At 41.9% G+C, this 144,179-nt stretch overlaps 4 protein-coding genes and 2 pseudogenes across 8 annotated transcripts; 3 read left to right on the forward strand and 3 right to left on the reverse strand.

Annotated features, from left to right (window-relative positions):
- The first annotated feature begins 4,982 nt into the window (after positions 1–4,982).
- Positions 4,983–26,845, forward strand: AFG2B (AAA ATPase AFG2B). Of its 4 annotated transcripts, none has more exons than XM_028126709.2 (8): positions 4,983–6,151; positions 7,637–7,822; positions 13,395–13,553; positions 16,596–16,805; positions 17,525–17,759; positions 22,427–22,557; positions 23,757–23,882; positions 26,556–26,845. In XM_028126709.2, the coding sequence occupies exons 1-8, from the start codon at positions 5,057–5,059 to the stop codon at positions 26,721–26,723; spliced, it is 2,310 nt and encodes a 769-aa protein (XP_027982510.1). In that variant the 5' UTR covers positions 4,983–5,056; the 3' UTR covers positions 26,724–26,845. The 4 variants fall into 4 exon arrangements, with proteins under 4 accessions (XP_027982510.1, XP_027982507.1, XP_027982508.1 ...); XM_028126706.2 differs by having other exon boundaries at positions 17,525–17,717; XM_028126707.2 differs by having other exon boundaries at positions 16,596–16,703; positions 17,525–17,717.
- A 6,859-nt stretch (positions 26,846–33,704) lies between these two features.
- COXFA4L3 (cytochrome c oxidase associated subunit FA4L3) lies at positions 33,705–37,416 on the forward strand. Its single transcript, XM_028126665.2, has 5 exons — positions 33,705–33,808; positions 33,923–33,984; positions 34,157–34,242; positions 35,198–35,258; positions 37,011–37,416. Exons 2-5 carry the CDS (start codon positions 33,949–33,951, stop codon positions 37,077–37,079), a joined length of 252 nt encoding a protein of 83 aa, XP_027982466.1. The 5' UTR covers positions 33,705–33,808; positions 33,923–33,948; the 3' UTR covers positions 37,080–37,416.
- Positions 37,417–43,396: 5,980 nt separating this feature from the next.
- LOC148163941 (uncharacterized) lies at positions 43,397–98,852 on the forward strand. 2 transcript variants are annotated; one of them, XM_088024776.1, is made up of 3 exons: positions 43,397–45,651; positions 55,702–55,785; positions 95,748–98,852. In XM_088024776.1, the coding sequence occupies exon 3, from the start codon at positions 96,376–96,378 to the stop codon at positions 97,081–97,083; it is 708 nt and encodes a 235-aa protein (XP_087880902.1). In that variant the 5' UTR covers positions 43,397–45,651; positions 55,702–55,785; positions 95,748–96,375; the 3' UTR covers positions 97,084–98,852. The 2 variants fall into 2 exon arrangements, with proteins under 2 accessions (XP_087880902.1, XP_087880903.1); XM_088024777.1 differs by having other exon boundaries at positions 95,751–98,852.
- On the reverse strand, positions 43,410–44,221 carry LOC114226527 (SAP domain-containing ribonucleoprotein pseudogene; annotated as a pseudogene).
- Positions 68,468–96,456, reverse strand: SLC30A4 (solute carrier family 30 member 4). Its single transcript, XM_028126666.2, has 7 exons — positions 95,987–96,456; positions 88,540–88,686; positions 77,796–77,949; positions 75,549–75,747; positions 74,725–74,830; positions 73,801–73,935; positions 68,468–73,041 (listed from the first exon to the last, which is right to left on the reverse strand). Exons 1-7 carry the CDS (start codon positions 96,375–96,377, stop codon positions 72,887–72,889), a joined length of 1,287 nt encoding a protein of 428 aa, XP_027982467.1. The 5' UTR covers positions 96,378–96,456; the 3' UTR covers positions 68,468–72,886.
- Positions 98,853–137,793: 38,941 nt separating the features above from the next.
- Positions 137,794–138,739, reverse strand: LOC114226532 (large ribosomal subunit protein eL20-like; annotated as a pseudogene).
- Between the last annotated feature and the right edge of the window lie 5,440 nt (positions 138,740–144,179).

Raw genomic sequence — 144,179 nt, forward strand, 5'->3', positions numbered from 1 at the left:
GTTTTCCATGAGGAGAAGTCTATGTCATTGATCATTAAAAGACTATTGTCATTTATCATTGGTAGAATAAATGTGGGCAGTAAGATAGTTGAAATAATAGTGTTGCAAATGGTTTGACCTAAATGGACTCAGTGGATTTCACGGGCTGACTGGAAAAGCTAGTTATAGTTCTGCTAAGAGTGTGTGGATAAGGGCCTAAGGCCCAGAAACAGGATTCCTGGTTGCTTTTGTTTGCAAGCTAAGGTGAGAACTGGACCTTTTAGAGAGAGGGTGAAGTAAATATTTCCTAGCTATATGGGTCCTACAAGGTCAGGGAGCCCAAAGCATCATGTAGTTTCCTTCACATCAAATGGAGAAAACTCTAAGATTGATTTAACTTTATTTATGTTGACTTTGGTTATGCTCCTTAGCTATATCTTATAAAAAGTCTCCTACCTCTTCCACATAACCATACTCAAAATATGAAGAGAGACTCTTATGTTTATTCCATTAACCTTTCACTTACTGGCTAGTTCTGCACTGTAGATATACAGAAATCTATCAACGCTTTTACATTATAATCCTTCACATATTTAAGACAGTTTTCATGTCCTCATTAAGTCTTCTTTCTGCCACTGCCCCTTTTTTTTGATCCTCAAAGCTTCTTGGGACCAGAATAAAAGAACATCTGTGAGGTACAGGGAGTATGATAGAATAACTTGATGGACATTTTATTCACACCTTCAGGGGTTAGTAAAAATATTGTATATAAAATAATTATGTATATATATATATATACACATATATACATATATATGTATATAAAATAAAAAAATTTTGTATATAAAATACAAAATTAAAAAATTTTGTATTTTAGAAAATATAAAACTTTTCTTGAAAAGTCTGAGTTTGGAGTCTTTGTTCTCCAAAGAGAACAGAAGGAAATAAGATTGAGAGAAAGAAGAAAATGGTATGTAATGGGTGACTTACCCAGGTCAGAACCTCCCCCTACTATGCTATTTCCTGATTCCTTTTAAGATGTTCCAGCACTGGAGCTGGAAACATACAGCAGAAACCAGATTAAGTGAATGTGGAATCCAGAGGTCAGGCATAGTGTCTGCCCTGAGGTTTGAGTAGAGTAAGGGGAACTGGCATTGGTCTTAAGATCCCAGATCTCACAATACTTTCTATTGACTTAAGCACTCTGTCTGCAATCTCAATTTTGTAATCACATAAATTTGGGTTGCAATGAAGTGGGAAAAATAGAGGTAGAGAGATGTGCATAAGATAAAAACAAGGCATATTTTTTTTTAAAGACTTTATTTATTTATTTGACAGAGAGAGACACAGCGAGAGAGGGAACACAAGCAGGGGGAGTGGGAGAGGGAGAAGCAGGCTTCCTGCCGAGCAGGGAGCCCGATGCGGGGCTCGATGCAGGGCTCGATGTGGGGCTTGATGCGGGGCTCGATGTGGGGCTCGATTCCAGGGCCCTGGGATCATGACCTGAGCTTAAGGCAGATGCTTAATGACTGAGCCACCCAGGTGCCCCAACAAGGCACATTTTCTTGACTTTGAAGGTCTGGAACTCTTTTTGCTGAGCAGAATTAAAAAGGATAGGAAATGTATTCCAGCTGATACAGAGGAAGAGTAATCCTCTAGAACAAATATTGTTAAAATGTCTATACTACCCAAAGCAATCTACAGATTTAATGCAATTCCTATCAAAATACCAACAGCATTTTTTCACAGAACTAGACCAAACAATCCTAAAATTTGTATGGAACCACAAAAGACCCTTAGTAGCCAAAGCAACCTTAAAAAAGAAAAACAAAAGGGTGCATGGGTGGCTCATTCGGTTAAGCATCTGCCTTCAGCTCAGGTCATGATCCCGGAGTCCTGGAATCAAGTCCCACATAGGGTTCCCTGCTCAGTGGGGAGTCTGCTTCTCCCTCTACCCCTCCCCCCTACTAGGGATCTCTCTCTCTCTCATGCTCTCTCTCTCAAATAAATAAATAAAATCTTTAAAAAAAAAGAAAAAATAAAGATGGAGGCATCACAATTCCAGATTTCAAGTTATATTACAAAGCTATAGTAACCAAAACAGTATGGTACAGTCATAAAAATAGACACATAGATCAACAACAGAATAGAAAGCCCAGAAACAAAGGTACAATTATATGGTCAATTAATCTTCGACAAAGGAGGCAAGAATATGCAATGGGAAAAAGTATCTTCAACAAATGGTGTTGGGAAAACTGGACCACTTTCTTAAACCATACACAAAAATAAACTCAAAATGGATTAAGGACCTCAATGTGAGACCTGAAACCATAAAAATCCCTTAAGAGAGCACAGGTAGTAATTTCTCTGACACCTGCCATAACAACATCTTTCTTGTCTCCTGAGGCAAGGGAATTAAAAAGCAAAAATAGACTATTGGGACTACCTCAAAATAAAAACTTCTGCACAGCAAAGGAAATAATCAACAAAACTAAAAGACAACCTACTGAATGGGAGAAGATATTTGCTAGTAACGTTTCCAATAAGGGGTTAGTATCCCAAATATGTAAAGAACTTATACAACTCAACACACACAAAAAAACAACCCAAAAATCCAATTAAAAAATGGGCAGAAGACACGAACAGACATTTCTCCAAAGAAGACCTACAGATGGACACATGAAAAGATGCTCAATATCACTCATCATCAGGGAAATGCAAATCAAAACCACAATGATCTATCACTCAGACCTGTCAGAATGGCTAAAATTAAAACCACAAGAAACAAGTATTAACAAGGATGAGAGGAAAAAGGAATCCTTGTGCACTCCTGGTGGGAATGCAAACTGGTGCAGCCACTGTGGAAAGCAGTATGAAGGCTCTTTAAAAAAATTAAAAAGAAAACTACCCTATGATCCAGTAATCATACTCCTGGATATTTACCCAAAGAATATGAAAACACTAATTTGAAAGGATATATGAAATATTGTAAATAATGCAACATTATTTTCAATGGACAAATTATGGAAGCAGCCCAAGTGTCCATCAACAGATGAATGGATAAAGAAGATATGGTATAGATACACAATGGAATATTATTCAGCCATAAAAAGTTAAAATCCTGCCATTTGCTACAACATGGATGGAGCTAGAGAGTATAATGCTAAGCAAAATAAAAACAGCCACAGAAAGACAAATACCATATGATTTCACTCATATGTGGGATTTAAAAAACAAATGAACAAAAGAGAGAGAGAGAGAGAGACAACCCAAAATACAGACTCTTTTTTTTTAAAAGATTTTATTTATCTATTTGAGAGAGAGAATGAGAGAGAGCACGAGAGAGAAGAGGGTCAGAGGGAGAAGCAGACTCCCCGCTGAGCAGGGAGCCCGATGTGGGACTCGATCCCAGGACTCCAGGATCATGACCTGAGCCGAAGGCAGTCGCTTAACCAACTGAGCCACCCAGGCGCCCCCAAAATACAGACTCTTAACTATAGAGAACAAACAGATGGTTACCAGAGGGGGGGTAGGTGGGGGGATGGGTGACATAGATGAAGGGGATTAAGAGTACATTTATCATGATGAGCACTGAGTAATGTATAGAATTGTTGAATAACTATATTGTACACCTGAAACTAATATAACACTGTATGTTAACTATACTGGAATTAAAATAAACTTACAAACTTTTTTTAAGTTAAAAAAAAAAAGTGTAATCCCCAGTGGGGAAGGGAGAAGAAAGGCAGAAAGAGAATAGCAGGCAGTAGTCTTAATAATGTCGTCAGGCATCGCCTCTGATACAGGCCTGTGTACCAAATAGGCAATAAGCACTTATCAGATGAACAGAAGAGGTTATGATTAAGTTGTTGTCAAAGAACATGCAGAGAAGTGTAGGGAAGGAAAAAGTCTCTCTCTGCCCTTCAAGGTCTCTCAGCTGGAGTAAGAATTAAATTTACACAAGACAGATTAAGAGGAAAACCCCAAAGTTGTATTATTAGGGGCTCAGAGGCCCAATAATGAAATTGAGACCAAAGAAATGACCAAGGCAGGCAGTTTTTACGCTTTTTAGACAAAAAGACAATAAATCTGTGAGGAATTGACAGGATAAAATAAAATAGATGTTTGGGAGCTTTAATTAGTAAGGAATTCAAAGTGGAATTTGGGCCGAGGTAGTAGATTAGTAAAAAAGGCACAAGGTTTGTTTCTACAGCTGTCTCAGCTTTAAAGTTCCTATCTCTGGTGATAAGGATGTCTTCTTCTTACTTCTTAGTACAGAGAGGGTACCTTTCACATGGGAGGTTTCTTTCTTGCTTTCCGGGGACAGTGGAGAGTCTGAGTGCCCTTGAACCAGCTGTTCCCCAGGCAGCTTCAATTCCAAATAATATGCCATTGTGGTACAGTTTGGCCCGCCTGCTAGTGGCCCCTACAGGAGTAAAGAATCTGAGCAGAATATATTGGTGTGCCACTAAATGTCAGATGGCCTGGTTTTGAAAATGCTACACTGTGCTTTTCTCTTGGCAATGCTGGTGATTTGCTATAGGAAAGGCATGCCTGGACCTTCTGAACATGTTAGAACCCAGATCCATGGGAGGCGCCAAGGCTGTATTTCTTAGCTACTCCAAGTCACCTTAGATATTAGCACCACAGCACTCCAAAATATTGTGCCCACAGAGACAGCTTAAATTCGTTCACAAAGCGCTGGTGGTGATGCTCAAGTCTGAGAGCCAGGGAGAGTATGCTATGCGGGGGACTCTCTAGATCACCTATGTATATGCTTAATGACCTCCTGAAGCTCGTTTATGAGGCCTCCCAGACACCCGTAACTAAGGCCTTTACCATACAGCCCTGGAATGGGCCACTGGGTTTCGTCAAATCCGACACCACAACACCAACTGCCTGAGCATCATCTAACTTTCCGATTGGCCCTTTCAGCCTTCACTCCTGGGCTAGCAACTGAGTCATCCCTGGCGCATGCGCGTCACCTGCTTCCGGCCGGGGACCGCGGTGTACCTGATTTTCCCGCCCGGGTGGAATTCCTGCCCTACTTTCCTCGGCTTGGGCTTCTGTGTGTGCAATGGCTCCAGACTCGGGTTCCTTTCCCGAAGAGCCGCTCTTAAAGGTGCTACCCTTAGACGCTAGGGACCGGGGCACGCAGCGCTGTCGCCTGGGCCCGGCCGCCTTCCGCGCCTTGGGCGCACACTTGGGCTCGGCGGTGAAGATCTCTCTGCCCGACGGCGGCTCCTGTGTCTGCGCCGCCTGGCTGCGACGGGACGGAGCAGACGGCTTTGTGCAACTGGATCCGCAGTGTGCGAGCCCCGGGACGGCTGTGGGGGCTTCGGGGTTCCGGGGGAGTCTCAGTTTACGCAGCCTCCGCCTGGTGTCCTGCCCCTCCCTGCGGCTCCTCACCGTGTGGCCGGTGTTGCGGGAGCGGGCGGGCGCACCCGGTGCCCTGAATCCAGCCGCGGTGCTGGAGGCGGCGCAGGAGCTTCTGAGGAACCGACCGGTCTCCCGGGGCCACGTGGTGGCCGCTCCACCGGGGGCTCCCGGGCCCGTGGCCGCGCTGCACATCGTCAGCGGGGCGCCCAGCCCGGACCCGGCCGGGCTGGTCACCCCTCGCACCCGCATCAGTCTCAGCGGGGTGCCTCCGTCCGAAGCGGAGCCGCAGCCCGAGGTGCCCTTGGGGGGCCTTTCGGAGGCGGCCGACTCGCTGCGGGAGCTCCTCCGCCTCCCGCTCCGCTACCCCCGCACCTTGGCGGCCCTGGGGCTAGCAGTGCCTCGCGGGGTGCTCTTGGCGGGTCCCCCCGGCGTGGGCAAGACTCAGCTAGTGCGGGCCGTGGTCCGGGAAGCCGGCGCGGAGCTGCTGGCAGTGAGCGCCCCCGCGCTCCAGGGCGCGCGGCCCGGGGAGACCGAGGAGAACGTGAGGCAGGTCTTCGAGCGCGCGCGGGAGCTGGCCAGCCGCAGACCCACCCTCCTCTTCCTGGACGAGGTGGACGCACTGTGTCCCCGTCGGGGCGGCCCACACCGAGCCGCCGAGAGCCGCGCGGTGGCCCAGGTGTTGACGCTGCTGGACGGCATCAGTGGGGACCGCGAGGTGGTGGTTGTGGCGTCCACCAACCGGCCAGACGCTCTAGACCCAGCGCTGCGCCGACCGGGGAGATTTGACCGAGAGGTAAGTAGGCCCGGGCTGCCAGCCCCTTGTCCCTGGAACCAAGGCCTCTTCTGGCTTTGGCTGGCTGCCCTGAGGGTTTTGCCACTTAGGTTTGGCAGTCGGGCTGGAGTCAGGGGCTTTTTGTAATGCAGAGAACACGTTCTCTGCCCTTGTGCGATCTGTGAGCCAGGACCTGTTTTAGCCCAGAGTCAAATTGTCCCGAGAAGCAAGGTGGCCTTTAGGGATTAATTGTGTTGTGCAGGTCCTGAAGATGAGTACAGTCAGTGACGTTAGTTTTTAAGGGAACTAGGTCAGCTGTAAGCATAGTAATTAAACTCTTGTGGATTTGGAATAAGGATTTAAAGTAGGATAGCCTCAAGAAATAAGTTTATGGAAATAAAAAGAAGGACGGAAAGAACTAAATCAAAGCAGGCATTAACTGTTCTGAATTTATTCATTCCTTGTGGGGACACCAGCATCCTGTCCCACAAGTGAGAAATTACCCACAATTGCTCCCTGAGTTGCCGGGAAGATTGAGTATTCAAAGCTGCCCTCTATTTTATAAACTTTAGTCTCAAATTGATTCTTGATTAAATAGTTTGAATAGTGATTAATTTAAGTGATGTTTGAACTTTGTGTCAGGATTCTAAAGAGATGGATAATAATTGCACACTGTTAGCTTAATCTTTGCAGAACTTGAGCAGATTTCTTTTTTGCACTATCTGGTACTTGTCTCCTGAATAAAATCCTTAAGGGCAAGGATCTAGACTATCTGGTTTACTGTTGCATCCCTGGCTCGCAGAACTTGGTAGGTTCTAAAAAATAACAAAATGTTGTTAAATGAATTACAGAGGGCCCCCAACTTAAAATGATTCGACTTAATGGTTTTTCAACTTTATGATGATCTGAAAGCCATACGCATTCAGTAGAAAACAGGCTAGCGATATGCAGTAAGATGCTCTCTTATGCTGCTGGACAGCCACGAGATAATGAGGGTAAACAATCAACATATTGACCACCATTTTATACCCATACAAACATTCTGTTTTTCACTTTCAATACAGTATTTAATAAGTTTTATGAAATATTCAAAACTATTATAAAATAGGCTTTGTGCTAGATGATTTTGACCAACCGTAGGCTAATGTAAATACTCTGAGCGCATTTAAGTTGGCAAGGCTAAGCTGTGATATTTAGTAGGTTAGGTATATTAAATGCATTATCCACTTACTGTAATTCCAACTTAACGATGAATTTATTGGGACGTAACCCCATCTTAAGTTGAGGAAGATCTATATGTAATTTTCATCGTGCAACTGTCTAGCTATTGTTACTCCTCTGGAAAATTAGGATTTTAATATATTCAGAATCTGTGGTATGCTTAAGGGTACATAGTTCTGCTTCCAAATTTGTTTTCTAAGTTATACACATTTGAGAGGATAAAAATACTACATAATATTTTAAACTGTGGAAACTTTAATTTTTCTTTTTTTGCTTTGCATACAGGTTGTCATTGGGACTCCCACACTTAAACAAAGAAAGGCAATACTCCAAGTGATTACCTCAAAGATGCCCATTTCCAGTCAAGTCGATTTGAGCCTCCTTGCAGAAATGACAGTTGGCTATGTTGGTGCAGACCTGACTGCACTTTGTAGGGAGGCTGCCCTGCATGCGCTCCTTCATAGTGAGAAGGTAGGAAGTATTGATGTGTGACCCTGTATGTTGATCTTTTCATTACTATAACAGACTAATTTAGGGATTAAACAAGTGGTAAGTACATTTTCTTGGAACTTTAAATACCTTTCACAGCTGGTTCTTACATATATTTTTACATCTCATTTCCCCGGGACTAGCATATGACTGAAAGTGGGGATGGAGGGCTGAGTCTTCCAGGTCTACTAGGGCATGTTCCCTCATTCCCATAGTAACTCCCTAGTGCCAAAGCTCAGAGCAGCCAGGAAAAAGACAGTGTGGCCCCAGAAGAGTCAAACATATTTCTTTTTAATTTTTCTTTATTTTGAAGCAATTTCAGACTTAGAGAAAAGTGGCAAAAATAGTACAAAGAATTTCTGTATAACTTTACCCAGATTCTCCAAATGTAGCATTTTACCAGTTTTACTTTATCTTTTCCTCTTCATCTGTGTTTTTATATATATTTACATATAGGTATATTTCTCTTATATATATATACACACACACACACACACACATACATGTATATAATGTGAGACATTTGAGAATATACTGCAGCCATGATGGCCCATTAACCTTAAAATCTTATGTGTATATTTTCTACAAACAAAGACTTTAACCACAGTACAGTTATCAAGATGAGGAAATTAATACTGACATACTTTTACCTAATATCTATAGACCTTATCCAAATTTCACTATCTGTCCCATAATTTCCTTTATAGCAGAAATTTTAAAAGAAAATAGTAATCCAAGACTACACATTGTATCTAGTTATCATGATTTCTTAGTGTTTTGTTTTTTTTTTTTTTTTAAGATTTTATTTATTTATTTTTGAAAGAGAGAGAGAGACAGCATGAGCAGGAGGGGCAGAGGGAGAAGGAGAGAGAGAATCTCAAGCAGATTCCCTGGAGTCTGACACGGGGCTCAATTCCAGGACCCTGAGATCATGACCTGAGCTGAAACCCAAGAGTCAGATGCTTAATCAGCTACACCACCCAGGCTCCCCAGTAATCTTTAATCTAGAAACACTCTTTAATCTTTCTTTTATGGCTACCTTTTTAATTTTAATTTTTAATTTTTTTAAAGATTTTATTTGTTTATTTGAGAGAGTGCGAGAGAGTGCGTGCGAGCTGGGGGAGGAGCAGAAGGAGAGGGACAAGCAGACTCTGTGCCTGGTGTGGGGCCCAGTGTGGGGCTGGATCCCACAACCTTGAGATCATGACCTGAGCTGAAACCAAGAGTTGGTTGTTTAATCGACTGAGCCACCCAGAGATACAGCTAATTTTTTAAGACTACAGGTTGTTTATTCTGTAAACTATTCCTTAGTTTGGGTTTGACTGATGTTTCCTCATGATTTGATTCAGCTTTGCATTTTGGGCAGGAGGATCACAGAAATACTGTGTTCTCGTTGCATCTGTTTTTTCCTTTCTTATTAATAAATCAATATTTTGTGGGGAAGATAACCTTTTCTAACCCAGGAGAAGATTGGGCGCCTGGAATTTTTATTTAAATTTATCTTTGAGGGGCCCCTGGGTGGCTCAGTCGGTTAAGTGCCTGCCTTCAGCTCAGGTCATGATCCCAGCATCTTGGAATCGAGCCCCGTGTCGGGCTCCCCATGCTTCTCCGTCTCCTCCCTGCTCGTGCTCTTTCTTGCTATCTCTGTCGCTATCTCTGTCTCTCTCAAATAAATAAATAAAATCTTTAACTTTGTCCTTGATATTGAAATCTTTAATTCATGACTACCTTTCTTAGAAATATTTAGGATGTTAGCTTAAATATAATAGTTTTCAACACTATGCATTGGAAAATCTCTTCACCCTATATGTAATAAGTAATCCGTAATCCCTAAACCCCTTCAGAAAAAAATTAATTTCAGTACCCTGAGGATTCTGAGATGAAGTTTTCAATCTCTGTTGTAACTATTACAACATTAAAATTGTCCTTTGATCTTGTAATTTTAAAAACCAATTTGAGTTTGTTTAAATTATAAAAGGATGATTTATCATCCAAAGTTTTAAGAACCTTTTTACCTACATAATTTACATCCTTCCTCATTTCCATTTATTTTTACACGTACAATGAAGGTGGGGAAGGAGTTATGTGAACTTGTAAGTTCTCTTCTGGGTTTAGAATCAAAGCTGCTTGAACATTGAATGACACTTCTCATGCGTAGAGGTGTGAGACTCTATGCCTTATGAAGGGAGGAGGAGAGTACCAGGGGCTGGGAAGGGAGATTTATATGTAGGATTCCCTCTGCTTTGAGGTTCCAGGTTTGACCTTAAGCACCCTGGCTTAGGTGGACCAGCCAGCTGCTACTTGAGGAGGGGCCTGCCCAGCCATATTTACAAGTGATGACTGAGTTCATAAACAACTAAGGGAAGTGGAAGGAAGAAGGGACAGGAATCTGGGAAGGTACTGGCTTCATCTTTTTCTTCTTTGCCCCTCAGGCAGATGAGGGGCTGTTGCTACCAGGGCAGACAAGGAATGTGTTCAAGAATTTGATATGAGAGTAAATCTTAAATATAATACAGATATTATAAATGTAAGCAGTTTTTAACAAAACATCTGCTTCACTAGAATGATCAAAGAAATTACAAGAAAGATTCTCTATAATCTTAAAGTGAAGATGACTTTTTTTTTTAAAGATTTATTTATTTATTTTAGAGAGAGTCTTAAGCAGACTCCATGCTGAGCTTGGAGCCCAAGGCGGGGCTGGATCTCACAACCCTGATTTCAAGACCTGAGCCAAAACCAAGAGTCCTGTGCTTAACCAACTGCGCCACCCAGGCGCCCCAAACACAGCCTTTCTAAGCATAACATAAAACCTATTGGTCAAAAAGGAAATGATTTATTAATTTGATCATTTGGGGATGGCAAAACAATACATAAACAAAGACGAGACAGACTGGGAAAAATACTTTTGGGCTATGACAAAAGGACCAATTACCTTGATATAGAAAGAATTCTCACAAATCAGTAAGACCAACAATCCAAGGAAAAATGGGTAATAAGATAAGAACAGGTAGTAGACAGTAAAAGGATTACAAATAGCCAGTAAACGTGAAAATCCTCAACTTTACTTTCTTTAAAATATCTTTCAGGGGCACCTTGGTAGCAGAGTCGGTTTACCGTCCAACTGTTGGTATTGGCGCAGGTCTTAATCTCAGGGTCGTGAGATCAAGCCCCTCCTCGGGTGTGCTCAGTGCAGAGTATGCTTGAGATTCTCTCTCCCTCTCCGACATGCACTCTGTCTCACTCTCTCTCTAAAATAAATCAATAAACCTTAGTTATATGTGCTGCCAAAGTGAACAATAAATTTTTTTAAAAAATTAATCTTTTTTTTAACCCTTTATTTTGAAATAGTTAAAAAGTTTAGGGAAAGTTGCAAAATAGAGAAGTCCTGCTAAACCCTCCATCCAGATTCATCAATTTTTAACATTTTGCCAAATCAGCTTTATCATTTTCTCTCTCTTTCTCTGTCTCTAAATGTATATGTATACACATATTACTTACTTTTTCTGAATCAATTGAGGATGGGTTGCATACATCATAACCCATTCATTATCCATTTCCTAAGAAAAAATATGTCCCCATATGAGACCATAGTGTGGTTATGTATAATCATTATACTCAGGAAATTTAACACAGAAAACATCATCAGATCTACAGCCCGTACTCTGATTTTGGTAGTTGTCTTGGTCTTTTTAGCATTATTTTTCCCTCTAGTACAAGATCTAGTTCGTTGTGTTTAGTTTTTAGTTTCTTTTAATCTACAATTCTCCTTTAGCTTTTTTTTTTTAAGAGGGAGAGAAAGTATGTGGGGTGGAGTGCAGAGGGGGAAGAGAATCCTAAGCAGGCTCCTGTCCAGCGTAGAGCCTGACACGGCTTGATCTCACAGCCCTGAGATTGTGACCTGAGCCGAAACCAAGAGTTGAAAGCTTAACTGACTGTGCCACCCAGGCGCCCCAGCTTTTTTTTTTAAGATTTTATTTATTCATGAGAGAGAGAGAGAGAGAGAGGCAGAGACAGAGGGAAAAGTAGGCTCCCCATGGAGCAGGGAGCCCAAAGTGGGACTCGATCCCAGGACCCTGGGATCATGACCTGAGCCAAAGGCAGCCGCTTAACCAACTGAGCCACCCAGGCACCCCAGCTTTTTTTTTTTTTTTAATGAGATATTTTACATTGACAGTTTTTAAGGATGCAGGTCAGTGATTTTATAAAATGTCTCTCAATTTGGGTTTGTCTAATATTTTTTCATAGATTCAGGTTACATATGCCAGTTTGGAATACTCCATAAGTGATGGTGTGTCCTTCCTAAGGTATCACATGTGAAAGGACAAGATGTCTCCCTGCCCCTCATTGGTGATGTCCCTACTTAGTGATTGATATGATCAACCAGTCAGGGTTTTGTCCAGTTTCTCCACTGTATAGCTGCTATTTTTCCCTTTGCAACTAATAAGAAATCTATGAGGAGGCCCTTTGAGGTCACGTTCCTTGTCACACTTCCCCTTCCCTTGTTTTGCATCCATGAATTATTCTTGCCCCGATCAGTCTTTACTATATGTGATTGTAAAAACGCTGATTTTCTAATTCCATATTCCCTCTACCTCACTCTTCAGATTGAAGAAATTAACACAATAGTGAGTACCATTTCCTCTGTCACACTGGCAGAAATTTAAAAGTTTGGTAATGCTCTCAGTGCTGGAGAGGTATGGGAAGAAGAGCTTTATATTAGCGGTGCAGCTTTGAGGGCAGTGTGGTAATACCTGTCACAATTGTAAATGTGCATTCTACTTGGAGGAAATACTATATAAAATACTTGAACATGTGCACAAACATTTTCAGCTGTAGCTTTGTTTTTAATAACAAAAGACTGGAAACAATCTAATATTCAACAGAAGGATGCTGTTAAATTACGGTACCCTTATACAATGGTGTCTTTTGCAGTTGTCAAAAAGAGTGAGGTTGAACTGTATTAATTGATAAGAGAAGATTTCTAATATAAGTGAAAAATGCAGGATAGGGCACCTGGGTGCCTCAGATGGTTAGGCGTCTGCCTTCAACTCAGGTCATGATCCCAGGGTCCTGGGATCAGGTCCCACATCGGGCTCCCTGCTCCTTGGGAGCCTGCTTCTCCCTCTGCCTCTCTCTCTCTCTCTCTCTGTCTCTCATGAATAAATAAATAAAATCTTAAAAAAAAAAAAAAAGAGTTGCAGGCTCTGCCACCAGAGCCAGAAAAAAAAAATGCAGGTTAATTGGTACAGTAGGGTCCCACTTATGTATCTGTTTGAAAGGATGTATATATCCGGACTGTCGTAAAACATACTGCTGGAGTACATAGGAAACGGTTGCCATCCTCTAGAGATGCACAGTGGAGAAAGCTGGGGGAGGAGACATTTAATTCTTTTGTCTTGTGTATGAAAGATTTTTTATAATGATAAAATAGATTTATAAATTCAAAGGAAGGTTTTTTGTGTTTTGTTTTTTTTTTAAATTGTGCTCCTATACCACAAAAAAGGCCCACGTAATTTTTGGTCTTGATTTTGTTTTTGGGGGCATATTTCTTCAGAACAAGGACAACCCAGCTGTTGATGAAGCAGACTTCCTTGAAGCTTTTAAAAAGATTCAACCCTCATCATTTCGAAGTATCGTTGGACTGATGGACATCAAGCCTGTTGGCTGGGAGCAGATTGGTGGCCTCGAAGATGTCAAACTGAAGTTAAAACAGGTGATCGAGAGAGATTGCTTACGCCAGTAGAATGGTAGGGTTTAAGTGTGCCACTTTTGTGATGAAGACAAATCGCAGTTGCCGAGACTATCTTGGCTGCCATCAGTCATGCCATCCTAACGTCACAATGCAAGGGGCCCTTTTTAGTCCTGGTTTAACTGGCCTTCTATAGGCATCAAATACCATTTTTCATACTTTCCTACCTCACCTTCCTTCTGTTTGTTTTTGCTTTACAGGCTTTATCATCTGAATGGGATCAGCAGACTTCTCTGTAGAGGGCCGGAGAGTAAATATTTTAGGCTTTGTGGGCCATCCAGTCTCTATTGCAACCACTCAGCTCTGTCTTCATGGCATGGGGGCAGCGGCAGCCATAGATAATTCGTAATCATTACTTGTGTTCTGGTAACTTTATTTATGGACACTGAAATCATGTAATTTTCACGTCACGATATATTCTTTTGATTTTTTTTCCCGAGCATTTAAAAATATAAAAATGGTTCTTAGTTTGTGGGTGGTAAAATATAGATTTTTAGTTTGTAGGCCTGAGTTTGCCCTGGGACTGGTAAAAGCACAAAATTATAATACAAGTATGGCCTGGGGGCCTACTGGTTCTCACTGTGGATGCTGAGGGACACAGCTTTCCAGAGGCTCTCACTTGCATTTCAGTTTCAGAAGTTAATTTTGTTAATTTACCTTCAGGTGATCCTGCCATAAAGAACTAGGTTTCTATAACTGCACATACAAAAGACTGACTTATAAATATCACTATAATTTATTCATCTTAACTAGAAGCTATTTCTGCATTGAATCGTAGAATCCTTGTGTCCGTGGATCAGTGCATTTACAATATTCCCTAATTTTTTACATGCATTGTCTCATTTACTCTTCATGAAGTACATGAGAGATTAGCTACACCTTCCTGTTGCAAACACTCTTTCTTTAGCTTTGAGATGGTAAGCTTTCCTGCCTTTCTGAACACTCCTTTCCCATACTTTAAATGTTAGTGTCCCAAGCTCCTGGGAGGCCTCTTGTTGCATTCTGTGAGTCCATGATCTCGATATCCAGGGCTTCAACTGTCCCCTGAAAACTGTTAACTCGAAAATCTTTATATCCAGTGCAGGTAGTTCTTTTGATCATCAGAATTGGTTAGGTGCTTGCCTACCAGGTAACTTACAGGGATCTCAAACTCAGCATGTCTAAAACTCAGCTAAGGAGTCCCACCACCATACCTGGATTCTCTACCTTTGTGAATACAGCCAGCCACCGATGTCGTAAGTCAGAAACCCGTCTTCTAGGGGTGATTGGGTGGCTCAGTTGGTTGAGCGTCTGACTCTTCGTTTCAGCTCAGGTCATGATCTCAGGGTCATGGGATCGAGCCCCATGTTGGACTCTGTGCTCAGTGCAGAGTCTGCTTCAGATTTTTTCTCCCTCTCCCTCTGCTCTTTCTCCTCCCCGCTCATGCTCTCGCTCTCTCAAATAAATAAAAGCTTAAAAAAAAGAAAAACCCATCTTCTAAATGCCTGGGTCCTGTTATATGTATATGTAACTTCCCCTCTGGATTTAGAACATAGCCCCTACATAAAAGAGTTACATTTTATGTTTCAGGTCCATCCCTTTGACACCATTGCCACTGCTTGTGACACATCAGGCTTTATTATTTTTGTAGTCTGGGTCATTCCAAGAGACTTCTAACTGGTCTCCCTCCTCTGGTTTTATTTCTTTCCAGTCCATTCCCCATACTGCTTCCTCAATGTTGACTGAAACTTTCAAGGTGCAGCACAGTCTGACTCCTTCCACTTCCAACTCTATTGTTCCTTGCTTCCCCTATTCTCCACCTCTGTTCCTGCTTACTGATGAGATGAATTAGAGTTTCATGTGTCTCTGTGTGTACTGTTCTTCTCTGTGGAATGCCCTTTACTGGCCTCATTGTTAGTTTACCGGTCTGTCTCCGCAACTAAAATCTGGGTTCCCTTGGTACAGGGATCTCATCTTTTGTTGTAGAAAAGCAATACATCAGTAGTTAAGAGTTTGTACTTCTTGATCTACACTGCCTGGGGTCAGTCTCAGTTCTGCTTGCCTCACTAGAAATAAGACCTGGGCAAGTTACTTAACTTTTGTAAGCCTGAGCTTCTGCATCTGTAAAATTATGATGATAATAAAATCACCTACCTCGGGCGCCTGGGTGGCTCAGTTGGTTAAGCGACTGCCTTCGGCTCAGGTCATGATCCAGGAGTCCCTGGATCGAGTCCCGCATCAGGCTCCCTGCTCCGCGGAGAGTCTGCTTCTCCCTCTGACCCTCCCCCCTCTCATGTGCTCTCTCTCTCTCTCTCATTCTCTCTGTCTCAAATAAATAAATAATAAATAAATAAATAAATAAATAAAATAAAATCACCTACCTCAGAGGTAAAGGGGACTTGTTTACTATTTAGTTAACATTTGTGGAGTGCCAACTTTGTGAAGGTGTCATTCTATGTATGGCTATTTAGAGGTCAACTTTATTTACATTCTAGCAGGAGCAGAATGACAAAATCAACATGGAAAAATTGTTTCAGATAGTGAATGAGTAAGTGCTCCCAAAGTAAAAGATGGGCAGTAGCGTAGAGTGGCTGGGGGTGGGTGTACTGCTTTAGAGTGGTTAGGGAAGACCTCTCCAAGGAAATGACATTTGAGCTGAGACTGAATGATGACGGATGGCCACATAGAGAACTTGAAGGAGTGTTCAGATAGAGAATAGCAAATAAAGGCCCTAAGATGGGAACAGAAAGGGTGTTTGGGAAATAGGCTATGTAAAGCCTTATAATGACTGGCAGGAAGGATTTGGATTTTATTCTAATTCTGTTGGGAGGTCATTGAAGAATTTTAAGCAGGAAATGATATGACCTGACTTAGGTTATAAGATCACTGGTTGGTGCATGGAGAATGGACTGCATTTCCAGCTTATAACAGATACCTAAGAATTATTGAGTGGACAAATGAATTTACTGAATTATTTGATGTTTTATCATTACACTAAAATAACTGTCTCTTTTTGTGTACCTACAGAGTATCGAGTGGCCTCTAAAATTCCCTCAGGAATTTGTCCGGATGGGCCTGACACAACCAAAGGGAGTTCTCCTGTACGGTCCCCCTGGATGTGCTAAAACCACCCTGGTGAGGGCGCTGGCCACAAGCTGTCATTGTTCTTTTGTTTCCGTGAGCGGTGCTGATCTCTTTTCTCCTTTTGTTGGAGACTCAGAAAAAGTCTTGTCTCAGGTTTGTTCATTTTCCCCCATGTAGTTAAGTGTCCTTTTGAATTTTCATGGCATGCTTTAAGGATAAACCTTAGTTATTAAAAATATTACTGGCCTTTTTATTAATTAGAAAAGTTATATAGATTATAGAAAATTTAGAAAATGTAGGAAAGTGTTAGATAAATTCTTTGTAAACTCTCTACCTACTGTTAACATTTTGGTGAATTTGCTTTATTTTTTTTGTTTTTCTTTTAGAATTGAGGGTAAATTATGTCTTTTTTTTTTCTTTTTTTAAAGATTTTATTTATTTATTTGAGAGAGAGAATGAGAGATAGAGAGCATGAGAGGGAAGAGGGTCAGAGGGAGAAGCAGACTCCCCACTGAGCAGGGAGCCCGATGTGGGACTCGATCCCGGGACTCCAGGATCATGACCTGAGCCCAAGGCAGTCGCTTAACCAACTGAGGCACCCAGGCGCCCTAAATTATGTCTTTATCATGATTTTTTGATCATTATCACTTTTAAAACTCCATAGTTTAAGTATTTTTTGAAAATATGATTTTTAATCTGTATGTAATACTGAGTTGTTTCTTGTTCTATGTATTCATTCCTCAATTCTTAGACACTTAGCATCTTTCTCTTTTTATATTTTAAAAGTTATAAGTAGTAATACAGAAAGCATATATTCACTGGAATATTAAATAATGTGTGGCTTTTCAATAATTTCATTTTCCTAAACAAAGGTATTTCGACAAGCAAGAGCAAATACTCCAGCAATTGTGTTTTTGGATGAGATTGATTCAATCTTGGGCTCTCGATCCATCAGCAAAACAGAATGTAATGTTCAAGAACGTGTTCTTTCTGTTCTTCTAAATGAATTAGATGGTGTGGGACTGAAGACTATAGAGAGAAGAGGAAGTAAATCTGATCAACAGGGTAAATACAAGGAGCTGAAAAAAAATGAAGAGGTATTTATTAGTCAGAATATACCAAAAACCCAGGCCAGCATTAAATACATTGCATATACACTAGCTTTTCCTATGCTGGATGCATCTCATAGAACGAATTATATAATTTCAGTTTGACTCTGTTAGGATTTCTGCAGGCCTGCTAAAAATTGTGATTTGGCTAGGAAGGAGGTAAATTTTATAATAAGTTATCTTAAATATATATGAATGTGAATTTTATTTTTCCTAAGATTTAGAAACATAACTTTACATATTGCTAATAGAAAAGGGAGTTTATTCTTATTTTTATATCCTGAAGAACCAGTGTTCATCCCTTTCTAAAAATTTTTATATGAAACAAAACAAAACATTGTAATTACTAATGATCTTAGTAATTTAAAAACTTCCAATTTTCTTGAGTAATGGGTTTCCTTAGTTATAATGAAATGAAAATGACCTTTGGAAGTCCCTTCCTCCCTTTCTGAGTCTCTTTCTAAATAGAGTTTGATATCCTTAAGTTATCCAATGGATAATTTTTCTTTTATTCTTTCATTGTTTTCAACCTTGTTTCCCATTTGAAAAATCATTCCATGGAAGGAGAGTCTTACAGCTCTTAAGAACATATGACACTAGAATTTGAGGGGACCCGTGAGGTATTCTAATGAAATTTTCTCATAATGCAGGAATTCCTTCTATAATATCTGACCAGTATTTAGTCAGCCTCTGCTAAAATACATGGAGATATAGGGAACTCACTACTTTGAGAGATCACATTACTGGGGAACCACTCTGATTATTCAGTTCAATTTAAAAGAAATTTTTTTTTAATTCCAGTGTAGTTAACATACAGTATTATATTAGTTTCAGGTGTATAATACAGTGATTCCACAATTCCATATATTACTCAGTGCTCATCGAGATAAGTGTACTCTTTAATCCCCATCACCTATTTCCCCCATCGCCCACCACCTCCCCTCCCCTCTGTTTGTTCTCTATAGTTAAGAGTCTGTTTTTTGTTTTGTCTCTCTTTTTTTTCCTTTGTCTGTTTGTTTTGTTTCTTAAATTCCACATATGAGTGAGATCATATGGTATTTGTCTTTCTCTGACTGGCTTATTTCACTTAGCATTATTCTATACTCTCTAGAGCCATCCATGTTGTTGCAAATGGCAGGACTTCATTCTTTTTTATGTTTGAATAATATTCCTGTGTGTGTGTACACCACATCTTCATTGATGGACACTTGGGCTGCTTCCATAATTTGGCTATTATAAATAATGCTGTAGTAAACATGGGTTTGCATATATCCCTTCGAATTAGTTTTCATAGTCTGGGTAAATACACAGTAGTATGAGTACTGGATCATAGGGTAGTTCTGTTTTTAATTTTTTGAGGACCCTCCATACTGTTTTCCACAGTAGCTGCACCAGTTTGCATTTCCACCAGCAGTGCACAAGGGTTCCTTTTTTTCTATAACGCTTGTTGTTTCTTGTGTTCTTGATTTTACCTATTCTGACAGGTGTGAGGTGAGATCTCATTGTGGTTTTGATTTGCATTTCCCTGATAATGAGTGATATTGAGCTTCTTTTCATGTATCTGTTAGCCATCTGTATATCTTTTTTTTTTTTAAGATTTTATTTATTTGAGAGAGAGAGAATGAGAGACAGAGAGCACAAGAGGGAAGAGGGTCAGAGGGAGAAGCAGACTCCCCACTGAGCAGGGAGCCTGATATGGGACTCGATCCTGGGACTCCAGGATCATGACCTGAGCCGAAGGCAGTCACTTAACCAACTGAGCCACCCAGGTGCCCCGCCATCTGTTTGTCTTTAGAGAGATGGTCTGTTCATGTCTTTTGTCCATTTTTAAATTGGATTATTTGTGTGTATGTTATGTAAGTTCTTTATATATTTTGGGTAATAATCCTTTATTGAATATGTCATTTGTAAAAATCTTCTCCCATACAGTAGGTTGTCTTTTAGTTTTGTTGATTATTTCCTTTGCTGTGCAGAAGCTTTTTATTTTGATGTAGTCCCAATAGTTTATTTTCACTTTTAATTCCCTTGCATCAGGAGACAAGAAAGATGTTGCTATGGCTGGTGTCAGAGAAATTACTACCTGTGCTCTCTTCAAGGATTTTTATGGTTTCAGGTCTCACATTGAGGTCCTTAATCCATTTTGAGTTTATTTTTGTGTATGGTTTAAGAAAATGGTCCAGTTTCAGGGTGCCTGGGTGGCTCAGTCAGTTAGGCGTCCAACTCTTGATTTTGGCTCAGGTCATGGTGTCCGGGTCTTGAGATTGAGCCCTGCGTTGGGCTCTGAGCTCTGCTTAAGATTCTTTCCTTCTCCCTTTCCCTCTGCCTCTCTCCCTGCTCATATGCTCTCTCTCTCTTCCTCCCTTTCTCTCAAATAAATAAATACATCTTTTTTTAAAAGAGCAAGAAAGTGGTCCAGTTTCATTCTTTTCCATGTTGCTGTCTGGTTTTCCCAACACCATTTGTTGAAGAGCCTTTTTCTCACTGCATATTCTTACCTCCTTTGTCAAAGATTTGTTGGCCGTATAATCGTGGGCTGATTTCTGGCCTTATTTCTGGGCTTTCTGTTTTGTTCTATTGATTTATGTGTCTGTTTTTGTGCCAGTACCACACTGTTTTGATCACTACAGCTTTGTGTAATATAACTTGAAATCTGGAATTGTGATGCCTCCAGCTTTGTTTTTCTTTTTCAAGGTTGCTTTGGCTATTTGGGGTCTTTTCTGGTTCCATACAAATTTTAGGATTGTTTGTTCTAATTCTGTGAAAAAGGCTATTGGTATTTTTATATGGATTGTGTTAAATCTATAGATTGCTGTGGGTAGTATGGGCATGTTAACAATATTTGTTCTTCAAATCCATGAGCATGGACTCTCTCTCTATTTGTATCATCTTCAGTTTCTTTCATCACTGTTTTATAGTTTTCACAATACAGGTCTTTCACCTCCTTGGTTAAGTTTATTCCTAGGTATTTTATTATTTTTGGTATAATTGTAAGTGGGATTATTTTCTTAATTTCTCTTTCTGCTGCTTCATTATTAATGTATAGAAATGCAACAGATTTCTGTACATTGATTTTGTATCCTGTGACCTGAATTCATTTCTCAGTTCTGGTAGTTTTTTGGTAGAGTCTTTAGGGTTTTCTATATAGAGTATCATCTCATCTGCAAATAGTGGAAGTTTGACTTCTTTCTTGCTGTTTTGGATGTCTTTATTTCTTTTTGTTGTCTGATTGCTGTGGCTAGGAGTTCCAGTACTATGTTGAATAAAAGCGGTGGGGTGGACATCCTTGTCTTGTTCCTGACCTTAGGGAAAAAGCTCTCAGTTTTTTTACCATCGACTATGATGTTACCTGTGGGGTTTTTTTTTATATAGCCTCTATTATGCTGAGGTATGTTCCCTCTAAACCTACTTTGTTGAGGGCGCCTGGGTGGCTCAGTTGGTTAAGCGGCTGCCTTCGGCTCAGGTCATGATTCTGGAGTCCCTGGATTGGGTCCCGCATCGGGCTCCCTGCTCGGCAGGGAGTCTGCTTCTCCCTCTGACCCTCCCCCCCTCATGTGCTGTCTCTCTCTCTCTCTCTCTCTCATTCTCTCTCTCTCAAATAAATAAATAAAATCTTAAAAATAAATAAATAAAAATAAACCTACTTTGTTGAGAGTTTTTATCATGAATGGATGTTGTACTTTGTTAAATGCTTTTCCTGCATCTGTTGAAATGATCATATGGTTCTTGTTCTTTCTCTTATTGATGTATCATGTTGATTGATCTGTGAATATTGAACCACGCTTGCATCCCAGGAATAAATCCCATTTGATCATGGTGAATGATTTTTATAATGTATTGTTGAATTTGGTTTGCTAGTATTTTGTTGAGGATTTTTGCATCTAATGTTCATCAGAGATACTGGCCTTTAGTTCTCTTTTTTCGTAGTATTTTTATCTGGTTTTGGGGTCAGGGTAATGCTGGCCTCATAGAATGATTTTGAAAGTTTTCCTTCCTCTTCTGTTTTTTGGGATAGGTTGAGAATAGGTTTTAACTCTTCTTTAAATGTTTGGTAGAATTCACCTAGAAGCCATCTGGTCCTGGACTTTTGTTCGTTGGTAGTTCAACAAACAATTTTGAATGCTTAGCATGTGTAAGGTTTTGCTCTGGCTGCTTTTCTGTATTTCTTATCTTTATCTAGGATTTATATATCTGCAGCTTATGTCATCATATTCCTACCTCTAGAAAGCAAAATAAAAAGCAAAGTAAATCTCTTGCAGGACGTGAGAGCCAGAGTGATTCATAGCCATACGTCTTCACCTGTTAGTCACATGCTTTGTCTTTTCAAATCATCCACTTAGGTTATAATCATTCTTTGGGGCTCAGGTGCATTCAGTAGGTGTTCTCTGCTGTGGTATAAGGTTTTCCATTGGTTCTCATATCTCCCAGAGAGATGTCCCTCAGGACTGGCCAGTCCCTTCACCACACACAAAGTAGTTCTTTGATTAATAATTTGTTTTAGCATATGTTGATATCAAGAAGGTAGTCTGGATAGGAGATATAAACATTCCAGCCCCAAGGAAAGGATATGCTTATTTAAAAATAAATGGACCGTCTGATTTATAATTTCTTAAAAATTTAACAATTAACAGCTTACTGACATTAGTTTGTGTTGGTGTTTTCCCTCAGAGTTTCAAGAAGTTTTTAATAGAAATGTCATGATTGTTGCTGCAACAAATAGACCTGATGTATTAGATGATGCCTTGTTACGACCTGGAAGATTAGATAAGATTATCTATATACCACCTCCAGATGAAAAGGTAATCATTGTACGTGTTTAGTCTATGTGGGGATTCTTAACACATCAATGTCTGAGCTCTAAGGAGCCTAGCAGAATTGAATCCCAAACTAGATATATATGTATGTGGTACGTGTCTCATACCGAGTTCTGCAGTCTTCCCTTGCCTAGTGGGCCTTCATAAAAATCATAATTTTGATCTGCTTTTGCTGGATACTCTAGGCCTATTTTCAGAGAAACATAAGCCTATAAGTAAAGTAGTTCTACCTTATTTCATTGTTGTGGCAGACTCAAAATACCGAGTTTGTTAAGTATAATCACCATTGTTTTACAACTAGAATGGAGGAATCCTAAAGGGTTTAAAACATTTTGGAGATAATTTGCATCAGTATCCTTATTTTACAGTGGGAAAGTCTGAGATTAGAGAGATTACACAGTGTATCCATAGTCGAAGAATCAGTAAATCTTTGCCCTTAACATCCATAGCCACTGACAGGGAATGGTTAAAGACAAAGAATGAATTTTTTCCTTCCTTCCTTAAAAAAAAATTAAATGTCTATTTATTTTTAAATTGTGTCTAGATAATTCATGTTTTTGCTTTTTTTATAAAGATTTTATTTATTTGAGAGAGAATGCCTTAAAAAAATTAAATGTCTATTTATTTTTAAATTGTGTCTAGATAATTCATGTTTTTGCTTTTTTTATAAACATTTATTTATTTGAGAGAGAGAGAGAGAGAGAGAGAGCGCATGATGGGGGGAGGGTCAGAGGGAGAAGCAGACTCCCTGCTGAACAGGGAGCCCGCTGCGGGACTCGATCCCGGGACTCCAGGATCATGACCTGAGCCGAAGGCAGTTGCTTAACCAACTGAGCCACCCAGGCGCCCATGTTTCTTAAACCATGTCTGATAACACTGTTTGTACCCAGAACAGGGACTCATCATGTCTCTTAAAGAAATTTAGCTACAGTTGGCTATTTTAAAAATTATTATAAAAGTATTAAAAGTTTATCATGTCATTGTTTTTACCATCATCATATGAGCCATTGATGAGTTATTCTTTCTTACCTCTTCAGAAGTGATTCTTATTGTTTATTAAATAAATATATATACTTCCTCTGTAGTATGACAGGAAACACTAACTTAAGATATTTTAATAAAGTTTTGTGTGAGACGTAAATGTTATAAGATTATAAACATATTGTTTTTAATTTTTTTTCCAGGGCAGGCTTTCTATTTTGAAAGTCTGTACAAAAAACATGCCAGTGGGGCCTGATGTTTCCTTAGAAAACTTAGCAGCAGAAACCTGTTTTTTCTCTGGTGCTGATCTTGGAAACCTTTGCAAAGAAGTAAGTTAATTAGATCTTCATTCACTTGGCAGCATTTACTAAAAGATTCCTATGTGGCAAGCACTATGTAAGGTGAAACAGACAGCTAGGACCCCTCCCCTCCCCTCCCGTCCCCTCCCCTCCCCTCCCGTCCCCTCCCCTCCCCTACCGTCCCCTCCCCTCCCCTACCGTCCCCTCCCCTCCCCTCCCCTCCCCTCCCCTCCCCCCCCTCCCCTCCCCTCCCCTCCCCTCCCTCCCCTCCCCTCCCCTCCCCTCCCCTCCCCTCCCCTCCCCGAGCTTACAGGTTTGTGGCAGGTTGCAGAGAGGCAAATTGTAATACTGCATTGGCAATTGACAATATGTGATTAATCAGGAAGTTTAGGGTGTTATGGGAGCACCTGGGAAGGACATCGACCCAGACTTGGGGACATCAGAGAAGGCTTTGTGAGAGAGGGCATGTGTAAAGTAAAATTGGAAGGATGATGAGAGAGTTGACAAGGCTAAGGGAGGGACGCGGGGGGTGGTGTTGAGGCGGAGGGAACAAAATGTGTGGACAACTGGAGTGAGAGATAACATGACATTGAAGAGCTGGACAGTGGCCAGATCACACAGGTCCTTGTAAGCCACTTTAAGGGATTTAGACTTTATTTTGAGAACAAAAGAAGCCATCATAGATGTTTCTCTTTCTATAAACTTTTATTAAATATACTATTCAGAAAAATGTACAGATCATTAGGATATAGTTCATTGAATTAAAATAAAATGAACACACTTGTATAACTAGAGAGAGAACATTATCAGTGCCCTGGAAGCTTCTCTTGGGGCTTTCCCAGTCTCCCTCCCAAAAGGGAACCACACTCCTGACTTCCAGCACTGGAGATTAGTTTTGTCTGCTTTTGAACTTTATATAAATAGGACCATATATGCTTTTATGTTTGCTTTTTTTTTTAAGATTTTTATTTATTTATTTGACAGAGAGAGCGAGCGAGAGCAGGAACACAAGCAGTGGGAGTGGGAGAGGGAGAAGCAGGCTCCCCACTGAGCAGGGAGCCTGATGTGGGGCTCGATCCCAGGACCCCGGGATCATGACCTGAGCTGAAGGCAGACGCTTAACGACTGAGCCACCCAGGCGCCCTATGCTTGCTTTTTAATTCAAGATTATGTTTGTGAAATTCATCTATGGTTTTGCATATAGTGGTAGTTTTTGCATTTCCATCGCTTTGTAATATTCTGGTTTATGAATATACTGCATTTATTCATCCATTTTTTTGAACATTTGGGCTACTACTTTTTTGTTATAAATTATGCTGCTATGGGCCGCCATCATGAACAACACAGTAACTATCCGGACCAGGAAGTTCATGACTAACCGACTACTTCAGTGGAAACAGATGGTCATTGATGTTCTTCACCCTGGAAAGGCAACAGTACCTAAGACAGAAATTCGGGAAAAACTAGGCAAAATGTACAAGACCACACCAGATGTCATATTTGTGTTTGGATTCAGAACCCATTTTGGTGGTGGCAAGACAACCGGCTTTGGCATGATTTATGATTCCTTGGATTATGCAAAGAAAAATGAACCCAAACACAGACTTGCAAGACATGGCCTGTATGAGAAGAAAAAGACATCGAGGAAACAGCAAAAGGAACGCAAGAACAGAGTGAAGAAAGTCAGGGGGACTGCAAAAGCCAATGTTGGTGCTGGCAAAAAGTGAGCTGGAGATTGGACAGCAGAAGGAGTAAAGATGCTGCAGTGGCTTTATCTGTGGTGGTTGTGCAGATTTTTCATGAGAGGATCAATAAACTAAGAATGTTAAAAAAAAAAAAATTATTCTGCTATGGCGCCTGGGTGGCTCAGTTGGTAAGCAACTGCCTTCGGCTCAGGTCATGATACTGGAGTCCTGGGATGGAGTCCTGCATCAGGCTCCCTGCTCATCGGGGAATCTGCTTCTCCCTCTGACCCTCCCCCACTCTCCTGTGCTCTCTCATTCTTTTTCTCTCAAATAAATAAAATCTTTAAAAAAAAATTATGCTGCTATGAACAATCTTGCATGTGTCTGTTAGTACATACGTGTAGATATGTCTGTTTTATATATGTATATACCTACAAAGAAAATTGCTGTGTCATAGAGTATATGTTTGATCTTTTCCTTTATGATCAGTGCTGTGTCCTGTTTAAAAACTCCCTACTGTGAGACCAGGAAGATAGTCTCTCATCTTTAAATATGTAAATGGGCTCACAGTTTATATATTTTGCTGCAACTTGCTTTTTCTTTTTTTCTATTTAAGGCTAGAATTTAACGTAGAAGAAATAATGGTCTGTTAAGACAACTTTTAATCATCTTATTTAACTTTTTAATATTTTTAATGTCATGAATATTGGAATTCTAAGAAATGGGACTGAGGTTTTTACCCTCAGATTTTGAACTATTACCATAAATTGTGGGAGCGCCTAGGTGGCTCAGTCAGTTAAGCCTCTGCCTTCAGCTCAGGTCATGATCTCAGGGTCCTGGGATGGAGCCCCATGTTGGGGATCCCTGCTTCTCCCTCTGCCTCAGCCCCTCCTCCCTGTTTGTGCTCTCTCTCTCAAATAAATAAAATCTTTAAAAAAAATTTCTTTAAAGTGTTACCATAATTTGTAAAAAAAAAAATGAAGCGTATTAATTATTTCCTATTGTTTGTTTCTTATAGGCTGCCTTGCTGGCTCTGCAAGAAAATGGACTAGAAGCAACCACCGTGAAACAAGAGCACTTTCTAAAATCACTGAAGACTGTAAAGCCATCCTTAAGTCACAAGGACTTGATTTTATATGAGAACTTATTTCAGGAACAAGGATTTTCTAACTTAGAGGATATTTAAAAACTATGTTACATCCCTGACCAAGGATTAATTTAAGTGTAAATTTGCCCTGTAGTTTGCAGCTTCGCACTTTTAGAGTTTGTGTGTTATTTCATGTAAATAAAAAACTTCGTACCTGATAAGCTAAAGTTCATCTTATTTCTAAAAAGTATATTAAAATACTTTAATATATTAAATATTAAAAAACCATAATTTGGGAAGAAAGTATATGTAGACTTTTTTTTAAAGACTTTATTTGTCAGAGAGAGCACAAGCAAGGGGAGCGGCAGGCGGAGGGAGAAGCAGGCTCCCCGCTGAGCAGGGAGCCTGATGCGGGGCTCGATCCTAGGACCCTGGGATCATGACCTGAACCGAAGGCAGATGCTTAACTGTCTGAGCCACCCAGGTGCCCCTGATTTTTTTTTTTTTAAGATTTTATTTTTAAGTAATCTCTACACCCGATGTGGAGCTCAAATTTATAACCCCGAGATCAAGAGTGCATATTCTACCAACTGAGCCAGCCAGGCACCCCTGTATGTTGATTTTTATAGTGGGAATGGTGGTTGCTTTTGTTTGTTTTGGGTTGATTGCTTTTTTTAACTGTATTTTGAAATAATTTCATACTTACAGAAAAGTCGCCAAGAATAATACAAAGAACTCTTATGTGCTCTTAAACCAGATTCACCAATTTTTAACCTTTTGCCATATTTGCTTTCTCTCTCCTTTTTTATATATACATACACACACATATACATATACACACATGGTATTTTTCAGAACTATTTTTTTTTTAAAGATTTATTTATTTATTTATTTGAGAGAGAGAGAATGAGAGGTAGCACGAGAGGGAAAGAGGGTCAGAGGGAGAAGCAGGCTTCCCGCCGAGCAAGAAGCCTGATGTGGGGCTCGATCCCAGGACCCCGGGATCATGACCCGAGCCGAAGGCAGTCGCTTAACCAACTGAGCCACCCAGGCGCCCCAGAACTATTTAAGAATAGATTTTATGCATCATGCCCCTTTACCCCTCAATACTTCAGGGTTTATTTCTTTTCTTTTTCCCTTGAGATGTTATTTTTAAGTAATCTCTACATCCATTGTGGGGCTTGAACTCACAACCCTGAGAAAAAGAGTTGCATGCTCCACTAACTGAGCCAGCCAGGCACCCCTTCCGTATATATTTCTTATAAGGGTGGTTATTTTCTTATATAACCATGGTACATTAAACTCAGGAAATTTAACATTGGTAGAATATTTTAATCTATCCAATGAATTTCATCTATTGTCCCAACAGCAATTTTTGTCCAGTTATGGGATCCAGTCTAGGATCATACATTGCATTTAGTTCTCATGTGTCTTTAGATTTGAAATGGTTCCTCAGTCTTGACCTTGACATTTTTTAAAGAGGACAGACCAAATGTCTACAATAGCCAAACTGGAAAGAGCTCAGATGTCCATTGACAGACGAATGGATAAAGAAGATGTGGTACATATACAATGGAATATTACTCAGTCATCAGAAAGGATGAATACTTACCATTTATATTGATGTGGTTGGAACTAGAGGGTATTATGCTAAATGAAATAAGCTAATCAGAGAAAGACAATTATATGATCTCACTGATATGTGGAATTTAAGAAACAAGGTAGAGGACCATAAGGGAAGAGAAGAAAAAATGAAACAAGATGAAATCAGAGAAGGAGACAAACCGTAAGAGACTCTTAATCTTAGGAAACAAACTAAGGGTTTCTGGAGGGGAGGGGGTGGGGGGATGAGGTGGGGCTGGGTGATGGACTCTGGGGAGGGTATATACTGTAATGAGCACTGGGTATTATGTAAGACTGATGAATCACAGGTCTGTACCCCTGAAACAAATAATACATTATAGGTTAATTAATAGAATTTAAATTAAAAAAAATAAAGAGTACAGACCCAACTATTTTATAGAACGACTGGCTTCTGATTTGTGTTTGTCTGATTCTGCATCATGATGGATTCAGGTTATGCATGACCAGTGGAGCGCTACATAAGTGCCATGTTCTCAGAGATCACTGCTGGGGACACATGAGGCTACCCATATCGATGATGCTAATTTTGATCACTTCTTCACAGGATTGTCCAATTCCTCTACATATAGCTATTATTTTTCCTTTTGTAATTATATGCAACTTTTAAGGAGATAGATTATATGTATGTTTTTATTTCCTTTTAAAACAAAAGTAATTAAAATGTTAGAAAATACAGATAAACACAAAGAAAATACTTAGGTATATCATCTTTTAGTCCCTTATGCACGTATAGATCATTTTCTAAAAACCAGAAATGCATGGCACTATGGAGCTCTTGACTTGTTTTTCTCACCTAACCAAGTCTGGTAAGCACCTTACTGAGCCTTTCTTCGCTCAAGAGGCACCATACTAGGTGCTGGGCTGTAAATGGAGGAGACAAAGTACCCTACAGGCCACCTGGGAGCACAGACCTCAGACAAATCATGGTGAATTACATAAAACAAAGATATGTGCTTCAAAAGAAACGCGGGGTACTATGAGAGCATAGTGAACAACATATATGGAATTATAAATATTACACGGTTGTTGGAAAGTTTCCTATTTCTGACTGGAGCCAGAGCTGTTGATTATTTTGCTTGTTTATTTTTTATTTTTTATTATGTTATGTTAATCACCATACATTGCATCATTACCACCCTGAACGTGCCCGATCTTGTCTGATCTCTGAAGCTACGCAGGGTCGGGCCTGGTTAGTACTTGGATGGGAGGGCTGTTGATTAAGCAAAACCTCACTATTTGGGTGATAATTAAAGAAAAGACCTGTTTTACTTATAGGGATAAAATATAATTCAATTAAAATTTTTCTAACAAACTGACCCTTTTTGAATAGTAGGGAAAACACCTAGAAACCTGATTAGAATTCTGACAATTTTTATTCATGTTCTCTATCAATTATTGATCTTATAGGACAAGGCGGCCATTAGGGCTTCACCACCCCTAGCCCTGCAGCACGCTGGCCTGAACCCTTTAACTCAGACTCTGGCTGTGGACCTGTTGTTTTTCCCCAGAAAAATTTTCTAGTGCTCAGACTGGAAATTTAGTACCCGCACTTTGTTTAGAGGCTGAAAATGTCTTTTTAAATTGTAATGATAACTTTTTTTTATCATGTTCAGTTAGCCACTGTATAGTACATCATCAGTTTTTGATGTAGTGTTCAATGATGTAATGATAACTTCTCAACAAAACTTTGGAAGCCCCCTGAGAACAAAAACCATGTGTCTCCTCTCATTGAAAAACAATAAATAATGTAGTCAGATCAAGGATATCTTTGGCTCAGTTTTAGCCTGGTGATGGGTATTAAAGAGGGCACATTCTGCGTGGAGCACTGGGTGTTATGCACAAACAATGAATCATGGAACACTACATCAAAAACTAATGATGTAATGTGTGGTGATTAACATAACAATAAAAATTATTTTTAAAAAAGGATATCTTTGGCTCAGTTTTAATGGGATATAGAGACGCTCTGGGCAACTTGTGAAACCGGTGTTCTTAATCAGTGACAAAAGAACACTTCAGCTGCTAAGCACCTTAGAAGTGCGAACAGCTTTCCCTATTCACTGTGCTCAAACTCCTTTCTGGGCCACATTGGCAGCCATAAGCAATATAGTGCACCCCAGACATTCCAAAATTTAACAAATCCAGTTTTTGCCAAACCTGATAACTAGGTAGTCACTGAAGGCTGGGCAGAAAGAATTTCAACAAAAAAATAGTATTTTATTGTATTTTATTTTATTTTATTATTTAGTGGTGGGCAGCAAAGCAAAGTTTGAGTAATAATAGTACAAAGCTCCCAAAGAGGGAGGGGATCTGAGAGGGTTGCCCCCAAAATAGTATTTTAAAGAATATTTTTCTTATAAAAATTGAGCTGGATTTTTAAAATCTAAGGTGAAATTCTTAGAGTGGGGGGCCAAACAGCCATAGTTCGATGCCCCTGCAAGCCTGGCTGGCAGCAGCTAGAGAAGGTTCTAGGGTTACCGGCAATTGGAGTGGGATGGGGAGGCTCCCCCAGTGGATTATAGGCTTTGGAGCAGACGAGGAGAGTGATGCTGGTGAGTATTCTGAGTGGGTTCTTTAAAAAGGTTGCCAGAGTTTGAAGAGTGGGAGCTGTGCCTACAAATAATCCTGGGAAAAAACAAACTACATATTGACCTTGCATCTCCCACAAGGTCAGTAAACGTGGGCATTAACTTAAAGAAAGGAAAGTGTGGCTGTCTGGGTCTAATTCTCATTTCTGTGAGGAGAAATAAGCAGATCTTAAAGGTTATATGGGCACATTATATCTGTATATATAATTTGTGAATTTTTAAAACATTTTATTCTGAACATTTTCAAGCGTAAAATAGAGTACTGTAACAAATTCCCACATACTTATCACCTAGGCTGAATAATCATTAATATTTTGCTTCATTTACTTCTTTTGTTTTTTAGCAGAAGGTTGTTTTTTCTGTTTTTGTTTTTTGTTCTTTTTGTTTGTTGTTTTTTAGCAGAAGTATTTTAAAGTAAATCTCAGTCATCATATTTCTTCCTTAAGGGGCACCTGGTTGGCTCAGCTGGAAAAGCATGCAACTGTTGATCTCGGGGTTGTGAATTCAGGTCCCATGTTGGGCCTAGAGCTAACTTTAAAAAAAATTTCCCCCTTAAATATTCCCATATACAATCTCTAAAAGGGGGGGGGAATTTTTCCATAAATATAATACCATTATCACACCTAACAAAATGAACAACACTTCTTTAATATTCTCTCATGTCTGGTCTGCATTTGGTTTCCCTAATTGTCCCCCAATAAATACCCTTACCTTTTGTAAGTTTTCTCAGACTCCCTTAGTCAGAATTAATCACCTGTCTTTGGTGCCAGATCATGCCTGGGGTTATTCACAGGCACTAAATTGTATGAATCTTGAAGTAAGGGACTCCTATCTTATTAATCTTTTAAATTTACTGTGCCCTGTCTCCAGGTTAAGGCCTAGACTACTACAAAACTGTACTGCATTTTGAAAAGAAAGGACATTGGCAAAACAGGGCTCTGAGTTTAAAGTCATCAGTGGGCAAGGGCTACACATTCATTTTAATCTGGGGACATGACAGAGTCCTGAAAATGTCTTTCTTCCTTCCTCTTTCCCCTTCTCTCTCCCTTCCTTTTTTCCTCCCTTCCTTCCTGGAAACATTTATCTTTGATTGTTAAAAAAAATGAGGCCTTTAAAAGAAACTTCTGACAAAAGTAGTTTTAGAAATCCTGCAGAAGGAGCATTAAAAGGCTCCTTTGATTCTATACAATATAAACCACAGAGAATTAATGTTGAGTTTTCTTTGATGTACTGATTAATGAACCTAACCAACCAGAAAATGTCTCCAGTTACAGCTCTGAGGTTACACAGTAAAGAATGCTTATCAGAATAAGTGGGTGTGAAGCTACATTTATGATCTGCCTTACATAAAACAAAACAAATCTTTGCAAATAATAATTACTATTTATCGAATGCCTACTACAAGCAAGGCAGAATGCCACTCACTTTACATACATTCTAACATTTTTTCCAAACCCCTCCTATGCTAGGTTTGTCCCCATCTTACAGATTTATAAACAGACTCACAAGGTTAAGTAGTTTCCTCGAAGTCATTCAGCTGATAAAGTGTGGCAGGGTAGGCTCCGAGCTCAGGTCTGTTTCCCTGCAAAGCCCATGACTAGAACTAAAATGGGGTTGAAAACAGATCTGGGACTGGTCCTCTCCAGAGGACATGAAGATGTTTCCCTTTTTTTGGTTTTGTTTTTAAGATTTTTTAATCTATTTATTTGTCAGAGAGACAGCACAAGCAGGGGAAGGTGCGGGCGGATGGAGAAGCAGGCTCCCTGCTGAGCAGGAAGCCCAATGCAGGAGCCGAAGGCAGACGCTCAACGGAATGAGCCGCACTGAGCCTCATCCCACGTTTCCGTTTTAACCTTAACTCATAGCTTGAACTTCAAACAGTTTTAAATTAATTGTTTTTAAATAACTATTTTAAAATAACCGAGCTAGTGCTTTTGGGTTAATTGCAGTAGCTAAGAGCGTGGTGCAGGAAGAACAGCGGTGTTGGGGCCAGACAGACCTGGGTTCTAATGACATCTCCGCCACTTACCAGTTTCATGACTTGAACATCTCTGAGCCTAAATAACATGCTCACCTTGCAAAAACGCCGGGAAGATTCCGACACAGAGTCTGACACATGGCCCTGGTTTAATGGAAGAGTTAGCATTATTTCCGTGCTTTTGCAGCCTCCTGCATGCTCTGTGCACGGCAAGGCTGCTAGTTTAGGGGCAAGTGAAAAGGAGACCTCAAAACGAAGGCAAAGACTGTGTCGTCTCCGAGATGGAAACCTTTCCAAAGCTGATTGTTTCTTCTCCCCTCACCTCCTGATTTTTTCCATTTAAAGAATGGGGGAAGGGGGAGAATGGAAATTAAAATCTTTTAATGGAACAAATCAGGACACCATGGGAGTCCTTCTGAAATGAATTTTACAATTTAATTTTAATTATCTCCATATGTGCGCTGCATCACATTTTGGAACTTTTAATGTGATTGGATTGATTTCAATTTACCTGCCTGCACCCGGGAGCCCCACCGTCCCCCCGCCCCCCCGGCTCTGCGGCTCCTTTTCTGGACCGCCTTTTAGACGGCTCGGTTTTCACCCAGGCTTTGGCCATAGGGGCTCCGCTTTTTCTAGCGCCGACCCCCTTGCAGGCGCTGGGCCTGGTCCCGAGCGCCAACGGCCAGCCTCAGCTCTCGGCGGGCGGCAGGTAGGGACCACGCCCGGCGACAGGGGGCGCCAGTGCCCGCGTTCGGCTGCTTCGCGTCCGCGGGCAGGACCTCCTGCAGGGGGCGCCCGGGAGCCCGGCTCCGAGCCGGGAAAGCGGCCCCGCACGCCCCCGGCCCGGTCCGCGTGACCAGAGTGCTTTGGCCCGGCCCATCGTTTGTGATCCGTATATAAGTGCGGACACCGGGACCCCATTCGGTTCTGGGCGTTTGCATCGTCCGCGCGTGTCGCCCGGCCCCGCCTCCCAGGTGAGCCGCCGGAGGCTGTCTTGGGGAGTACGTTGGCCGGTTGGTCCTCACCAGGTTGGGTCCTAGTGACTGAAGTTTTGATCAATATCTTGGATTTTTTTTTTTTAATTCTAGATTTGGCATTCTACAGTGAAGTCATCATGAACATTTTCCAACTCCTGAGGAAAAAGAAGGAAGTAAGTTTTTAAGACCGTTGAAATTCTTGACTTAGAATAACTACTTTTTTAAAGATGAAAAGGTGGTGCGTATTTTGAAGAAAGTATAAAATGATATCTAGCTCTTCTGTTATATTTCATATGTTTCACTTGGAAACATCGGAATATTTACCCTCAACCTGTTCTTTGTTAGCTTATTCCTTTGGTGCTGATCATGACCGCAGCAGCGGGTGGAGCTTCGTCCTTTGCTGTATACTCCCTTCAAAAAAGTGATGTGATGTAAGTAGGCATCGTTTGTAGAAACGTTTTTAGCAGTGTTAGGTTAACCTCAGTAATGAACTGCATGGTATCAGTTTCCTAGTTTCACCCCAGGGTAAGAATATCAAATTGTGAAGTTGGAGTTGGGACTAGAAAGCTCCCTGATACCAGGAGACTGTTAAATTATGATACTAATAAAATGAGTTTGTTCTTTGTATCTCAATATCCTTTCATCCATTGGCCTTCTTCCACTTCTGCAGCAAAGTTTAATTTTTTTTAACTTAAGTTTTGAAACTTAAAGTTTTTAAATGATCTTTTGGGATATTTGTCATCAAACTTAAATCATTAGTTTAACGAAATTTTAAAATTCCGATTTATTAGAAAGATCTCTCCTAATGCGGTAGAGTTTATAGATTCAGTTGTCTACAGTGAACCTAATCTCAGCTCTAGGTAAGAAGATAAAATACCACAGTTGTGAGAAGATAAAATACCATGTGTCCTGGAATATGAGGAAGAGAAAAACTTGAAACCGATCTTGGCCTAGGGCAGGGCTGGAAAGGGGGGTAAAGCCAGGCTCTGGCAGAGGGGACTCACTCGGTGCAGTTCACCACCTGCAGGGTTCAAGCCCAGCCCTCTGCCTGTCCCAGAAACCAGAGCAAGAATATATTTTGCTTGCTCATACCCTTTCACTTCCACCCCCATTTCTATTCAGTTTATGGGAGCATTCTCCCATCCAGGCCAACAAAGGGAACACAGAGCTTCTACCCTGCAGAGGAATTAATTGGTCCTCAATGTTTGAGCCAAACCCTGAGGTTCCCTTACCTAACCTTCCATCAGTGTCAGTGAACTAATAGATGAATGCCTGTTTATCAGTCTGGATCTGTCCCATGATGTCCCAGCATGTTTATAGACCCAATGTCAGAGTAGGTTTAAATTCACTTACTTTAGTGTTTAATCGGCTTTCTTTTATTTCTAGCATTGATCGGAAAAGAAATCCAGAACCTTGGGAAACTGTGGATCCTAATGTACCTAGAAAGGTATTACTACATTAAAAAGTGGTTTACGGGGCGCCTGGGTGGCTCAGTGGTTAAGTGTCTGACTTTTGATTTTGCTAAGGTCATGATCTCAGGGTCGTGAGATCAAGCCCCCATGTTGGGCTCCGTGCTCAGCACAGAGTCTGCTTGAATTTCTCTCCCTCTGCCCCTTCCCCAGCTTGTACTCTCTCTAAAATATTAAAAAAAAAAAAAGTGGTTTACATTTAACCTGAGCTTGAGCATCCTAGTCAGCAAAACGGATTTAATACCTTTCACATTACCTTACACTAATGTAGTGGAAAAGGGAGTGCTATGGAGTTCTGGAGGTCTAGTTCAAATCCTTGTTCCATTATTCACAGGTGATTTGGGACAATCTGGCCTTTCTGAGGCTGTCAGAACCTCTAAAATGGGCTCAATAATAGGGCTGTACCTCAGAGTGAAGAGGATCAAAGAATGTGAAATACATAGAACCCTTTAGCATAGTGGCTGGCCCAGAGTACCTACTCAAATATTAACTTTCATCATTATTGTAATATATTATCTCCTTGTATCCATTATTTATCTAAAGTTTACATAAGGTCTGTTGGGATAAATAACAGAAGCTCTGGGAAACAGGGGTGGCCTTTTCTTTAAGCAAAATCAGCAAATAATCACTCATTCTTTGAAGACTATAGCAAAGATTTTTTAACATTTTAAATATTTTGGAAGTAAGAAACATTGAGTCTGTTGGAACTAACACTACTTAGGTCTGTCAGGAAATCTTTTTTTTTTTTTAACAAAACTTTCAAATAGCAGAGTTTGACCTAATGAAGGACATTTAGAGTCTTTAAAACTACCTGCGTCTCTAAGCAAAATAAGTCAGAGCAAGACAAATTCCATATGATTTCACTCATGTGGAATTTAAGAAACAAAACAATGAGCAAAGGACAAAAAAGAGGCGAACCAAGAAACAGACTCTTAACTATAGAGAACAAACTGGTGGTTACCAGAGGGAACTGGGTGGGGGATGGGGGAAATAGGTGATGGGGATTAAGGAGTGAACTTGTCGTAAGTACTGAGTAATGAATAGAGTTGCTGAATCATGAGCACCGAGTAATGTATGGAATTGTTGTACGCCTGAAACTACTGTAACGTTGTATGTTAATGATACTGTAATTCAATTAAAAAAAATTTTTTTAATTGAAAAAAAAAAGAAAAAAACCTACCTATATATCCTAGATCCTGGGGCAGTAGAAAACTTGTGAGGATAAAGGAGAATCTCTCAATTTGAGTTTTTTGGAAGTCAAGGACTGTCCACAGCTCTGCCCCTTTTCCCTGATTGCATAACTTAGATCATTTGTACCTTTGTTGAGTATTACAATGAGGAAGTTTGTTTAAGAGCCTACTCTGTACCAAGCCCCTGTGCTAGAGCATTATACATCGACTCACTGGGGGCAGACACACTTTTTGAACTTAGAGTTCACATAAAACTGTGGGAAACTTAGAAATCTAGAACCTGTTACATGAAAATGGGCAAATATATATGACCTTTCTTTCTGATCCTATAACACTCAGGAACCCAAAGGCTCTTTAGAGCCCATATTACTGTTTTGTCCATGTTTTTAGAGACGGGGAGAGATGGTTCTTTGACTACAAATATTATGGTGATGCTCTTTCCAAAGGGGAGTGTGGACAAATCCCAAAAAGGGACGTGAGGATGAAGGACAGATCTTAAAAAACATTTGTGTTTTCCTTCTTTTTTTTTTTTTCGCCAAGCTTCTAACAATCAACCAACAGTGGAAGCCCATTGAAGAGTTGCAGAAAGTCCAAAGGGCCACCAAATGAACAGCCCTTGTTTCTTTCTTCCAAAGAATACTCTATGAATCTAGTGGAAACATTGCTGCACAAACTAGATTATGGATACCAGTGTGCGGAAATGCTTCTGCTACATTTTTAGGGCTTGACTACATTTTCGGACTCTGGATAGGAATTATAAAGGTAGTGTAGCAGTAACCACATAGTGCAAAAATAAGTTCGTGCTTATTTTCTCGTTGTAACTTTAATTTTGCATATTGAAATTTTTATGTTTATGATGCCGGATTGTTTTCCTTAAAGTGTATAAAGATTTGTAAACTAAACTGTCTATAATAAAATACTATGTGTGTGAGATTTCTTAAAAATACATATTTAAAGTCTTTTTATGGGAGAAAAACACATTTTGAAGCATGGAGCTTCATTTTTAAAATAATACACAGTACAAATTTCTGTGTAAACTCTTCTTGCAAGTGTACTCATTCACCAGAAATTTATTGGGTCCCTGCTGTTAGCTGTGCACCGTTCTTGGGCCGATGAGATAAAGCAATGAATAAAACCAAATTTTGAAGGGAGATGAATAAAAAGTGGTGAGCACAATGAGGAAAATGAAGAAGCGATAGGGGCTGAGACTTGCATGACAGTTGGTCTTGGAAGGAAGCGCTGGGATTATGGTGATGAGTAGGAATGTGGGGCATGCTGAAATGGGCCCTGCAGATGCCAGGGCTAACAGAGGTGCTCCCTCGAGGGCTGGGGAGGGGGGAATGGAGAGCTTTGCCCGAACTCTGTAGGATGGGGGCCACTTCACTCTGGCCAATGGTGACTTGAAAACTGAAGGTGCAACCACACCCAGCATGCCCTTGGGCTCCCCGTTGACTGTTCTTAAAAATGGGACCAAGTAGGAATTGCTTTCCATTACTTTTTTTTTAATTAAGATATAATTCACATGCCATAGTATTCATCGATGTAAAGTACACACTTTAGTGGTTTTTAGTAGTTTTACAATCATCTCCACCATCTGACTCCAGAATATTTTCATTCCCCCAAAGAGAACCCTGTACCCATTGGGGTCATTCCCCCATTCCTGACCCCCCTGCTCTCAGCCCCAGGCAAACTCTGATAAACTTAGTTTTTATGGATTCGCCCATTCTGGACATTTCATATAAATGAAATCATATATTACATAACCTTTGTGTCTAGCTCCTTTGATTAGTGTAATGTTTTCAAGATTCATCCATGTTGTGCCATGTATGCATATTTTGTTCCTTTTTATGACTAATTTTCCACTGTATGGCTATACCACATTTTGTTTACCCATCCAGTTGATGGACATTTGGACTGTTTCCACTTTTTGGCTGTAACATGGGTAATATTGCTGTGAATCGCCATGTCCAAGTTTTTGTGGAGCCATATATTTTCAGTTCTCTTAGGTATATACCTAAGTTCATCAACTCTTTTAAGATTTTTTTTTTTTTTTTGACAGAGAGAGACAGCAAGAGAGGGAACACAAGCAGGGGGAGTGGGAGAGGGAGAAGCAGGCTTCCCGCGGAGCAGGGAGCCCGATGCGGGGCTCGATCCCAGGACCCTGGGATTGTGACCTGAGCCGGAGGCAGACGGTTAACAACTGAGCCACCCAGGCGCCCCAACTCTTTTAGATAAAGATGATAAATACCTTTTAAAAATTTCTGTCTGAATATAATAGAAATTTAAGAGAAGGGCTACCGTATGCCCTTCTTGGCAATAAAAAATAACTAGTTCTTACTAGAGACTTTAATCCTCTGGAGGATTAAAGCAAGACTACTCCTTCAACCTTAGTGATTCCTTATCACTTCAAGTTTTCCCAGATCAAAAGCTCCCACGGTTGATCTCAAGGTATTACATGCACCGGTTAGGAAGCACAGTTTTATTTGCTTAGGTTTTTAAAGTGCAATATGGTGCCATTTAGGCAAATAAAAATGAACAGCCTTGTGAAGGCCAACAAGGAGAGCAAACTGTAGAGTGTTTTGTGAGGGGTAACAGTGCCTTGCAACTAAAACACAAACTTGATTGAAATGCAGTGGCTTTAAGGGGTAAGCATGGCAATGGAAGGTACCAGGCAACAGATTTGGGTGGGAGAAACCCCAAGAGCAATATTAATACTTAAATTTCAGAAGATTTATTGATTTTATTTTTGTCTGTGTTCTTAGCATTTGCCCCAAATGTTTTATTTTGAAAATTTTCAGGTATGCAGAGAAGTTGGCAAATTAGTACAAAGAATACTCATACTTTTTATTGAACATTTTGCCACATTTGCTGTATCTCTCTGTATATTCTCCTTTAAAATGAACTCTTTGAGAGGCACCTGGGTGGCTCAGTCAGTTAAGCATCCAACTCTTGATTTTGGCTCAGGTCATGAGATCGAGTCCCATGTCGGGCTCCGTGCTGGGCGTGGAGCCTGCTTGAGAGTCTCTCTCTCCCTCCCCCTCTGCCCCCCTCATCGTGTGTGCATGCTCTCTCCCTCTCTCAAAAATAAATAAAAATAAAATGAACTCCTAAAAAATAAGTACAGACCTCATAAAGCTTTTTATGCGTAGGGAAAGGACATTCTAGCTGACTGTAATACCATTATCATTACTAAAAAGATTGACATTAATTCAATAATATCACCTAACATACAATCCATTTCCGTTTTCTCTAATTGTAATGACCTTTATAGCTGTATTTTTATGTCCAGAATCTAATCCAAGATTCCCTTGTTGCGTTTGGTTGCTAGGTTGTAGTACTGAGTACTTGAAAAATACGTGGTCATAAACATGGCTCCAGAGGAGCTTGTGTAGAATGGCTATCCCAACAGAGTTTGATAGGGATAAGATTCTCTTGGATGTGGCCTTTGAATTTTTTAAATTTGAGATATAATAATAATTTTATACAGTTTAAATATTTAAGAAATTGCACCACTATTGAGCATTCACTGTGTGGTAGGCATTGTGCCGGCTTCAAGAATCTGACGTAGGAAAGGCAGACACACCTCTGAACAATCAGAGCAATAGAGTGACAATAAAGCCGGGAGAAAAATAAGCACAAGGTACAAAAGAAAGCTTCCCAAAGAAGGTGGATTCTTGAAAAACCAGTCATTGGAAACCAGCAGTTCAAAGAGCTAAAAGTGCATATTTACCAGGGCATAGAGGGCTAAAATAGCATATCTTCTGGAAACTTAAAGTTGTTTAATACATGAAATTTAATATCGGAGTGTAGAGTGGGGTAGATGGAATGTGTAGGGCCTCTTATGCTGTTAGCCTGCAGGCTCAAAGGAACCAGAAAAGGGTTTTAAGTTGTGGCAGGAGGGAACACAGTTTACTGACCGGAGTGTTGGCTACAGCAAGCAGGGGTGGACACGCACACTAGCAGGGACTTTTTGGTTGGAGGCCGGAGGCCAGCTGTTGCGGGGCGTGGTCCAGGGAACAGGTGGTGAGGGTCATGAGTGAACAAGGCAAGGGCAGAAGGAATAGAAAGAAAGAGGTTGCGTTTGAGAGTCGGTGATGAGAAGACCTCAAGGCTTGTGGAAGATAGATGGAGGATGTCCAGAATGACGCCCCGGTTTCTCACCTGCGTAAGTGGGTGGGTGGTGGTGCCAAGGTGGAGAATATAGAAGGAAAAAAGTGGAATGTTCCAGGGAAGGGTAGATAAGGAAGAAAATGAGTTAGACTTTGGAATTGGTGTGTTTGAAAGTCCTGTGAGCTATCTAGGTCGATTACTTCTGGAGAACTGCAAGAAGGCGTGAGCTGGAGAGAGTTCCGGGGGCGGTGAGACCAAGGGCGTGGATGAGACGGCCTGCGGAGGGCAGAGGGGGAGGATGTGGTCCCTGATGGGGACTGAGAGAAACGGTTAGGGGAGGAGACCCGGGGATGCGTCCTGGAGCCCAGAGAGGAAGGAGCGCTCTCCCGGGTCAGATTTTTCCAGTTTGCAATTCAGCTAAAGCCCCGAGTCCTTTCAACTTTATGGCCTTCAGCCTTAAGCAAACATCTATAATTCTCTCTTACGTGAAAATAAGATGTGAAGAAAGCTTTTGGAATAAAGCTAAAATCACATTCATATGACTGAAAACTGGTGTGAGGGCTAATGAAATACTCATTCATCATTTTTTCCCCCCTTGGGAAGATTGTCTCACACTTGAGACTTTCTGGTAGACTTTGAAGTGAAGTGACAGGTTCTGAAATCAGACTGCTCTGCCACTTCCTTATGTTGCTTTGGACAAGCCTCAGATTCCTCAACTATAGAGCTGGGTTAATTTGTATCTGCTTAGGTTAGTTGTGAAAATTATGTGAGACAGTAAAGTACCAGCCTGGTGTTTCATATGGACAGCACTAATTGCTCAAAAAGTGCTCCCCCCCCTTTTTTAAAATTCTTATCTCTATAAAGCAGAAGGGTCTTAATATATTTAAAATTATATTCTCGTGGCACCTGGGTGGCTCAGTCATTAAGCGTCTGCCTTCAGCTCAGGTCATGATCCCAGGGTCCTAGGATCGAGTCCCACATCGGGCTCCCTGCTCAGCGGGAGGTCTGCTTCTCCCTCTCCCTCTGCTGCTCCCCCTGCTTGTGTTCCCTCTCTCGCTGTGTCTCTATCAAATAAATAAATAAAAATGTTTTAAAAAAAATAATAAACTTATATTCTCCCGTGAGTGGGAACATTGCCTGTTTGAAATTCACACATCCCTACCTCTAGTGACTCGTCCACCTTGGGTGCACAACGCCCCAATTATAAACTTTTGTGAGAGCACAAACACACCCATAGATAAATACATCTCACCTTGGCTCTCTCCTACATAAATACCTAGCTAGAGATAAAAACCCCTACACATATGCCCACATGGATGACCTCACATCCAGAAAACACATACGAACAAAAATATTTATATTTATATAATATAAAGACACATCCTTAGAGACAAATGTGTGTCTTTTAGTAATCACTCTATTCACACAAGTACATTACGTATATTTTCACACTCAAAAGTGATGAAATGTAGTTTGAATAAGAAGGCAGGTGAAGGGGCGCCTGGGTGGCTCAGTCGTTCAGCATCTGCCTTCGGCTCAGGTCATGATCCCAGGGTCCTGGGATTGAGCCCTGCATCGGGCTCCCTGCTCCGCGGGAAGCCTGCTTCTCCCTCTCCCACTCCCCCTGCTTGTGTTCCCTCTCTCCCTGTGTCTCTCTCCGTCAAATAAATAAATAAAATCTTTAAAAAAAAAAAGAAGAAGAAGAAGAAGGCAGGTGAAGCTAAGTGCATGTACCCAAGAGAGCTACAGAAATCAAATTAGTTTTTCTGGTCATCGGCCCTTAAAATGTTTTCTCCCCATGCTTAGAAAGTTGCCTCAGGTAATTATGCCATTTTTCTCTAGAAACTAAAGCTTTTATGTTTGGTTTTGGTGGTGTTTTATTCCATCATTTGCCCATGTGCATACTACTTAGCTTTAAAATAAAAATTAGAATAAAATTAAGGAAAACCCCCAATTTAAAACTCTTGCGGACATGCTAAAACCAACTTTCTCATTCCCTTGGCATGACATAATACATATATAATAAAGTACTACTTATTTGGAGAGTGGGCATACTATTTAAAAAATTAAAATCCACTTTTTTGTATTTACATCAAGTAAATGTATGTGATTTTTCCTTTACATAGCTGTGTGTAATCGTGAAGTTGATAGTTTTCCTTGGTGTCTGTTAAGGCTATATTGCCTCAGGCAAGTTAGCCTGACTTATTTTATAATACCGTTGCTTATCTGAATTTTCCTTATCAACATAAATGAGAAATGGATTTGTACCACAGGCAAGTGTGACCTGTTGTTTGCTTCTTATTTGGAGACAAGTTCATTGAGTCAACCACTGAATATTTCTCAGATTTTAAGTGTTTCAGATTTTTTTGAAGTAGCACCATTTACTTTAAAAAAAAAACGATTTTATTTGTTTGTCAGAGAGAGAGAGAGAGAGCACACAAGCAGGGGGAGTGGCAGGTAGAGGGAGAAGCAGTCTCCCCACTGAGCAAGGAGCCCGATGCGGGGCTTGATCCCAGGACCCCAAAATTATGACCTGAGCCAAAGGCAGATGCTTAACCGACTGAGCCACTCAGGTGTCCTGGCAACATTTACTTTTAGAATTATTTGTTAAATTAAGGTATAGTTTAGATATAATAAAATGAATAGGTCTTAATGGTTCAGTTAGGAGTTTTGATAATTATATACAGCCATGAAGGCATCATGCGAAACAAGCTATTGAACATTTCTATCACCCCAGAAAGTACTCTTGTGGCACTTATTTATTTATTTATTTATTTATTTATACATATTAATTGTTATTTTATTTTCTATTTTTTTATTAACAAGCAAAATAATAATTAAAGAACAACAACACAAGAACTACCACCTTAAAGTTGTTGGAACAGCAATGAGTCAAATTGCTGCTCAAGTTTCTGGATGTACCAGGGTCCACGCTCTCTCCTTGCAGTGCGGGACCTAGGCACGTGACTGTGCATTTAGGTATATATATGACCAAGACAAGTCAGAGAGATGGAAACCACTGGTGAACCGAAAGCGGGAAGAGCTTTTCGTCAGGCAATCCCACAGCGCTGCCCTTTGCCTGTGTATCCTCTGTGGTTTCTGTTCCAGCTGAGCTTGTGACAATCCCAAATCACTCCCTCCTCTTTTCCAGCTTCTCATCATCTGTAGACTTTCTGGAGATTATTCAAACCAAATCTTTGAGCTCTTTTCTGTAGTTTATCCAGGTTAGCCATAGTCTTGGCGTCAGATGACAGGCCTTTGAATGGAACTGAAGAAATCCCAAATCTCGCTGCCCGGGCAGCTTTCTTACTCTCCAAGCTCAGAGGTACGCTGACTCATTCAGCTCTCTTCTGCATTCTCTCCGCCTGTGGCATCTCAGAAGTAGTTTTTACCACTTTCTTCTCTGCTGCCACATCAACAGTTTTCTCAGAGGGTTCTTCCTCTTTGACAGGTTCTTCCTCCTCTGTTTTCATCTCCAGTACATCTTTATTTGCCTCCTCTTCAGCATGCTCTTCAAGATATGCCTGGAGCCCATTGATGAGATCTTGTTTTATTCCCTTGGTCTCAAAACCATGAGCAAGACCTTCCTGTTTTAGTTCAGCAAACTTCAGCTGATGGAGCTCCACCGTCTCTGCCGCCATCTGGTTACCCCCCTGGTCCACTCTCTTGTGGCACTTTTTAAATTAAAAACCACCGAACTGGGGCACCTGGGTGGCTCAGTTGGTAAAGCATCTGTGTCTTGATTTTGGCTCAGGTCCTGATCTCAGGGTTATGGATTGGGCTCCATGTTCAGCAGGGAGTCTGCTTGAGATTCTCTCTCTTTCTCCCTCTGCCCCTCCACCTGTTTGCTCTGTCTCTCTCTCTCTCTCTCTAGATATATAAAATAAATCTTTTAAAACACCCCACCAAACTGTACACTTAAAAAGGGTGAATTTTATGATATGTGAATTATTGCCCCCCCTTCAAAAAAAAAAAAAAAAGAATCTGCTCCACATTTACTTGCGATCTTAGCCAAGAAATAAGACAGGTTGGCATATTTTTTTCCCACCATATGAAGTAATCCCCTACCCTATATATTACATTTGATTTGCTTTTTTTTCCCTGAAAACAGGAAATTGGACATTGCTAAAGATTGTAAGAAACACGCTAACGATCACTTGGACCAGGGCTTCTCGTTCAGTCAGTCCCTGCAGTGACAACAAATAGGCTTCCCTACGTGCAGAGACCTGGGAGCAGAATCCGGACACTGGGTTTACCTAGTGTCTAAGCGACACAAATATTACCCCCCACAGAGGAAGGGCCCCCGCCGGGTACACAGTTACCACAGCAACAAGACTATGCTGGCAGTAAATTCTCTCCAGGGCAAGGCTGTAACCAAGTGAAGCAAGAGAAGTTACAGTTGACTTCACAGCTGGGTTAGCATATGCTTCACCAGCCACTCTGCCACTGGTGTCCGTGAGAGCTTGCCCAGGGAGCCCGGAACCAGCCATGTCACCAGAGAAGTCCTCCACAGCAACCTGCCTAATTCTCTAGTAGAACAGTGGTTCTCAGCTGTACGTCAGGCTCTCCTGGAAGGCATGTTAAAATGTGAATTGCTGGGCCCTAAACCCCAAATTTCTGCTTTGGTATGTTGGGGTGGGACCCAAGTACCTGGGTGTCTTAACACGTTCCCAGGTGAGGCTGATGATGCTGGTCCGGGTGCTACACTTCGAGCATGCTGTTGAAGCTCTCTGCTCCTTGTAACATTCCGTAACTAGTGGGGACTTCTGCCAGGTGCTGAGCCATCAGTGGCTATCGGGAGAGCAGGTCAGGCCTGGCCTGGAAGACTCAGGGGTGGGAACGCCTCTCCCAGCCGGGCTGCCCTGGTCTGGCACCCTAACCTGAGAAGCAGTGGCTTTATCAGGCGCATGGGTAGATGCTTGTGCTCTTGAGAACATCTTCATTTCTCTGCAGAGGTGACACAGCTGACCACCCTTATCAGGACAGATGATAGCAGTTCTTCGAGGGACAATCAAATAGTATGTTAATGCAGCTTCCCAGCTAACACAGTGAGCCAGGAGCAAGCAGACAGGTCAGTACCTGACTCCAGGCCCCGCCAATCAAGAGCTGGGTGACTGGGGCAAGTTTCCTAACTTCTTAGAACCTTGCTTTGCAAAGGGGGATTCATCTCAGGAGGAGGCCGGTGGGGTAGGTTAATATTTAGAACCGTTTTCACTACGATACTACATGCCTGCATCGTTTCCTCATTGCTCTACTTCCCTCCAGTTGTAAGTGGGGAGCATTCCTTGCCTCAGGGTGAGGGCTGCAGGTGCGAGCCCCCCCCACTACTCCCCAGGCAGTCGCTTCCACCCACAGCAACGGCATCACCTGGGACAGTTCCCCAGGCCGACTCAGTCTGCATCTTTGGGGCGGGGGAGGCCCAGGATTCTGTGTTTTAATACAGAACCTCTTCAGGTTATTATGCACAGCTAAAGTTGGAGAAGCTCTGGTCTAGAACAAAGAAGTTTCAATGAAGAGGCTTCAAAATCCATAGCTGAGGGGCACCTGGGTGGCGTAGTTGGCTAAGCCTCCGACTCTTGGTTTTGGCTCAGATCATGATCTCAGGGGCGTGAGATCGAGCCCTGTGTTGGGCTCCACGCTCAGTGAGGCGTCTGCTTGAGATTCTCTCTCTCCCTCTGCCCCTCCCACCCATGAATGAATGAATGAATGAATGAATGAATGAATGAATCTTTAAAAAAAAAAATCCATAGCTGAGACCATGGCCATGGGTGCATATGTACGCAGCATGCTAGGAGAGAAGGTGTTTCCATGGAGGGACAAAGCTTGAAGAGCAGCACAGAGTTTACGTTCTCAGCCACGGAGTCAGGAAGAATTTGAGGCTATAGTAGCTATCTGTACATCCAAAAGGAAAACCAGTTTGATCGGCGGGAAGGAGCGATGATGAGAGGGGGTGAGACTGGGTCTTCGAGGGTATTCCCAGCCGCCTTCTCAAAGACCCCAGGAGGCCCGGCTTGCAAAGGCTTACGAGGCTGGCCAGACCCTCTCCGGAGCTTAAAGGAAGAGACAGACAGGAGTTACGGTCAGAGGCGCACAACCTGGGGAGAAAAGCCGAGACTGAGAAACCAGCATAGGGCCACTGGCGCCCCAAGTTACTGAGGGAGTAGACATGGAGAGAAGCCAGTCAGGAGAGAGAAAGCGAGCTGAGCAGAAAGCCAGAAAGAAGCCAAGCACCTGTCCAGGGCCGTAGGATCAGTAGCACGAGCTAAGAGCCCTGAAAAGGCATGAGGGCGGCTCAGAAGCAAAGCATCAGAGGGAACAGGGTCCTCAGCCATCTCCTGATGGTTGACGACACACAGTTTGGTCTCTGAGCCTCGACTGGCCTGTCTGAGGGTCACTTCTCCAGGCCCGGTCTTGCCCTCACCCTGCGCTGCCCCTGGCGAAGTTTCGGTCTGGGGTCGCCCCCTGTGGAGCTTTGGCTCTAGAGGAGCTGGCCCTGAGGAGGGCATCCCTCAGGGTCGTGCGGCTGGAGAAGGGGCCTGGGAGGTGTCTGGCTTGCACTGCCCTGCACTGTTGGGCAATCTGGGTGTGTCCCGAGGTTCCTGGAAAGTTGGCTCATTTCCTCCTCAGTCACCGAAAACTACCTCAGACGCCCATGGTGAGGTCAGTTTCAGTTTAAGCTGCTTTGCATAAAAAAACAAAAATCCTCTTTCCTCTTGACCGGAAAACTTAAAGCTTCAGGTGGCATGGAGTAAGGACGGGGCAGGCAGAAGACTCGGGTTTTCGTCTTGTTCTTCAGGACCGGGGGGGGGAAATCACTCAAGCAGCCAAGGTGTGCCTGGCATCTTGCTGAGCAAACTCTGGAACATGGTCCATAATGGTTGGTGGATTAACGTGGAAACCTCTCCCTCAAACCTTCTCTGACTCCTGTGCAGGCCCTCCTCCCTGTACTTCCACAGCCCTGTGGCCCTTTTCTTTAGCAACTTCATCTCAGTGCCATTTTATGTGGATTTGGGAAATGAATTTCTTCCCCCACAAAATTGGAGCTCCATGAGGAGCTATTATTATTATTATTTATTATTTATTTTTTTTGCTTGCCATTGGGTCACTAGCAGCTGACGCATGCCTGATGCACGGCTGGCACTCGTCGTATATGTTCATTGAATAAATGAATACTTAAAATGCCTAAGACTGGGGCACCTGGGTGGCTCAGATGGTTAAGCAACTGCCTTCGGCTCAGGTCATGATCCCAGAGTCTGGGATCGAGTCCCGCATCGGGCTCCTGCTCAGCGGGAGCCTGCTTCTCCCTCTGACCCTCTCCCCTCTCATGCTGTTTCTCTCTCTCTCTCTCTCTCTCTCTCAAATAAATAAATAAATAAATAAATAAATATCTTAAAAAAAAATAAAATGCCTAAGACTAAGTATGCCAAAGGTCAGTTATGGCATGAGTCTTTGCAAAAAGATTCGTCACTGGGTTTCATCATTCAGAAAACACCTGAGGAGCCTCTGCCACGTGCTGTATCCTGTGCTAGCGGGTAATATGGGGGCAGGGGGCGCTTACACAGGGTAAAGGTAACAGGGTCTCTACCCTTAAGCATAAGCACAGGCTGGGGGTGAGACCCACCTCGTAGTGCAGCTGCTCTGGTACCTTAGTCTGTTGTTCTCCTGTAAAGAAAGCTATTTCCCGTGTGGTCATGGTGGGGTGCAGCCATGACGCACATCCTAGCCCCCAAGATTAGAAGAACGGACACTAAATGATGGCTCCTTATGGTCAAGCAGTGGTGAATCCTGACTTAGAACTAGAGAGGCAGGAAGTTCAGCATCGGGAGAGATCTGAGTGATGGTCTAAGTCCGTTCTCCCAGACCCTCCAGGTAGGAGCCCAGCACTGCTGCCCAAGGGACTGTGGGAATCCAGGAAGCTCCAAGCTCGTTGGATTGAAAAGCTGCACCCCTCGCCCCCGCCAAGTGCTGTGGTGCAGATCAAATGAAATTGTGCTCCCAGCACCTCTGTGAGGAGCAAGGGGCTCAGGGCACCCAGCAAATGAGGACAGCATCCTGTGGACTCCATACGCCTACACCATGCTGCCAGTTTCCATCCCCCTGGACCCTGGGCCCCTAAGAGGGTTCTGGGGCAAGGTCACACTCCCCGTTGGGCAAGGATGCCGAGGTCACTGTCTGCTTTCGGTATTTGTTCCCTGAGTCACTGCCTGGGCTTGAGAAGGGAAAACCCAGCCTTGCTGTCTGCAACCACGTGGCCTGGCAACGCTAGCTCTGGGGACCCTCACGGTCCCTCGGAGCCTACCAGTGCAGGGGGTGCAGGGGACGCAGTGGCTGCTGAGTCTGACAGTCGTTAGACGGTGGGCCCAGGAGCCCTCTCCCCACTCTCCTGGGACGTGTGGGGGGGTGTTTCCATCCCTCTGGCCTGCAGCCCACTCGCCATCCACCCTGGGTGCCCCCATCAGCTGTCTTCGCTGTGACCCAGAGATTTTGGCTCCTTCATACTGAAGGCTGGATGGCGGGCAGCCCGGAGAACCCCCGCCCCGCCGCCTCGCATGGAAACCATGGAAGTTCCCCAGTAAGTTGTCTTTGGCAACTCCAATGCTACAGGAAGGTCAGAACTGGTGAGACATGGGGGGGGGGAGGGGAGTGCCAGGGAGGAGGTGCTAGCCCTGCTTACACCGTCTGGGGCCACTCCCATGGGGACAAGAAAGCTCCATGTCTGCAGAACAGGACCCTGGCCCAGAAGCACCTCGGCTGCAGGTGGGTCTCCCCTTACACACTGGACGCTGCACTCCCTCATTTCAGCAGGGGTTCCCAGCCCTGGCTGCACATCAGAACCCCCGGTGCTCAAGCTGCACCCCACATCAATTACATCAGAATCGCTCGGTGGGACCAGGCTGGGCACCCCCGTGCTCTTCAAAGCTCTCCAGGTGCTTGCGGTATGCAGATGGTGTGGAGTTCATGAATTAAGAACATAAAACACTTATACCAGAGCTTTCTGTTTGGGCATGCCGTCTTGGGGTTCAGATCCTGCCCCATGACTTACCAGTCTACTCCAGCTTTTGAGTTTCTACTACTTTGTTCAGTGCTTTGCACATAACGGTCCTCTATAAATATGTGTTGAATCAATGAGCTGGAAGGGAATTCTTGTGTAACATTAAGACCTGCTTCCAAATTTAGCTCTGGAATAAATCCAGGATCCATATACTGATTTTGTTTAGCCATTTATTCCTTTTTTTTTTTTTTTTTTTTGGAGTGCCTACTCAAAAAAGTGCCAGGCTCTAAGAATTGGAAGATAAAGACAAAAGTGCTGTCACTGAGGAGTTGAGAGTCTAGTGAGGACACAGATTCATGAGCTTGTATCTTTATTATGCTATAAAGATGGCACAGAAGCACTCCCAGCACATGGGGTGGGGGAACGGGATGCGTCTGCACAGAGGATGGGAGATGACCTTTAAGCTGGGTCTAATGAGAAGGAGCTTGCTCTATGGAGATGCAGGGAAGGGCCTTAGAGACAGAGGGAACAGCACTGACAAAGCCAGAGAGGCCTGGAGGGCGTGGTGCAGCCTGAAGATGGTTTGCTGTGAGGGGAGAGAGCTTGGGGTCGGGAGTGGTGGGAGATGAGGCAGGACGAGCAGGTTGTGGCCCGAATGGCAGAGGCTTGAGGGCTGGGCTCCGAGGACGGAGCTTTTCCCTGTCAGGCAGGGAGGGCCCAGCCCTGTTTGTGAGCCAGGGAGGTAAACAGAGCACACCTGTGCTAGTTTCCTTCTGTAAAGCCATTTGGCAGCCATTCCTTCCTCCGGTGAGGCCTGACACTGGGTGTCCCAGGCTGGGAGAGGCCTGCGGGGTAAGAGCGAGCTTTGCCCCCACTTCTGGGTCGGAAGGTCAGATGAAGGAGAGTGGGTGTGCAAGAGGGTGTAAGGTGGGGGCGGCGATGATTCCTGAGAATTTCTCTCTGGTAGAGGAAAACTGTCGGGTTCAGACCAGCTGGAAAAGCCAGGGCAGCCTCGTGGAAGGGGCCCTGGGCTGGCTGCGGAGTCGGGATGCTGCCCTTTGTTTTAAAACACAACTCTGCCCTTACCAGCTCTGAGACCTTGGGCACTTGATGCCCTTCAGCGTCATTAGCTGTAAAACATAGGGCGTGCACCAGGTGATCTTCCAACTCTGACTCCATGGGAAGAGGAAGCTCAGGGGAGCAGCTTGGGATTTGGAGGCTAAGCAGCTGCAGGTGGGGGCTTTGGGACAGAACGAAGCCTCCTCCAGAGGGGGCAAGAGGCTTTTGAGAGTGGGTGGGAGACAAGGCTCACCAGTGCTGCTGGGAGACCTGGCCTCAGCCCCAAGGCCCGGACTGGACGTGGGGGAGTGGAGTTCCTGGCCAGGCCCAGCAGATCGGAGTCCACGCGCCTGGTGAGGCTGCCCAGGGTAGAGTGCTACAGTGCAGCTGGAGTCCAGCTGCTCCAGCCCCCATGGGGGTTCCCCTCCTTTCCCAGTTGCCCGTCGGTCCCCCAGCATAGTGTAGCTCAGGGGGTCAAGCCCAGGGGCAGGTACCAGGCTCCAGGGGGCAGGGTGGTGGGTGATAGTGGAAGGTCAGCTGGGCCCCTGGGCTGTGAGCCTGAGGAAAGCGGGGCTGGGCACCTCACTGGGCCTCCCGGGGGACCAGCCCTGCCTCCTGCTTAGTCATAGTCACCCTGAAGTCCTCAAGTTCACACACATCCTTGTTTTGAGAAATATTTCCTTGTACCTTTACCAGCATGAAGATCCACCATTTTTCTGAATATATGGTAGATACTAAGATAAATATTATATTACTTTTTTTAAATGCAAACACTTTTTTTTAAAGATTTTTTATTTATTTATTTGACGGAGAGATAGAAGGACTAGTAGGCAGAGAGGCATGCAGCGGGAGAAGCCGGCTCCCCGCTGAGCAGGGAGCCCGATGCGGGGCTCGATCCCAGGACCCCGGGATCGTGACCTGAGCCGAAGGCAGCCGCTTAACCGACTGAGCCACCCAGGCGCCCCTGCAAACGCTTTTTTAAGGCATGGATGGATTAAAAGACCTGGCAGGCATTCACACAGCAAGCACTTACTGAGAGTTGACAGCGCTGAGCCCCATGCTCACTCTGTACAGGAGTGAGAGCAGGATCCCATGGAACCACCTGGAAGGTTCAGGGAAGACTCCCACGAGGGAGGACCCTGAGCTGAGACCTGGACAGCTAGAGAGATTGGCCAACTGAAGGAGAGAGGCATTTCAGGAAAAGGAACAGCCTAGGCAGAAGGCAGAGATGCTGATTGTGGTGAGCAGACAGCTGACTCCCAACAACTGCATTCAATTATCCCTATACATCTCTGTTTACTCTCTGTCCCCCCTGCTAGACCACAAGCTGCAGGAGAGGGAATGGTGTGCGTTATCTTCTCTGCAGAATCCCCATGTTCTGCACAAAGCCTAGCACATAACAAGTGTTAAACGAAACTGGTATTAAGTGAACAAGTAAATGGGAAATGATTCTCATGTCAATGTGAGGTCAAGTCAGAAAGAGCTGTGAAGCTGTGCTATTGAGTTTGGACGTTATCTTCGGATAATCAGGAGCCACTGAAGGTTTCTTTTATTTTTCCTAAAGAGTAATGTTTTGTTTTTGGTTTTTTTTTAAGATTTTATTGACTTGACAGAGAGAGAGACACAGCGAGAGAGGGAACACAAGCAGGGGGAGTGGGAGAGGGAGAAGCAGGCTTCCCGCGGAGCAGGGAGCCCTGTGTGGGGCTCGATCCGAGGACGCTGGGATCATGACCTGAGCCGAAGGCAGACGCTTAACGACTGAGCCACCCAGGCGCCCCGCCACTGAAGGTTTTAAATAGGGGAACAACTTGGTCAGCTTTGTGCTCTAGAAATCCCTTTTTGGCTTTGTCTGGAGAATGGCTGGAGCCAGAGTCCAGGTGGCAGAGGCTGGTGATCTAAACCCAGCCACGGCTGTGGAGGTGATGGGACTGCACAAGACTTGAGAGTTCAGGGAGATGTGCTCTAGGGGCCAGGGAGCACTTGGGCATTAGGAGTGAGGGAGACTGAGGTGGCCAGCAGGATGCCCAGGCTGGTGGGTTTGGCAGGTTTACCCACCAAAGTCCTACAGCACCCTCCATCACTGTCCTTACCTCGGGGCCTTGTCATGATTTATGACCTCTTTATGTGATTCTCCCAGGGCCGGGCCCTATTCACCTTCACATCCCTGGTGCCTGGCACGGTGCCCAGCACGCAGTGCTCCTCAGTGGCTGTTTACTGGATGAAATTCTGATTGGATGTTGTATGTACAACTTTAAGGGTGGGTGGTATTACTCTTTAATAAATGCAATGTGATATGCATCTTTTAAAACATAGGGCACATGCAAGAAAAAGACATTTAAGTTTGGGGAGCAGTGGTCAGAGGCCTGGGAGGTGGGCTGGGGAAGGGAGAGGGGGACCTCCCTGGGCGGTGAGGACTGCTGAGCAAAGGAGGCCCCCTAGGTTTGGCAGCTGACGCTCAGCGCTGCCTCCTCCCGAGGCGGGAGCCTGTGGGGGGCAGCGGGTTCGGAGGACTAGGTTCGGTTTGGGTATCTGTGGGACCTCCGGTGCGTGACAGAAATGGGCGGGTGGGGGAAGCCTGGGCCCCGGGGTGGCTCAGTCAGTTAAGCACCCAACTCTTGATCTCAGCTCCGCTCTTGATCTCAGGGTCATGAGCTCCACGCTGGGTGAGGAGCCTACTTTAAAAAAACAAAACAAAACAAAACAAAAAAAAAACAAAAAAAGAGAAATTAGAGTGTCTGCAGCAACAGCAGGCTCTGGAAAGAACAAGAGTGTGGCAAGATGTGGAACGGAGGGCGGAGATGCCCCAGAGAAAAGGGCTTTTAAGGAAGGGGCTGGGGGTGCCTGGGTGGCTCAGTGGGTTAAGCATCTGCCTCCGGCTCAGGTCATGATCCCAGGGTCCTGCGATCGAGCCCCTTACTGGGCTCCCTGCTCGGCTGGGAGCCTGCTTCTCCCTCTCCTTCTGCCTGCCGCTCCCCCTGCCTGTGCTCTCTCTCTATCTCTCTGTCAAAAAAAAAAAAAAACAAACCCAACTCTTAAGGAGCGGGGGCTGAGGGGTGAGGGAGGGCTGGAGAAGCACCAGCAGCTCCTACCTCTGCACTGAGGGGCTCCTGTGACTTCCTCTCACCCCCATCACCCTCCTCATTATTATCACCGCACTGTTACCGCCAGGGAGAGCCACCAGCTCTGTAGATGTCTAACGGGCACGTGGAGCAAAAAGCCCTGATGGGTGGCATTTATTGATTTCTGTGGTGTAACTATTCCCGCTGTGACAAATTTCAGGCTACCAACACGACAGGGCTGAATGCAGAATGGGGACGAGGCATGCAGTACACAGTACGTAGTATTTACACTTTCCTGTAACACTCCCGCCATGCAGACATGATAGGTGGGCAGCCTCAAGAGCGTGTATAATTACAACCTGTAATTAAGTAGGAAATGAGTTTTGAGTCTTTATTGTTTTTTAAAAGTATAGCTTATGTTCTTGTAAGTTCTTATCATTTAATTTTTTAAAATAATGGCTGTTTAACAGCTGGTCTGCCAAATTCCTGGAAATTTAACAGTTAGCTCTTGCAAGCAGGGCAGGACTGGCCCCAGCAACCACTGAGGGCTTCCTGGGTCAGGAGAAAAGGGGGAGACTCCAAACCCCAAATTTTAGGGAAGGACATTTCCACCAATGTGGATCTCCTCTCGCATCCTCCCCTATCAGGGCCGTGGGCACCGTCCGTCTGGGTGGCAGGTGATGGGCAGCGAGCCTCAGCATCCCTGTTTAGAGTAAGACCCAGAGGAAGCAGAGCCTGGGCACCCCTCCCACCTGCAAACATGTGCTTTCCTGGTACTGGACCCCTGGGCCCTGTGCTTACCCAGACCCCAGTCTCTGGACACCTACCCTGACAGCCCAGAGCTAGGAAGTTTGAGTGACGCAATGCCCTTTGTCTTTGAAGGTGTGAAATCTTGTGAGGGTTGGAACTTCCACATTGAGGATGATGGGGCAAGCCTGCTTTCTGAGCAATGAAGAAAACAAAAGGGAATAGAGCCTCTTTTGTTTGTTTATTATGGGCTGCAATGCGAGACGGGTAGTGCTGGGTCTGACTGGACGTGGGGAATGAAGAGAGCTTCAAGGCTGCTAACTCAACCTGGGCTCACTTCTCAACAGAGAGAATGAAAAGCGCTGATGAGTTCATTGGACACATTCTAAATGTGTGAGTCTTTGCGCTAGGTCTTGGTGACATCAGAGGTGATGACACACAGCAGTGAAAACTTAGTCTTGGCTACCCCCAGGAAATGAGTTGAATCTCTAGCTTGATGCTCCTTGTTCCTGTCAATGACCAGTGGGAAGGCTGGAGGAAAGCGATCACCTTCCACCACATCCCAAATATGTCTCCGTCCCTGGTTGATGTCTTTCCCTCAGCCAAAGATACCTTTCCCTTGTCCATAATCACAGCTCATCACAAGGCAACCTGTTACACCAGGCTCCCTGCTAGCTCCCACTCAGAAGAGCTACCTCTACTTACTTGTAGGCCTTCTTCATTCTCTCTGGGGTCTTCCTTTGAGTGTGGGGTTTATATGCTCTGCTTTCTAAGCTCAGGAAGGCTTGGACCTTGTCATTCACCCATTCATTCATTCATTCCCTTATTCATTCATTGGGGAGGGGTGTTGAGGAGGAGAAAGAAGATGTGGGGCTGCTCGAGGGGAGCATCCACTCTGAGTGGAGGCAGAGTGGACAGGCCGCTCATCACTTAATGAGGCCTCACAGTTCAAACATGTTCATTCACTCTTCAAATGCCATTTCCATCCCAGCGCATGGACTGGTTTCCTGCTAGGGTTCTGAGACCCACCACGGCAGTTTTCAGCAACCATAAGGTATAACTAATGAAAAAAAAAAAAAAAAAAAGGAAGAAGGGAGACGAGGTGGAAAACTCTCTCTAGCCCTTCACCAACCCCAGTTCTGCTGTCCTCTCAGACCCAGAGCTAGTGGGTACCTGCCTTCTGTAAAGAGTGAAACAGTATCCCAATGCCATGCATGGTACTTATTCTCTCTCTCTCTCTCTCTCTCTTTTTTTCTGCCTGCAGGTTACTCTCAGAGGATATTTCCATGGATTCTGCTTGGTGCCCCCCTGCCTGAGGACAGCCTCACCCCTGCTTTTCCTCCTTCTGGTAAAGACCTTTTTATTCCTTTATTCTGAGCAAAAGATTAACGTGTTGTTCCCTTTAAGAAACCCACTCCTATCTGTATTCTATGTAGCTGCATAATGATTTAAAGTTTGATTTCTTACCCTTTAATGTTGCTTACTTGTAAAATATCTTGGGAGATTTAGCTGAAATTCGGGCATAGCCCGTGGAAGGCTCAGATGTGGGACTAGGTTGCCATCTACCGGTCACTTCTGAGTATGACAAATTGAACTTGGCGTTGAGCCGCCGGTTCCTTCATACAGGTGAAAATGAGTTGATTTGAAAATTAAAAGGTGGAAAAGGTGTGTGCAACAACAGGTGTAACTAACAAAGGATTTGTGTCAGAATCCATAAAGAACTCTTAAAAATTAATATAAAGAATGCAATAGAAAAATGAGCAAGAGGGGCCCCTGGGCGCCTCAGTTGTTTAAGCATCTGACTCTTGGTTTCTTCTCAGAGAGTGATCTCGGGGTCCTGAGATCCAGCCCCGCAGCAGACTCCGTGCTCAGCACAGGCTCTGCTTGTCCCTCTCCCCCCACTTCCCCGCCCCCGTCTCTGTCTCTGTCTATCTGTCTCTCTCTCTCTCTCAAGTAAATAAATAAGTATCTTAAAAAAAGAAAATTGAGCAAGAGACTTTTAAGTGGGCACTTCATGAAAGAGGATATCCAATGGGCAATGAATTTATAAAAAATGGTCAACTTCTTATTCTTAGAGTCTTGGGGGAGGAAGAGAGGTGGAGAAAGGCCCAAGTATAGTGGAAGACTGAATACTTAAACAGCCAAAAGAGTCTCCCAAGTAATTCAGATTTTACCCACTAGGGGGAGAAAGTTCACCTCACTTTGCATCAGGGAGATGCAAATTAAAACCACAATGAACTACCACCACATACCCTCCAGAATGGTTAAAACTGAAGGTTAACAATGCCGAATTGGCATAAACGTGGGGCAACAGGTACTCCTACTGCTGGAGAAAATTAAACTGACACAACTTTGAAAAAAGTGTTCAACATTATCTAAAAAAAGTTGAACATTGACATACCCTAGAACATAGCAACCGGACTCCTTGGTATACACCCAACACAAACGTGTGCACATGGACACAAAGAGGTGTACGGGATTGTTTATAACAGCATTATTGGTAGTAGCCAAGAGCTGGAAACCCCAAAGGCCCATGAAAAATAGGCTGGATAAATAAATTGTAATATATTAATGCAATGGAATTCCTAACAGCAAAACAGTAACAACAAAAGCAAAAACAAAAAACAAAAACAAAAACAAAACTGGCTCCAAAGGAAGTGAGGCATAAACTAATGCATACTATATGATAATAAGTGTATAAAGGTACAAAGCAGCTTATACTGTTAGATATCAGGATAATCGTGACCACTGGCGTGGAAGATGGAAGCCAGGATTGGACCCCGGCTTGAGAAGGCCTTCTGGGGTTGGTAATGTTAGGTTTCTTCACCTGCATGCCTATAGGAGATGTGTTGACTTTGTGATAATTTATCTTTGATTGGAGCACTTAAAAATATATTTAACACTTCAGTTATAAAGTCAAAAAGTCAAAATTTTAAAGTGGAAGTGTGTGTTGGGGCGGTGCCCCACCAGGAGCGTTGAGGCAAGAGTGTGGAAGGGAGACACCAGCAACTCAAGACAGGATAGAAGTAGGTGCTGGCCCTAAAAAATCCCCAGGCAATTCCGATTCTACCCTCTGGGCGGGGGTCTGCCCCCCTCTTCCAGTCCTTTCCCTCTGAGAGTTCTGGCCTTAGGCAAACATTCTGTTTTGACTTTTTTTTCTTTTGAAATCTTTCTGTAGGGAAAATGTCCACAAGTGGAATAATTTGGTCAAAGGGTACAGCTATTTTAATGTCTTGTTTCATAAACTTTGCCAGACTGTCCTCCTGAACAACCTAGAGCAACCCAACATGGCCCCAAGGACATGTTTCCTCAGGCCTTCCAACAGTAGATTTTTAAAACAGGGTCCTTCCGTAGGTGAATGGATAAAGAAACTGTGGTACCTCAAGACACAGGAATGTCTTTGGTGCTAAAAAGAAATGAGCTCTCAAGCCATGAGAAGACATAGAGGAACCTTAAGAACACATTACTCAAGGAGAGAAACCAAGCTGAGAAGTCTACACGCTGTATGACTCCGATTGTGTGACATTCTGGCAAAGGCTAAACTAGGGAGACAGTAGGAGGATCCATGGTTGAGGAGGGTTAGGGAGGAGGGCTGGGTGAAGAGGTGGAGCACAACAGATTTCTGTGGCAGTGACCCCACTCTGTATGCTATGATAATGGAGGATACATATCAGTATAAATTAGTCCAAACCCATAGAAGATACAACATAAAGAGTGAAGCCTCATACAAACTATGGACTTTGGACGACAATGATGTGTCAGTGGAGGCTCATCAACTGCAACAAGTTGTAACCACCGTGATGGGATGTTGACACTGGTTGTGCGTTGGGGATGGGGGGAGGGGTGCGGCAGCGTCTATGGGAAATCTGTACCTTCCACTCAGTTTTGCTGTGAACCTAAAACTGCTCTGGAAAAAATAAAGCCTTAAGAAAAACGCTGGCAGATCCAGTGAGAAGTCAGCTAAGCAAAAGCCGGAGGAAGCACTCTCAGGGGCAGGAAAGATCAGAGACAGAGAAGTTCCCGGATGAAGAGAGCACTGAGGGTGTGCGGGGTGGGGGTAGGGGGACGATGGGGCGTTTGGGGGAGGGGGTAAGTTCTGGAAGAAGACGCCCAACAGCTGATAGGTGGTTTCTTATTGGGAGATAGACAGTGAGAACAGTAAGAACCAGAAGAGTGAGATGTTTGCCGAGACGCTTCTATATGGCTTTAATTTTTGAACCTTAGGACAGTTTATGTACTGAAATTAGAGAAAGCTTGAAACCTAGTAACTTCAAGGGCTGAAATACGTCCAGTGGTGTTGTCAATGGGAAGAGCACTGGGGGAGAGATTTGGTCAAGAAGAGGCAGTAAGGGGCGCCTGGGTGGCTCAGTTGTTAAGTGTCTGCCTTCGGCTCAGGTCATGATCCCAGGGTCCTGGGATCAAGCCCCACATCGGGCTCCCTGCTCAGTGGGAAGCCTGCTTCTCCCTCTCCTTCTCCCGCTGCTTCTGTTCCCTCTCTCTCTGTGTCTCTCACATGTGTCTCTCACATGCCTTTGTAATCCTTCCCTCTCACCCTTTGCTGGTCTTTTTTTTAATATATATATTTTTTATTTATTTATTTGAGAGGAGAGAGGGGGAGAGCACAAGCAGGGGGAGGGGCAGAGGGAGAAGGAGAAGCAGGTTCCCCACTGAGCAGGAGCCGGATGCAGGACTCAGTCCCAGGACCCTGAGATCGTGACCCGAGCTGAAGGCCGATGTCTAACTGACTGAGCCACCCAGGCACCGCCTTGTGCTGTTCTATCCATCCCCAGGCAACCGCTGACCTGCTTTCAGTCAGTATAGTTTGAATTTTATATAAGTGGAATTATACAATATTTATTTTTTGTCAACTTTACTTGCTTGGCATAATTATTCAACGATTCATCCATGTTGTGTGTGTGTGTTTTTTAAGATTTTATTTATTTATTTGACAGAGAGATAAAGAGCACAAGTAGGCAGAGTGGCAGGCAGAGGGAGGGGGAGAAGCAGGCTTCCCGCGGAGCAGGGAGCCCGATGTGGGGCTCGATCCCAGGACCCTGAGATCATGACCTGAGCCGAAGGCAGACGCTTAACCCACTGAGCCACCCAGGTGCCCCGATGTTGTGTGTATTGATAGTTCATTCCTTTTTATCACTCAGTAGTAGTCTGTTGTATGGATGTACTACAGTTTTTTTTCATCTGTAGAGGAACATTTGCTGCTTTTCTCCAGTTTTGAGCCAATGCAAATAAAGTTACTATGTACATCATTATACGAGTCTGTGTGTAGACATATGCTGTCATTTTTCTTAGGTATGTATCTAGAAATGGAATGGCTGGAGCATATCGTAGGTGTAACTTGACAGTGTTATTTAATTTTAATTAATTACAATTAAAATTTAAATGGTCAAATGTAGCTAGTGGCTACCACATTGGGCAGCACAGTTCTAGAAGGTATTTATTACTCCCATGATTTTGTACTGGGGAGAGACTTTCACTCCTTCTCTAATTCAGGATTTATTCATTCATCATTCGTTCAGTGAAGATCTATTGAGACCTACTTTGTGCCACTCATAGTGCTAGACACTAAGGATGGGATGGGGCAAGATGGAGTGGACCCTGTCGCTGAGGTGCTTACAGTCTAGTGGACTCCGTTTGGCTGGGTTATGGGCGTATGAAGTCCACGGAGGAGTGAGAGGAAGAATCCAGTGTGATTATAAAGTTCAAGTCTGCTTAGGCTGTTGGGATGGCCCCAGGTGGGGTGTGGGGTTAGGATGAAGGATGAAGCCTCCTCCTCTTCTACTGGTGTAGCCTGTGAGAATCGGAAGCAAGTGCAGGGATGATGGTGTGTTTGGAGAATAGCAGGGCGGTTGGTGAATTTGGTGTTTCAGGTAGTGGGGGACATGGCCTGCGTGGGGGATGGAGGGAGGAACGTGCTGTGCTAGGACTAATTGTGCCTGTCCTAGGGACATGGTGGGGGCCCTACAGGGAGTGATCAGCTCATGGGAACTCCCCAGAACCCGAGCCTTCACTCTGTCACTGCGACACCATATAGACACATCTCTGCTGATGTTTCCCACTAGAGAAAAACTATTTTTAGGTCCTGATTTAGTGGGTGTGTGTGTATTAAACCAAGAATCTTCCTAAGAATTTTTAGGTCCTTGTGCTCATGACTCAAACTTTCTGCTTGTGGAGGCTTTGCCCAGAAGCAGCCCGGTGCCCAGGATTTTGGCGGAAGTAAGTGCAGTGCAGTGAGATGTCCTGCTTGAACTGAGGCCATGATCTGTGCTGGTGTGGTTACGACTCACTCACTTGGGGAGCAGATCCTGCATCTCAACTGTGTATTGAAGTCATGACTTTGAAGTTGTTTGTAGGGCATCAGGAAAGCTTCTAGTGAGGCCAGGGAAGCTCAGGAAACCAGAATGGGAATAACGGCAGCTTCAGCCGCTGTTCAGTGAGCACCCAGCATGAGCCAGACGCTCTGTGCGTGTCATTACCTCATGGAGTTCTCACAACAGTCCTGAGACCAGCTAATGCTATGACCCCCACTTTAACAAGGAAAAAAACAGAGCCCAAAGAGGTCAAGTAATTTACCCAAGTTCATACTGACGGAACCGGAATGTAAATTCGGGGTTACTTCCGCCCCGGTGAGAAGAGGCTGATGGGTATGAAATGGCCTGACATAAAACCTCAGATAACAGTTGCTTTCCATCCTTAGATGAATCCCTGGTGTGAGAGTCTACCTGAATTATACTAAGTAGCTGTGTCTAGGACGGACGCTTGCGATTTCTCACGGAGGGAGTAGGGAGCGGGGAAGGAGAGGACAATTTATTGAACAGCAAGCATCGTGCTAGACATTTTATGGACATCATAATAGTTCACCCCTAAGCAAGCCTGTGACATCCAGGGTGTTACCTTGTACAGCTGGGAGGTCTAGGTGCTTGCTAAGATCACCCAGTGATTAAGCTCACGGAGCTGAATTTGAACCACCACAGGCTGCCTCCAAACCTTCTCCTTGCCCTCACACCTCTCCTTAACTTCTCACCAACAAAGTACACAAAAGAGGCAGTAAGAGCATAGCCCCTTGGGGTCTCCATTTGCAAAAATGTTGGTCAGCCTCGGGTAGTTCTGGGAGAGATGAGGTCAGAGTCCAGGGAACCTGTCCATCCCGTGGCGCACTTCCGGATGAAGCAGGCACGTTCCTGCTGTGGGCCTCGTCACATGCGTCCTCATTCAGAAGGTCGGTCCCTGCTCCCACCCATCTCGCCAGAAAGGCGGAGAGCATGGATGCTGGAGCCAGCCTGCCTGGATTTGAATCCCAGCTCGGCCACCTATTGGCTGTCCTTGGGCAAGTTTCTTAAACTCTCCTTGTCTCTGTTTCCTCATCAGCCAAACCGGGGCGATAATAACTCATGGGGTTGTTCGGTAGGATTCCCGAATACCGGAAAAGCGTTTAGAGCCAGTGCCTGGCATATACAGTGCTAAGCATTCAATCAGGGTTTTATTATTGTTGTTGATATTATTATTCAAACAGCCAGACCGAAGCCCTGCAAAACAGAGTAACTTGTCCAATGAGACACGCCTAGCAAAGCTGAGACCAGAGTCCCTTCTTCTGTCTCTTACTCCAGTGGACTCATGTATAGCTGGTTATCCGTTTTAACAGTGAGAATAAAGATCGATTTAAACTCCTTCAATACTTTCAAAGTAGTGTGAGCTGTTCCCCGATTTCGAGCTGAAAATAGTTCCTGTTCATCTTCTAAGAATAAAGCATCTTTGTAAAAGGAACAAGCTGTCACCAGCAAGACTGGAATTGACAGGAGCTAGCTCGGGGCTCCCACGGGGCTCCCAGAGATGATCAGGTTCTGTAAGTGCTAATAACTGCTAGCTGTTAACAGCAATTTAGTTGCAGTTAATTGTGTAATTGTCTGGGGTGTTTCAGAAGAGTGTCTCGTTTCTATTGTAATCTTAAAGAGACACGGAAAATAACCAGAAATTCTTGAATAGCTGTGCTGTAATTATACATACCCTAAGAATAAAGAAACCAATTCTTTGTTATTGGGAGATGGCCCATCTGGAACATTTTTTTTCAGAGGAGCTGTTTTAGGCTAGGGTTTCAGTTACATCATGGGAAAGAGATTATAGCATTGACAATGGGGGTTCTTAGGGCTCCTTAAAAAATTTGCATGCAAAAATAGGTATTTACTGGATGTGTAATTTCCAACTGTGGGACCATTCACACAGGCCTCCTGCGTCTCCAACACTAGAAATTCAAAGAGAAGACCTAGGTCCCTCCCCAAGGGGCTTGTGGGTCATCAGACAGCAACGGCTCCCACAGGGACCAAATGGGGGAGGCGGGCACAGACCTAATTCACATAGGGAGAGCAAGGAAGCCTTTCTGGAGAAGATGCCCGAGGAGAGTCTTTAAGGATGAGCTGGGTTTCGTGAGGTCAAGAACTTGGGGAATTGATCTTCCAGATAAAGAAGGGGCAAAGGGGCAGAAGCTAAGAAAATTTGCCTTGTTCTATGAGCTGCAAGACTGGCGCTGCTCAGTTAGTCAAGTAAAAATAAATAATAGGCAATGCATTTTTTTTTTTTGAGATTTTATTTATTTATTTATGAGAGACAGAGAGGCAGAGGCAGGGAGCCCAATGCAGGACTCAATCCCAAGACCCTGGGATTATGACCCAAGCCAAAGGCTGACGTTCAACAGACTAAGCCACCCAGGCACCCAAGGCAGTGCATCTGTGAAGGGATAAAGTTGTAGTAATAATGATGTGTTCTCAGCGCTTTCACTATCTAGCTCATTTAATCCTCATAAAAGTCACATGAGGTAGGGAGAGTTAATATTACTATTTTTTAGACAGAGACACTGAGGCACAGAGAAGTTCAATAAGTTCCCAAAATCTCACTGTTGGGAAGGGAGGGCCAGGATGGAAATCTAAACAGTCTGCTCTGAGTCCATACCTCTGTGTGAGCTCACAGAGAAAGCATCTGTTGGGTTTGGAGCTACCTAGTAACTAACCCAAGATATCTACTAGATCTTACTCCCTCCCAACCCAGATGAGATCAGCTTTAACCCAAAATTCCATGGCTTGTGGGAAGTTCACTGACTTCCTGGAAATTTCTGTGAATTACTGGAGGCTTGTGTTTTTGTTGTTTCCCATGGTTCACATTCTCAATGTAGAATTTCTGAGCTGTTTCTCGGTCTTAATCGTGTCTCGGTGACAGTCCAGGGGTGGGCATAACCTCTTCTTGATTTAGCCACCTTTCCCTCTCCCCAAGCAATGTAAGCATTGACTTAAGATTTGGGGGCTGGCTGTGACCAGCGGGTCCCAATGTATATTGACTGTAATGTGAAACAGCCCCTCCCCTCACAAACAAGACCAAGTGCGGACACAGAAGTGCACTGTCCTGGGAGCAAAACAGTGGCAGGCTATCCAGGGAAGGCCAGAAGGAGCCCAGCCCCTGTGGTTTGGGTCGCAGCCCTTCCCAGTCATGGCTGTGAGGGCTGAGGAATGAAGAGAGGAAAGGCTAGTGAGACCAACATGCTGAGACCTGATTTAGTACCATTCTGGTGCCTCAAAAAACAAGAACTCAATTAAGAAATAGAGTAAACTTCTGGCTACTTTTTTTGCCAAGCATGCATATAAATTATAGAAAGTTGAGTGTTCCTGAACTATTATACTTCCATTATTTTTATACATCTATTATCTAAAACTTGGTTGTGATTTTGACTACATTAGTCTACACTGGATCCCTTTTGTATCACTTGTTTACTAGTTATAACTAGTATATTTAAGAGTTGTCTGTGACCTTCTATTCCTGCATTATGACTCTACCTACGTGACTTTCATCAAGGCACTTAACTTCTCCTGGTCTCAGTTTCTTCATTTGTAAAATGATTATAATATTCATCAAAATTTCACCATGAGACTTACCTAATCTAGTGCACAGTACAGTGTCTGAAATGCTGGAAAGCCTCAAAAAAATGTTAGCAAATATTTCCCCCATTAACCAAAAGTTGACTGTAGTTTAGTATGGCTGACGCATGGAGGATAGGGTAGTGGTTGTAGAAAGGATGGAACTATCGGTGAAGTAAGCTGTCACCAGATCAAAAGGATTTTGTAGGTCCTTACCAAGAGGATGGATTTTATCCTACTGGCCACAGTTTCTCAAGCCATCCCTAATGCGAGTTTGATCTTCTATTTGTAGGAGTGAGGGTATGACCCAAGATGCTCTCCAAAAACATAATATTGTTTCATTTCCTGTTTAATTTGAAAAATCCATAGGAATTTCGTGTTCTAGTCCATAACATGTTCAGTAGGAGGGATGTGAAGACTTCAAAGATCAATTCTTGGTTGAATGATTATAAAATGAATGGCATCTGGAAGTAGTCTCAATATACCTTACAAAAAAAATTCCAACCAGTTGAACCAACTTTTTAAGATGTCCCAATTTCAGTATCATGGTATCTTAGGGAATGCTTCTTAAAACCAGATATATACATACATACATATATATATATTATTTATATACAGAATCAATGGCTAAAACACTGTGAATTATATAATACTTTGTCTTAGAGCTTTAAAAAAAATGCTGGACTTTGGAAAACATTCTTACACAAAAAAGCAAAGAGAGGATGGAATGGGCTTGTGTTCAGATAATGCTGAAACTCTAGCCAAACTGTAAAGTGATTAAGAGCCTGTTGGAACTAGGATTTGTCCATAGCCTTCCCAGGTGACTATGATTTAATGAATGGAAGTCCAGGAAACTCTAATCTTCACCTCACTCCTTCATGCCCTCACTAGAATCAGTGTCTAAGGGAAATACCCCTGTAATAATTCATGCTGTCAGCAGGATTCCTCTGGGAAGGAAGTACAGGAAGATAACAGAGGATGGGGTCAGATCTGCAATCCTAGGAAAGTCAAGGGAACAGAGGTGGTCTGTCTTGCTCTAGGGTTGGCCTTGTATTCATGGGGTCTCTGAAAATTTCCATTAAAGAAAAAATCCAGGGCACCTGGGTGGCTCAGTTGGTCAAGCATCTGCCTTTGGCTCAGGTCATGACCCCAGGGTCCTGGGACTGAGCCCCACATCCGGCTCCCTGCTCAGCGGGGAGCCTGCTTCTCCTGCCTGCCACTCTGCCTATCTGTGCTCTCTCTCTCTGTCAAATAAATAAATAAAATCTTAAAAAAAAATCCTACTTTCTTACCAAGACATAGCTCGATATATTTTGTAGAAAAACCAACTCCCACACACTTTTCCATGGCATTTTTTAACTGTTAAAGAGAACAGAAGTGTTAAAAACAAACCAACCAACCCCACAAACCAACATGCAGAAACTGGCAAGTAAAACATTGACAATAGGAGTCTGAAAGTCAAACCAGAATGAATTTTTGAAAAGTTCAGGAAAGGAGACATGGAAGCTATTTGGTAACTTAACAAAGTATCATCTTCATATTTATTGGGTAATAACGCAAAGGCCAGACTTTATAGTTCATGTTCTGTAAAAGTCACAGGAGAGCCTTAACCCAGAATGCTGCTTGAAAATGATGAGATCTTTGGAAATATTTCACTGAGGCTGGATTTTTAAACCTCCTAATTAATCTTAAACAGATGATTTATGTAGAGATGATATTTAGTCATAAAGCTTCATACTTCCTGCTTATGCTTAGGCTATTTCATAGCTTACAGCAATTATAATAGATCACAGTTGGAACTGAATTATAACCGGGCAACCCTCTCAGGTCCCCTCCCTCCTTGGGAGCTTTGTACTATCACTTTGCTATTGCTCAATAAACCCTGCTTTGCTGCCCACCAAAACAAAACAAAAAAGAATTAAAACCAAACATTATTCTAATATATTAAATAAAACTGAAAGTTTGGCATAAATAAGAGTTTGTAAGGATATTACCCCAACTTAGAATTTATTTTAGCATCTGATGTGGACCAAAAAAAAAATGACACAACATTTTAGATAGATCTAGCTAGGTAAGTAATCAAATAATATGTAACATCTCACTAGTATAACTTATCTAAAACTATACATCATTACCATTTTCAAAAATAGATGTATCTTTCCCTAAGTGACTGGAAAAATTTTAAAGAACATATTTTAAAAGCCCAATAACCAATTTTCATCTTTTCTTTTTCTAAAGATTTTATTTGAGAAAGAGCGACAGAGATAGAGTGAGCACAAGAAGGGAGGAGAGGGAAAAGCAGACCCCCTGCTGAGCAGGGAGCCCAATGGGGGGCTCGATCACAGGGCCCTGAGATCATGACCTGAGCCCAAGGAAGACACTTCACCGACTGAGCCACCCAGGAACCCCCCCGTTTTCATCTTATGTAGCAGATAAAAGGTTATTTTTCACTTGTGAGCTCCCAGTTGGCACAAACTACATAAGATACTTGACATACATACATTTTAATTTCCTTTATTTTTTTGTCATAACTTAAGTGAAAATTTAAAAATCAAGTAAATCTTTATATTGAAAAGTATTTTGATTCATTTTTTTAGAGAGAGAGAGAGCATGCACATATGCAGGGTGGGGGCAGATGGGAGAGAATCCCAAGCAGACTCCCTGCTGAGCATGGAGCCCCATGAGGGGCTCAATCTCACAACCCCTGAGCTCATGACCTGAGCTGATACCAAGAGTTGGACTCTTAACTGAGCCACTCAGGCGCCCCTTGAAAAATATTCTTAAATGATCCTGGAGTTCGGGGTAGAAAACTGCTTTGCTAGTGAACATTAGGTCATATGGCACATTTGAAATCTTGCCACTCTCTTCCTCTTTCTGCCCCAAACTCCGAGGAGGATATGGAAAATAAAAAAGACAAAGGGAGGGAGAGAAGCTTTGGTGGCTCAGGTGACCTTCAGATTGGCCAGTCTCAAACTTCCACAGGATCTGGACATTTGCTGCACCCATATATGCTCTTATAGCCTGAAAGGGTACAACAGTGTATACCAGGGGCAGGCAAACTTTTCCTATAAATGGTCAGAGAGCAAATATTTTTATGTGTCCTAACTCCTCTCTACTCTGCCACTGCGGCATGAAAGCAGCCAATCCATGATCAAAGGAGCATGGCTGTGTTTGACAAACACTTTACACTGAAATGTAAAGTTCAACTTAATTTTCATATCATATTTTTTTAAAGATTTTATTTATTTATTTGAGAGAGAGAGAGAGAATGAGAGAGAGCACGAGAGGGAAGAGGGTCAGAGGGAAAAGCAGACTCCCTGCTGAGCAGGGAGCCCGATGTGGGACTCGATCCCGGGACTCCAGGATCATGACCTGAGCCGAAGGCAGTCACTTAACCAACTGAGCCACCCAGGCGCCCTTCATATCATATTCTTATTCTTGATTTTTTTTAACCATTAAAAAAATATAAACACCATTTTGAGCTCCTTGGGCCCCACAAATCAGGCTGTAGGCGACTTGGCCGGTGAAGCAGTGTATGCTGACCGACCCCTCGTCTACACTCCTGGAGGGTCAGCAGGTCATCATACCCAGGCTTCACGAAGGCCCTCACCAATCTTACTTGAGCAGGAGCCTCGCTCTTCCCTTTCTGCTGCTGTTGCTGGGGCTGCAGGGATATTAAAAGTGACAGAAAAAGTTACAGATTCTTTTAATATCTTTTTTTTCCTTATCTGGAAGGTTTTTTTCAGGTTTATTTCTTAAACATCTAAGAGGGCATTACCATCTGAGTTGATAAAACTAATTAGGTTATGGGCGCCTGGGTGGCTCAGTTGGTTAAGCGACTGCCTTCGGCTCAGGTCATGATCCTGGAGTGCAGGAATGGAGTCCCACATCAGGCTCCCTGCTCGGCGGGGAGTCTGCTTCTCCCTCTGACCCTCTTCCCTCTCGTGCTATCTCTCATTCTCTCTCTCTCTAATAAATAAAATCCTAAAAAAAAAACTAATTAGGTTATAATCCACTTTCTCATGCTTTTTAAGATTATTATGTTTTAAGGCCTACTGCCATTATTTAATCAATAAAAAAAAAACCCACAGATTTAAGGGGGGTTGTATATTTTCATTTTTTAACAAACCACACGGCAAAACAATACTTTAATAAATGTATAGGAAATTACAATTTGAAAATTGCAAATACAGTACATATACATACTATACTTTGATCTTAAATTACATGGGCAAGCCCCAGCTTCAAAATCTTCCTAAAATCAATCATATGCAAAATACCTGGTTTCTGAAAGGGCAAATGGAAATGTATATACAATTTCTTAAAGGGGATATGGCTTACTTAATAACATATTTTTTTTTAGAGAAGCAAAACCTTTCCAAATACACAGTATCTTCCAGGTGCAAAGCTGACATACTACTGGCCATTTCAGTTTTGCATTGCAGTTACTTCAGGATATACTTAATTACATTATTTTGACACTGTCAAAATAGATTTAATTGGGAAAGTCTCCATAAATGTTTTTCAGTCTTACCAAAAATCAGAAAATGTTCGTTGGTCCTCACAATATGATTAGAAGAACAGCGTGGACCCTTTGTAAGAGAGAAATCAATGACAGGATGGCCTGCATGCACATACACAATTCCATACTGAGGAACTCCCCCATGACAATTTCTTCTAATTTGCAGGTTCCTACCAACATCACAAAAAATATCCGATTGGTAAGCTGTAAAATAAATCGGATGCCCTGTCTGGCAAGATGCACGTGACAGATCTGTAGTTAGAAATAAAACTTAAATCATTTGGAAGTCAGACTCGTCTCCCCTCGACACAGCATATAGAGCAAGGTGTCACTATTCATTTGTGACTAATACCCAACTGGCTCATGAGCTAAGCTTGGTTCCAAGACAAACTGAGCCAAATGAACTAATCTTATATCTATTAACACGTCCTATAACTTTAAATTTACTATATGTAAGGTAGAGTCAACAGCAAAATTGCCTAAAACCTTATTCTGTTAAAATTCTGTAAGAACACACGATTCATTATGGTGAATCAATTTATATAAATTCATAAAAAAATTTAGGGGCACCTGGGGGGCTCAGTCGGTTAAGCAACTGACTCTTGATCTCAGGGTCGTGGGTTTAAGCTCAGCATGGAGCCTACTAAAAATAATAAAAAAGAAAAAAAAAAGAAAAGAAATTTAGCTAATTGTGCTTGTTTCAGAAGTGAGTATCTTTTCTAAAGTAATGAGAGAGGTTGTTTGAGAAACAAAACCCAGAGTCTTACTAGAAACGATCTTCACTCATGGTTGTACAGTGTAGTCTATTGCTATCATACTTATTCTGTAAAGTTCAGTGTGCAGAGAAATTTGATCAGGAACGAGCAGCTGTTAAAAAAAAACCGTTCTTCCTCACCTAGAAATACATTTATAAGTGGTGATTTGCTTCTGAAAGATGGTTTTCCTCACATTAAAATGAACGGGAAGCTCATGTATCTAATCTCGCCTGTGTCTATTCTGGGAAAATTCTACCAAAGACAAACACTGTCAGTGAGGACACCTGAGTTCAAGAGACAGAACCAGAACACTTGAGACTTTTAAGAGCAGGAAACTTAACTTTAGAAAATGCAAATAAAGTACCAAAATCTGAAAAGAAAACAGTAAAATAAGAGATCCTGTGATTTGGCAAACAATACTGATGGGAGCTGCAAGCTGCGAAAATCTGGGCTCACATTACACAAGGCACAGCTAATGGAAAGTGTATGTGGGAATTCCATTTGCTTGTGGTTCTGCATTTCAAGGCCCTCTGAGAGAGGCCTTATTCAACTGTATTCCTCACATTAGATTTCTAAGGCAGCATGATCGTTAATGAAAAATAGGTCTTTCCCTAAAATCAAAACGTTGCCCTCTGGCCAGAGTTGTGAAACACAGGTTTTACGTACACAAGTAACTCTGATTATTTGCAAATGTTAATTAAAATACATCACACTGAAGAAACTGCCTAGTTTTTATGCTGTGATCTGTCCTCCCAGTGCAAAATTAACCATGCCAGGTGTTTATCCACAATTCGCCACATCCTTGCACAGGATGGGGAACTCTTCCTGTGAGGGCTGGCTGAGGGGTGTAACTCGGGCTTGCAGCTCTGCAGGTGAGGGACAGACCCAAGGCTCCTTATCAGAGGCAGACCAGTCCCTGGTCCCCTGGTCGTATCTGCTAAATTCACACCCTCCGTTGTGGGTTTTGTCAAGTTACAAAAAGGGAAATCTATCAATTCTCAGTCTCACAGACCCAGTAAAGTACAAAATCTGTAATCCTTGCTACAAAAGACAAAGACAGGAAACTTCATGTGTACCTCACTTTAAATAGAACACAGTCATTAAGATTCACAGAAGTTTTCAGTGTTTCCGCATTTTACAAAAGGCTCCTTTTCAATCCTTGAATGGATTTTAGACTGTTTTATCAAGTAACTTTTCAAGGAATAGGTCAATATGAAAAGTAAGATATACCTATTTAAGATAAAGGGAAGTTTACAAGAAACAAGTTCCGTGGACATGGGAAACAACTACAAATATGGGGAAATCCATTAGCATATAATGGATATTCTTTTCCTTTCTCTTGCTAGGCACCCCAAAGTCCATAAATGCCCAGATGTCCACTGAAATGCTTCTCATTTATTCTTATTTGCCCTCCATATTTATGAGAATTTTGGTTGAAACAGTTTATACCACCCAAATTTTTGAAAAATTCAAATCATTATTTTAAATGGATCCACAGTAAGAATCCCCTAAGTTAATTTTCAGTTCAATTCAACAAATACATACTGGGTTTTATTCAATACCTTTAATCCTCATCAACCCTTTTTTGGGGGATACCATCAACTCATGATCATCTTTCAGGTAAATTCAGGTTTTATCTTCGGTTTACTTACAGTGAGGTACTTGGTAGAAAGATGAAATCTGTTTCCTATCCTTCTTTGATATTATAAGTCATCTGCATGTTTATGTAGGCTTTCAATTCATAACCTGTCTGTCTGGTACACTGTACTCTACTCTTGAGTCTCTGAGGACCCCAAGAACCATAGCCGTTCTTGGTTAAGAAACTGTCCCTGTGAAAATGGACTCCTAAAGTGCATAAAGATAATCTCAAAACCAACAGTTGTAAAATGGAACATGAATATTCACAGCTGCCTCTTTAACACAACTGTTACCAATTAAGTTGCATTTGGTTTGGAAAGTTTCATGTTTAGCCTCTCCACACCACAGACTGAATGTCCATCCCTATTCCTGTGCTTTAAAAAACACAAACACTAGGTCAAAAACCCTCGACTTTTCTTTTTTCCAGAGTAATGTCTTCTCCCTATCTCTTTGGGCATTTCTGCTGTGGTATTATTGGAAAACCTCAAAATTATATCTTAGGGTTTCTGGAGTCCCTGGAGAATCCCTAACCCATATTATCAAACAGAAAATCTCTCTGGAGGAATGTGGTTAATCCACATGTGAAAGATGGGCATTATACACTGACCCTTAGTCCTCCAGAATTTTACACTGAAAGGGCCCAATCTAACTAACTGGTAAGGAGGCCGGAAGCAAGGTACCAAGCAAACTTCTAGTTCTTAAAAGGACAGAGGACCACTGTTTACATTTTGCAGTCTCCTCCTATTCTTAAGTAAAGATAATTCTATGAACAATAAAAGGGATTTCAGGAAGACTTAAATCTGACATTCCACACTCCATCCTTACTCCTATATTTCGTTTTACATTATCATATTGTAACTTGAGTTTAAGATGAACTTCTGCCCTTCAGAATAGTATTGAAAATATTTCCTAAATAAACCTAATGACAGTGATCACAATATGTAAAGATTTGGTTCTGATTAAGATTACAAATAACCCAAAATGTTAACTTTGAGATGCAAAACCCCGTAACATCTGGAAAAAACGGTTTATAAAGTATAACTATAATAATAACATTAAGTTATTTGTGAAATAAAACATTTCTGAAACGTGGGAATACATGCTTATTCCACTCTCTGGATAATGTCTAGTACTCTCTGAGATCTGCTGAGAAATAATTTCTGTAAAAAGAGAGCTGGGTGTCAAATTCCAGAAGCCGGATGTCAAGATTACATAATAAAAAAAAATTCAGTTTTCCAGCACTGGCTCGATAAAAAATGGTCTTTAAAAAGGATTTTTAAATGCAAATACTGAATTCTTGATGCTTCCTTTAAGACATGTACTCTGTCATAATTAATGCAGTGTGGTCTTGGATTGTCTTCTTTGAGGTATCCGTGGAGTCACATCTTACTCTGTGAATAGTGTTTTGGAAACACCTTCATCTGACAATCAGGGTGAAGTCTCATTTTACCATTAAACAGAAACTAGGGCTGTCCGGCTGGAGTGACTGTTCTGAGGGACTCTGCTTGATGTGGACACAGCTGGTAGGGAGTCCATTTCCTCAGGCAGATGTGCGCATTTACTGCCCTCAGTTCTGTGACTGCAGGATGAATAAGGCAGTAGTCCCCAAAACGTATCAAGTTAAGGACTGGAACTCTGACAACGTGCACAAGTTCTGTCCACTTCTTGCCTGTAACTCTGAAGCTGAACAGTACATTTATACATGCCAAATGTGTTCAATAATACATGCTTTGCTTTGGACTGTACTTCCTCCCATTTAGATGAACTTCCAGGAACTGCAATGTCAAGAAAATACCATTACTATTCATTGTACCCAGTTACAATGACACAGGGGAGTAACAATATACAGTGAACCTATTCTTATCCCTTTGATTTCTCCCCTCTTGAAGCTACTCTGTTAGAGAAGTACGTCAGTTTCCAAAGCCAGGATGGCTTCTCATTATTCCAATCCCTCCAGTCCACTCGCAGGTAGAGAAAGAATACTAGACATCAGTTACAAGTCTTTTGCCCGTTTTTTTTTTTTAATAAACCCATACACATATTATTTTGATAAATAAAAAGCATCAATCTGTGAAATGACTTTAGGAAATAAAAACAGGCCTAGTTTTTCTTATGTAGAAGAAGCATGGTAAATATACTTCATGCCTTAATCTGAAGGCAAAAATCAATTTGTAATGTCTCATCTTAGGGGCGCCTGGGTGGCTCAGTCGGTTAAGCATCTGCCTTCGGCTCAGGCATGAGCCCGGGGTCCTGGGATTGAGCCCCACGTCAGGCTCCCTGCTCAGTGGGGAGTCTGCTTCTCCCTCTGTCCCTCCCTGCTGTGCTTGCTCACTCTCTCTCAGAAAGATCTCATCTTAGAGATCGAAAATTATTGCTCTGCTGTTACTGATCTGCAACTCACCTTTTGAAAAGCCTGACCCCTCCCTTAAAGCAAATCTTTCCAGCAGAAAAGTCTTCCTACTTAATTATAAGCACAGATGTTTAATTCTAAAGATAAAGTCCATCAACCCCAGCATTTACTATCAGCAACATACTTAGCTGTATGTGTACGATGGCAGTAGGTTTTCCTGAAGTAAGAGACCAGATATTTAAATCTTCCACGGAATATACATCTTCTATTTTCATCAAGGCATCTTTGACATAGTCTACGTTCAAGTGGCTTGGTACACCTATTAGTTCAGAATATATCATTTATAAGTAAAGTTTATTTTGGGGAAGAAAGCTATACATACCTGATAGAACTTTTTTTCCCCCCAAAGAAACCAAACGGTTTTATCAAATTCAGTTTAAATGGACACTTTAAAATATCTTAATACTTTACGATAAACCATGCACACATAAAGCAAGATATGTTTAAGAGATTAATAATTTTTAAAATGTTCACTCTCACTAAAAGAAATATCAAACCTGAATACTTCATTTAACAAATAAGCTAGGATACACAAAAAAAGAAAGGCAAAAAAAGGGGGGGGGAACATCCAATGATGATGAACCTGCTGTTGAGAACTTACATACTTAGACATAATATCAGTAGGTAGGGATGTTGAAAATATAACAAAGTATCAAGTTAAATGGGAATTAAGGAATTAATAAACCACTAAACATAATTATATCAAGAATCAAAAGAGTTGTATTTTTGTCCCAGCTCCACAGTTTATTAACAGCATTACCTTAAGTAAGCAAGTTATGTTACCCCTCTGAAGCTCAATTTCCTCGTTGGTAAATGGGGATAATGTTCACCTTACCTACTTTTCTTAGCTATTATAAGGATCAAATGGGTAACAGAGGGGAGAGTACATCAATTCTTATATGTTATATACACATAAGTCGTGTAACTATAGCCTAATGAGCATCAGTAAAGAGAAAGACGTGACTCTTACTCTAGGGTGCCCCCCACCCACCAATCTGGTTAAGGGAGGTAATAAACCCACAACGGGGATATTATAGTGAGATCTTACCTTCTAGTATTATAACTATTGTGTCCCATATGATGCGAAATGTTGTAAAAGCCACAAGTAATGAAAATACATATGTACAGATGGGATCAGCAATCTTGTATTCTGGCTGAAAGGTGACAGAACAAAACTGTGTGATTAAATACAGACCAACATAGAACAGACTGTAAAGCAAAGCAAGCCATATTCTGCTCCTGTTCTTTAGCCTTCTATACCAGGACTGAAGAATACCTTTATTTTTGGATACTGCAATTGAGAAACATCTTCAGTCTTTCCTGGATTGTTAAAAAAAAAAAAAAAATTTTTTTTTTTTCTGCCTTTCCTTGTAAGACCTATTTCCAGAAGTTTAATCGTTTGTTCTATTGTTTTCCTCTGTGCCTTCTCTAAATCTTTGACCCAGAACTATAGAATATCAGAGCTGGAAGGACTTTCAGCAGCCACATATCTGGTCTAAGCCTCTCATATAAAAGAGGAGGGACTTGCTCAGAATCAAAGCATTAATGGCACAGCTAAGACTAGAACCCAAATCTCTGGATTTCTAGTCCAGCGTACATTCTGGTACCTAGCAGGTCAGTGACATGGCTTAAAATTGAGTTCTCTAGTGAAGGCAGTCTGGAAGCCCGCTACAGACAAGCTACTCTGAAATGACACTATCATGTTTAGTGCTAGCAAAAGAGCTATACTGATGGCTCAATGAAGCCTACCTAAATGCAAAATGAGTAAGGCTGACTTTGATATCCAGTATACTGATAAAAGACAATTACCTTAATATTTTTAATATTGAAATTAAATATATTTTAAAATAGAAAAACCAGCAATCCTATTACCTTGAATCTTATGATGTATGCAGCTATTAGTACACCAACACTCTGTACCAAGTCCCCCACGGCATGTACAAATGCAGCTCTCACTGCCAGGCTGTCCTGCCCGTGGTCATGTCGACAGCCAGAACCTGTGGTAGGAGAATTTGAAGGCAGGGAGTGGGAATGGGAGTGGTGACCAGACTGGTTCAACAGAAACCCCATTCTGTCAAAAAAAAAAAGAAAACATTATTATTCTTCCTAGTATTGTTGATAAAAATATTTGTTACAAATCAGACATTAATGAGGCAACAGGGAGCTCATTCATCTAATATATATATGAGCACCTATTATATATCAGGTACTGTTTGAGGTATTGGGGTCAAAACAGTGAATAAGACAGACATATCCCTATCCCCATGGAGCTTATGTTCTAGTAGAGAAGGGAGAGAAGTAAACAAATAAATACATACTATACTGCCAGGCAATGCAAATGGTTTGAAGAGATGTAAAGCACCGCGAGGGGATGGAGAGTGCTGGGGCAGTGTAGTCTGTCAGAGAAGGCCTGAGACTCCTCCTGGGCAGAGACCCGGATCAAGTCAGGAAGCAGCATGTGGTGAAAGGGTGTGCTAGGTAGCAGGAGTACCAGGGCAAAGGCCCTTAGATGAAAATGTGCTCTACGTGTTTCAAAAAAGCAGGACAGTTGTTGTGGTGAGACTAAAGTGAGCAAGAAGGGGCGCCTGGGTGGCTCAGTCGGTTAAGCGACTGCCTTCGGCTCAGGTCATGATCCCAGGGTCCTGGGATGGAGCCCCACATCGGGCTCCCTGCTCAGCAGGGAGCCTGCTTCTCCCTCTGCCTGCTGTTTCCCCTGCTGGTGTTCGCTCTCTCTCTCTGACAAATAAATAAAATCTTTAAATAAATAAATAAATAGAGCAAGAATGCTAAGGTATGAGTTAGAGAGGCACACAGGATCTTATTAAAAAGGCTATGGTATGGGGCGCCTGGGTGGCTCAGTCGTTAAGCGTCTGCCTTCGGCTCAGGTCATGATCCCAGGGTCCTGGGATCGAGCCCCGCATTGGGCTCCCTGCTCCGCGGGAAGCCTGCTTCTCCCTCTGCCACTCCCCCTGCTTGTGTTCCCTCTCTCACTGTGTCTCTCTCTGTCAAATAAATAAATAAAATCTTAAAAAAAAAAAAAAGGCTATGGTAAAGACTTTGATTTTATTTTAAGTGGGAATAGAAGCCAGTAGGGTAGGGATTGGCAAACCATGGTCTGTAAACCATATGTGACCGACTGCCTGTTTTTGTAAATAAAGTTTTATTGGGACACAGCTGTGCTCATCTGTTTACATACTAAATGTGGCTGCTTTTGTTCTCTAACTGCAGAGTTGAGCAGTTGTGACAGAAACTGCCAGGCTCTCAAAGCCTAAAAGTTATTATCTGGCCCTTTACAGAAAAGTTTTCTGACTGCTGGTCCAAATAAGTATATAACCTAAAAATGTCATAGCTTTCAGGGAAAGTTTGTTTAAAAAAAATCTTGTTAGGGCGCCTGGGTGGCTCAGATGGGTAAGCGTCTGCCTTCGGCTCAGGTCATGATCCCAGGGTCCTGGGATCGAGTCCCGCATCAGGCTCCCTGCTCCTCGGGAGCCTGCTTCTCCCTCTGCCTCTCTCTCTCTCTGTCTCTGTCTCTCATGAATAAATAAATAAAAAAAAGTTTAAAAAAAAAATCTTGTTAATATATAAGTTAAAAAAAAACTTTGTCCCACTTAAATTCCAAATTATTTGTCAAATTTCAGTATAACTGAGCAAATGAGAAATTTATAATTCCATCAGTGTTTTATTAACATAAGAAAAATTAAGATACCATATAATTTTAAAATACATATAAATACCACTGCACATTACTGAATGCATGGTATAATAGTCTCTAAGTTCACAGAACTTAAAAATATTAATGTGAAAACAATATAGAGTATATGATACCATAATGGTATATACATGCCATTATAAAATTGTCCAAACCCATAGAATATAGAACACCAAGAGAATGAACCCGTATGTAAACTAGGGATGCTGTGTGGTAATGTGTTAATGCTGGTTCATCAACTGTAACAAACGTACCACTCTGATGGAAGATGTTCTCAATGGGGGAAGCTATGCATATATGAAGGCAGTGGGTATATGGGAAATCTCTGCACCTTCTGCTCAATTTTGCTGTGAACCTATAACTATTCTAAAAAATAAAGCTGTTAAATTTTTTTTTTAAATAGAGCTTACATTACATTAACAGCAACTCCAACTGCTGCAGTGATGAGCATTATATCTCCATTTATTTCGTATTTCATATGGATAGTTCTTTGGACAGCTTCATATAGGAGGAATCCCATAAGTATATACACCAACAGCACACTAATCATAGCTGATAAAACCTCTGGAGGGAAAAATATAAACAACAAATATATCTGTAGCATGGCTATTATACTTCATACAAATTAAATATTGTACAATCTTTTATTTATATCTTTCCTCTGAAGAGATGAAAACACTGTATCATTTCTGTCATATTGTTTTCCTTATTTAAAAAGTGTTTAGTAGTTTGCTCTGGATTCTCCACCAATTCATTCTCACCACTCCCCGCTTTCCCCTCATCTCTTTAGGGTCAAACTGTGTATACTTAACAGACCATATACATGGTAAAAATGAAAAACTGAAAAAAATTATTTGTAACATACATGATCACAGACTAATTTCCCAGTAGAAAAGTACACTTACAAATCAATAACAAAGTGAAGAATGCATAACAAAAATGGATAAAGGACACAACTACTAATACACAGAAAATTAACAGAAACAACCAATTCATCAAAATCAATCATAATACAAGAAATTCGAATAAGAATATGATTGTTTTTTATCCCTTACTAAATTGGTAAATATTAAAAAGTCCGATGATAGCCACAGTTAGCAAGGATATACTGGTGGAAGTATCAAGTGGAACTATCTTTTTGGAGAGCAGTTAGTAAAATGAAGCAAAATTTTAAACACATGTATTCCTTGATTCTAGGAATCTATTCAATAGAACACATGATATACATGCAAAGATATACCTACAAGGTTTTTCACTGTAACTTCACTAGTATTAAAAAAATATCTGGAGAGAGCTTAAATGTACACCAATGAGGAACTTAATGGATAAAGTATGATATATACATATGTGGAGTATCATAAAGCCATTTATGTTAAAAAAAAAAAAGAAAAAAATCAGGCAAATTGATAATCACAAGAAAGACAAGAAAGTGTTACATCTGGGAAGTGGGACTAGGAGCTTGGGAAACTTAGTTTTCATTTTATTCTTTTTGGTAATGTTTGAAATGTTTTAAGTTTTACCACAAACACATACTACTTTTAGGCTAAAGAAAATAAGGCATGCAAGTATTCATGAATGCACTTTGACCCAGAAATTCTTCTTCTTGGAATGATATACACATTCATGTTAACTGAGCTACACATATGCAAAATGAGGTGTGTTATGAAGTTATTCATCAAGCACTGTATATAATAGCAAACATCTGAAAACAATAAAAAAGTGATTAGTAAGGGCCCTATAACACGGAATACTATGCAGCTGTTAAAAAAAGGATATAGTTTTTTATGTTCTGATAAGGAGTAATCTCCAAGATACAATGTAATGTGAAAAAAGCAAAGTGTGGATGGTATGTTACTATTTGTGAGAAGAAAAAAGAGAATACATAAACAATATCTGTACATGCAATCTTTGAAAGGACATATAAGATACTTATAAAAAACTGGTTATGAAGAAAATGGGTGGCTGGGAGACAGAGACGACTGCACTATATATGCTTTTATATCATATGAACTTTTACCATGTGAGTATACAGTAGAGATAATCTTGTATCTTTTCAAGATAACACAATAGGGCAATGGGGAGTACTTACATTTTTAAATAACTAACATTATAATATAAAACTATTGACACTCAAAATAATAAAAGCAAGAAAATACTTTTAAAGAAAACTTTTCCTTTAGAGAAACCAGACACTAGACACTGATCTTGTTAAAGGTAAAACAATCTGGGAAACTGTTATCTGAGTCAAGTCATTGCTCAAAGGTTCCAGGCAGTTCAAATATACTGAACTTTGATACATTTTTATTCTGATGCATAAATTACAACAAAGGAAAGTTATCTAGCAGTTATAAGCTGTTTCCTGAACACATCTCAGTAATGTAGCTCAACTCCAATAAAATCCTGTGCATTAGCAGAACAAATGTTGGGATAACACAACATACAAAACCATGGTTTTTGTATTCAAAACATAAGACACTATTCAAAACCATCGTACGAAAACAAAACAAAACAAAACCATGGTACGCCTATTTCTGACATACTAATCATCACACTTCAAAAGACACATGCGGCTGAAGAAGACCGAGAAAGACACTCTGAAATACACAAAGCTGTGAAGAGACTACCACATCAAGTGCAGACTCTCAGCAGCTTGAGGATAGGACCAGTTCCATTCCACATCACATTTTCTGTGACATTCAGCAGAGTGGTTGTCATGTAGCAAATATTTATGTATGGATTTGCTGAATGAGGTTAGTTAGGTTGAGCAAGGGAAGATGATAAAAGGCTATACAATTAAAGGTAAGCTAAATGTGAATAATAGGTTATTTACTAAATCCCCCAAAACAATAAGTAGATTGGTTAGAAGGGGAGAATTAAGCCAAATACAAGACAGAAAATGCATGGAATTTTCGTCTTAAATTATAACTGCTGATGGTAAAGTACACACATATTAAAAAAATATATTTTTAAACTGTAAATTTCATGTACTAGCGGTGCTTCATTTTACTCACAAAGTAAGAGAACTTTCTCTTTAAAATTGGTATTTAACAGGGGTGCCTGGGTGGCTCAGTCGTTAAGCGTCTGCCTTCGGCTCGGGTCATGATCCCAGGGTCCTGGGATCGAGCCCCACATCGGGCTCCCTGCTCAGCGGGAACCTGCTTCTCCCTCTCCCACTCCCCCCTGCTTGTGTTCCCTCTCTCACTGTATCTCTCTCTGTCAAATAAATAAATAAAATCTTAAAAAATAAATAAATAAAATTGGTATTTAACATATACCAATTCTGGGGTGACTGGCTGACTCAGACAGTAGAGCATGCAACTCTTGATCTGGGGGTTGTGAGTTCGAGCCCTACGCTGGGGGTAGAATTTACTTAAAAAATACCAATTCTTCTCAAACTCTTTCCCGCCACACACCCCGCCGAAAAAGAGAACTTTATCATGTAGTCAAGGTTGAAGCTACCAATTAGGCCATATAGTTTTTAAGATGACTTAATCAAATTGTTAATATAAAATTATAAAGCAATACTCTTTACTTCTAAAAATTCATAACTATACAAGTTAATGACAAAGTTGTGATTGCTTATGAAAATCTAAAACCAATAATTAAAAATTCTTTCAAAACCCCCTAATTATAATTAGGTTGATAATACAGTTTTCCTGGGATAGTCCTAATTTATGTCTGCTATCCTGGCAAAATTATTAAAAGTGCCCCACTTCACTCCCAAAAGTGTCCTGGTTTGGATGCTAAATGGTAAGTTATATTAGTAGGTATGCCAGAGAAAATACTGGATGTCTAGTTAAATTTGCATTTCAGATAAATAATATTTTAGTATAAGTATATCCCAGGCAATATTTCAGACATATTGGGAGTCCTGCAAGAGTGTGTGTGTGCACGTGCAGACCACACACTAAAGCTGGCAACTCCATATCCCAGTGATAATTTTCCTAAACACTTAAAATCACCTTTTTGTGAACTTTTATATAAGGCACAACCAATAAAATAAAATTTATTTTATTTCAAAATAAAGTTAAATGAAAGTCGAACTAAAGCATGAACAAAGATCCTTGGCAGGGAGGATTCCCACACTTAGAAGGCCCACTAGGCTCCTGCAGCCTGCAGAGGAAGACTCACTTTTCCACACCAGTTTTCACCCATGTAAGTAGCATAAAAGGGATCCCAACGTCTGCCCACAGTTAAGAGTAATGGAATTCAGCTGATTCCTAGAAATTGCTAAACGACATATTAAGAATGCTACTATCAATGATATCCCTTTTCCAGCAATTAATGAGGAATGTGTCATGTCTCATTCCCTTGGTGAAAAGCAAAGACATTCAACTTTTATTTTTTATTCTAATCACCTGTCAAAATGTCTTGTAGACAGAATACTGATAAATGCAAAAAAAAAATTTAAGATTTTTAGGGCTGAGATTTATAACCGAGAAGTATAAAACACAGATAATACTATATAGCTAAAAATCCTAGTAGTAGTAATACGATCATTTATTTTGATAAAAGCTCTTTCACTGTGAATAAATTCAACTGGTGAAATGTCATGAATAGGACGAATTAGCATTTACAATTTTTTTCATGGTTTTTTTTTTTTTTTTTAAGAGAGGGAGGGATAAAGGGGGCGGTTCGGGGAGGGACAGAGGGAGAGAGAGAGAATCTTAAGCAGGACCCACACCCAGTGCAGAGCCTGATGCAGGGCTCGATCTCACAGCCCTGAGATCATGACCTGAGCTGAAATCAAGAGTCGGACGCTTAACCAACTGAGCACCCAGGCGCCCCTTTCATAGTATATTTTAACATGATGGAATGTAGATAAACATAGGCAAGATTTTTTCCTCCCAACATTTAAGAGAGAGGGAAGCTTTCCATCAACAACCAAATTATGACTTCTCCAGTCTTCTCATTCTTGCTCCGGGTTAGTCTCCGGTCACAATAAAGTTTTTCAACACAAAGGCGTACATGACATATGGATTTTTCATTTTTGAAAGGAGACCCAGAACTTTCACAATTGAAACCCCAGATTTCCATGAAAGTTACTACCCCGGGAACTTTAGGTAAACTTGACTATAAATGGAAATTTATCATAAATGAAAAATTCTTGAAAGAGATTTTTATGGAAATTCTAGAAAATCTATTATAGTAGTTCCAACACATTTTGCTACTTTACGCACAAATAATTAAATCTTTAAATTCATCTGACTGAACTATCACACTGGAGGAGGGAATAAGATGAGCAAATATGTGTTTTTTATTATAACATCACTTAGGTCTTTTCATTCAGCTGAAATATAAACAAACGTTTATGGTCAATGATCTATTAAGACCGAAATATACCCTGAATTTCACATACAGAGAATAAGCAGTTTTGGTTTGAATGGCTAATAAATGGTAAGAAAAAAAATCAAATGGGAGAAAACACAGATGACTGTCAAGTTTTGATAGTAATATAAAATGTGAAAAATGTTTACTGCATATTTTAACACATCTATAAATTTCCAAAACTAGAAGTTTTCAAGGTTTATATGAAAAACACCGAGTCCTTCTCTGTTCTCCTGTTAATCTTCATTACAGTACCTTCTTTTGCTTCCTAGCATTTACTATAACTTATAACTGTGTTGTGTACATATTTACTGTCTCTCTCTCCAACCTATACTATTAGTCATTCAATCAACAGGTAACCATTGAGCACCTATTCAGTGAATGAGTAACAATGTGCTTCAATTATGTAAACCACACTCAACCCAAGCATATTTTTTTTCATGAGTGCTGCCTAAATGTACTGGCCTATCATAACTGTTAACTTTGCTAATGCTATGTTGCCAATAATGAGTATATTTCCTTTAAATTCCATAACGCTTGTCTATTGCCTCAAAAAACTATAGCAAACATCCAAAGACAGGTTTCAGAGGTTTAAAAAAATGAACAGGGAAGGAGAGTGGAGACAGTATTCCCTCCTGTACTTCCTTTTATGTTATTTCTCTTTTTTACCTTCTTCAGTAAAACACAGGAAGGAAAGAGAAGGAAAATCAATGGGCTGTGCTGGATTTGCCTAGGATTTCCAAATTTGTATTTGTATTTCACCTCACACAGACAACCCTACTGCACTCAGGCTAAAGACATCACATAGCATTTTTCAGTGGCCTACTGTTGCCACTGGAATACCAGGCTAAACTGCAAAGCAGTCTTTGGATCCTTTCAGTTCCTATTCTTTTTTTTTTTTTTAAGATTTTATTTATTTATTTGAGAGAGAGAGAATGAGAGAGAGAGAGAGCACAAGAGGGAAGAGGGTCAGGGGGAGAAGCAGACTCCCCGCTGAGCAGGGAGCCCGATGCGGGACTTGATCCTGGGACTCCAGGATCATGACCTGAGCCGAAGGCAGTCGCTTAACCAACTGAGCCACCCAGGCGCCCTTTTCAGTTCCTATTCTAAATAATCTATTTCCTGCCTTCTCACCACTCCCTCTACCCCATACCCAAGGTGCCCAGCACTCTCAAACTGACTTTTGGCCCAACATGGACCACCTCACTCACGTCTTCCTTCTGCCTCAGCAAAAACTCCTATTTCTAGGAGGTACCTATTCTTTTCCACATGTTCAGGTGATATGAATTCTTGCTAAGATGTGAATCATTAATTGGCATAGCCCTCGTCAGGGGTGGGAGGACGTTGTTAAAATGAATCACTAACCAGGGAGAAGAGATTTTGTTTTTTTGGCTGCATGTATAGGGAAAGAGATTTTTTAGCTGAATACTTTCTGCTCCTTTAGCATCAGGGAATGAAACAGCAAACGACAGAGAATTAGCACTGCACAGTGGGTAACAAATCACAAATCTACTGTAGTAGAACCATCATCTAGCCACATCTGCCAAGGTCTTTGCTGAGTGGAACTACACTCTGCCATAAGACTCCTGCACTGTACTTTGCCATTAACCTAGGCCGATGATTTGCATTGCCAAAATGTAAATCCTGCTTTTTTATTTCAAATACAAACAACTCTTACTAAGTCCTTTTACATGGTAAGATACAAGATAGAATCTCTATCTTAATCTAATCCTTGCTGCTTCTTCAGCCCAAGAACTCACAGAAAAGTCTTAAAATAAAAGTCAATTAAGCTCATAATCCACAGAGAAGGATAAAAGTAGAAAGCAAGGGGATAGCACTGTTCTCTTGAGAATAGCAATTCCCCTTTGGGAGATAATGCTGTTTTTCCTAAGGATCTGTGGGATTTCTGCTACAGTGTGTTTCATTGAGTTCTGTTTTTTTTTTTTTTTTAAAGATTTTATTTATTTGAGAGAAAGAGAATGAGAGATAGAGAGCACGAGAGGGAAGAGGGTCAGAGGGAGAAGCAGACTCCCTGCTCAACAGGGCTCATGACCTGAGCCCAAGGCAGTCGCTTAACCAACTGAGCCACCCAGGCGCCCCAAGTTCTAAGTTTTATGAACTTCCAGGATAAGAGGACATACCCAGAGTCAAATGAATCCAGGCATTTAAAAATATCTCATATATGGTTCCTAGCCTGCTCCCCCTTTTCCCACATAAGAACTGCCACTGTAGCTCACCGTAAAGTAATAAAGAAAAGAAAAACCTGAATGACTTTACACAATCTGTGAGTTCACACGAAGGAAAGAAATGTACCACCAGAATGGAACAGATCCCTGGGACAGCTATTTGATCCTCCCCTCAAAACTAAAAACACCTTTCTCTCACCCTCACTAAATGATTTTTGCTAAAATAAATTTAGTTACATTGCCAAAAATGTTACCAAAGGGGTACCTGGGTGGCTCAGTTGCTTGTGTCCAGCTCTGGATTTTGGCTCAGGTGAAGAGATCGAGCCCCATGTGGGGCTCCACACTCAGTGGGGAATCTGCTTGAGATTCCCTCTCCTTCTGCCCCTCCCCTGTTCTTTCTCTGGAATGAATAAATAAATCTTAAAAAAAAAAAATTACCAAAGACCTGAGTTAAAAAGTACAGCTCTAAAAACTGCTGCTTAATCATCAGGGTGAATCACCTTACTTTTCTCCTACTAACTAACTGAGACAGTTATGCTCAGAGAATTCTGATTAGCAGGGAGGGAAGGCAAGTAATTTGGGGGTGTGGAGCATTTGAGAGATATGAGAAGTGTGGGCAGGATGATATACTGGTAGGGAGAAGAGGGAAGGAAAAGAAGATTGGAACTAGCTTTTATTGGGAATTCACTCTGGGCCAGATCTACCAGGTCAGGTACTTAGACCTTACCACCTTACGTATTCTTTACAATTCTGCAATGCAAGTGTTATCATTCATATTTTACAAACAAAACCAAAAACAAACCCTTGTACGTAGATTAAATCATCTCTAAAAGGTCGTATAGCTAGTAAAATTGCAGATCTCTGATCTGAACCAAAGACAACTTATTCACAAAACTCTAAAAGTGGAAAGTACCAAATGGACTGCTCCTGCCTGACGTCAGGGGGAAACTCCTCTGACTAATTTCTTACTTAGTTAAAGGGACTGAGAAGTCAGGCTGTACCATCCCGTTATATTATGAATCAAAGAACTTTTTATAGTGTAGTTTGTGAATATAATCACAGTTTCAGAATTACAGATAAATATTTTCAAGTCCCAAATATTTTAGTCCCCAAATTTTAAAAATATCCCATTCCTAGTTTGGAAACTGGTTTAATTTACCCCAAACACAAGTGATTGGAGGTTCATGAGCTGTATTAAATGATCTGTTTCACAGTTTTCATGTCCTTATTTACTCAGCCTGAATAAGCAACAATTCAGCTAATAATCTTGTATACTGCACTTATTACTGCCAGACACACAGAGTTTAATATTATCTATTTCCATCCCTACTTCATTCATGGTCTAGAACAAGATACAATTTCATACAAACAGCTAATAAAAATGTAACAAACGCTATTAGGCATGTATAAACTGTTAGAAGCAAACAAAAAGGAAATAAATTTAAGGAATGGTATCCACAGGCACACACTTCCAGGTCTAGAACTGGGTATACAGTATGCTGCCTTCTGCATCAGACAGGGTGGCAGGGAATGGGATATGAACATGTATGAGAAACACATAAGGTAAGGTGGTAAAGCACTGGTGACCCAATCACTTGCTTATCTCTGCTGTTTTTATTTGAATGAACTCTCAGGGGAGAGGAGTCAAATGCTGTATCTAGTCCATAATTGTGAACTTTGTACTTTTAAGGAAAAAGGAATATTTGACTTTCTACAGAAACTTGCAGAGATAAATAGGAACATTCAGTTCTATTCTCTCTCATCTTTTCACAGTGCTTGTTGTCTATGAAGAAATGAAGTGACTAAAGTATTTCTTTGATATCTAATAGAATTTCCATGATTATGGGTTCTTATTATATGTAGGACTTTCTATGTTCTGTTACTACATGTTTCTGAGAGGAGAATTCCACTATTTTCATTAGCGTTCCAAGGGGTCTATAATCTAAAAGGTTAAGAGCCGCAGGATAAAATGAAATGCACTCTTTCAAACAGTGGTAGAAGGTAAAAAACCCCATTCCATAATGCTGGGTTTGAATGTTAGATCTTAAATTGAAGGTGTTTAAATCACAAGAAATTAAAGTTTGAAAATAATCTTGAAGTTGTTTAAAAAGCCCAAGGCAATCAGGTAACAAATGACTGTATAATATGTTGATAAGCAGTGGGTGCACTGCGCAGTGGGTAACAAATCACAGACACACCTCAGGGCATTAGCTCTCTGGTATAGCAAGCAGCGGACAGTGCTGAGGGGTGGGGGTGCCGGAGATTTCCCAACCCAATGATCTGGATAGCTACTTGGGATGTAGCCTTTCAGGTACAATGGAGTTTTACACAGAAGGCCCAGTGACTAAATTTTAGAAGACCTAGATGCTGAGTTAAGATGAAGGTAAAAAGTAACCAAGAAGGGGAAGAACTGACTGATATATTAGCCAAGAAGGTCAGTGTCTCTACAAAATTAAACTGCAAGTTGTTAATTCTGTTAAGACAGGTTTTGCTAAAGCTACCTAAATATCAGCTTCTGGATTCTAAGCAAATGACATCTGGACATATGGCATTTCACATACTAGTTCACATAATTGTTTTATACATATTTTTAAAATAAGTAAAAAAATCTAAAAACACAGTAACACAGAAAGAGTTGTATGGATAACAATGTGTGATTTTAACCTCTCAAATATTTGTTCAAAATAGGAAAATAAAAATATGTATACTGTTAAAGAAAAAAACTTAATGACACTTGTCAACACCTGCTAAAGAAGACTTTATTCAAAGGGGGAAGCTACCAAGAAAGGTAGAGGACCACTGCAATAGAACTCTGCACTGGGCGGGGTGGGGGAGGAGAGATTGGGTTCAGCTCTGAATACTGTATGGGCAAGTGGGAATTTAGAGCCAAGGAGCAGTGTGGGAGTCAGTGAATGGAAAATTCCTAAGAGGAAACATCAGGGGTGAGGGAGATTCTGGCTAAACTGACTTAAGAGAATTTTCGCTAGAGACAGGTCAGTGCAATGAGACATTACCTAGGGGATAACCCATCAGATACTGAGTGGGGGGGTTCTGTTAAACTGGCTTAGCAGGGTTCTTGCTAAAACAGAATTTTATAAGGAAGTACACAGATGGGCTTGGGAGAAGGTTCAGGAGACTGACTAAAATTTGGTCAAGCAAAGAATCTTTATCAGCATTTACAGAATTATGATGATACAATGGCAGCAACAAAGGTCAGCCACACAGTATATGTGAAACATATTACTGTATCGCTTAAGATCTGGGCTAAGCAGCCTTTGGCTGGAATACCTGAAGTGTGAGAAAGAAGCTAATACCCATTAGCATAAACTCATGTGGTTTTGCCTGGTTGAGTAAACTGAAGGTAAACTTTTTTCTGATAACATCTTCAGGAAATAGAGATAAATAACATTTAAAGATTAATGATTACCATATAATTTTATATGTGTAAACTGTTTAAAGCTGACTAGGCTGAATGTATCCTGGACTATATGTATCTGAATAAATCTTGTTCATCTATTTCCATTTGCTTTATTCAAATAGGTTATCACCAGAAAGATTTCAGTTACTCAGAGGTTAGTTATAGTTCATTGTGGTTTTACTATGAAATTTTATAAACCAGAAGAAATTACCAATTACCTACCTAAGCGATGGAATCCAAAGGTGAATCTTTTGGTTGGTGATTTTGAAGATAGCCACAAAGCAAGCAGGGTCAGTATGATAGCGCTTAGGTCAGTTAACATATGAAGTGCATCTGTCATGATTGCTAGGCTGTTTGCAATGTATCCACCTTGGAGTAAGGGTGAGAGGGAAGAAGGAATAAGTTAATTAAAATAATAAACATAAGCAAACCAAAAATATGTAACATCCTACAAAACATCAAATTTGAGCTAAATCTTTATCCTATTACAATTAAATCAAGATATCCTGAAATTTTATGCAAAACATTAAATATGTGTATTTTTGTGGTGAAAATGTCCATTTCTATGGACAGATTCTCTGAGGAGTCAATGACCTTAAAAACATTAAGAACTGGGGTGCCTGGGTGGCTCAGTTGGCTAAGCGTCTGCCTTTGGCTCAGGTCATGATCTCAGGGTCCTGGGATCCAGCCCTGCTGTTGGGCTCCCTGCTGCTTCCCCTGCTTGAGCTCATGCTCTCTCTCTCTCTCAAATATATAAAATCTTAAAAAAAAAAAAAATTAAGAACCACTAAACTGGGCTCTAACACATAGAAATTTTGTGTTTTAGCACTGCAGCTTTTACTCAACCTACTAATCCTACTATTAGTGAAATTAATAACCACAATATCTAAATATTACAAGAAAGCTGAAGATAGGTACTCACTTGTTTGAGAGGGTTTGACCACAAAATTAAACTGAAGAAATTTTTTAAATGTACATTAGTTCAAAATGAAGGATACAGATAACTGATTCCCTTGGGTATAGATAACAGTGTCTCAGAGAGATTAAAGGTGGTATTTAGAATAAAATTTTTCCAGGCATTATATGTATATGTGATATATAAAATTAATTTTGTATACGTGTGTGTGTGTGTGTATATATATATGTATGTTGTTCTATTATGGTTAACCAATTGTCCTAGCGCCATTCATTGAATAAGCTTTTTATACACAATATTCAAACCTTTATATGTATCAGAATCACCTGGAAGATTTGTTAAACTACAGATTGCTTGCTCCACTCCCAGAATTTCTAATTCCAGAGGGCTGGATGAGGCCTGAGAGTTTCCATTTTTAACATGTTCCCAAGGTGATGTCGATGCTTCTAGTCTTGGTATCTTTGAGAATCACTGTTAAAATGAACTTCATGATCAGGGTGTTATGACATATAAGTGTGCTGAGCCGTTGTTCCCCTCTTTCTGGGATGAGTGTGCAGAGCCAAGAGCAGCAGGCGACTGAGCTGGTGATCTCGTAATCACATCCATTTATTCCAGTGTGGTCTATACAAATACCACTTTTAATATTCCCTTGACATTAAAGAGCTGGAAATCACTGAGAAAAATACAAGTTGGTGGCTAAGAGGGTTTTGGACTCTCTGAGACTCTCTCAGCAAGTTACTTAATACTTTTGAGCCTCAGTTTCCTTATCTGTAAGGGTAATACCTTAAAGCTGTACTGTCCAGTAAGTCTCCGAGATGATGGAAATGTTCTATCTGTGCTGTCCAGTAGAGTAGCTACTAGTCACATGTAGCTTTTGAGCATTTGAAATATGGATAATGCAACTGAGGGATTTATTTTATTTAATATTAGTTAACCTAAAGAGCCATGTGTTGATAATCATCAGCAAAAAAATAAAGTAAGGACCTCTGAAAATCATCTCCTCTATGAAAGTAATGAGAACATGGGCAAAAATGGTCCAAATCAGTTTTTTAGAACTCTGGAAATTAACCAAAGACTGATACAGGTAGTATTCATTCAAGGAAAACAATTGAATCTTTATAAGAACATCGAAAATTCTGTAGCCTTGGACCCATCTCTCTCTCTCCTGTTCTATGGCAGCCCTGAAAACCAATAGGCAACAATCGTAGTGAAAACCAGCCTGGGGGCACCTGGATGGCTCAGTTGGTTAAGCGACTGCCTTCGGTTCAGGTCATGATCCTTGAGTCCCCAGATCGAGTCCCGCATCAGGCTCCCTGCTCTGCAGGGAGTCTGCTTCTCCCTCTGACCCTACCCCCTCTCATGTGCTCTCTTTCTTTCTCTCTCAAATAAATAAAATCTTTAAAGAAAAAAAAAAAAAACAGCCTGGCAGCCACTGCAAGAGATGAAATGGGGGTTAGAGATACTTACAAGCCCCATTCCCAAAGAACTATCATTATTTGATCCGCCTGGTAGTTCCCTGGGGAAAAGCACAGTAGCAAGGCCGTTTTGACTTGACTTAGGATCTATCTGCCTTAGGCAAACCCTAAGGAATGTTTGTCAAAAAACAATCCAAGGGAATTGTTTAATACTGCAGCTGCCTGAAACAATAGGTGACAATGTGCTCCCTGTATTCTGAAATTTCACAATCATATACCTTGGTATGGGTTTATTTTCACCCAGTTTGCTGGGTTTTTGTTGACTCTTTTTATCTGGAAAGGTATACACTTCAATTCTGGGCAAATTTCTTAAACTGTATTGTTGACAGTTTCTTTTCTTCTGTTTTCTCTATTCCCCAAATTCCTATTATTTGGAGTTTGGATTGATACACTAATTTTCTTATGTTTTTCCTCCTATTATATATTTCTATCTTTTTGCTCTACTCTGAGATATCTTAGTTCATCTTGTAACTTTTTTATGGAGTTCAAAATTTTTTTGTTTTTATTGTTCAAAAGCTCTTTACCTTGAATTTCTTGTCTATTCTTGTAGGTACATATCTCTTATTTCTGTGGATACTAACTATGTCTGTTTAACTAGTTTCCTTATTTTAGTCTTCCTCTTGACCCACACGTCTAGGGGTACCAGGTGCAACCAATTCTGGGCCTACTTAGGATTCTGAAGAACAGCAGTTCTCAGTATGGTCCCCAGTATCAGGATCTCCTGTGAACTTGTAAGAAATGCAAATTCTCAGGCCCTATCCCAGACCTACTTAATTAGAAGCTCTCACCCAGCAATTTGTGTTTTAATAAATTCTCTAGGTGTTTCTGATGAATTAGTGTAAACTGGGTTGATTCTTGGCTTTCCCCAACTGCTGCATAGGAGGTGGCTTTCTTGGGTCTATTAACTCAGTTATTTCTTTTATCTATCTCCTTTCTCGTTTCCCAAAGTTATGTTGTTATTATCTTGTCTCCAGTTTTCCCCATCTATGTGGACACATACACACACAGACCCATATGTGCATGGATATATGGCTATACACATATATATACATTTAAAAATCCCTTTATTTTAGTTTGAGAGGCTTCAGGAGAAAGTACATTTAAAAGATACATGAGTTCATTTGCCATCTTTACTGGGAAGTCTGCATTCATTCTTCAAGCTTTTTCACTCCCAATAAAAATGCAGTTGTTAATCAACGACTATTACTAAATTCAAAGGATAGTTTAGTTCTCATCTCATTAGACCTCTCAGCAGCTTTAACTTATTTATTTCCACTTGGAAATACTCTATTTTCTTAGATTCTGAAATACCTGTTTGTCTTTTGCCTGACGTCTAAAGTTGAGTTCCTCAAAACAGACTCTGTAGGTGGTTTTTTCCATTCTGATAGTACTACACACTGTATCTCTTAACTTGACCTCTCTTCTGAACTATGGACTCACATCTAACAGCTCACTAGACATCTTTACTGGCTATTTTACATACATGTGATAATGAACACTGTCTAAAACAACCCTTGAGCCCATGCCTAAATCCTGTTCTGTATTTTCTCCCTGCCTAATTAAAAGACATAAAATTCCATACACTCAGTTGCTTAGGTGAGAAACTTCAGAATCAACCCCCACATCTAAACCATTAGTCAATTTTGTTAATGTTACCTCTAGAGTATTTCTCAATCTCCCTCCACACCAGTCCAAGCCATAATTGTTTCTTTTCTGGACCTCTGCAATAGTTTACTTGCTTCCATTCTTGCACCCTCCAATCCATCTCCACATAAGGGCCAGAATAATCTTTTAAAAACATAAATCCCATCATATCACTCTCCACTTAAAAGCCCTGACTGGTTTTTCATTGTACTTAGAATTAAAAACTACATTCATAATATGGTCTATCAGAACCGGCCTGATCTGGTCCTCTGGCCTCTTTCTTATTATATTCCAGTGAAACTTGCCTTCTTTTTAGGTCCTTTTAAAGAATTGAAGGTTTTTAGGACCTTTGTACATGCTGTTCTCTTCACTTGGAAAACTCCTCCACTCCTTTTGCTTGAATAACTTTTTTTTGGTTTAACTGTAGCTGGCTCATACATAAACTATGTCCCACTGGTTACTATGTCTTATAGTACCTTGTTCTTTTGCTTCATAACACTTCAGGCCATACGGACTTTAAATTTATTTATTTGTTTAACATCTGTGCCCTCCATTAGACTGCTTCAGATAGTAGGTTTTATTATTTTTTTAAAAGTTTATTTATTTGAGAGAGAGAATGAGACAGAGAGAGAGAGCATGAGAGGTGGGAGGGTCAGAGGGAGACGCAGACTCCTCACGGAGCAGGGAGCCCAATGCAGGACGCGATCCTGGCACTCCAGGATCATGACCTGAGCCAAAGGCAGTCGCTTAACCAACTGAGCCACCCAGGCGCCCCAGATAGTAGGTTCTGTAAAAGTACTCAAAAAATGCTTGCTGAATGATCTAAAGTTTCAAAGCAAGTTAGTGGCAAAGCCAAGATTCAAAATCAAGTCTTCTCTTTCAGATCTTTAAATTACTTCATTTTTTAAATTACTCCATACTTTCTATATAAGACGCCTTATTTCTAAGTGCTTTTGATACACTTTAATAAATGCTCTACTATATACAATTTAATTCTATGTAATATTCTGAATATATTTTTTAAAGATTTTATTTATTTATTCATAAGAGACAGAGAGAGAGAGAAGCAGAGGGAGAAGCAGACTCCCCACTGAGCAGGGAGCCCGATGCAGAACTCGATCCCAGAACCTTGGGATCATGACCTAAGCCGAAGGCAGACACTTAACCATCTGAGCCACCCAAGCACCCCTGAATATTTGTTAATGCTTATCCTAAGTATTAGTATTTTTGTATTATTTAACATAAGATTTTTATCTGTGAAAATAAAGTCAGTATTTAAAAAAAAAATACTTATTGTGGCTTTCACAAAACCACATTTATCAAATAAGAGGTTTCAAAAATGGTATGTCAGGACAATTTTATCTTAATAATTTTTACTTAGGTAAAATAAGCTCTAATTTTAAGGGGGAAAATTGTGATTAATATGATTTTAACTTGAAATACAAAATATTAACTTCAAGAATTACTAAGTCTGGAGCGCCTGCATAGCTCAGTCAGTTAAGCGTCTGCCTTCAGCTTAGGTCATGATCCCAGGGTCCTGGGATGGAGCTGGGAAGCGTAGGGCTTCCTGCTCAGTGGGGAGTCTTGCTTTTCTTCCTCTCCCTCCGCTCCCCCCGTGTGTGCATGAGCACGCACTCTCTCAAATAAATAAATAAATCTTAAAAAAAAAAAGAATCACTAAGTCTTACTGACTCGATAATCTAGCTGTGTGAATTTGGGCAAGTCACTGAATCTTAGTCTGTAGAGGCCATGCCTTCTTACCTGGACACAACTTCACTTTTACTTTCTTTACAGCTTAAGCATTTATAATTCTCTATCACAATAAAAATTAATTCAACATAAGTTTATTGAATGTCTATTCTGTACCAGTCACTGTTGTAGATGCTGGGAATGCAGCTTGTATTTCAGTGGAAGACGACAGATATTAAACAAGTGAATATACAAACAAGATAATCTCAAGATGCTGAGGGCTTTTAAAGTTAGGGAGAGAACAGGGGAGATGAGATATTTAGTCAGTCAGAAAAGGTCTCTCAGAGTTATCTTTTGGGGTAAGATACGAATGTCAAGAAACTAGCCCAGAGAAGACTGGGGAAAAGGCACTCCAGGTTAAGCAGTGTTTTTCAACTGCAGGCCCTGATCTGTGGAACACGAAATCAATTAAGTGGGCTGGGGCCATAACTGAAAAAAAAAAATACTAGAACACATCTCAAGAAATGAGACTTTTGTTTCAGTTATACATATATTTACACATATATGTGTGTGTGTGTGTGTGTACTTTACATATGTATGCATGCATGCCTACCCAGGTCACAATGTTAAGTGTAGTTTTTAATATAGTGAGATCAAGAAAGTTTGAAAGCCACTGAGGTAGAGGGACCAGCCAGTTTGAAGGCCTTATGGACAGGAAAGAGCTTTGTGAGACATAGGGAGAAAGAAGGACAGCATGTCTGAAGTGTGCACTGGGGAGAAGAGGTATAAAATGAGGTACAAAATGGATGTAATTTTCCTACATATAACCTCTGGCCAGCATCTTAATCTGGACTGCCACCTGTTCTCTTAATGGTTAATCATTAAGAAACAACATGGCAGATTTATCTCCCTGCTTTAATGTCACTTTGTAAACTGTCACTAAGAGAAGTTAGCAGTTACACTAATGTGACTGAAATTAATCTCTAAGAATATATTTTATAGTGAGAATGTACTATTGAATTATCAAAAAGTGAAAAAACGGGATGCCTGGGTGGCTCAGTCCGTTAAACGTCTGCCTTCCGTTCAGGTCATGATCTCAGGGTCCTGGGATGAGTCCTGCATCGGGCTCCTTGCTCATCGGTGAGCCTGCTTCTCTCCCTGCCTCTGCCCCTCCCCCAGCTTGTGCTCTCTCTCTCTCTCTCTCTCTCTCTGGCAAATAAATAAATAAATCTTAAAAAAAAATACTATAAAATGTGAAAAAAACCAAGTTCATAAACCCTGGGGGAGCACTCTGGTTCCTTTCAGATCCTTACTATAATGAAAAACTTTAAACGTCAGTTGGTAGTATTTAATTTTGCAAATCTCTTGGATATAAATACAAAAAGAAATACTAACAAAGAAGAGACCGCTTAAGTCAAATGTAGAGAAAAAAGTAAGGAGCCTGGGACTGTAGATGTGCCTCTTCCACTAACCAGCCAAGTGTCCTCACAACTTGTTTCACTCTCGGGGCCCTCAGATTCCTTATGTGTGAAAAAGAAGGAAGAGCAGGTGTTCAGTAGGTCATTTCATACTGTAAAATTTTATGATTCTACGTTTAGATCACTTACTATTTTAAATGATGCAAAAACTAACCTGGTGTTTTATCAGAATTTTTTAAAGAGGAAGTTACATGATATACGATGAAGCTAATGTACTTAACTTTACAGTAGGTGTCACAGTGTTTGGAGAAGAGAAGAAAAAGTCAAAAGTTATCTCTGAAAGTTTATGTCGTACTTGGGTTGATCTGCACTTTGGAACCGTGTGGACTTTTCCTATCGAGATCAGTATCTTGATAAATAACACATTTCCTGAAAAGAAAGTTTAAACCTCAAATCATGTGTAACTAAAGCTTGACAATAACCCTCGGGACAAGGTAAATGGAAAGTGAGTTGGCAACACAACTCACCTACAAGTTCTCCAATCATGAAAAGCAAGTAAAGAACGGCAGCAATGGTCAATCTGGTTTTCACCTTTCTCTGCTTCAGTAACTCTCGCTGTCTGCTGCAGTTGTCACAGGGGTCCACCTTCAAACTCAGCTGACTGTTGGTCAAAGCTAAGTCCTGGTCCAGTAAGGAATCGTCGTCGGCCTGCAGGGCCGGGTGCGCCCCGTTAATAGGCCTTTCTGGGATTTCAGAACCATCATCGGCCACCACAACTCGAAGTTTGTTAAACCGAGAAAGCCCCTCGTCCCCCACCTCGTCCGAGAAGTCAAAGGCGCTGGTGTCATTTAAAAACAGCGGCGCATCATCCTTCCTTAGCAGAGATTTGAGGCGCTTCCACGCGCCGGATCCGGCCATGGCAGAGGCTGAGCCGCCGCGGCACGGAAAGGCTCGGTGCAGGCGGCCGGCCGGCGGCTCCTACTTCACCGGAGCGCCAGTTCCCGATGGCACCGCCGCGCGTCCCTCCCCATCCTGTGGAAAACGAAACACGTTAACACGTTATAAATTAAAGGCGCCCCAACATTGCCCACAAGTTCCGAAGCCCCGGGCGGCGGGGGCGCCAGGCCGGCCCGGAGGCGCCCGGGCTCCGCGAAGGGGCGGCGCGTCTACCTGGGGCGCTGCCGCGGGGCCGCCGCTCATCTCCCCGCCCCCGGCCGGCTCGGCGGGGCCGACTCGCACAGCTCGGGCCGGGGCTGCGCGGGGAGTCGGGCAGTCCTCGCCCCTGCCGCGCCCGCAGCTCCAGGCCGGCTCCCCTAGTCTGACAGGTTCGGGGCCGGGCGCCGGGGGCCGCCGTCTCTCCCCGCCCTGCGCGAGGCTGCGCGCGTGCGCCGGCGCGGCCGCAGGCCAGGAGCGCGAAGGAGGGGTCGGCACGAGCACACGCAGGCCCGCTGCGCAGGGCTGCGGCGCCCGCGAGGGGCGGGGCAGGGGCGCGCGCCGCATCCCCCGCCCGTCGCCCCAGTCCCGGCTGCGGAGCCCGGCGCGCCTACCTCTGGCCGAGGGGCGCTCACAGGGATGCCCGCGTCTCCGGCGCAGCGCTGCCACCTCCCCAGGCGGAGAGGCATGAGCGGATGGAGCCGGGGCCTGCGGACTAAGTGGGTAGATTCGAACGGTCCGGCCCGCCGGGCGTTGCTGCCCGAGCTCGCTCCACCCAACGAGGGCCTCAGGAATCTTGGGTCAGGATCTTGGTTGCAGATCCGCGGCAGAAAACCATTTTAGCGCTTTCTTGCTAAGTGAGAAACCCAGCAGCTTTCTTTCCTCGAGTTGCTGCTTCTCTGGCAAGTTGGCAAAATTTGATGCACCGTCAGGTCAACTTCGAGAGGGCAAGGCTTATGGTCGTGAGCAGTTCTAAGTCCTGCTTTGGATTTACTATTGCTTTTCATCAAATACGTGTTGTCCTGTGTGTGTTCGCTGCCATGTTCCTGTTGCTTCCATTTATAACATGGACTAAACCCAAGCACAAAATCTAGTAGGGGTTTCCGTTTGGGCCTTTGGTTCTGTTAACCAAATTTAGAATAATTAAGTTCTGAATAGTAGTTTCTGATTTAGATCTAAGTTGTAATGGTAAAATGGAATGGCAATAAGCCTCCCCATTCCCCTTATCCCTTGAAGTCTTAAAAGATTCTTAATCCAGATTCCTTGGATGGGTTTTAGGGGCTTCTGGAGGCCTTAAACTCATGTGCAAAATACTGTGGCTTATATGTATTTTCTTGAGTTAAGTCCCTTAGCTTTTATCATATTCTCAAAAGGGTTTAAGACTCACATTTTAAGATTTAAAACAGCAACACTATCAGGGGAGCTAACACTTGGAGTTGAACTGTAGTGAAACTCCTAGTTATCCTGTGTTAATGGATGTTGTATTTTGACGATACCAAATTTCAAGTCACAAAATATACAATAAAAAGTCACATGGAGCATCATTTTCTTCTGAAGATTCAGATGGCACTTTAGAATTTCGCATGCCTCAGGTGCCAGAGCACCAGCTGCTTTTGGATTCCCCAGCAATCCCTCACTTTTGAATGTGCACCATATTCCTACAGAGCTGCCGCCATGGGAGTCAGGTTAGGAAACCTGGATCAGAGATCCCATGGTTCCCAAGACTGAGGAGAGCAGACTTGCCTAGAATATTCAATAACCAGAGCACTCAGGTCATTATCAGCTGAAGGCAGAGTGCTTACTGAGCCTTGCTCTCCTAACCCCAAATATCTTAATCCATTCAACTCAGGAGTAAGTTATTTGTTGTTTTTCATTTCAGTTTGTTATATTGCCTGAAATTCTGCTAATGAGAAATACAAATGAACAAAGCAAATATGTCAGGAATGTGATTGTTCTTTCTTTGGTATAAATTCTTCAAATAAGATTCCATTCAAGGAAAGGGGATAGATGTTCTCAAGAAAAGTTGAGGCAGAACATGGATTATTTTGGGTACTTACAGTAAGCTTTGTTGGGAAGGGCTGCAGTTCTGGCATCCCAATTTATTTTTACTATTTTATATCGCTGGGTATCTGGACAGAGTGATAGGAGGATAACAAAAAACTATATAGTGATTTTAATGTATGTCCACAAATTCTGATATTCACCGCATGCTGAGGTAGAGCTTAATCTCCCTCCCATTGAATGTGAGCGTCTCTTGATGAATACCATATGGCCTACAATGAATAGAATATGACAATAGTGACAGTGTATGACTTAAAAGACTAGGTCATAAAAGGCACTGCAGCTGCCTGCTTGTTCTCTCTTGGATCACTTGTGCTGAGGAAGCCAGAGTTACCATGTCACGAGGAACTCAAGCAGCCCCAAAGAAAAGCCCATGTGATAAGAAATGGACACCTCCTGCCAGTAGCCATGTGAATGAGCCATATTGGAAGCAGATGCTCCAGCCCCAGTTAAACCTTCAGATGATTGTAGCCGAGGAGATGTTGACTGAAATCCCAGGAGAGATCCTGAAAAGCACCACCCAACTAAGCTGCTCCCAGATGACGCACAGAGACTGTGAGAGAATAATGTTTATTGTTTTAATATGGTAAGTTTGGGGATAATTTGTTACAAAGCAATAGATAACTAATACACTTAATCTCAACTTGCCTCTGTACCAGGAAATACAGTTTTTATTTTATCACATGGGCCCTTGTTCCTAGGCCTGTCCTTGGGCTAGTTGCGTGATTTCTATCGTTGAACTTTAAAATGGGCCGAATAGGGGCACCTAGGTGGCTCAGTCATTAAGTGTCTGCCTTCGGCTCAGACCCTGATCCCAGGACCCTGGGATCGAGCCCCACATAGGGCTCCTACTCGGCAGGAAGGCTGCTTCTCCGTCTCCCACTCCCCCTGCCTGTGTTCCCTCTCTCACTGTCTCCCTCTCTGTCAAATAGATAAATAAAATCTTTAAAAAATAAATAAAATGGGCTGAATAGACTTCTGTGAATAGTCTTGGCATGTAACCACCATTTGCAACCTTGTTTCTATGCATTCAGAATTTATAACAATAGACAAGTGAACTTTTGAAACATAATCCATTTATAATCTGGGTACTGCCTGCAATTCAGCTAGCTATTGCTCAGCATGCCATTCTTTTATGAGACTTCATACTTCTCCAGTATGAAGAACTTTTCTGCATAGGCAAATAGATAAAGTTGCTAACCATTTATCCCATCTCTTAACCAGGTAACTCATAATACAAAAATTGTTTAGGTAATAGTAGATGTCTGACATTTGCAAGACACGTATCTCTGGCAGTCAACTAGAATAGCCCCACAATATCCTATGTCAAAACCTGTTTTCTGGCCCAGACGTTTTTGGGAACAAATGACAATGCTGAAAATAATACCACAGCTAACATTTACTTGAGGCTTTTTTATGTGCCAAGCACTTCCACGGGGGACCTGATTTATATCAGCTCACTTAATCCTTATAGCATCACTGTGAGGAAGTTAATTATTCAAAGCATGGGTTTTGAAGTCTGTGTGTGTGTGTGTGTGTGTGTGTGTGTGTGTGTGTGTGTGTGTGTGTGTCCTGGTTTCACCATTTAGTCCTATCATCTCTGGCAAACCATTTGACCAATTTGTGCTTCAATTTTCTTACCTATAAAAGGGGCTTGATGAGAGTACCCACTTCCCAGGGCTATGGTAAGGATTCAATAAACTCATGTATGTAAAGCATAGCATATATAGCTCCTAGCACATGGTAAGTACTCCATCAATGCCAACTATTAATATTTTTTAAGTAGAGGGACACCTGGGTGGCTCAGTTGGTTAAATGTCTGCCTTTGGCTCAGGTCATGATCCCAGGGAGCCTGCTTCTCCCTCTCCTCCCCGCTCATGCTCTCAGCCATTAGCCTACCTTATCCTCTCAGTCTGTTTCCACACACAAATGGAATGATCTACAGAAAAGTACTTAGATTCCTTGAGTGTGCTAGAAGAAATTCCTATTCCATACGCCAAAGATTTGCCAGCACCTCATGAGACTTCAGCATCATGCTGTGAAATCCTTCTTGGAAAGGAAGGGGGAAAAGTGGAAAAGTTTTTAAAAATGGAAATATGGGGGCACCTGGGTGGCTCAGTTGGTTAAGCATCTGCCTTCGGCTCAGGTCATGATCCCGGAGTCCCGGGATCAAGCTCTGCCTTGGGCTCCCTGTTCAGCGGAGAGCCTGCTTCTCTCTCTGCCCCTCCTTCCTGCTCTGCTCTCTCTCACTATCTCTCTCTCAAATAAATAAAATCTTTAAAAATTTTTTTAAAAAAAATGAAAATATGGGAGAAGGTGCCACTTAACTGACAGGCTCAAATGTTGCATATTCCCCGTCCCGAGAATTCCTTTCGTCATTGAAATAGGTGATTGTAGGATTCCCAAAGAATGTTTTTGGAATGTGACCCCCTTATCTTTTTCAGGAAGGGATGAAAGCTGTCAGATACATATGGACAAGGGTCGGTGATGTGATACACAACTAAAGAGTGTAATAATTTCTTCTTTTTATGGATTGCTCTGGTAACATAGAGGCTGGAAATTCAGTTTAACCCCTCTTCCAGGGGAAGAGCAGAAGGACACAGAGTAGTTAAGAGATTGCCCAAGGACAGGCAAGTTTCCTTCTTGGACAGGGAGGAGATAAAGGAGAGGGTCTCTGGGCCAAGTCCATGTATCCTGCCTGGCAAACCAACCTGTGAGCCAAAACCTACACTAAACAAGTTCATTGTTTTCACACTTTTGTTTTTATCTTCCCTTATTTTTTAAAGTAAATGTACCGATGAAATTCTCTAACCATGTCTGGCTAAAATTAGAGGGAATAGGAGCTGGGAAGGGTTTAAAGTACAAGCACACCAGCCCTGCAGTCTGGAGGTGGCAGCTGGGCTCGGGAAGCTTGAAGGTGAGGGTGGAAGGGCGACTTTGGTCATGCTTTGGGAATCCTTCATCACAGACAAGAGAAGCTCGTTTGGCTTCTAATTTTGCCATCCTTTCGCTATGACCCCTAGCAGCATACTGTTGCTGAACTCATTTTCTGTCTGTAAAGTGGAAGATAGTATCTGTCCTACCTATTTTGTAAGAACACTGTAAGAATCCAATGAGATTTTGCATGTGAAAACATTCCCTTACCTACACTACAGCTTTATTAAAGACCACGCCATCTGAACCAAAATGCAAAACATGGGTACAGACAAATGCTGATTGTTAAGAATCCTCCACTTGTACCTGTCCCTTCCCAGGAGAGTTAAACTCCAGTCCTTGGTTTGTTAAGGGCATATTCTGACTTCATTAGATCTCTAGATCACAACCACACACATTACCATTACTATTACTTCATTTGTATCCTAAATTGCTTTTGTGTCCAGGGCACCTAACATTGTACTCAGAGCAGAAGCACTGTAAACTGAATTCACACGGATTTATATGCAAAAATATTTTAATCATAGTTCATTTATAACATTAAATTCCCCTCAAACAAATGTTTGTATTTCTTGAAGGAGGTGTGTAGTTTCCAAGAAATCCTTAGTGGTGAGATTGATCTGTCTCATACTGATTGGAGATGATTAATACACTAACAGTTGATATTTATACAAGACTTATTTCAAAGAACACTCTAATGTTTATGAATTAAAGCAAGACAGAGAAGCAACTGCAGACAAAGTGACTCTTCTGTGGCCTCTAACAAGTGGTGGCTTCAAACAATGAAGGCCATTGTATAAGAACTCCCTCCTGGGGTTATTGTGAGGATTAATTAGATTAAAATCTGCAAAGTGTTTTTTGAGTTTTTCCCAGAATTCCTTTATAAATAAAGATGGCATTAATTTTTTTTAAGTATCATTATATAGGTCCTCCCAGAATCAAATGTAGCAAGTTCACCTGCTATTTAACTCCCTGTATTCCCTGAAGCAAAAAAACCCACGACTAAGGCAACCTAAATGATCCTCTCTAATGGTTTTGAACTATGGCAGCACACGAGAGCGAGCAGAATTTAGTACCCTAATCACAAAGATCTTGGTGTATGATTTACATGACACAATAATGCCTCCTAATCACTATGCCACATGGTAATGAGATATAAATTACTGTAATTATTACGGGTGTTTTATACTGACCCACAAAGTTTTACCCTCCTTTTTGTGATTTACATTTTACTAACTCACATTCTGCTCACTTACAAATAGGGTTTAAGGCAGCCTTCACTTTAGTAGGTGTTCCTCACCTCCAAACACTGGAAATGATGAGGGTTTTTCCTGATAGTAGGTACTGTCTAATCTTCCTTGTATGTACAGAAACACATAGACACAGACGAAAGACAGGAGTTTTACTGACCAACTCTCCAGCAGCCGATGATGTAGTGTTGGAATGCAAGTTAAGGTCTGGAGCCGACGGCCAAGAAAGAATTTTGGTTTTTTTTCCAAGAAAATATTCTTGAAACGTCTTTGGTGCAAAAGAAGTGATTTCATTAAAGCACAGGGTCAGGGCCCGCGGCGGAAAGAGCAGCAGCCGCCGCCTGGCTCCCTGGGATTGTGATTATATACTTTGGGATTGGAGGAAGTAAAAGTAAGGGAGGTGTCCAAAAGGACTTTCATATGCTAAAGAAGACTCCTGGATACCCCAGGCCTGGCTATTGTCAAACTAAGGTTGTTTTCTCCTCAAGCAAGGCATTAACAGGAAGACAATTGGGAGCTTCCTGGAGGAGCATTGTACTCTGCCTGCCTCAACTATTTGTCAATGCGCTGCAGGTTATAAGGACATTTAATTTTACCTACATTTCCTTCTGCCTTTGTTTCCCGCATCACTGAGGTTCCTTGGGAACCCCTTCTGCTCTGTCACCTGGTCTCTGATCTTAATCCTGTTCCCAGCGCCCCACCCAGCCCATGCTGTCCCTTCCCCTGACCCAGAAGGAGCCCCTCTGAAATGTTGAGTGGTGGGTGTGGGGCGACCCAGTTGGGTGGAGGCGACCAACTGGGTGAGGGCAGTGAAAGAATTCACCCGTGGCAGAACAAAGGAGATAGAAGTTTATTGAATACAAATGGGCAGGGCAGCAAAGGAGAGACCGTCTGCCCCGGGGTGCTGTGGTGGGGAACTGTAGTGAAGCGGGGAAGGTTAGGAGGTATGGGAACATAGAATTCTCCTTTTTTGGTACCCGTGCCCTGTTGTAAGCAGCCCCTTGGTCAGCTAGGGCTTATGGCTATTTGGAGGTGGGTCACCTGATGGACCTGTTTGCATTCAGCCTGGTGGTCCCTGTGGGCCCTCTTACCTGACTCAGGTTTCCATTGCTCAAGCCTGTTACCTAACAGTGGACTTTACAGTGGGTTTATGGTAGCAGAAACTCTGGAGCCGGCCCAGGTGGAGTCTGGAGAACAGCAGGATGAGAAGGCCATTGTAAATGCGGAACCCGTCTGGCAGGTGACCAACTGTCCTGGTTTACTTGGGATGGAGGGGAGTCCCAAGACCTGGGACTTTCAGTGTACTGGGATGAGTTTACCTTGTAGCAAGAATAGATGTCTGTAACCATGATATTGCTGGGCAGGGAGAGTATCTTCCCTGGGAAAGATACCTTGTTCCTTTCGGGCTCCGCAGCACACCGGGCTGGGTGTTCTCGGGAATTCTCTGGCTGTGATTCCTGTCACGATGAAATGGAAGAGCTCAAAGGTGTCCAAGAGGGAGGCCAGCCACACGTAGGTAGGGCCCCCAAGACACCATGACCTGTTAGAGCCACCGAGGTCCCAAATCAGTTCTGTAGCTTTGCAGGCATGGACACTATGCCTGAGGATGAGGCTGGGGAAATCAGTGTATACGAGCTACCCCCAGAGACTGATGAAATTACTGTGAGGTTGATTGCTCAATTCTCCTGGCGCTACAACTCTCTCAGTGCCCTGGTGATGCCCTTTTCACAAGACCAATGAACCCGAGAAACCAAGTTACCTTACAGCTAGAATGAAGATGACTGGGGGGGGGGGTGGTTCATGACATTATTTACAGGCCTCATGACCTCTCCTGGCTTTTTGTGCTCCTGGTCCCCTCCTGGGGTGTTCTTCCTCATTCTTGGTGTCTGGCTAACCGCTGTTCAGCTTTCAAACCCTGTAGACTCTCTCCAATTTTCCTCCTTCTTGCCCTCCTCCCCCCTCCCCTTCCCTTCTCTCTTCCTTTCCCGCCTTCCTGCCTTCCACAAGTATTATTGAGTGTTTATCATATGCCAGTCACTACAGTAGGCACTGGAACTATAGAATTGAACAAGATAAAGTCTAGCTGATAGCCCATCCCAGATTAGTCCTGTATACATAGCATAAATTTTAATACTTCATTACTAATTTCCCCTAGATTACATATAGACTGTTGATATCTGATGCGGTTTTGGAACATAGGTAAGGTTTGTTGGGGTGAGTCCGGAGCTGATGGCCAAGAAAGAATTCTTGAGGCGTCTTTGGTGTAAAAAGGTTTTATTAAAGCACGGGACAGGACCCGTGGGCAGAAAGAGCTGCCGCACCGGGGTTGTGAGCCGGGGCTGATTATATACTATGGGATTGGGGGAGCTAAGGAAAAGGAAGAGTTTCAAAAGAACTTTCATATGCTAAAGAGGACCTACAGGATACTGGGAGGCCTTGCCATTGTCAAGTTAAGGTTGTTTTTCCCTTCTAGCAAGGCATTAACATTAAGGTAGTTGGGAGCTTCTTGGAGGAACATGACACTCTGCCCGCTTCAAGCAGCTGTTCAATGGGCTGCAGGTTATAAGGACATTTAATTGTATCTACATTTCCTTCCGGAACCTAGGTTATTGATAGAAATGCTTTGTTCTTGTAAATTGCTAAGACATTTGTAAACTGAGGAAGGCTCTTGTCTTGCAGGATTGTGATCTCTGTAAGTTAACTATTTGTTTTTCCTTTAGGAAAGCCAGGAGTGCCTGAGGAATGTCACATCTATCCCATTTGGGGGGGGGGCGCAGTTGTGGGGTGTCAGCTTCTGCTTTGTCCTCAGCTCGCCTTCTGTTCCCTCGTCAATATCTATATGTAATTTTTAAATGAAAGTGAAAAGTAACATAAGCTTTCTTCTCAGTTGAATTTTAGTTTAGTCTTTCTGAAATCATTCCCCAGGCCCCCGTCTGTTAAAGTCTTCAGATAACCCACTCTATCCATTGTGTTGATTTTTATCACCTAGGGCAGGAAATTCACTTAATATTACTGTTGCTGCCCTTAGTCCTCCCACTTGTGCTTAGTTCTGAGTTGTGGCCTCATAGCTCAGAGCCCTGTCTTCATTTTATAAATAGTTTGGATATTTTTATCCCAAAGTGCATTACTTTGCACTTGTTCCCACTAGAGCTCATTTGTTAGTTGTCTGACCATGTGGTCAGATTTATGGGCTCTTTTGACTAACCCAGGGATTGGCAAACTACTATAAAGGGCCAGATAATAAATAATTTCAGCTTTGCTGCAGTACCTTGTTGCTGGCCACGTTTGCTCAACTCTGCTCTTGTGAAAGCAGCCATAGATAATAATAAATGAATGAGCATGACTATATTCCCATAAGACTTTATTTAGGACACTGAAATGTGAATTTCATATACTTTTCACATGTCACAAAATATTAGTTGTCTTTTCCTTTTTTTAAACCATTTAAAAATGTAGAAACCATTCTTAGCTAAAAGGGCTGCACAGAAATAGGCTCAGGCTGGATTTGGCTTGTGCGCTGTAGTTTGCTGACCCTGATCTAGACCCATCACTAGTTCGAAGTGTTAGATATTTTACTGCTCGCTGCCTGCTCCTGATCACTTACACATATCTTAGAGAGCCCCTTGCTAGCAAAGGTGCTTGAGGGTTCAGTCTCTCTACTTGGGTCCATCAATCTCTGCTTCCCAATGTACTATTAAGGCAGCAACGTTTGGACAGCCCAAGTGTCTTCATACAGGTAGAGTGTAGCTGGGGTCCTAGAACCTACTGGGGTGCTCGGCTTGGGGCTGACCAAGTGTGCCAGTGGCTCTTGTTTAAATACCGTGGACTTCTCAGGATGGAAATCTGATTGCGTGCCCACCCTTCCCCACACCCTCAGTTCAGCCACTTTGAGCTGTAAGCACCCTGAACTTGCATTGTTTGGGGCTCGGACCACAGCTATTATAAGTGCAATAGCCTTAAATGGAATGCTTTTCTTCACTACTCCTTTACCTCATTAGTTCTAGATAAAGTCTAGAACTACTGTTCCCCATGGCACCCATCCCATCCCAGGCCTAGACATGTCTATTAATTACATGTCTTCCTGTCTCACTTTGTAATTCTATCTTCATTAGTGGCACTATTTGACTAACTCTCTTATTAGACTCTGCTCCATGAGACGGGGGTGGGGGGATGGGGGTGGGGGGTGGGAGGTTTCTTATCTCCTGCACCTGACCCTGTGCCGGGCACATAGTAGGTACTCAACAAGCATTTGTTGAGGAACCAGACCCACAGCAGACCTCAGCTTATGGGCTGGGCACTGTTCTCCATAACAGCCCTCCCCACCCCCCCAACACACCTTACTAACAGAGAGACCTTGGGTTACGGGATCTCCTTGAGCTGCAGTTTCCTCCTCTGTAAAATGGAGACAGTAGTTACTCTCACTGGGTTGTGGTGACTTAAATGAGATAGTGTGACTGGCACAGGGCTTGCTTCAGTTACTGTTAGGTTAATGTTAGGCCCCTTTCCCACTTCCTCTCATGGATGTCAACCCCATGGTTGTCTGATGCCCATACGTCAGACTCCCCCAGTGCACAGGACTCCAGCTTCCTGAGGAAGACTGCACTGTCTCCTTTGAGAAATCCAGAATTAGAATTGTGACTACTCCGCCCTTCATACATCTGCTGCCTTCCCAGCATTTGTCACTTGGGCCCTCTAGTTCCCTCCCCTGGCTGGAATCACCAGGCCCCACCCATTGTCTTTGTTTCTGAGCTAGTTCCTCATTGCCTCACAAAATATTCCAATCTTCTGGGACTTCTGTTTCAGCTTCTCCTTTGGAAATCTGTCAGAGGTTTTCTTAAGGTGTTCAGGTAGATAATATTAAGCAGTTCTCTTTTACCTACATGTGATTTACTTCCTCAAAAATTAAGTAAATTAATTTGTTAAGTTTTCCCTTTAAAGATACTGTTTTGTTGGGTGCGCCTGGGTGGCTCAGTCGGTTGTCTGCCTTCGGCTCAGGTCATGATCCCAGAGTCCCTAGATCAAGTCCCCATGGCATAGGGCTCCCTGCTCAGTGGGGAGTCTGCTTCTCCCTCTGCCCCTCCTCCCACTCCTTCTCTCAATCTCTCTCTCAAATTAAAAAAAAAAGATACCATTTTGTCATCTTTCTCTGAAGTTAATTGTAAGTGTTTAGTCTGCCTATTTCACAAGGAAACCATAACTTCCTAAGTTCTCTCCAGAGATTTCTTAATGATAATGAATATTATCATACAATAAAAATTATAATATGTTGAGCCCAGTATGTATCAAGCACTGTGGTAGGACCCTTAATTAAATATGTTACTTAATTTAATCCTTATAACAACCTTGTGTAGTAGACACTATTATCCCCATTTTATACATGGGATAAATGAAATTTTTGAAATACTTTGTTCAAAGTCACACATTTGGAAGATGGTGGAGTCAAGGTTTGCATTCAGGTTTGTCGCAGCCCAGTGCCCATCATCTTTCCATTCTGACATTTTCTTCCTTTTCTGTGCTTGGTGGTTGGTGGTGGTGCTGGGAGGGCATGTGTATCACATTCCCACTTTTCTAACCTTCTGGGTGAGCAGCTGGCTGTTATGACTGGCACCCATTTTGGCTAATGGTTCTTCAATGTCATAGTGATGTTCTAGCAGAACTCATGTAGGTTTTAAAGTGGTACCGTCTCACTTAAAACCACTCATCCATCCATCCATCCAACCAGTATTTCTTAACAGGCTATCTTAGTCTGTTTGGGCTGCTATACCAAAATACCACAGGCTGGGTGGCATATCAACAGCAGAGATCTACTTCTCGCAGTTCCGGAGGTTTAGATGTCCAAGTTCAAGGCACTAGCAGGGTCATGTTCTGGCAAGGACCCTCTTCCTGGTTCATAGCCAGTGACTTTTCACTGCATCCTCACAGAGTGGAAAGGGGTAGGGAGCTCTGTGGGATCTCCTTTGGAAGAACAAGAATCCCATTCATGAGGGTGGAGCCCTCATGACCTAATAACCCCCCAAAGGCTCCATCTTCTAAGATCATCACACTGGGCATTTGGACTCCAACATGTGGATTTGGGGAGGACACAAACATTCAGATCATAGCAGAGGTTGTATACCAGACACAGTGCTATGTGCTGAACATGTCTTAGGCCAGAGAAATGTGTGCCTAGTGTTTAAAATTAAGACATTGGGGAGTTAATGGAAGAGGCACTTAGGGAGGAGGCTGTGGAGGTAGGAAAGACGGAGAGAAAGAGAAGTCACGGCCTTGGAGGCCCACGGGTCAGGAGGAGGCCATTGGGTATGATGAGGAAGGCAAGGGAAGATGAATGAGAGAGATTCTTTTACACCAAGATAGACGCAATGAGGTGGAATGAGCAGAATTTTGCCCTGGCACGACATACTGTCTCTGTTGGTAAGCCTTATGGTTTTCAGTTCCCTTTCCAATAGCCAGTACTTTCCTAGCTTTCTGGTGTTCTTGTTTACTCTTTTCCAAGCCAGCAGAGATGATACCTTTGCATTTGTGTTCTCTGTATAGGTAGCATCCCCATTTATCTTGATAGCCTACCAGAATTGCTGCAGTGACCGACTGTTTTACTGTGTGGAAGAGGTTTACTTCATTTTCCCCTTAGTTGTGTGTATTGTGTGTGTGTGTGTGTGTGTGTATGCACAATGTGTGCATGTATAACACAAATGAGATCCATACTGAAGTGAGTAGGGATGCAATGACATGGGTCTATCATTTGCTTTAAACTATTTTAGTTTTTTGGGGCACCTGGATAGCTCAGTCGTTAAGCGTCTGCCTTCAGCTCAGGTCATGGTCCCAGGGTCCTGGGATCGAGCCCCACATCGGGCTCCCTGCTCTGTAGGAAGCCTACTTCTCCCTCTCCCATTCCCTCTGCTTGTATTCCCTCTCTTGCTGTGTCTCTTTCTGTCAAATAAATAATTAAAATCTTTAAAAGAAAATAAATAAACTGTTTTAGTTTGTCAAAGTGCAAGAAAGTGAAGCAAGTGTGGGAAAATCTTGATAATGATTGAATCTGGGTAATGGGTATTTTATACTATTTGTACATTATGTATGTTATATACTCATTATACTGTATCCCTTCTGTGTGTTTGAGATTTTTCTTTCTTTTTTTTTAATTTTATTTATTTATTTCAGAGAGAGAGAGAGAATGAGAGATAGAAAGCACGAGAGGGAAGAGGGTCAGAGCGAGAAGCAGACTCCCCGCCGAGCAGGGAGCCTGATGTGGGACTCGATCCCGGGACTCCAGGATCATGACCTGAGCCGAAGGCAGTCGCTTAACCAACTGAGCCACCCAGGCGCCCGAGATTTTTCTTAATATAAAAATTAAACATATAAAGAAAATGACAATAATTTACAGAAAGAAGTTAAAAAGTCAGGTTCGCTTGATGTTCAAGTGACCTTAACCAGGAATACAATGTGGAAAGCTCATTCAATTTAAGACTGCTGGGTCACCCAGGACGGTGACATATTCCTGTCTGCAGCCAGGAGCTCACTCTCGCCTTCTGTTCTACCGCAGGATCTAGGTCCAGGGTCTGTCTCAGAGACTTACACATCTGATTCCTACATTCATGGGCTTCTCCCATCGTACTCCCTGTCCGGGGTCAGACACTTAAATCCTGCTCCAGGTTGAATGGGTTGGTGCCTCTTTTGCCACCACGACTGGCAACAGGCATCTGTTTCTCCTGCTTCCAGCTTCTAGGTCTGCTTTAGGACTTCTCATTCTTGGGATACATGAGAGACCCTGCTAACTCAAGTGCTGGCTCAGCCTCCGCTCCTGCTGACACCCCCATCCTATCAGATCTCTTAGGGGCTTGAAACCCAAGAAGCAGCAAAAGGCATGGCACAGTAAGGATGCCTGACCTTGCAGCTTGACGTATCTGCCCACTCTCTGTCTTGTTTGCCCCGCACCCGCTCCAGGAATGACACCAATGGCTAAAGGGAAAGGCACTAAGGATACTCTGTGTTTTACAAATCGTGTTCAGAGGCATGATTTTTTTAAATTCACCCTCATTCAGATCTGTGAGATAGTTATCATTCCTATTTGAAGAGATAGGAAACTAGGACACTGCGAGGTGACGTATGTGTTTAGAGCCACAGAGTTAATTAGCAGCAGGACCCTGATGGGAACTTAGGTATTCCTGTCCCCTAGAGGAGTTTATCTGTATCTGAATCCAAGTTATTACTAAACTACTATAATTCCCTAATTAAACTACTACCAAGTTGTGTTACCACAAACTATGAGTCGTTATTAGAGCAGGCTGAAGTTGTTCAATAGCGAAACGCCATAATTCCTTTTCATCCGTGCGTTGAATTTACTAATTTATTTATTTATTTTTGTTTTTTGAAAGATTTTATTTTTTTTAAAGATTTTATTTATTTATTTAAAAGAGAGAGAATGAGAGAGAGCGAAAGCACAAGAGGGGGGAGGGTCAGAGGAAGAAGCAGACTCCCCGCTGAGCAGGGAGCCCGATGTGGGACTCCATCCCGGGACTCCAGGATCATGACCCAAGCTGAAGGCAGTCGCTCAACCAACTGAACCACCCAGGCGCCCTTTTTTGAAAGATTTTATTTATTTATTTATTTGACAGAGAGAGAAAGCACGTACAAGCAGGGGGAGCGGCAGAGGGAGAGGGAGAAGCAGGCTCCCTGCTGAGCAGGGATCCCGATGTGGGGCTCAGTCCCAGAATCCTGGGATCATGATCTGAGCTCAAGGCAGATGCTTAACCGACTCAGCCACCCAGGCACCCCTGAATTTACTAATTTAAACAAGACGTTCCTAATTTTTCATTATGAGGAGTTGATGAATAATATCTATAGTTGATAAGTCAAGAAAAAGGGGTGTAAATATATTACATACAGTTTCAGTGGTAATCAAAAGTAGAACTTAAAACAAACTTGATAGAACCTGAGTAATGGGTGTGGTAGTGATGTGGTTGGTGGGGATGAGAGGAGGGAGATTTTTTGTTTTTCATTTTAGACACGTCTATACAGTCTGATTTTTTTTTTTTTTTGAGAGAGGGTGTGAGTGGGTTTGGGGGAGGGCAGAGGGAGAGGGAGAGAATCTTAAGCAGACTCCCTGCTGAGTGTGGAGCCCAATGTGGGGTTCTGTGTCATGACCGCAAGATCACGACCTGAGTCAAAATTAGGAGTTGGATGCTTAACCAACAGCCACCCAGGTGCCCCAATACAGTCTGAATTTTTAAAAATATGGGCAAGTTTTACTTCTATAAATTAAAAAAATCATTTAAAAATAGAAAAGAGAAATGAAATAGGATAAAAAGTATCCCCTTAATGAGTGATTTTTTAAGTAGTCCTATGTAATAGTAGGCAGCCAACAGAAAAAAATGAGGTTCACCCATACAGACTTTAAGTAGAAAAGGCAGATCGCAGCATGATATGGTTAATATAATACCTAACCATAAATATATTGTGTGAGGTATATGTGCACACCAAACTGGGAGAACACATATCAAAGTGATACTGAAGTGTAGGGATGAGGGGTGGGGAGGAAAGAGAGATTTTGATGATTAACTTTCTTCACTTCTGTGTACAGTTTGATTTTTTTCGAGGGGCAGCTGTTGAACGTGAACGTGCATGGAATATTTTGCACCTTCAAAGCTACAGTAGTTCTGAGTGTTCCCCATTTTCCTTTTTGCCACAGGAGAGCCCAGTGTGATCACACTGTGTTACATATAAGGGTCAAAATCTTACACTGACTTGTAGTGAAGAAATTCACTGTTCCTTAATATTGTTAGAAAAGGGGGCGCCTGGGTGGCTCAGTTGGTTAAGCGACTGCCTTCGGCTCAGGTCATGATCCTGGAGTCCCGGGATCGAGTCCCGCATCGGGCTCCCTGCTCAGTGGGGAGTCTGCTTCTCCCTCTGACCCTCTTCCCTCTCTCTATCTCTCATTCTCTCTCTCTCTCAAATAAATAAATAAAATCTTTAAAGAAAATATTGTTAGAAAAGGGAAGTTTGTGAATGGAATCGTTCCACTCTCATGCCTTAATGTCACCGCAGAGCTGACCAAGTCTGATTCATGTTTTTTTTTGTATTGTTAGATTTCCTTCCTTTGCTTTTTTTTTTTTGACCAAGGGGGTGTGGGATTTAAAATCCCCAAATCCAGTATCTCGTGAACAAGGTATCCACCCCGTACTTTAGAATCCTGGACTTGGAGTCTTGACTAACCTTGATACTTGATTGAATCCTTTTGGTAAGAGGAAGCACGGTAAGAAGAAGCAGTATGTCTGTGGAAGTCCCCTGAGGCAGCCTCCTCGGAGGAGCAGAAGGAAATAGGAGGTAGAATAACTAGTGTAGAGAAAGCTGAAGAAGCAAAATTAAAAACAAGGTGTCCTCATCTGGGACAAAAGCCTGGAGGTTCAGATTTCTTAAGGAAACAATTGCAGAAAGGGAAAAAATATTTTGATTCTGGGGATTATAACATGGCTAAAGCAGAAATGAATCAAGGTTGTTAGTTTAAGCCCCACACTGGGCATGGAGCCTACCTAAACACACACGCGCGCGCGCGCGCACACACACACACACACACACAAAACAACAATAAACATGAAGAACAAGCAGCTTCCTACTGCAGTTCTAGATAAGACAGAAGTCACTGGTGACTACATTCCCACTCCACAGCACCTTTCTCAGCAGAAACCGTCTCTTGTTGCTAGCAAGCTGGCTGGCTGATTAAAAGAGCTGAACTGCATGAATCTTCTAATTCTCATTATTTCTCCATAATATGTTACTTCTCTGCTTTTTATTTCCTTTCATTCACTAAGTCATTTGAGAATGACAGCTTTGCAGGTAGCGGTCGTGTGTGCTGCTGTTGCAAGGGAATATACGTGTGTAGAGCTTTTGATTAGTTTTAACAGTGCACTGATAAAGAGAACATGTTAGAGCAACATAAAGTAATCTACTTGAAAATAATTGTATATATTACCTAACTCCTAGTGTAGGACTGATTCAACAAGTAACAAGCAAGTTTTACAATTGTAATGTTTTTGCTTTCTTTAATTCATCATAATTATAGCTTTGTATGTTACTCTTATTTAGTATAACCTCACTTGTATTGATTTCGTCTGTATTTTCCTTTTGGATTTCATAAAACAGAAGTTTAAGACCACAAGTTGGAAGACAGTTTACATTCTTCAAACAAAAATAGTTGGGGCTCTGAAAGATTTGTTTCTCTGTGCTTGAACTTGAATGGCCTTAAACCTGTTTTAGCTCTAAGAATAGAATTTTACTTGGGCAATATTTGCCCATTCGGGTGTAACTTACGTGACTCTAGTTCTTAACAGCTGCTGTTGAAGCTAGTATTCTTACTTAGTTACACAGTGTTAGAATATCTTTTGTTGAAGATGTGAATGAAGTGTGCATGTGCATTGACTGTTGAATTCACTTTTGTACCATTTTTGTAAATACAATAGTTTTGCACACACACACAAAATTATCCTTTTGGCGATTCATTTTCTTGTATTTTATTTTACTGTGAAAAGAACAGTTAACATAAGATTTACCCTCTTAACAAATTTTTAAGTGTTGATATATTATTGTTCACTACGGGTACAATGTTGTACAGTCCTTCTCTAGAACTTACTCAACTTTTTTCCTTAATAAAAGTTAAATTTATAAATACCCTAAGATAACTTGGAAACTATATAGTAAAAAATAATGAATCCCACAAATTACAGAGGTTTTACTAAAATGCAAACAGCCAGCTAACTGCTAACCTTGGCATATCCAACCCTATTTAACTAATTTGAGTGCTAATTTTTCTAATCAAACTCAGTTGGAGGGCAACCGATATTATCTATGCTCTTGACAGAGATGACAAGTGTGGTATTGTTGTGGCTAAGAATGGAGAATATGAGTTGATGCATGTTTTCACCATTCAAATCTGGTTGTTCCTCTTTATCTCCATCAGGAAAATATATAGGGAATGGTAGATTTTTACAGAAATTCTTAGATGCAGACAGTTTATAGTTTGGCTTTTTTTTTCATCCTAAAATACTTTATAATTAATATTGATAGGAAGACTGATATACAATGCAATTATTTACTTTACAAGGAGATTCTGTACATCAGGGAAGCATCTTGCAGTACAAAACATCAGACCAGAGGCAGAGAGTTTAGAACCTCTGATAGTTACTGAACAACTTTTATGTCCCGGTACAGAATCATTTACTTAGATTATACTGTACTCTGTGTCCACACTTACAGTCCATATGCTGTCCATCTAATACTTCCCATTTGTCTAGGCATTTTCGTTCTAGGCCAGACTGGCAGCATCCCTTGGTTGAAATAGCTCCAGGTCTCCTGTGGGTTTTCATTTAATGATGAGTAGCAGGCTGGCCTTCAAATCCCCATTTTTTCATGATGCCTTGAAACCTTTACCGATAGTTTTTACTGTGACATTCACATGCTGTCCTGGGCGGAAGTGAGCAGCATGAAGACGGATGCCTGGCTTAATTACAGCTGATTGTGGTGGTTAGGACTTCCAGTACTCTGTTGAGTGAAAGTGGTGAGAGCGGACATCCTTGTATCTGTGCTCATCAGGGATATTGGCCTATAGTTCTCTTTTTTGGTAGTGTCTTTATCTGGTTTTGTTATCAGGGTAATGTTGGCCTCATAGAATGGATTAGGAGGCTTTCCTTTGTCTTCTATTTTTTGAGAAGAATAGGTATTAACTCTTTTTTTTTAAAAAAAGATTTTATTTATTTGAAATAGGGGGAGGGGCATAGAGAGAGGGAGAAAGAGTGTTGTTTTTTTTTTTAAAGATTTTATTTAATTTGACAGAGAGAGACACAGCGAGAGAGGGAACACAAGCAGGGCGAGTGGGAGAGGGAGAAGCAGGCTTCCTGCTGAGCAGGGAGCCCTATGCGGGGCTTGATCCCAGGACCCTGGGACCATGACCTGAGCCGTAGGCAGATGCCTAACAACTGAGCCACCCAGGCACCCCAAGAGTGTGCTTTTTTTTTTTAAGATATATTTATTTATTTGAGAGAGAGAGGAGGGGGGTGGGGGAGAAGCAGAGGGAGAGGGAGAGAGAAACATAAGCAGACTCCATGCTGAGCACAAAGCCTGACTGGGGCTCGACTCAGGGCTTGACCTCATGACCCCAAGATCACAACCTGAGCTGAAACCAAGAGTTGGATGCTCAACCAACTGCACCATCCAGTCACCCCTTGAGAGAGAGAGTCTTAAGGAAACTCCGTGCTGAGTGTGGAGCCTGATGTGGGACTCAATCTCACAACCCTGAGATCATGACCTGAGCTGAAACCAAGAGTTGGAAGCTTAACGGACTGTGCCACCTAGGCACCCCAATAAATTCTTCTTTAAATGTTTGGTAGAATCCACCTGTGAAGCCATCTGATCCTGGACTTTTGTTTGTTGAGAGTTTTTTTTTTTATTACTGATTCAATTTCATTGCTAGTAATTGGATCTGTTCAAATTTTCTATTTCTTTCTGATTCAGTTTTGGGAGGTTATATGTTTCTAGGAATTTATCCATTTATTCTAAGTAGTCTAATTTGTTGGCATATAGTTTTTCATAATAGTTTCTTAAAATCTTTTGTATTTCTGTGGTGTGAGCTGTTATTTCTCCTCTTCTCATTTCTGATTTTTGAGTCTTTTTACCTTATTTAGTCTAAGGGTTTGTCAATTTTGTTTATCTTTTCAAAAAATCTACTCTTTGTTGATTTTTTTATATTTCTTTCTATTTTTTATTTATTTCTGCTCTAATTTTTTTTTTAAGATTTTATTTATTTATTTGACAGAGAGAGACACAGCGAGAGAGGGAACACAAGCAGGGAGAGTGGGAGAGGCAGAAGCAGGCTTCCCGCCGAGCAGGGAGCCCTATGCGGGGCTCGATCCCAGCACCCTGGGATCATGACCTGAGCTGAAGGCAGACGTTTAATGACTGAGCCACCCAGGTGCCCCTCTGCTCTAATTTTTGTTGTTTCCAGCCTTTTGCTAACTTTGGACTTAGTTTGTTTTTCTTTTTCTAGCTCTTTGAGGTATAAAATTAGATTATTTATTTGAGATCTTTTTTAATGTAGACATTTATTGTTATGAACTTCCCTCTTAGTACTGCTTTTGCTGCATCCCATAAGTTTTGGTATGTTGGGTTTTTATTTTTGTTTGTCTTGATTTCTAATTTCTTTTTTGACTTATTCTTTGACCCAGTGGTTGTTCAAGAGTGTGTTTAATTTCTACCCATTTATGAATTTTCCGGTTTTCCTTTTGCTGATGATTTCCAGTGTGGAAATATTCCATTGTGGTTAGAAAAGATACTTGGTAAGATTTCAGTCTTCCTAATTTATTAAGACTTGTTCTGTGACCCAACATGTGATCTAACCTGGAGAAGGATCCATGTGCCCTTGAGAAGAATATGTATTTTTTAAAATATTTTATTTATTTGAGAGGGAGAGAACATGAACAGGGGGAGAAGGAAAGGAAGAAGCAGACTCCCCACTGAGCAGGAAGTCTGAAGTGGGGCTTGATCCCAGGACCCTGAGTTCATGACCCAAGCTGAAAGCAACTGCTTAACCAACTGAGCCACCCAGGCGCCCCAAGAAGAATGTGTATTTTTCTGCTGTTGGGTGGAATGTTCTGCATGTATCTATTAGGTCCACTTTGTGTATGTAGTGTTATTCCCTCATAGTGATCCTCTCTCCAGATATACTGTTCATTATTGAAAATGGGGTCTTGAAGTCTCCTACTTTTATTGTATTGCTATTTTTCTCTTCAGTTTTGTCAGTTTGCTTGATATTTTTGGGTCCTTTGATGTTGGGTGCATTTATACTTATAATACTGTCTTCCTGGTGTATTGACCCTTTCCTCATTATATAATGTCTTTCTTTGTCTGTTGTGGTAATTTTTTTTTCAAGATTTTATCTATTTATTAGAGAGAGAGAGAGAGAGAGAGAGCACGAGCTGGGGGGAGGAACAGAGGGAGAGGGAGAAGCAGACTCCCCACCAAGCAAGGAGCCAGACACAAGGCTCGATCCCAGGACCCTGAGATCATGACCTGAGCCAAAGACAGACACCTAACTGACAGAGCTACCTAGGGCCCTTGTTGTGACAATTTTTGATTTAAAGTCTATTTTGTTGGGGTGCCTGGGTGGCTCAGTCAGTTGAGCATCCAACTCTTGGTTTTGGCTCAGGTTGTGATCTCAGGGTCATGAGATCAAGCCCTACATTGGGCTCCACACTCAGGACAGAGTCTGCTTGAGATTCTCTCTCTCCTTCTCCCTCTGCCCCTCCTCACACTCGCATTCTCACTCTCTCCCTCTTTCTCTAAATAAATAAATAAAATCTTAAAAAAAAAGTCTAGGGGCGCCTGGGTGGCTCAGTCATTGGGCATCTGCCTCCAGCTCAGGTCATGATCCCAGGGTCCTGGGATCGAGCCCCACATTGGGCTCCCTGCTCAGCGGGAAGCCTGCTTCTCCCTCTGCCACTCCTGCTTGTGTTCCTGCTCTCACTGTCTCTCTTTCTATCAAATAAAGGAATAAAAACCTTTAAAAAAAAGAATAATTATCTTAAAAAAAGTCTACTTTGTCTGGGGTGCCTGGCTGGCTCAATTGGTGGAGCATGTGACTCTTTTTTTTTTTTTTTAAAGATTTTATTTATTTTTGACACAGAGAGAGAGTGTACAAGCAGGGGAAGAAGCAGGCAGAGGGAGAGGGAGAAACAGGTTCCGCACTGAGCAGGGAGCCTGATATGGGGCTCAATCCCCGGACCCTGGGATCACGACCTGAGCCGAAGACAGACGCTCAACCGTCTGAGCCATCCAGGTGCCCCTGGAGCATGCAACTCTTGACCTTGGAATTGTAGGTTCAAAGCCCCATGTTGGATGTAGAAATTACTTAGAAGTAAAATCTTAAAAAAAAAAGTCTATTTTGTCTGATGTAAGTATAGTTACTCCCATTCCCCAGGAATCCTGCTGTTATGTAAGAAATCCAATTACCCTGAGTCCACTGTGCTAGAGAAGCCAGGTATAAATGCTCTAGTCAACAGTCCCCACTTAGCCTGCTTTTCTAACCAAAATATTAGACATGTATGTGAAGCCATCTTGGACTCCCCAGACCACTCTATCTGCCAGATGAATGCCAAATTGTTCTCCACGATACTTCATGGAACAGATTTCTCTAGCTGAGTCATGCTTAAATTCATGACCCTTAAATTTGTTTTGCAGTAGTTTGTAACACAGCAATCACTAGCCAGAACAGAAACCAATGATCTCTGTTGTCTCCATTTTAGCACAGCTTTTGGACAGATTAAGCACAATTATGGAGTAATTTATCTTCCTTTACTTCTTTTTTTTTATTCCTTTGGGCTGAACTTTAGAGATAAAAAAATTCTGATCCTTTTGATTATCAATAAATATACATATATTTTTACCTAGTTGTGATCCCTTTATGCTTATTATTTTCTTCTCCTTTATAATTTAATTTTAGCTGATATTTTCATTAAGTCAATAGTTACTGGTCTGTTTTAAAGAAGTCAGTAGTTACTGGTCTGTTTCTAGGTATCATAGTAGGCTTAACACCCATTTTTTTGTTGGGTTTTGAGCGGTCCTTACCCTCCCCCTCCTGGGTTGGTGTGTTTCCCCACAGACTGCTCATTCTTGTTAGTATCAATGTCAGTATGTGTCCTCTTCTTCCTTGGAGCATACAGCTTGCAGTTAGGTGAGGCCTTCTCGCCGAGTTCTGGCCAATACAATGATTTAAACAAAGTAATATAGTATGTGCCCTTCCATGCCTGCCCCATAAGAAGTATAAGTAAGAGAGAAAGGCACAGCCATTCAATGGAAGGAGCGTAGGTCCCTGATTGACTATGTAGGGCAGAGCCCCCACAACCAGCTGACCTCCACAGGACTGTATGATGAAGGAGAGATGCACTTTATTTGGTTAATACTGGGAGATTCTAGGGTGCATCTGTTATAGCAGCTAGTATTATTAACTTTTTTTTTTAAGAGTTTATTTTTGGGAGGGAGGGAGGAAGGGAGAGAGAGAGAGAGAGAGAGAGGGAGCACGAGCGGGGCAGAGGGAGTAGCAGATTCCCCGCCAAGGCAGGGAGCCCGATGTGGGACTTGATCCCAGGACCCTGGGATCATGACCCAAGCCGAAGGCAAAGGCTTAACTGAATGAGCCACCCAGGCGCTCTAGTATTAGCTACTTTAACTAATATGGGTGTTTTAAATGCCTCTTATCATCATGTACATTAACCCAGCTGATAGAGTGAGACAGTAATTACTATTAACTCCTTCAAGTAGTAACTACATTTTGTTTATTTTCAGTAAGTTAACTTTAAGGGTCCTGCTAGCATTTAGAATTATTTATTTATTTATTTTTAAAGATTTTATTTATTCATTTGAGACACAGAGATACAGAGAGAGAGAGATATCATGAGCAGGGAGAGAGGCAGAGGGAGAGGGAGAAGCAAGCTCCCCATTGAGCCAGGAGCCCGATGGGGGGCTCAATCCCAGGACCCTGGGATCATGACCTGAGCCAAAGGCAGACGCTTAACCATCTGAGCCACCCAGGCACCCCTATAATTTTTTTTTTAAAGATTTTATTTATTTGACAGAGAGAGACACAGCGAAAGAGGGAACACAAGCAGAGGGTATGGGAGAGGGAGAAGCAGGCTTCCTGCCTAGCAGGGAGCCCGACAGCAGGACTCGATCCCAGGACCCCGGGATCATGACCTGAGCCGAAGGCAGACGCTTAATGACTGAGCCACCCAGGTGCCCCTAGCATTTAGAATTTTGAAAGAAAACTTTCCACTGGTTTGTCAAAGCTAAAGCTCCATAGTATTTATATGTAAAACAAAAGAAAACCTTGAATTATAAATTTGTTTCTTAAAAATAGGGCTGTTAGTGTAGAATAGAGACACTGGTGTGTATCCTCTCAGGTCAAGCAATCAAGTGTTTCTACCGTTCATTAGTTCATTCATTCAATCATTTATAGAATCAATTTGTGCTAGATATTGGTAACCCAAAGATAAATGAGACAGATTGACTTCTTTTAACCATGATATGTATAATTATGAATTTACCTGGGTGACCATGGGCAGACTCTCTTTGGATACTCCATTTGTAAAATGAAGGCAATATCAATCACTGTTATATGCACTACCTGGGTTCTGGTGGAACCTAAATGAGCTTAACCATGTAACACAGTGCCTGTCATATACTAAGTGCTCAATAAATATCAGTTTGTCTTTTTTTTTTTTTTGAAGCTTACGAACTCATCTTGGTAGTTTGAATAGTTAAAGACAGTGATTTCCAAGGAGGGACCCTTAGTTTAACTCTGCCCCCAAATAGTATGAGAACTTTCCTTGCTGTCATCTTTCTGAGGGCTTTCCGTGTGTTGGGGCTCAACAACATTCTCCACAAAAAGAATTTCATAATATTCATAGATATCCATCATTTCTTTTAGGTAAATACCTAACAGTAGAATTTCTGGGTTATGTGACAGATATATATATATCTTGAAAAGAAACTGCTAGTTTTCCAAAGAGCTTATACCATTTTATACCTCCATTAGGAAAGTATGAGAAATTACTGCTGATCCTCACCAACATGTGGTATTGTCAGTTTTTTTCATTTAATTTTGATGAATTCTAATTTATCTATTTCTCTTTTTTTGCTTGTGTTTTTGGTGTGATAGCTAAGAAGTGATTGCCTAATCCAAAGTTACAAATATTTAGATTTATATTTCCTTCTAGGAGTTTTGTAGCTTTAGCTTTTACATATAAATCTTTAATCCACTTTGAGTAAATTTTTGTGTATCATGTGAAGAAAGGGTCCAAACTGATTCTTTTGCATGTGGATATCCAGATGTCCCAGCGTCGTTTGTTGAAAAGGCTGTTCCCTTTTCATTGAATTGTCTTGGTCATTTTGTAGAAAAACAATTGACCACAAATGTATGGGTTTATTTCTGGACTCTCAGTTCTAGTCCATTGATTTATATGCCTACCCTTGTGCATCATTTTCATTGGAGTAATTCATTGTGGTTCTAACTTGCATTTAATATGTATTTTCCTGATGACTAATAATTGCCCTGGAAAGTTTCTGCTTGCTCATTCCAGTTGATTCCTTTCTTTATCCCCTAGAATTAACCATTGCTTTGATTAGTTTATATCACAAATCAGTACTTCCAGTTCTAGAACTTTATGTAAAAGGAATCACATAGTATATATTGTTTAGTGTAGGCTTCTTTCATTAAACATGATGTTTTTGAGGGACGCCTGGGTGCCTCAGTCAGTTAAACGGCTGCCTTGATCTCAGGTCATGATCTAAGGGTCCTGGGATCGAGCCCCATATGATTGAGCCTAATATCGGGCTCCCTGCTCAGTGGGGAGTCTGTCTCCCTCTCCCTCTGCTGCTCCCCCTGCTTGTGCTCCCTTGCTTGTGTGCTCTCTCTCTCAAATAAATGAGTAAAATCTTAAAAAAAAACATATTTTTGAGATTCATCCATGTTACTGTGTTTACCAATAGTTTGTTCCTATTTTAGAAGAAATATTTTTTACTCTTCTTTTAATACAAAGATTTTCTAATTTATTTTAACTTACTTCTTTTTCATGTAATTTCTATGTGAAAAACTCTAGCCTACTGGCTGATTTTTTATATTCCTCATCCAATTGCTAATTCCTTTAATATTGGTACAATTTTAAGTCTGTCCAGTTTCGGATCTCTGACTTTTCGCTTATTCCTTTTTTATCATGCCCATGTAGTTGCCTTTTTAAAGTCCCTTGAAGATTGTACTATAGTCAAAGGTTATTTTCTTCTTTCTTTCAAAGCTCATATACATTGTTATCTTTTTACTAACTTGCTTATTTAAATATATTTATCCAAACATCCTATGTAAGGTTATATTCTTGCTATTGAGTTATTCAAAGATGCACCTAGTTTCTGGAAACTTTCCCAGAATTATTCATGATATTTAGGGAAACACTCTAGATATAGAAGGAACTCAATTTCCTCTCTGTTCTCTCTCTCTTTTTCTTTCTTTCTTTTTTTTTTTTTCCAGGTGTATTTGACTTTGCAGATGAGTCTGGAAGCATTAGCTGCAAAGGTGTGCACTATCCTCTCTTGTTACAGGAAAGATTAGAAATGCACAGAGTAGCAAAAGTGAGGAGTAACTGAGGAATAACTTTTATGCAATCTGCAGATACTAGGTTCCATTAGAAAGTCAATACTCCCTCTCCACCCCCACTGCTACCAATAATTAGAGCTGCCAAAGAAGAGTGAGTTTGTGGTGTAATGTCCCTACCTTCCTTATCTTTCTTTACTATGAACTCACAGTGTCCTCTGGCTCCTGTCTTTTTTTGGCCTTTTATTTTCCCTGAATACACACCGTCTTGGGTAGAATTGTCAAATCAACTACCGTGTCAGCACTCCCTTTGCTGCTCCTCTTTATTCCTTGTGCAAGCCTCTCCCTGCCTTGCCCCCAACCCCCAGTCAGGGTACAGCCAGAAAAACAACCAACAGGCAATACGTATTAAGACCTTTATTGTGTAAGACTGTTGAACCACACACCTGTACCTCTGAAACAAATAATACATTATATGTTAAAAAAAAGAAGAAGAAGAAGATAGCAGGAACGGAAGAATGAAGGGGGGGAAATTGGAGTGGGAGACGAACCATGAGAGACTATGGACTCTGAGAAACAAACTGAGGGTTCTAGAGGGGAGGGGGTGGGGGGATGGGTTAGCCTCGTGATGGGTATTAAAGAGGGCACGTTCTGCGTGGAGCACTGGGTGTTATACGCAAACGATGAATCATGGAACACTACATCAAAAACTAATGATGTAATATATGGTGATTAACATAATATATATAAAAAAAGATCTTTTTGCCTGTAATTAGCTTACAGGACTGTGGTGGCTGGCCAGGCACGCTGGTAGGGCAAGACTGAGACTCCTGGTCACAGGCTGAAGCTGTTCTGTACAGAGAAATTTCTTCCTCTTCAGAGAAACCTCTGTTCTGCTCTTAAAACCCTTCAACTGATTGAATCAAGCCCATTCAGATTATCTAGAATAATCTCTTACTTAAAATCTACTAATTATGAATTTAATTCATATCTATAAAATGCCTTCACTGTAACACCTAAATTAGTGTTTGAGTGAGTAATTGGGGAACTATTGTCTAACCAAGTCAACTTATAAAACTGACCACCACACGCTATTGCTTTTACCTACTGGTTTATTTTATTTTTATTTTTTTTATTTTTTTAAAGATTTTATTTATTTATTTGAGACAGAGAGAATGAGAGAGAGAGAGAGAGAGAGCGCGAGAGAGAGCACATGAGAGGGGGGAGGGTCAGAGGGAGAAGCAGACTCTCCGCCGAGCAGGGAGCCTGATGCGGGGACTCGATCCAGGGACTCCTGGATCATGACCTGAGCCAAAGGCAGTCACCTAACCAACTGAGCCACCCAGGCGCCCTACCTACTGGTTTAATTGGTAACTAAAATGTTAACTGATGGAAGCTGAATGCTGCCCTGGGCTACTTTCAAGAACCGAAGGAGTAGGGGGTGCCTGGGTGGCTCAGTCGTTGAGCGCCTGCCTTCGGCTCGGGTCATGGTCCCAGGGTCCTGGGTTCGAGCCCCGCATCGGGCTTCCTGATCGGCAGAAGCCTGCTTCTCCCTCTCCAACTCCCCCTGCTTGTGTTCCCTCTCTCGCTGTGTCTTTCTCTGTCAAATAAATAAATAAATAAAAATCTTAAAAAAAAAAAGAACCGAAGGAGTAAAACAATAATAAAACAAAAATAGCTAAGTATGTGTGAGGTGAAGTTGGGGAGTCAAAAGGCCAAGACTGCCCACAGGTACCGTCGTCACTGCTTCTCATTTTCCCAAATCTGCCCTTCCATCTCCTGGTATGTCAACCATTTCAAATCTTTTATTTTACCTCCACATTTTCCTCCACCACCTCACCAACATACCTACCCCAAACCTCCCCCCAGCACCTCAGAGTTTCCTTCCATGAACATATCTTGATATCTACACCTAACATACCTACATTTGGGCTTCCCCTACCCCCACAGCTCTGTGTACATATTTATAGACCACACTTCTCTCCCATATTTAATCTGTCCCCTAGAAGTTATAGGAGCTTTATAAAGGTATACGAGTCCTATAAATTATAGGAGTCTTCTGTAATTTGAAGACCCAATTATTCATTCATTCATCCATCATATTTATCTAGGGTATTGGCAGGTGGCACATCTAAAATAAGCAGATTCAATTCCCAGGTCAAAGGACCTTGGCGTCTACTGCAGAGGTCAGAATGAAACAATCCCAGAACAGAGGGAAGAGCAGCTGTTCTGATTGGGAGATCTGGGAAAGCCTAACGGGGCCCTTCGGCTGGGACTTGAAGGTCAGGAAGGGTTTGATGAATGAAGAAGTGTATTTCAGGTTGAGTGAGCTATATGAGCAAATGCAAGGATGCCTGACGGTGCAGGAATAATTTAGAGCTTCCTTGTGGGTTGGATAGTCACATTTGGGGCATGAGGTTATTACTTTTATTTAAGTGAGGCTGAAGCCTACTGATAATTAGGAGAAGCTAATAAGGCTTAGGACAGGCTTAGGTAACTGAAAAGGCAGAAGAAGGTGAGAGAATACAATATCCAAGAAAATTAAAGATACAAGATACAGAATATGTTGGTTCTATAGGGAGGGACTTAATGGCTTATGACCCAGTGTTCAGCCTTCTGTTAGTCCACTTCTTTCCAGATCCTTTGGCTAGAGAGAGAACAGGCTTTTCTTGGGGCCCTTTCCTTTTTTTCTTTCTGTGCCTATTAGCACAGGTTTCTTCAGCACCCAGTCTATGGTATTTTTTTAAAGTTTTTAATCAATTTCTCGAGGTATAATTTTAAGATTTAATTTAATTAAAAAATTTTTAATATATTTATTTTAGAGAGAGAGAGAGAGAGAAGCAGACTCCCCACTGAGCAGGGAACCTGATGCGGGGCTCTATCTCACAATCCTGAGTTCATGACCTGAGCCAAAATCAAGAGTTGGATGCTTAATCGACTGAGCCACCCAGGCGCCCCTATTGAGGTATAACTGACATGCAGTATAGTATACTTATTTTAAGCGTACAGTTCTAGGGGGTGCCTGGGTGGCTCAGTTGGTTAAGCGTCTGCCTTCAGCTCAGGTCATGATCTCAGGGTCCTGAGATCCAGCCCCGCATAGGGCTCCCTGCTCAGCAGGGAGTCTGCTTCTCCCTCTCCCTCTGCAGCTCCCCCTGCCTGTGCTCTCTTGCTCGCTCTCTCTTAAATAAATAAATAAAATATTTTTCAAAAGTGTACAGTTTTGGATGCCTGGGTGGCTCAGCTGTTAAGGTCTACCTTCGGCTCAGGTCATGATCCCAGTATCCTGGAATTGAGACCCGCGTCAGGCTCCCTGCTCCACGGGAAGCCTGTTCTCCCTCTCCCACTCCCCTTGCTTGTGTTCCCTCTCTTACTGTGTCTCTCTGTCAAATAAATAAAATCTTTAAAAAAAGTGTACAGTTCTATGAATTTTGAAAAATGATGTACTCATGTATCATCATAATCAAGGTATAGAACTTTTTCATCATCAAGATTTTCCTTGTTTAATATATTATGACCCAAAGTAGTGTACAGATTCAATGTGATCCCTATCAAAATTTCAACATTTTTTAAAAAGAGTTATTTATTTGAGAGAGAGAGAGAGTATACTCATGCTCCAGCAGGGGGAGGAGCAGAGGGAGAGGGCGAGTCTCCAGCAGACTCATTGCCAAGCAAAGAGACTGACTTGGGGGCTTGATCTCACAGCCTGAGATCATGACCTCAGCCAAAATCATGAGTTAGATGCTCAACTGATTGAGCCACCCAGGTGCCCTAAAATTTCAGCATTTTTTTGCAGATACAGAAAAATCCATCCTAAAATTCATATGGAACCTCAAGGGCATTGATTAGGCAAAACAGTCTTAAAAAAGAACAACATTGGAGGTCTCACAGTTCCCAATTTCAAAACTTACTACAAAGCTATAGTAATCTGGGGCGCCTGGGTGGCTCAGTCATTAAGCATCTGCCTTGCCTCAGGTCATGATCCCAGGGTCCTGGGATTGAGCCCCACATTGGGCTCCCTGCTCAGCGGGAAGCCTGCTTCTCCCTCCCCCACTCCCCCTGCTTGTGTTCCCTCTCTCACTGTGTCTCTCTCTGTCAAATAAATAAAATCTTTAAGAAAAAAAAAGCTATAGTAATCTAAACTGTGATTCTGGCATAAAGACAGACATATGTACTAATGGAATAGAATAGAGAGCCCATAAATGAGCCCCCGTATATATGGCCAAATGATTTTCAAGGGCATGAAGACCATTTAATGGAGAAAAGGCAGTCTTTTTAACGAGCAGTATTGGGAAAACTGGATATCCAAATGCAAAAAAATAAAATTGTGCTTTATTTTACACCATATACAGAAATCAAGTCAATATGGATCAAAAACCTAAATGTAAGAGCTAAAACTATAAAACTCATAAATAAAAACATAGGGGGAAAACTTCATGATATTGGATTTGTCAATGATTTCTTGGATATCACACCAAAAGCATAGGCAATAAGAGAAAAAAATATATAACTTCTACTTGCTCAAAATTTACAACTTTCGTGCCTCAAAGCACACTATCAACAGAGTGAAAAAGCAACTCATGGAACGGGAGAAAATATTTACAAATTATATCTGATGAGGGATTGATATCCAGAATATATAAACATCTCCTACAGCTCAAGAACAACAACAGAAAGCAAACAAACTGATTAAAAATTGGACAAAGGACTTGAATAAACATTTCTCTGAAGATCTACAAATAGCTAATAAACAAATGAAAACATGTTCAACATGGTTAATCATTAGGGAAATTCAAATAAAAAATGTAATGAAATACCACTTCACATACATTAGGATGGCCATTATCAAAAAAACAGACAACAAGTGTTGGCAAGGATGTGGAGAAATTGGAACCCTTATGCATTAGTGGTGGGAATGTAAAATGGCACAGCTGTTGTGGAAAATTCTATGGCAATTCCTCAAAATGTTAAACTTAAAATTAACATATGATCCAGCTATTCCACTTCTGAGTATATACCCAAAAGAAGTGAAAGCAGGGAATTCAACAAATATTTGTACACCGGTGTTCATAATAACATTATTCACGTAGCCAAAAGGTGGAAGCAACCCAAGTGCCCATCAACAGATGACGAGTGGATAAACAAAATGTGGAATACACATGCAATGGAATATTATTTAGCCTTAAAAGTGAAGGGAATTCTGACATGTGCTACAACACCAATGGGCTTTAAAGACATTATGCTAAGTGAAATAGGCCAATCACAAGTATACAAATATTGTATGATTCTACTTGTATTAGGTACCTGGGATAGTCAAATTCATAGAGAATAGAAAGTAGAATGGTAGTTATCAGGGGCTGGGAGGGGGATGGGGAGTTAGTATTCTTTTTTTTTTAAGATTTTATTTATTTGACAGAGAGAGCATACAAACAGGGGAGTGGCAGGAAGAGGGAGAAGCAGGCTCCTGCTGAGTAGGGAGCCCAGTGCGGGGCTCAATCCCAGGACCCTGGGATCATGACCTGAGGCAAGGCAGACGCTTAACCAACTAAGCCACCCAGGTGCCCCGGGAGTTAGTATTTAATGGGTATGGAATTTCAGTTGGGGAAGATGAAGATAGTGATGGTTGCACAACAATGTGGATGTATTTAATGCCACAGAACTGTACACTTACAAATGGTTTAAATGGGGGCACCTGGGCGTCTCAGTTGGTTAAGTGTCCAACTCTTGATTTTGGCTCAGCTGGTGATCTCAGGGTTGTGAGATCAAGCCTGCATCAGGCTCCATGCTCAGTGTGGAGTCTGCTTGAGCTTCTCTCTCTCCCTCATCCTCTGCCCCTCCTCCCTGCTCTCTCTCTCAAATAAATAAATACATAAAACCTTTAAAATAAAAAAAATGGTTTAGATGGTAAATTTTATGTTATATGTATTTTGCCATAATAAAAAAAAATAAAAGCCAAAAGTTTCCTCATGCCTCTGATTAGTCAGTCCCCTTCCCTTCAGGCCCATGCAACCACTTTTCTGCTTTCTATCACTATGGGTTAGTTCTGCCAGTTCTACAGCTTATTGCAAATGGGATCATACAAAATGTACCCTTTTGTGTCTATCTGCTTTTGTGCAGCATAATGAATTTGAGATTTTTCCTTGTTGTGTGTACCAGTAATTTGATCCTTTCTCTGTTGCCTAGGATTCCACTGTGTGAATAGACCAGTTTGTTTATTTGTTCTCTTCTGGTGGATATTTGGGTTGGTTCCAATTTTGGGGTATGCTTCATTTTAAGAAATATGCAAAACTTTTATAATAATTAGGGCTAGCAGGTTTTCATTTTTTTTTTATTAATTAGCACAAGAGAGGGAGAAGGAGGGAGAGAGACAGGGAAGGGGACATGAATGAATTACGGAGGGGACACTGGACATCCTCTAGTCCCACTAATAAATCTAGTCTTTAAATTTGGTTAATACAGAGAATATAGTATAAGCAGGAAGGACCACAGTTTTCCCTTAAGTCTTTTCTGTGAGTCCTTTTTCCAATTCTCCGTCTTCTTTTTCCCTTAAATAGAAGGGAAAACACAGCTACTCTAGAAGTTTTGGGCAAATAACTTGAAAGAGAGAAAACCCTTAATAGATGGGGTGCCTAGTTACTTGGAATTATTATTGGCTGTGATAGTCCTGAGTTGTTTCTTATTTCTGTCACAAAGAGGACATGTGAATCCCACTGTATGGCCAAAGTGACTTTGAAGAAGTCCTTGCTGAGGGAGGAAAGGCCATCTTATTGACAGAGACATTGACCCCAGTCAGCTGGGGCATCTAGCGATAATGCCAACTTAAAAGGAGTCTCTGATTCTCTACCTTCTCTCTCATGCTCTCCCTTCTCTTTCTCACTCAGCAGCTATCTTGTGGGGCTCTCTAGTACATACAGATGAGGCCAACACTCAAGTGGTGACAGAGTTATAAGCTACAAGGAACCCTATGTCCCTGTCTGAGAGAGATAGAAATAGACTTTTTTTCTATCTTATTTGAGCCAGTATTACCTTGGTCTTTGTTACAGCAACTGAATATCTACCCTAGCTAATAAAAATCCTACCACAGGCAAGAGACTGAGCTAGACAGTGAATGTCTAAAGATGAGTGAAACTACTTGACAGAGCAAATCCTGAGAGAGTTCACAACTTAGGGAGAAAGAAAGATACAAATTCAATAACCGTAATACAGGGCAGACTATGGTAACTGTTTTGTTGGAGGTATAAACAAAGCCTGGTGGAAGAGATTAATTCTGACGGTAGCGTCAGGAGAGATTTCTTTTTTTTAAGATTTTTTTTTTTTTTATTTATTCATTTGACGGAGAGACACAGTGAGAGAGGGAACACAAGCAGGGGGAGTGAGAGAGGGAGAAGCAGGCTTCCCGCCGAGCAGAGAGCCCGATGCGGGGCTCAATGCGGGGCTAGAGCCCACGACCCTGGGACCATGACCTGAGCCGAAGGCAGACGCTTAACGACTGAGCCACCCAGGTGCCCCGGAAAGATTTCTTAGATAAAGAGATACGCAAGTTGTGATTTGGACAATGACTTGATACTGGTAAACGGAGAAGGCTAAACAGAGCATCCCAATCAGAGAGAAGAGTATGTGTGTCTAGAAAATAACCAGTGGAAAAGGCAGAATGTCAGTGAATGTAGAGGGGCAATGGCCCAATTAGATAGGGGCCAGATTGTGATGGTGCTTGAATGTTATATTAAGGAATTTTGTTTTGGGTTGCCTGGGTGGCTGAGTCAGAAGAACACGTGATGCTTGATCTTGGGCTTGTGAGTTCAAGCCCCCATGTTGGGTAAAAGATTACTTAAATAAATGAATAAGTAAAAACTTAAAAAAAAAAAAAGGAATCTTGTTTTGGACATGTTGGATTTGAGGCGAGATGGAAGGAATGGCCAGCAGTGAATTCTTTCACTTCCTGACAGACATTGTTCCTGAAGGTATGCTCCAATAAGCCTCCTGCATACAAATCTCTGCCTCAGAATCTATTTCCTACGCAGTCCCATCTAGGAAAGTTGGTGCCCAAGTTGTCCTAGCAACGATGCCCACTGGCTGGCCAGCAACAAGGATCCCATCATTGGTAGTAGGTGGAATTTGGATAGCGCCTGGCATGCTGCACTGGTAACGAACTGGGATAGGGCTCTAGGGGAAGGGACACAAGGCGTAATAACTCAGTTCTTTGAGATGTTTGGGCAAAGTAGTACTTATAAGGACCATGGAATCAAATGGCGCTTGCTGTCTGCTACTGAAGCATTGGAGAAAAAAAACCTAATGAAATATTGAGGGCAATTAACCTCCAATTCGAGATGAAATGTGAAAGCCAGAGGACCTTCTTGGCAGCATATAAGCAGACTCTCACATCCCGCAGCAAGATGGAAGGAAAAGTTGAAGATTGGGTCCAGGACTTTATAAATAGTAGCAAAACTCCATAGAAGAGTGAATTCTCAGCCATGCCAAATCGGTTACACCAAGGTTAGGGTCATGAATGGGGAGGAGTGGGACCCTGAAACTTGAGATGGGGATATCTCATCTGGGTTGATGAACTTGAAAATCTGGAATCCTCGGATTCCCCTGGACCCTCTGGGCCTGAGGAAGGAACCCTTTCCTTCCTGTGAAAGGCTACTTACCCTCCTCTTCTTGAAGATGATGCATAGACCTTTACCTTATTAGACAACATGAACTTACTCCCCATAATCAACCCCCATCTTGCCTTCTGGCCATCAAACTAATTACTGGGGTCAAGTAACAATATAGCCTAGCACTTTCCATAGCTGCTCAGGGAGGAAATGGACCATATGCCAAAGAGCTGCAGGATCTAGCCAACATGTATTGGCAGGAGCTGGGAGAATATATATGGGACTGGATCCTAAGGACGTGAAATTAATGGGGGTGAGATAAAATGTTGGATAAAGAAGAATTTATGGTTATGAGAACATTCTCTATAACAGGATTTAACACTCTGGGGAATAGTGTTAATTTGCTGTAGGAATGGTTTTTGAGGAAGCTTTGAAAAAGTGAAATAGAAAATTCAGACTGCTTTGGGAGAGAGTAAAGGATTAAAAGGCTCAGAGATATGCGTATTCTAGAGTGGATGTTTTATATAAGTCTGAAAAGCCCACTTGCTGACTATGCTCTGCAGAAGAATCTATTTTCTAAAGTGGTGAGGAATGTGCTGGTAAAAGCAGCACCAGAATCATTGAGAAACTCCGTGGTGACTATCCTCTGCAGGCCGGGGCTTCAGCAGTAAGCTCTGTCATTATAAGACTTCGCTACCTGATATCCAGGGGGATGATAGGATCCGAAAGTAATAGAGGCCAGGTGATAGGACTGCAGTCATCAGAAGCAAAGTGCGTGCAATTATCATAAAGGAAAGGGCAAAGTGGCCCTCAGAGGAGTCTAACACGTAGCGAGTTATGAAGATGGTTAAGAGATGTGTGTCTAGGGCAAGATAAATTGAATATTGCTTAATCTGTAAATTAAGAAATCAAGCATGGATGATCAGGAGGCTGAGAGCAGACACCCCTAAAAAGTCATGATTCTTTGCCCACTTTCTGTATCAGAGTCCGTTTCAGATCAGAGCTCAGTGGGTGAAGTCGGTGCAAGTCCTTGCCAGAGAAGATTAATATGGTCTCAGGTACAGACTGTTGATATCATGAATGCGTTCTTTTCCATCCTGGTAAGAAAAGACAATAAGAAGCAGTTTGCATTCCTGTGAGATGGACACAGCTGTACACATTTATGTTGTTGTCCTAGGGCCATGCTAACTTTTCATCTTCTGACATAGTACAAAGGGACCTGGACCACCTGGAGATGCAGAATATCACGTGGTCTCTCACATTTGTGGATGACTTCATCAGACTGGATGAGCCAGAAGGCACAAGTATGCTGGTGAACTTGGAAAGACACCTGTGCACCAGTCAGTGAGCTATAAACCCTATGAAGGTAAAATCACCATGTAGACTCTAGGTTCTGGAACAAGGTCCATGATCTGCACAGAACCTAAAACTCTTTTGAAAATCAGCTCTTATTGTGCTACTGGGCCTTGATAGCAATGGAGCATCTGATTATGCAACATCATGTATCCACGTGGCCAGAACTGCTATGAGCTGGATTCTGTAAGACCCACCAAGTCATAAAGCCAAATGGGTCTACGAGCAAGCCACTGTAATGTGGAAATGGTCCATCTGAATTAGGTGCAAGCAGGGTCAGAGGGCACGAGGGCACAAGTAAACTGCATAAGCAGATAATCCAGACCCCAGTTCTATTTATAAACCTTGGCACTTTTATGGTTTTACCCAAAGTTGCCTGACTGGAAAGACACCTGCAAAACTTTGTCTTAATAGGGGTCTAACTAGAGAAAAAGAACTATTCTGAGTATTTGACACAAAGAATTTTGTATAGGAAGTCGTAATATATGAGTGATGGAATAACCAAAAAAAAAAAAAAAAACAACAGGGCATGGTGAGGCAACCTAGAGATTAGCAATGGTGGACAGTTGCTTTGTTCCTGGCTGGAGAGGAGGTGATGTCTCTGGGACCCAGGATTTAGGGTTATTCCACCCCAAATCTACCATTCATTCTAAGATGGCCCCCAAGATCCTTACCTCTCTGGTATACATGTTGTGTAATCCCTTCCTCTTAAGTGTGCGTGAGACTGTGATTAGGATGGATTTTCACACGCATGATTGGATTACACCAGATGACAAAGGTGAAGGACTTTTGCAAGTGTAGTTGATGTCTTAAATGAGTTCATCAAAAAGGCGATTTTCCCGGGTGGGCATGGCACTTGGGTGATCCCTAAAAAGGGACTGTACTCTTCCTAAGAGAAGAGATTCAAAGTTTAAGAGGGCCTATAGAGGGGGCCACATGGCAAGAGAGTCTTCCAGTTGTTGAGAGTGGTCCCCAGGCAACAGCCAACAAGAAAACAGAGACTTTAGTCCTACACCTGTCAGGAACTGGATTCTACTAGCAACCTGAATGCACTTGGAAGTGGATCATTTCCTCACTGAGCCTCTAGATGAGGTTGCCGCAGCTAACACTTTAATTTCAGGCTTGTGAGATTTTAAGCAGAGGACGCAGACAAAATGTGCCAGACTCCTAATCCACAGAAAGAGTGAGATAATAAATCTGTATTGTTTAAGTTACTGAGTTTGTGGTAATATATGATGCAGCAGTAGTAAACTAATACAGGTCCTGTAAATATTACTGTAAGTACTTCTCCTTTGTCAGTTGGCATAATATTAAGCTTTGTCAGTAGGAGACGCTGGAGAAACATTTCAGGGGGAATTTTGGGTTTTCTTTTCCTCCCTCTTTCTGATCTCCCTGTGCTTCTCTTACATGTGCTCCCATAGTCTGTTCTGTCTCTGCAATGCCCAGCTTCTGCTGCATGCACGGTTTCTGCAATGCCCAGCTTCTTCAGGTTCCCCTAGCCAGTAGCACATGGTACCTCCCTGCAGGCAGCTTCTCTCAGCATTCCCTAGAGTGGCTTTGCAGTGAGTTGCAAGGTGAAGCATCTGCCTGGACCTGGGGGTCCTCAGTACTTCAGCAAGTTCTGCTGGCATGGCACTTTAGGAAACTTCACCACCATCCAGTGAGCCATGGCAATTCTGTCTCCAGGAAGATCTAGATCTTAGTTTGGTGAGGTTGGGAAGGATTGTACTTGGATTCACTATCTTAGCGCCAGGTTGTGACTGTTCTTTATATTTGCTATTTTATTTATTTTTTATTTTTATGTTTTTAATTTATTTATTTGACAGAGAGAGAGACAGCTAGAGAGGGAACACAAGCAGGGGGAGTGGGAGAGGGAGAAGCAGGTCCCCAGAGCCCGATGAGGGGCCTGGGATCATGACCTGAGCCGAAGGCACACACTTAACCGACTGAGCCACCCAGGTGCCCCAATATATCTGCTATTTTAAAATTCTTTAGAGTTCTTTTTATTTCTTACTGGCCGCTCCTGCATTACTCCAGTGTCTGTTATAGTGAATAATTCTTTATACTAAACTTTCCCCATTCACATTACTGGATGGGTTCTCTCTCCTGTGTTTGGACCCTTGGTTGAATTGTGTTATTTAACAGATTTGGTGGTGGTGACAAAGCTGGAATCCGTGGTGGGACTCCCCGGCTGGAAGCCAGGGCCAGCCAAGGGAGCCAGTCACTGCTCCCGGTGAGTTGCTTCCTGAGGCTGAGAGGAAGGAGGGACAAAGACCCTGATTTCTCTTTTACTCTCCCCTTCCAATCTCCCAGTCTCCAGTCCCTACCAGTGCCCCCCACTGGCCAAACCCAGCTGGAAGCCATATGACACAGGGACCAGGGAACACAGACCACTTTGATACAGAGCAGAGAAGGGAAAGGTAAGGAATGGGTCTGTTAAAAAAAAGAAAATCGCAGGCCCCAAATGGTGTCACTTAGACAGAGTTCCCAAACCAGAGCGTAAGACCCAATCTACTTGCATTTCAACCTCCCCAAGAAATGTGACCTTCACCGGTCAGTCAGGAAATGTTTCCTTTCATCAGTGCCAAGGAGTCTGTCAACAGGGCCCTCTCCATTCCCCCAAAGAAAGATGAGGTAATCTGCATGAGAAGACCCCTTGCTTTTCTCCTAGCAAACAGCTTCCTCTGGAACAATCCTTTTGTTTTGTTAGTAACTTTCTTGTCCCTGCCCTCTGTCTATAAAGACCTTCCATTTTGTACAGCTCCTCAGAGTGCCTCTCTGCTTGCTAGATGGGGTGTTATCAGACCCATGATTGTTTAATAAAGCCAATTAGATCTTCAAAATCACTTGGTTGAATTGTGTTATTTAATAGATTTGGTGGCAGTGGTGGGATCCAAAGCACACTTCTAGCAGCATTTGGAGACAGTGAGAATCACAAGTGTGGTGTCTGCAAATCCCTTTGAGTTCACTGTATTTCTTGCGTTTTCCAAGGGTAAGCTCCTCTTGATCTCAGTTTTGCTCTGTTTTGTGTTTGAGCTCTTCGTCTCATCAGCTTTTCTTTGCAGGGTGGGTCAGCTTGAGCTGGTAGACAGTTATGCCCAGAGCCAGTTGAGCTGGCATGTTTGCCTGGAACCCTACTGAGCTGGCAGAAGAGTCTGCTCAGAGCCAAGCCTCTAGACTCTCAGACCGCAATTCCCCAGGTGGAAAACCCCAGCAAGATTCCATGGAAATTGGTGGTGGTATGCAGAGGGCCTTCTTTTGGCCAGGACCCAGTACTACTATTATATTAAAGTGAAGATTTGTCTGTCTTATCTTGTGTAAGTAAAGGCTATTGATAGCAGGATCTCAGAGGCTATAAAGCTGTAAAAATTGGTGTACACGTGTTGAGCATTCAAAGGCTGTTAGAGGGGTACCTGTGTGGCTCATTTGGTTAAGCGTCTGCCTTCAGCTCAGGTCATGATCCCAGGGTCCTGGTATTGAGCCCCACATCAGGGTACCTGCTCAGAGGGGAGTCTGCTTCTCCCTCTGCCTCTGCCTTTCTCTCTGTCTCTCATGAATTAAAAAAAAAAAATCTTTAAAGGCTGTTAGAGAGTTGATCACCTGAAGAAGATTCTTGTGGTAGAATAAGTTGGTCACAGAATGGGTTAGATTGACACCACCAACCTCAAGAAAACTTCCATGCCACGAGGTACACTGTAAACCACACACAATCTACAACCCTGCCACACACCACTTTTAGGTACTAGTCTGGCTCCGAGAAACCCCAAGTTTTAGCTAATGAAATCCTTAAATTCTGAAGAGTCAAGCACAGTACCTTCTGGCATGCCTGTTTATTTTATGTCTAAGAACCATAGTCCCAGAAGTTGTAGATATCTAGCAAGATAAAACAATTTTATTAAAAATAACCTAGAATTACAGAGGCCACTATAGGGAACGTTCAGTTAGACAAACTTATTCATTTAAGAAGTGCACTTGAAAGCAAGGGTTCCCAAATTAAACAGAATGGGATGCCTATTTTTTTTATTTTTTAAAAATTTTATTTATTCACTTGAGAGAGAGAGAGAGCACGAGTGGGGGAGGGAGAAGCTAGGCAGGGAGGGAGAAGCAGGCTCACTGCTGAGCAGGGAGCCCAAAGTTGGTCATGATTCTAGGACCCCTGGATCATGACCTGAGCTGAAGGCAGACACTTAACCAACTGAGCCACCCAGGCATCCCCTGATAAAAAAAAAAATTTTTTTAAGGCCTTCTCCCCTAAGTTAAATGTACTCAGAGGAAAAGAAGACTTTCTTATAGGTAGATGGATGTGTCAGTCCTTTGCTATTATTTAGGCAACAGTCCAGTTCTTTGAGAAATGAAAAATGGCTCTCTGTGTTTTACAAATCTAGTTGGTACAGGACCAGAGGTGTGGTTCCAAAAACAATTCAAAGACCAATCCTTTTTACCAATCCCAAAACTTCTCTTATTTATCTCAAAAGCCTTATAAGTATTGTAAAACTTCTGGCCTTAAGAGAAGGAAAGTCCTTCCAGAAAGTGTTTGCATTTTCCTACTGTACCTTCACACTCAATACAGTGTTCTGCCTGGCCTTTTCTGGAATTCTAAATCTAGTCCATCTCCTTAAAATGCAAATTCCAGGGAGGTAATACTTACCAAGTAAAAACAAGGAGGAAGGTCCACTTAAAACTTGACTTGCCAAGGACAAATACAAATCTTAAGGGTCTTCTCCACCAATCTATCATCTATCTATCTATCTATCTATCTATCTATCTATCTATCTATCTATACATTAGTATTTTTTTGGCTTTTCTTTTCTTTTCTTTTCTTTAAAGATTTTATTTATTTGAAGAGGAGACAGCGAGAGAGGGAACACAAGCAGGGGGAGTGGGAGAGGGAGAAGCAGGCTTCCCGCTGAGCGGGAAGCCCTAAGCAGAGCGGGAAGCCCTAAGCAGGGCGGGAGGCTCCAATCCAAGACACTGGGATCATGACCTGAGCCGAAGGCAGATGCTTAACGACTGAGCCACCCAGGCGCCCCTATTTTTTTTTTTTTTCAAGGAGTGTATTTGGGCTGACCTGGGGACAGGGAGGCTCTGCATCTAAAAGAAGGTGTTGGGTTTCTTGGTGATGAAGCGTGGCTTGTGCTGGCAAGGTAGGACACCGTGGGGGAGCAGGAATTTGATCTTGGAGTCCTGGAAGTGTTTGCTGTTGGGTGGTGTTTGCTAGCTGCAGTTTCCTTTACCTTAGTGATCTGGATCAAGTGGACGTGGGCTCGGTGCCGGACACCCATGTCTTGGTAGGACGGGGTGACGGCGCCCACGGTGGTCATGTCCCGGTACTGCCTGTATGTGTGGCGGGGGCCACTGTGGGAGTCAGCACAGCCAGAGGCCAAAGTTCTTCACCCGCAAGGGGGATTTCTCCAACACCTGTCCACAGTGGATAATTTCCCCTGAAGACTTCTTCATCTTCTTCAGCTGAGACACAAAGTGATAAAGGATAAAAGAAGAAAAATGTTCACTTTGAGCCCAGAAGGCTTGACCTATAGTCTGCATAGTTGTGACAAGGATCAAATAGGTGCTGGCTGCTACCTTCTAAAGGGTCTCATGACTGCCTGTACATCTCATCGCTAGTGAATATCCAGCTGAATGATAAGCACCAAAGAAATCTTGGGCAAGTTTCACGAGTAGAAATTCAAACAAGACATTTCTGATCTAATACTCCCTGCACGTCCCCTCCCCCTTGAACACTAAGCATGTAACCCCCAGCTTCACACAGCCACAGTGCAGGTGTTTCTGCCCACGGGTCCTGTCCCCACGCTACTTAAATAAACTCACTAACTTGTTAACATAAAATATCTCAAGAATGCTTTCTTGACTGTCACACTCAACAATCCCACAACAAAAGTACCAGAAGCGGACTGGGCAACAATATGATTAGGTGCAAAAATGTTCATGCAATAGAGGAGCAGAGGGTTGCATTTGGGGGTGGGGAGGCAGTGCCCCCTCCACCTTGTACTCCCGAAATGTGCCTGAGGTCTTCATGGTGTGCTCTCCACTCTTGCCCCCACCCATGAAAGGTCATAAATATATTTCTAAAAAGCTTTAGCCAGGGCGCCTGGATGGCTCAGTTGGTTAAGAGTCTGTCTTCAGGTTAAGTGTCTGCCTTCCGCTGGGGTCATGATCTCAGGGTCCTTATATCAACATTAAATATAAAACTTTTATCTATATGAGTTTACTAGCCAAATAATTTTGTTATCTCGTGTAAGATCTATCCACAAAAAAATAATGGCTTAAAATAATGACTGACTTTAATGTTACATAAAGTTTTTGTAAGTAATTTAAATATAATTGTTAAAAACAAGTGGATTAAATAAGAAGGTTCAGGTAAGGGGTCAGGGCTCTCTCCAACAATAGTTTCCCCCAATTTTTTTGGCAACTTAAAATCTTAAAAGTTTTGCTAAGTTAAATAAGACTTAAGCTAAATTCATTAAACATCTAGATTATTTCCAAATAAGACAAAGTACTAGAATACTAATTACTAAACATAGGGCTTACCTACTTTTGGCTATTTAAGAGAAATTAAAATTATTTGGATATGTTAATGTTACTTTAAGATAAATTAAAAAGACATATGCTTCTACAATTTTAGAATATTCATTAATTTGCAAATGTAAAAAACTATATGACAGACTGATCACAATTACTTACTTAGTTTTCAATATGTCAGGGAGGAAGAATTTCATTTACCCTTCAAGGTCCTTCTAGCTGGACTAAGAACCAAAATGACATGTGACACATAGGAGAAAATCTAATTTAATGGTGTATGTACAGGCAATCCACACAGACATGGAAATTCCAAAGATAGGCAGCATGATGTTTATATAAGCTAAGGAGAGGGGTAGGGTCTGAGGATACAAAGGGGAGAAAGACCATTAGCAGGAAGGTGAGAGGAGATGTTTGGAAAACAAAGGTTGCCCTGTGATGTAGGTGAGTTACTTAGGTAAAGAGTATCTGTTAATAGCTCTCTTCCTAGTACAAGCAGGCCATTGAGGGGGACCTAAAGAGCTTTTCCTGAATCTTCTGGGCTTTAATTGCTTATAACTCAAAATAATGTTCATGCCAAAGTGGCCTAACTTAGGGTGACCTGCCCTTAGCCCCTACAATTAGAAACCATCTATAAAGAACTTATCAAACTCAACAGCCAAGGAATAATCCAATCAGGAAATGGACAGAAGACATGAACAGATATTTCTGCAAAGGCATCCAAATGTCTAGCAGACACATGAAAAAGTGCTCAACATCGCTTGGCATCAGGGAAATACAAATCAAAACCACAATGAGATACCACCTCACACCAGTCAGAATGGCTAAAATGAACAAGTCAGGAAAAGACAGATGTTGGCGGGGATGCAGAGAAAGGGGAACCCTCCTACGCTGTTGGTGGGAATGCAAGCTGGTGCAACCACTCTGGAAAACAGTATGGAGGTTCCTCAAACAGTTGAAAATAGAGCTACCCTACGACCCAGCAATTGCACTACTGGGTATTTACCCCAAAGATGCAAATGTAGTGATCCGAAGGGGCACCTGCACCCCAATGTTTATAGCAGCAATGTCCACAATAGCCAAACTATGGAAAGAGTCCAGGTGTCCATTGACAGGTGAATGGATAAAGAAGATGTGGTATATATATATACATATACAATGGAATATTATGCAGCCATCAAAAAATGAAATCTTGCCATTTGCAACGAGATGGAACTGGAGGGTCTTATGTTAAGTGAAATAAGTCAATCAGAGAAAGACAATTATCATATGATATCACTGATACGAGTTTGAGAAACAAGGCAGAGGATCGTAGGGGAAGAGGAAAAAATGAAACAAGATGAAACCGGAGAGGGAGACAAACCATAAGAGACTCTTAATCTGGAGTGGAGGGGGGTGGGAGGGATGGGGTGGCTGGGTGATGGACACTGGGGAGGGTATGTGCTATGGTGAGCGCTGTGAATTGTGTAAGACTGATGGATCACAGACCTATACCCCTGAAACAAATAATACATTATACGTTAATAATAAAAAATAAATAAAGTTGAAAAATTGGGGCTTAAAAAAAAGAAACCAAGGTTTCTAAAGGTTAAAAATTCTAATTAATATGTAATTAAAACTACTAAAAATAGGGGTGACTGGGTGGCTGAGTCGTTAAACGTCTGCCTTCGGCTCAGGTCATGATCCTAGGGTCTTGGGATCGAGCCCCGCATCGGGCTCCCTGCTCGGCGGGAAGCCTGCTTCTCCCTCTGCCACTCCCCCTGCTTGTGTTCCCTCTCTCGCTGTGTCTCCCTCTGTCAAATAAATAAATAAATAATCTTAAAAAAAAAAAAAACGTACAAAAAGAAACATCTCCCTATGCCAGGAAAATGAGATATATTTTCAGTAATAATAATAATAATAATGATAATTTGAGGCTGCTTTTAGGCAACAAGCTTCAACAGTGAAAACTTGAGTAAGGCAAAGGGCCCACAAGGATTGCTGAGCTGAACGCAAACATGTAGTGCAAACAGGCTCCTTAGGTGACCCAACTCAAAATTACCATAGGCCCTAATCAGTGACCAGACATAGTTCCTAAGATTACCAAAAAAGGGAAAATTCCATATGTTCTCATACCTACTCACTCTGCCCTATAACGGGGGCCCCTCACCACTGCCTTGTCACAGACAATCTTTCCTTTGCTGTCCTGCCCACCACGCCCTTGTGGTGTATTCAATAAACTTCCATCTCTTTTATTCTGCCTTGGGTGAACCCTTTCACCACCTGTGCCACCAGCCCCCACCTAACTGGGATGCCCCACAAATAGGAGTAATAGTAGTAGTAATAATAATAATAACAATAATAATAATAATAATTTTGTCCTAAATGAGGTTGGTTTGAAATGAAAACACAGCATATCTGTGCTCCCAGCAGCTTAAAGGCTGCATATTTCTAACTCACTGACCTGGGCCCTCTAGCCTAGCCTATTGCTTAACTAATTATAGCTTCTTGGAGATTTCGACAGAACACTGACCCTGGGGAAACAAGGAACAAGATATTCCTAGAAGATCAAGCCTGACCACATTAGTGAACAGCCTTTCCTAATGCCAGCAAGTTCACTTGAGATCACACTGAGAATGCTTCCCCAGCACGTTGACCCTACCACTTCGCAGTGCCTTCCCCTAAAAACCCCCTGTTTGGTCGGGGACTTGGGGGCTGTCTTTGGACATTAGTCCACCATCTTCGGAGGTTGCCTGGCCTCATGAATAAAGCAACCTTTCCTTCTTTATGTCTTTCTTTTTTTTTTTTAAAGAATTTATTTATTTGACAGAGAGAGACACAGTGAGAGGGAACACAAGCAGAGGGAGTGGGAGAGGGAGAAGCAGGCTTCCCGCCAAGCAGAGAGCCTGATGCGGGGATCATGACCTGAGCCGAAGGCAGATGCTTAAAGACCGAGGCCACCAGGCGCCCCTCTTTTTTTTTAAGATTTATTTATTTTTTAGAGAGAGAGCGTGTGACCACACAAGCAGGGGGAGGGGCAAAGGGAGAGAGAATCCCAGGCAGACTATGCACTCAGTGTGGAGCCCCACAAAGGGCTCCATCTTAGGACCCTGAGATCATGACCTGAGCCAAAACAAAGTCAGTTGCTTAACCGACTGAGCCATCCAGGTGCCCCCAGCAACCTCTCCTTTCTGACCAACACTGTCTCTCAGCTATTGGCTTTCGAGGGTTGAGCAGCCGAACTTGGGTTTTACTAACAATAGGACAAAATCAGAATATAGAAAACAAAAATCAGAGGTTTATAAAAAAAAAAAATCTTAAAAAATTTTAATGTGTGACCAAGCTGGCTAAGATGAAAATAAATTTAATAAAAAATAATAAGTTTTAATATCAAAATTAACCCGGTGCAAAGTTTAAATATGGTCTTATCTCTGTTAAAAGAACAAAGTTTTCTTGGACTTTTAGTCTGCTTTTGATAAGGTTTTATAAGTTTCTTTATCCTCTAAGTATCAAGTTTCATAATGATCCATGATCCTATTTAGATAAGTGCTTGAAAACCTTTTTTTTTTTTACTTTTTTTAATAGGGTTCTTCTTTTGTCCTTTAAAAAAAATTTTTTTTTTTAAAAGATTTTATTTATTTGACAGAGAGAGACACACAGAGAGGGAACACAAACAGGGGGAGAGGGAGAAGCAGGCTCCCCACTGAGCAGGGAGCCTGATGTGGGGCTCGATCCCAGGACCCTGAGATCATGACCTGAGCTGAAGGCAGACACTTAACGACTGAGCCACCCAGGTGCCCCTAATTTTTAATTTTTAATTTATTTGAGAGAGAGAATGAGAGGGAGAGAGAGCGCACATGAGAGGCGGGAGGGTCAGAGGGAGAAGCAAACTCCCCACTGAGCAGGGAGCCCGATGCAGGACTCGATCCTGGGGCTCCAGGATCATGACCTGAGCCGAAGGCAGTCGCTTAGCCAACTGAGCCACCCAGGCGCCCTTTTCCTGACATTTTTGACAAACTTCCTCAAATCAAAATTTTTTAAAGGATTTATTTATTTATTTATTTGAGAGCGAGCGAGAGAGAGAGAGAGAGAGAGCACAAGAGGGGGAAGGGTCAGAGGGAGAAGCAGACTCCCCACTGAGCAGGGAACACTATGCGATGGGGGCACTTGATCCAGGGACTCTGGGATCATGACCTGAGCCCAAGGCAGTCGCTTAACCGACTGAGCCACCCAGGCGCCCCCCAAATCAAATTCTTAAAAAAAAAAAAAGTCTTTTTGACCTGAAATATTCCAAAAGAGTTGTAAAACTAATTAGGCTTATTTACTATGTAAATTGCATAGAAAATATTGTCAAATAAATAGTACTAAGCCTTCTTTATGTTTGTAAGATTGTGGCACATGTATATAAAGTCCATCCTGCTGCACAAATGGCCCCTTATTGCCACACTTTTGCAATCATAATGTCCTTATGACATGGCAACAGTCTGTATCTGGAAACAAATTGGTATTAAAATAGACACATACATAGTGGTTATAAATTCAATAAACAGGACTATGAGAAGCCCAAGACAGCTGCTTGTTTCTTTCTGGCTCCTTGACAAAAACCCCATTTTTCAGTTTTTGCATTCCTTCATCCACCATAGTATCTGACTCAGATGATGAATAGACATTAGTGTAGAGACTTCTATAGAATTTTAACACCTGCAACTGGACTTCATTAAGCTGCCACTTAGTAGGAGTTATCCGTATGTACCTGTTGTTGTATATGTGTTTTTCTGGATGGGTTAAAACCTTTCCTTGGCTGGATGCCCTCACAGTAAAACAAAACAAAACAAAACAAAAAACTGTTTCCTACTTGGGTTATACTTTCCATCATCTCTAGGAATCAAGGCACCCACTTCACTGGACACATCACAGGAGCCTTAACAAAGCCTTACAAAATTCTAGAAATTCTATCAGT

This window comes from Eumetopias jubatus, unplaced genomic scaffold (assembly GCF_037043125.1).
Source record: "Eumetopias jubatus isolate StellerSeaLion01/CBP00866 unplaced genomic scaffold, mEumJub1_p1.0 scaffold_7, whole genome shotgun sequence".
Taxonomy (NCBI): Eukaryota; Metazoa; Chordata; class Mammalia; order Carnivora; family Otariidae; genus Eumetopias; species Eumetopias jubatus.

Coding starts and splice junctions, on each gene's coding strand:
- AFG2B (XM_028126709.2), top strand. CDS start 5,057: ATGGCTCCAGACTCGGGTTCCTTTCCCGAAGAGCCGCTCTTAAAGGTG. Junction 17,760..22,426: donor AAATGAAGAGGTATTTATTA/GTCAGAATATAC, acceptor GTTTTCCCTCAG/AGTTTCAAGAAGTTTTTAAT. Junction 22,558..23,756: donor TACCACCTCCAGATGAAAAG/GTAATCATTGTA, acceptor TTTTTTTTCCAG/GGCAGGCTTTCTATTTTGAA.
- COXFA4L3 (XM_028126665.2), top strand. CDS start 33,949: ATGAACATTTTCCAACTCCTGAGGAAAAAGAAGGAA. Junction 33,985..34,156: donor TCCTGAGGAAAAAGAAGGAA/GTAAGTTTTTAA, acceptor GTTCTTTGTTAG/CTTATTCCTTTGGTGCTGAT. Junction 35,259..37,010: donor ATCCTAATGTACCTAGAAAG/GTATTACTACAT, acceptor TTTTTCGCCAAG/CTTCTAACAATCAACCAACA.
- LOC148163941 (XM_088024776.1), top strand. CDS start 96,376: ATGGCAGAGGCTGAGCCGCCGCGGCACGGAAAGGCTCGGTGCAGGCGG.
- SLC30A4 (XM_028126666.2), bottom strand. CDS start 96,377: ATGGCCGGATCCGGCGCGTGGAAGCGCCTCAAATCTCTGCTAAGGAAG. Junction 88,687..95,986: donor CATGATTGGAGAACTTGTAG/GTGAGTTGTGTT, acceptor CCTTACTCCAAG/GTGGATACATTGCAAACAGC. Junction 73,042..73,800: donor CATCGTACACATACAGCTAA/GTATGTTGCTGA, acceptor TTGACATTGCAG/TTCCTGGAAGTTCATCTAAA.